This window comes from Mustelus asterias, chromosome 5, assembly GCF_964213995.1.
Source record: "Mustelus asterias chromosome 5, sMusAst1.hap1.1, whole genome shotgun sequence".
NCBI classification, from domain to species: domain Eukaryota; kingdom Metazoa; phylum Chordata; class Chondrichthyes; order Carcharhiniformes; family Triakidae; genus Mustelus; species Mustelus asterias.
Genome location: NC_135805.1, coordinates 60482608 through 60626786, shown reverse-complemented (window position 1 = coordinate 60626786; position 144179 = coordinate 60482608).

Genomic DNA, 144179 nt, shown 5'->3' with positions numbered 1-144179 from the left:
TACAGACCTGGACATTATCCAGGCATGGGCTGACAAGTGGCAAGTAAAATTTGCACCACACAAGTGGCAGGCAATAACCATCCCCAACAAGAGAAAACCTAACTATCACCATCTTGATGTTCAATGGCATTACCATCACTGAATTCCTCACTATTAATATCCTTGGGATTACCATTGACCAGAAACCCAAATGGACTACCCATATAAATACTGTGGCTACAATTGCAGGTCTAGGCGAGTAATCCTGCGGTGAGTAACTCAGGATTCTGACTTCCCAAAGCCTGTCCACAAACAACAAGGCACAAGCCAGAAGTGTCCTTGCCTGGATGAGTGTACTCCTAAGGACTTTCCATTGGGTGAGGTAGTTGGAGCCAGGCAAACAGTGGGACACCCAAAGGAAAACTCAAGAAATTGTACTTTTTTCGTTATATTCTTGTAATTTTTAATATGTTGGGGTAGGTGAGTGGTAATTAAATCAAGGGACAGAGTGACTGTGAGAATCTAAACTGTGGGTTTGATATGGTAATGAGCCTAGCAGTACTTCAAATAGATATTTCCACATATAATTTAGTAGATTGTCACAGAACAGGAATACATTTAAATGGGTTGTTGTGATTCAAAGGTAAAGATATGCAAGGTATGAAAGACAGTTGTCATAGGTAAAATGTGTGTACAATGAGTTTACTTTTCTTTCAAACTCTAAAAACTAAAGTAAAGAGATGAAGCTAATTAATTCTGGGGGAGAGCAGTTCTAAAGAGACCGGGTGAGACAATAGGAGAGATCAAAAGGAAAGAACATATTTAAGGAGATACTAAAACCTATAAAAGAAACTGTTTTAGATCTCAGCAGACAGGAGGAATCGTTAGTCAAACTCCCAGCAAGCAGTGGGAATGAACCCAGATCTGAGACATCAACTGCTGTTAACATTAGAGGGCACCCCCAAAGGGAATTAAAAGCACTGGGTCGTAAAACTTATTAGACTACAATGGAACTTAACATTTATAAGGTGTCACTGAAGAGATGGCGAAGGTTAGCTCTGAAGGCAATTAAGATTATTTGGAAATGTTTTAAAATACTGGTACCGTGTGAAGCTATTATTATATTTAAGTGTAATTCTATTTTGTTTTATTTTGTTATTTTTTGCTATTTCTTAATCAACATTTACTTGACCATAAGATCATGCCGAGTAGTCGGGGACATCATTTCTGGATTTCAGCATACACTCATGCTGTACAAATTGCAAACGCAAAGGTGAGGGCAGTTGTTTCAAGTTTCCCTTCTGGTGTTTGAACAGTTCAGCATTTACCATTAGCCAATGCCCTTAACGGACATGCAGCCCCTGAACATTGACTCTTCCACTTGGGAGAAAATGGCGGATGACAGAGGAAAATGGTGACCTTGTCTGAGGGTTGGCAAATGCCACTTATAACAATCAGTGGGTACAACGATTTGGCATCAACAGTGAAACCAACAACCTACAATGGTAACTAATAAGTATTTCATATGTGGCAATTGTCCCTCTCATGGATTAGTCTTTCCAGCCATCAGCAAAAGTGCACCATATGAAGCTACCTCATGCCCAACAGATTTGGTTTGCCCCTAGTCCATTGTCCTACTTGAGTTGAAAGTACTGACAATGATAAAGTTAAAAAAAGACGTGAGTAAATTCTCATGAGCTCCTTTGCATATGGTGCACAAGCAGATAATGGATACACTGGGGTGAAGCCAAGACTGTGCATCTCACTTTGGGATTCTGATGAAGGTTCGGAACTGATTGGACTATGCTTTCATACTTCATAACATTATCTAAATTTGAGATGATCACCATCCCTCCTGGATATATCTGTTATTTCATATTCATATATATATAAATGGCATTAGTCAGTCTCAGAGAACCCTATTTTATTATAATCAGGATATTTATGGCATGCAGGGGGCAACATCAAGCTCATTGATTTGAATTGATTGGATTGGACATATTTCATTTTTATTAAATGGTATCCAGGGATCTTTAGTCATCCTTCAGATTGAATTCAATAACTGTGTCCATTATTCTGTGAAAACTATAATTAAGTACATTACATGCACATATAAATAAAAACTCAAACAGGAATCAAACAATCTCACAAACTCCAACACATGTTGAATAAAATATTTTGGATCCTGAGTAGGATTTTCACGACAGTTAAGAATCACTCATGCTCTATTTTTTCAGGTTAACGTCTCCTCCTAAGCTTTAATGTAACTCTTTATTAGGAATCACACCCTGTTATTTATTATTCATTATGTATTATGATAGTTATATGTACCATAAATAATGTGAAGCACATACTTCAGTTGCCAATATAAGAATCAACATTAAACCATCTGCTACATTGGGTATTATATTGGAAGAGCTGATCATTTTGGATGCCACTTTTCCAACCCTTGGCCAGATATTAATGAGGTCCAAGGCTCATTTTACTCTGTACACAGCACCCATTTCAGGTTCAAAAAAATAGGCCTTAAGAAGATTCCACTGATTAATGTTGTAAGCAAATTTTAAAGATTTGAGTGTCAATTACAAGGGGGCACAGGTTCAAGGTGTGAGGGGGCAAGTTTAAGGGAGATGTGCAAGAGAGGTTTTACACACAGAGAGTCGGAAGGTGCCTGGAAAGTGCTGACAGGGGAGGTGGTGGAAGCAGGCACATTCGCAACATTTCAGGGGCATCTAGATGTGCCCATGAATAGGGAGGGAATAGAGGGATACGGACCGAGTAAGGGCAGAAGGTATTTTTAGTTTAGTTAGGTCATCATGATTGGCCCAGGCTTGGAGGGTCGAAGGGCCTATTCCTGTGCTGTACTTTTCTTTGTTCTTTGTTTATAATTGATGAGCAATGATATAGCTGCACATTGAGGAATTGAAGATATCCTGATGGAGGACACGAGGTGATCTTTCCTCAATTGTCTGGCTTCATCTTAGTAGCCTGATACAATGACCAGGTTTTAATATGGAAGATGGTGTCCTTACTCACTGATTGGAGAATTAATGGGAGCCCCGTACCGCTTTTTTCTGGCGGACTTGATGCTACTATTTCCAATCAGGCACTTAACTGGGCAGGATTTGGCCTTCTGTGTGATTAAGCCACCAATAGGGTGAAAATCCCACCTCCAAGAGCTGCTGGCCAATCAAAGGCTTGTAATGTTCAAGGACAGGCAGCACCCCTGGCTGTGGTGGACACTTCCAGTACATTGTGTGGCCTTCTCCAGGGATCAGCAATGGATATTAATACAGGCAAGAATGGGGATCGCAGGGAGGGGTTGCTAATGAGGGAAGGGGGGACTCCCTTGATTGGATTCCTAATGGCAATGCAACACCCACAGGCCCAGGATCATCTTGGGATCCCAGTTCAACAGCAAGTGATGGGTGGGGTCATGGGAAATGGGGGTCGAGGCACCCGAGGGAGGGCCCAAAGGGGTGGGGAGGGTTCAATGGTCAATTCCCTGCTTAATGCAGGGTTCCTCAATTGGGAACATTGTGCCCAATATCAAGAGAACATTGTACCCGATATCAAGAGACTGTTCCACTCACTCATAGAACATAGAACAGTACAGCACAGAACAGGCCCTTTGGCCCACGATGTTGTGCCAAGCTTTATCTGAAACCAAGATCAAGCTATCCCACTCCCTATCATCCTGGTGTGCTCCATGTGCCTATCCAATAACCGCTTAAATGTTCCTAAAGTGTCTGACTTCACTATCACTGCAGGCAGTCCATTCCACACCCCAACTACTCTCTGAGTAAAGAACCTACCTCGGACATCCTTCCTATATCTCCCACCTTGAACCCTATAGTTATGCCCCCTTGTAATATCTTCATCCACCCTAGGAAATAGTCTTTGAACGTTCACTCTATCTATCCCCTTCAACATTTTATAAATCTCTATTAAGTCTCCCCTCAGCCTCCTCCGCTCCAGAGAGAACAGCCCTAGCTCCCTCGACCTTTCATCATAAGACCTACCCTCCAAACCAGGCAGCATCCTGGTAAATCTCCTCTGCACTCTTTCCAGCGCTTCCACATCCTTCTTATAGTGAGGTGACCAGAACTGCCTAGTGGCATCACCACAAATCCCATCCCTCCTCACCCACACCGCACCCATATCCCCATGTCTCCCAGGATTGGGGCCTCTCTTGTGACTAAGTGGGCCTGGTCAGCATGTTTTCCACCACAACCAAGCTGCATTAAATCCAGCCCTCGCATTGTAATTTTAAACAAATTGATAGTTAAATGGAGTTGTTCCATCATAAAAAACAAATGGTGTGTTTGTGTATCATGATATAAAATCCATTGAAAACAGCCTAAGCTCCTTTCTTAATGTGCTCACTATATCACAGAGGTCTAATTATCATGATAAAACACAGCTGACATTGCAAAGAACAGACTGCCCTCTGCAATCATAGCTGTGTTTTATCTTCATAATTACACCTTCATCATACAGTGAGCTAAGTAAAAAAAAAGACCTGAGAGCTCTATCAAATGATCTTACATCATGATATACATTAACTGGATTGGTTAGGTGCTTGGGAGAGTTTGTCAAACCTGGGCTGAAGAGATTTCGGCACAATGCTCCCTTCATAATCTAAAGATTTTATTCACTAGTTCCTGTTTCTTGTACCATTTTCTTTCTTTTTAATTTTTAGGCTTTTACCAACACTCTTCAACATCCCCCCTGCCCTCCCACTGCACACTCCTGTCCCACACACAACGCAAATCCGGAAACAATTTTTGATGAATATTTGGTGAGAGTATTCCAGAACAAACATTCCACCCAATGCACCACCTGATAGCTCAGAGCTCAGGCTTTTGAAGGCCCTGCAATTGAAAGATGTAATGATCTCTTTATAATAGGGAAGACAATGGCCTAGTGGCATTATTGCTAGACTATTAATGTTCTGGGGATCCGGATTCAAATCCCACCACAGCAGATGGTGTAATTTGAATTCAATAATATCTGCAATTAAGAATCTACTGACGACCGTGAAACCATTGCCGATTGTCAGAAAAAAACAATCTGGTTCACTAATGTCCTTTAGGGAAGGAAATCTGCCATCCTTACCTGATCTGGCCGAGATGTGACTCAAGAACCACTGGTTGACTCTCAACTGCCCTCTGAAATGGCCCAGCAAGCCATTCAGTTCAAGAGCAACTAGGGATGGGCAATAAATACTGGCCAGCCAGCGATACTCATGTCCCACGGATGAATAAAAAACAATATGTCACAGCCACACAAACCTACTCCACAAGAAGGATTACAACAACAGCCTCAGGCTGCTGCTTTGAAGTGATTGGATGCTGCTATAATTTTCTGGTACCCCCTGCAGACTGAGCCCTATTTCCCTTCCACATGCAATGCTCCCATTAAGCTGTGCAGCCTGAAAGGTACCACGCAGGCCTTCTTCCATATTAAATGCAGCCACATTAAAAAAATTTAATGGAACAATGCATTGAAAATAAATGATCGTATGTCAACAAAATTTTACAGGGAATATTCTCCATGGGTACAGGCTGCCCACATTCTTCAAATACTAAACTGACTGGTCTTTGAGATTTCAGACTGGGTCAGTGACCAAATGGCAGGCAGAATTTTCTGCTGGAGTTTGAGAAGTACTTGCATCTTAACTTATTACAGAAAGGTAGAAGGAAAAAAAACAAACGACTATTATTTGGGTTTTGGAGAAGGAAGAGCAAACTTTTGTGAAATGGTAGATAGACAATGTTATAGAAAGTCTATTACGAAGCCTGTATTTTTCATTTGGAGTAAGAAGAATAACATTTTTATTTTAGGTGCTTTTAATTTCTACCAACTGGACTGGAATTGGACGGGCAAGCAGTTAAAATATACTTTTTCCATTTTTCACTCCATTCTTTCATTTTAACAGCATTGGAATTGATGGTGGATCAAGCACTCTCCAGGCTCAGGTGCCAATGCTATCAGGAAAGTAGACCCCACTGATAGTTTAACGGGGTCCAGAGTAGGGAGATTGTGGTTTTTCTGCATGTCTGGGCAGGTTGGCAGCTGGTGAAAAGAACCACAACATCTTCAGATCAAGCTTGATTTCTGCTTACCGACCGGCAGCCACTCTCCACCTTCATTCAAGGGGATTGGCTGAAGATTAATGAGGAGTTAAAATACCCTGGGCCTGAAACAGCGAGTGTGTTCCACATTTGCTCGGCCAAAGGATGCCCTCAATTAAAATCAACCACTTTGCGTCAGTCATATGATATATTCCACAGCTTTACGGCAATGTTGCACTTGAGCTGCAGTCACAGCTACATTCCTTAAATCTACTCGTGCAATACATTAAAACAAATAACCATGCAGCAGGTGGGTGATGTTCTATTTGAGCTTTTGTGAGGACATGAATTTTCCACTATTTTAAACAAAAGTTCTGATTTCCCATGATGATTGAAATAGAGTGTACTTCCTTGTTTAAAGAAAAGTAATCGCGGCTTTGAAATCACACAATGAGATAACAAATGGGTTAACGTCTCTGCTAAATAGGTGACAGAGGAACTGAGAGAAATGCATTAAGTAATCATACATCCTGTCTCACAGCAGAGATTAAAGGTCACTGTTTCTTCTGAAAGCAGATCACATTGGGTTGATTTATGGGTAAGTCCTTACCATTAGTAGGAGGATGATGGAATGGTGCAGCACATTAATGTGCTCATGCAAGGGTGCCCACAGCACTGGGAAATAGGTATTTAAGTGTCCACTCTGCAGATTTCAGCTTCAGTGTTGTAGGAAAGTAGCAATTTGAGGTATGTCCTAACCAAATGAAGAAGGGAGAAATTCCAGAGGGATGTAAAATACCTGACTAAAATAAAACAAGGGGAATAAAATAAGACCACAGTCAATTCCCAGTGCAGTATGTTCAGAGCATCAGCAAAAAAACAGGAGGGTTGGGATCAATCATTGCAAGTGTAAAAGCGATAACAGAAAAACGTAAACAGAACCGATTTGGCATTTAAATATGATAGGCTATAGTGTATTTGGAGGAGGTAAAGAATGGGGTGGTGTGTAGCTGTATCAATCAGAAATTAATGACTCAATCATGGCTAATGAGAGAAGGTAAAGATTGTATTAGATCAAAGGAAGAGGCCGAAAAAGTTGCCAAAGGATTGGGAGCATTTTAGAATGAGGCAAAGGAGGATCAAGAAATTGAATGAAATAGAAAACAGAATATGAAAGTAAATTATTGAGAAACACAAAAGCAGGCTGTAAAAACTTCTATAGGGATGTAAAAAGGAAAAGATTAAAGACAAATGTGGGGCCACTACCAGCAGGGACAGGAGAATTTATAATGGGGAATTAGAATATTACAGAAACTAAACAAATACACCCACTGGTGTGAATGGCTGGAAACTTCCAACCTTTGCATCTGTCTGCACAGAGTAAGATGCAACGGCCCTCCCAAGAATAATGGAGACCAAGGAACTAGTAAGAGTAAGGATCTGAAAGTGAATGGCATTCGTAAAAAAAAATACTGGAGAAATTGTGACTGAGAGTTGATAAGTCCCCTGGGTCGGATGATCTACATCTCAAAATACTGAAAGTGGTGGCAGAGGTGGTGGATGCTTTTGTGGACATCTTCCAAAATTCTATCGATTCTGGAATGGTTCCTGCAGATTGAGAGGAAATATCCCAACTATTTAAGAAATGAGGGAGAGAGAAAATGGGAAATTACCAACGTATTAGCCTAACATAGTGGGGAAAATGAAATAATCTCTTATAAATAATGTGATAATTGGCACCCATTGTAATATTTCCAAATTTGCTGACGACACAAAACTAGATGGGAATGTGAGTTGTGAGGAGAGTACAAAGAGTTTCATGAGGATTCAAACAAGCTGAGTGAATGAGGTGGTATGGTCTAGAACCAGGAGGCACAGTCTCACAATGAGAGACAGCCTATTTCAGACTGAAATGGGGAGGAATTCATTCATTCAGAGAGTGCTGAATCTTTGTAATTCTCTACCCCGGAGGGCTGTGGGGGCTTAGTGATTGAGTATGTCCAAGGCGGAGATCGATAGATTTCTACATATTAAAGGTATCAAAGAATATGGGGATAATGCAGGTGAATGGCATTAAGATAGAAGATCAGCTATGATCTAGTTAAATGGAAGAGCAGCATTGAGGGGCTGAGTGGCCTCATAATGTTCCTATTTCCTATGTTCAAACAAGGGAACAAACCCAGCTGGACCTAATAGTGGAAAATGAACCAGTTAAGTAAGTATGAGGAGGGTTTCTAAGATTTAAGATACTGACTGTACAAAGACCATCCTAATAGATTATAGCAAAGCAACTAGGAAGCAACAAGGATGCAGTTATGGGAAGTAAACGGGAATGTAATATTGACAAATGAAGTAGAATGACAATGAGGAGTATTAACAGAAGATATCAATGTTCAGGAGAAATATATTCCACTGAAAGTAAAGACAAAATTGGTCATTTTGAGACAGCGTGGACAAGTGAAGAGATTATCATAAGATTGAATTTAAAGAAAAATACATATGCAAAATACAGGAAGAATAAAGGAAAGGATGACAAAAAGGAAAATGCACTTTGAAGTTAAATAAAAAGACAGTTTGAAAGGCAATGAGCAAATATGAAATGAAAATGTCAGTAAATTTACATATAAATGATATTTGATGGGCAAATAAGCAACATAAGCAGAATTAAGGTAGGTATAAGGCCACTTAAGAGATGAGCAAGAGAATTTCACAGGAGATGACAGTGAAATGGCAGGTAAACTGCAGGGATACTGAACAGATCATTTGCCTCAGTTTTTGCTGATGAGGAAAGAGCAGTAGAAATGGTACCATTAGACCAACCAATGGAGATATTACAGCAGTTCAGATGAAAAGAAATTGAAATAAATAGATGTCGCTAAACCTGAGGACATGAATCCTAAGTCCACATGAATTGGCTTCATAAATAGACAAAGGAACTTGGGAGGAGATAGCAGAGCACTATTATCCATATATTAAAAAAATCAGTAAATTAGAGAATCATTTTACAAGACTGGAAAACAACAAATATCATTCTAACCTTCAAAAGCAAGATTGAACTCATCAAAGGAACTATGGGCTGTTAGGAAAATCATGGTCGGAATTTTATGCTCTCCTACTGGTGGGTTTTTAAGCAGGGAGAGATTGCAAAATTAAAGGGACAGGATTCCCTCTGAGTTCCTGCCTGCCCCGGTTAGGGCAGGAAGTCCACCCATTCCCCACTTGAGGTCCTTAAGTTACCAATTAACGACCACTTAAGGGCTGTTTCCTGCACAGCCTCAATTTGTAGGCTACCGGCAAGATTGAGCCTCTGTGGGGGAATCTTGAAGTCGAACAAAATTGCACCTCAGGCAGGGCTGGGAGAGGTGGGGATGGGATGAGGGGGCAGGGATTTACATCTATCAAAAGTCCCTTCTGATCATGGGCACAACCCCCACTTTAAGGTCCGGTGTCCTCCCGTCCTGCCTCCCCACTGGCCTCTCCCCCCACGATCAAATCAGCCCCCCCCTCCCCCGCTGCTCCCCCTCCCCCATGCCCTCCCCTCACAGGCCTGCAAGCCTTCACTACCCTCCTCACCTTGGGAACTTTTGAAATTACCTAGGCCTCCTGTTCCTGGACTTAGGGGGGAATTCTCCCATCCCACTGCAAGCGAGAGCAGTGAATCCATCAGGAGCCAAAAAGTGGGAAACCTGCCCGTGTGAAATCATGTTGCAACTCTCCAATGGCGGTGGGTTAATGGTCGGTCTTCCCTCTGGCAGGTAGCATGAATGCCATTTGCATTCATTTGCATTTCATAAATCCTCATTGGAACAACTACCTGCTGTAATCCCATTAATTTTCTAATCTTGTGTCACACCAGAGTGATACCACATCAGTCTGAATCCGATTGATAAAGAGTGACATACACAAGACAGCCTTCAGTTCACAGGAGGTGAGGCAACAAAGCGTATCTGCCATAGTCCTGCACTGCTCCTGCTGTACTGTAACCCACTCTGCTGGGGCATCTCCATGCCGAGCTGATCTTCAGGGACAGAACCATGCCGCAGGACCCATTGACCCTCCTGTGTCACTGGCTCGGATCAGTTCTATGCCTGGGGTTGGGGAGTATAGGGGTCTCCTTGCCCTTGATGCCACACACCAGTGTCTGTTTGGTCAGCAGTGTGCTGTGGGACTCATGGAGCCACCACAACAGGGGTCCAACGTTCGACTGGAGCTCGGCTGCAAGGTGAGGTCAGGGTGGGTGGGGGGATGGGATTGGGCTGATAAAGACAAGGGGGGGGGAATGTGGAAGGAGGGCTGTACAAGGAGCTCGGGGGAGGGCAAGTGTTCACATTGGCAGGAAGAGGGGCAAGGAGGTGGATGAAGAGGATGAACAATGGAAGGCAGAGGGTTAGGTTAGGGTTGTTTTCCTTACAGCAGAGAAGGGGTGACCTGATTGAGATGTACAAAGTTATGAGGGACATAGACAGAGTAGATAGGAAGAAACATTCCCCTGAGTAGAGGGATCAATAACAAGGGGATGTAGATTGAAGATAAGGGGCAGAAGATTTAGAGGGGATTTGAGGAAAAGCTTTTTCACCCAGAGGGTGGTGGGAATCTGTAATTCACTGCCTGATAGGGTGGTAGAGATGGGAACCCTCACAATATCTGGAAGCATTTAGATGAGCATTTTAAAACACCAGAGCATACAAGGCTACGGACACAGTGCTGGAAATTGAATTAAAATAGATAGGTTCTTGAAGGCGAGTGTAAACACAATGAGTCGAAGGGCCTCTCTCTGTGCTGTAAAACTCTATGACTCTGTGTGAACCGCAAGGGCTTCTACTCGCTGAATGTTCGGTTGGTCTGAGATTGTACCAAACACAGCCTGCAGGTGTGGGCTCACTTCCCAGGGACTTTAATATTCTGAGCCACTCTCAGATCCCTGATATCTTTCAGAGGACACAGAAGCTGCAGGATTGGCTCCTCAGGGACAAATGCTACTCACTGAGGATGTGGCTGATGATACCTGTCGGGAAGAGAGACAAGATACAACGAGGCTTAGGCTGCAACTTGCACGTTGGTCAATCAGACCACAGGGATGCTGAAGAGGAGGTTCCAGTCCCTGGACTGGTGGAGCCTTGCAATACAATCCACAGGGTGTCACACATCGGTGATTGACTACTGAGCCCTACACGACCTAGTGCTACGTCAGGGGGAGGAACTGCCTGAGGAGGAGATGGAGGAGCAGCACGTCTCCTCCGATGAGGAGGATGCCAGAGGTCATTGAGGCTGAGGAGGTGCTCAAGGTCAAGGCCCAGATCATTGAAGCACTGAGGCGAGCGGGCAAATCAAAGGCCGTCCAGCAACAATGCAGCATGGAACCCATGCCTGCTAATTTCCTTCACTATGTGCCACACAATTTAATGCCAAAAGCCATATTGCAGTTGGCAGATTAAACACCACTTTCCCCACCTGAAATCAGACTTTGCCGATTTCTGAGATGACTCTGCCTGGAAAATTCAACTATTCATCTCCAATATCTTCTTGAACGTTCTCTTCCATCCACTGCAGCACTGCCACTGCAGCACTGCCACTGCAGCACTGTCACTGCAGCACTGTCACTGCAGCACTGCCACTGCAGCACTGTCACTGCAGCACTGTCACTGCAGCACTGTCGCAGCAGCACTGTCACTGCAGCACTGTCGCTGCAGCACTGTCACTGCAGCACTGTCATTACAGCACTGTCACTGCAGCACTGTCACGGCAGCACTGTCACTGCAGCACTGTCACTGCAGTAACTGTCACTGCAGCACTGTCACTGCAGCACTGTCACTGCAGTAACTGTCACTGCAGCACTGTCACTGCAGTACTGTCACTGCAGTAACTGTCACTGCAGCACTGTCACTGCAACACTGTCACTGCAGTAACTGTCACTGCAGCACTGTCACTGCGGTACTGTCACTGCAGCACTGCCACTGCAACACTGTCACTGAAGCACGGAAACTGCAGCACTGTCACTGCAGCACAGTCACTGCAGAACTGTCACTGAAGCACTGTGATTACAGCTCTGTCACTGCAGTAAATGTCACTGCAGCACTGTCACTACAGAACTGTCACTGCAGCACTGTCAGTGCAGCACTGTCACTGCAGCACTGTCATTACAGCACTGTCACTACAGAACTGTCACTGCAGCACTGTCACTGCAGCACTGTCACTGCAGAACTGTCATTACAGCACTGTCACTGCAGCACTGTCACTGCAGCACTGTCACTGCAGAACTGCCACTGCAACACTGTCACTGCAGTACTGTCACTGCAGTAACTGTCACTGCGGCACTGTCAATGCAGCACTGTCACAGCAGCACTGTCACTGAAGCACTGTCACTGCAGCACTGTCACTGCAACACTGTCACTGCAGAACTGTCACTGAAGCACTGTCACTGCAGCACTGTCACTGCAGAACTGTCACTGAAGTAACTGTCACTGCAGCACTGCCACTGCAACACTGTCACTGCAGAACTGTCACTGAAGCACTGTCACTGCAGCACTGTCACTGCAGAACTGCCACTGCAACACTGTCACTGCAGTACTGTCACTGCAGCACTGTCAGTGAAGCACTGTCACTGCAGCACTGTCACTGCAGAACTGTCACTGCAGAACTGTCACTGAAGCACGGTCACTGCAGCACGGTCACTGCAGAACTGTCACTGAAGCACTGTCATTACAGCACAGTCACTGCAGTAACTGTCACTGCAGCATTGTCATTGCAGCACTGTCAGTGCAGCACTGTGATTACAGCACTGTCAGTGCAGCACTGTCACTGCAGAAGTGCCACTGCAACACTGTCACTGCAGAACTGTCATTACAGCACTGTCACAGCAGCACTGTCACTGCAGCACTGTCACTGCAGAACTGCCACTGCAACACTGTCACTGCAGTACTGTCACTGCAGTAACTGTCACTGCGGCACTGTCAATGCAGCACTGTCACTGCAGCACTGTCACTGAAGCACTGCCACTGCAGCACTGTCTCTGCAGAACTGTCAGTGAAGCACTGTCACTGCAGCACTGTCACTGCAGCACTGTCACTGCAGAACTGTCACTGAAGCACGGTCACTGCAGCACTGTCACTGCAGAACTGTCACTGAAGCACTGTCATTACAGCACAGTCACTGCAGTAACTGTCACTGCAGCATTGTCCCTGCAACACTGTCACTGCAGCACAGTCACTGCAGCACTGTCATTACAGCACTGTCAGTGCAGCACTGTCCCTGCAGCACTGTCACTGCAGCACTGTCACTGCAGAACTATCACTGAAGCACTGTCATTACAGCACTGTCACTGCAGTAACTGTCACTGCAGCACTGTCACTGCAGAACTGTCACTGCAGCACTGTCACTGCAGCACTGTCACTGCAGCACTGTCACTGCAGAACTGTCACTGCATTAACAGTCACTGCAGAACTGTCACTGCAGCACCGTCACTGAAGCACTGTCACTGCAGCACTGCCACAGCAACACTGTCACTGCAGCACTGCCACAGCAACACTGTCACTGCAGTAACTGTCACTGCAGCACTGTCACTGCCACTGCAACACTGTCACTGCAGTACTGTCACTGCAGTAACTGTCACTGTGGCACTGTCACTGCAGTAACTGTCACTGCAGCACTGTCACGGCAGATCTGTCACTGAAGCATTGCCGCTGCAGCACTGTCACTGCAGCACTGTCACTGTAGCACTGTCACTGCAGCACTGTCACTGCAGCACTGTCATTACAGCACTGTCACTGCAGAACTGTCATTACAGCAGTGTCACTGCAGCTCTGTCACTGCAGCACTGCCACTGCAACACTGTCATTACAGCACTGTAACTACAGAACTGTCACTGCAGCACTGTCACTGCAGCACTGTCACTGCAGCACTGTCACTGTAGCACTGTCACTGCAGAACTGCCACTGCCACACTGTCACAGCAGTACTGTCACTGCAGTAACTGCCGCTGCAGCACTGTCTCTGCAGCACTGTCATTACAGCACTGTCACTGCAGCAATGTCACGGCAGCACTGTCACTGCAGTAACTGTCACTGTGGCACTGTCACTGCAGTAACTGTCACGGCAGCACTGTCATGGCAGATCTGTCACTGAAGCATTGCCGCTGCAGCACTGTCACTGCAGCACTGTCACTGTAGCACTGTCACTGCAGCACTGTCACTGCAGCACTGTCATTACAGCACTGTCGCTGCAGAACTGTCATTACAGCAGTGTCACTGCAGCACTGTCACTGCAGCACTGCCACTGCAACACTGTCACTGCAGTAACTGTCACTGCAGCACTGTCACTGCAGCACTGTCATTACAGCACTGTAACTACAGAACTGTCACTGCAGCACTGTCACTGCAGCACTGTCACTGCAGCACTGTCACTGTAACACTGTCACTGCAGAACTGCCACTGCAACACTGTCACTGCAGTACTGTCACTGCAGTAACTGTCACTGTAGCATTGTCACTGCAGCACTGTCACTGCAGCACTGTCATTACAGCACTGTCACTGCAGAACTGTCATTACAGCAATGTCACTGCAGCACTGTCACTGCAGCACTGCCACTGCAACACTGTCACTGCAGTCACTGTCACTGCAGCACTGTCACTGCAGAACTGTCACTGAAGCACTGCTGCTGCAGCACTGTCACTGCAGCACTGTCACTGCAGCACTGTCATTACAGCACTGTCACTGAAGAACTGTCATTACAGCACTGTCACTGCAGCACTGTCACTGCAGCACTGTCACTGCAGAACTGCCACTGCAACACAGTCACTGCAGAACTGTCATTACAGCACTGTCACTGCAGCAGTGTCACTGCAGCACTGTCACTGCAGAACTGCCACTGAAACACTGTCACTGCAGTACTGTCACTGCAGTAACTGTCACTGCGGCACTGTCACTGTAGCACTGTCACTGCAGCACTGTCACTGAAGCACTGTCACTGCAGCACCTTCACTCCAGCACTGTCACTTCAGCACTGTCACTGCAGCACTGTCACTGCAGAACTGTCACTGAAGTAACTGTCACTGCAGCACTGCCAATGCAGCACTGTCACTGCAGCACTGTCACTGAAGCACTGTCACTGCAGCACTGTCACTGAAGCACTGTCACTGCAGCACTGTCACTGCAGAACTGTCATTACAGCAGTGTCACTGCAGCACTGTCACTGCAGCACTGCCACTGCAACACTGTCACTGCAGTAACTGTCACTGCAGCACTGTCACTGCAGCACTGTCATTACAGCACTGTAACTACAGAACTGTCACTGCAGCACTGTCACTGCAGCACTGTCACTGAAGCACTGTCACTGCAGAACTGTCACTGAAGCACGGTCACTGCAGCACTGTCACTGCAGAACTGTCACTGCAGCACTGTCACTGCAGCACTGTCACTGAAGCACTGTCACTGCAGCACTGTCACTGAAGCACTGTCACTGCAGCACTGTCACTGCAGCACTGTCACTGAAGCACTGTCACTGCAGAACTGTCACTGAAGCACGGTCACTGCAGCACTGTCACTGCAGAACTGTCACTGCAGCACTGTCACTGCAGCACTGTCACTGCAGAACTGTCACTGAAGCACTGTCATTACAGCACAGTCGCTGCAGTAACTGTCACTGCAGCACTGTCAGTGAAGCACAGTCACTGCAGCACTGTGATTACAGCACTGTCACTGCAGCACTGTCACTGCAGCACTGTCACTGCAGCACTGTCACTGCAGCACTGTCACTGCAGCACTGTCACTGCAGCACTGTCATTACAGCACTGTCACTGCAGCAATGTCACGGCAGCACTGTCACTGCAGTAACTGTCACTGTGGCACTGTCACTGCAGTAACTGTCACGGCAGCACTGTCATGGCAGATCTGTCACTGAAGCATTGCCGCTGCAGCACTGTCACTGCAGCACTGTCACTGTAGCACTGTCACTGCAGCACTGTCACTGCAGCACTGTCATTACAGCACTGTCGCTGCAGAACTGTCATTACAGCAGTGTCACTGCAGCACTGTCACTGCAGCACTGCCACTGCAACACTGTCACTGCAGTAACTGTCACTGCAGCACTGTCACTGCAGCACTGTCATTACAGCACTGTAACTACAGAACTGTCACTGCAGCACTGTCACTGCAGCACTGTCACTGTAGCACTGTCACTGCAGAACTGCCACTGCAACACTGTCACTGCAGTACTGTCACTGCAGTAACTGTCACTGTAGCACTGTCACTGCAGCACTGTCACTGCAGCACTGTCATTACAGCACTGTCACTGCAGAACTGTCATTACAGCAATGTCACTGCAGCACTGTCACTGCAGCACTGCCACTGCAGCACTGTCACTGCAGTCACTGTCACTGCAGCACTGTCACTGCAGAACTGTCACTGAAGCACTGCTGCTGCAACACTGTCACTGCAGCACTGTCACTGCAGCACTGTCATTACAGCACTGTCACTGAAGAACTGTCATTACAGCACTGTCACTGCAGCACTGTCACTGCAGCACTGTCACTGCAGAACTGCCACTGCAACACAGTCACTGCAGAACTGTCATTACAGCACTGTCACTGCAGCAGTGTCACTGCAGCACTGTCACTGCAGAACTGCCACTGAAACACTGTCACTGCAGTACTGTCACTGCAGTAACTGTCACTGCGGCACTGTCCCTGCAGCACTGTCACAGCAGCACTGTCACTGAAGCACTGTCACTGCAGCACCTTCACTCCAGCACTGTCACTTCAGCATTGTCACTGCAGCACTGTCACTGCAGAACTGTCACTGAAGTAACTGTCACTGCAGCACTGCCAATGCAGCACTGTCACTGCAGAACTGTCACTGCAGCACTGTCACTGCAGCACTGTCACTGAAGCACTGTCACTGCAGCACTGTCACTGAAGCACTGTCACTGCAGAACTGTCACTGAAGCACGGTCACTGCAGCACTGTCACTGCAGAACTGTCACTGCAGCACTGTCACTGCAGCACTGTCACTGCAGAACTGTCACTGAAGCACTGTCATTACAGCACAGTCGCTGCAGTAACTGTCACTGCAGCACTGTCAGTGAAGCACAGTCACTGCAGCACTGTGATTACAGCACTGTCACTGCAGCGCTGTCACTGCAGCACTGTCACTGCAGCACTGTCACTGCAGCACTGTCACTGCAACACTGTCACTGCATCACTGTCACTGCAGCACTGTCACTGCAGCACTGTCACTGCAGAACTGTCACTGAAGCACTTTCATTACAGCACTGGCACTGCCGTAACTGTCACTGCATCACTGTCACTACAGAACTGTCACTGCAGCACTGTCACTGCAGCACTGTCTCTGCAGCACTGTCACTGAAGCACTGTCTCTGCAGCACTGTCACTGAAGCAGTGTCACTGCAGAACTGTCACTGAAGCACGGTCACTGCAGAACTGTCACTGCACCACTGTCACTGAAGCACTGTCATTACAGCACAGTCGCTGCAGTAACTGACACTGCAGCACTGTCAGTGAAGCACAGTCACTGCAGCACTGTGATTACAGCACTGTCACTGCAGCACTGTCACTGCAGCACTGTCACTGCATCACTGTCACTGCAGCACTGTCACTGCAGCACTGTCACTGCAGCACTGTCACTGCAGAACTGTCATGACAGCACTGTCACTGCAGCACTGTCACTGCAGCACTGTCACTGAAGCACCGTCACTGCAGAACTGTCACTGAAGCACGGGCACTGCAGAACTGTCACTGCACCACTGTCACTGCAGCACTGTCACTGAAGCACTGTCACTGCAGTACTGTCACTGCAGTAACTGTCACTGCAGCACTGTCACTGCACCACTGCCACTGCAGTACTGTCACTGCAGTAACTGTCACTGCAGCACTGTCTCTGCAGTAACTGTCACTGCAGCACTGTCACTGCGGTACTGTCACTGCAGCACTGTCACGTCAGCACTGTCACTGCAGAACTGTCTCTGAAGCACGGTAACTGCAGCACTGTCACTGCAGCACAGTCACTGCAGAACTGTCACTGAAGCACTGTGATTACAGCTCTGTCACTGCAGTAAATGTCACTGCAGCACTGTCACTGCAGCACTGTCATTACAGCACTGTCACTGCAGAACTGTCATTACAGCAGTGTCACTGCAGCTCTGTCACTGCAGCACTGCCACTGCAACACTGTCACTGCAGTAACTATCACTGCAGCACTGTCACTGCAGCACTGTCATTACAGCACTGTAACTACAGAACTGTCACTGCAGCACTGTCACTGCAGCACTGTCATTGCAGCACTGTCACTGTAGCACTGTCACTGCAGAACTGCCACTGCCACACTGTCACAGCAGTACTGTCACTGCAGTAACTGCCGCTGCAGCACTGTCAGTGCAGCACTGTCTCTGCAGCACTGTCATTACAGCACTGTCACTGCAGCAATGTCACGGCAGCACTGTCACTGCAGTAACTGTCACTGTGGCACTGTCACTGCAGTAACTGTCACGGCAGCACTGTCATGGCAGATCTGTCACTGAAGCATTGCCGCTGCAGCACTGTCACTGCAGCACTGTCACTGTAGCACTGTCACTGCAGCACTGTCACTGCAGCACTGTCATTACAGCAGTGTCACTGCAGTAACTGTCACTGCAGCACTGTCACTGCAGCACTGTCACTGCAGCACTGTCATTACAGCACTGTCACTGCAGAACTGTCATTACAGCAATGTCACTGCAGCACTGTCACTGCAGCACTGCCACTGCAACACTGTCACTGCAGTCACTGTCACTGCAGCACTGTCACTGCAGAACTGTCACTGAAGCACTGCTGCTGCAGCACTGTCATTGCAGCACTGTCACTGCAGCACTGTCATTACAGCACTGTCACTGAAGAACTGTCATTACAGCACTGTCACTGCAGCACTGTCACTGCAGCACTGTCACTGCAGAACTGCCACTGCAACACAGTCACTGCAGAACTGTCATTACAGCACTGTCACTGCAGAACTGTCACTGCAGCACTGTCACTGCAGCACTGTCACTGAAGCACTGTCACTGCAGCACTGTCACTGAAGCACTGTCACTGCAGCACTGTCACTGCAGCACTGTCACTGAAGCACTGTCACTGCAGAACTGTCACTGAAGCACGGTCACTGCAGCACTGTCACTGCAGAACTGTCACTGCAGCACTGTCACTGCAGCACTGTCACTGCAGAACTGTCACTGAAGCACTGTCATTACAGCACAGTCGCTGCAGTAACTGTCACTGCAGCACTGTCAGTGAAGCACAGTCACTGCAGCACTGTGATTACAGCACTGTCACTGCAGCACTGTCACTGCAGCACTGTCACTGCAACACTGTCACTGCATCACTGTCACTGCAGCACTGTCACTGCAGCACTGTCACTGCAGAACTGTCACTGAAGCACTTTCATTACAGCACTGGCACTGCCGTAACTGTCACTGCATCACTGTCACTACAGAACTGTCACTGCAGCACTGTCACTGCAGCACTGTCTCTGCAGCACTGTCACTGAAGCACTGTCTCTGCAGCACTGTCACTGAAGCAGTGTCACTGCAGAACTGTCACTGAAGCACGGTCACTGCAGAACTGTCACTGCACCACTGTCACTGCAGCACTGTCACTGAAGCACTGTCACTGAAGCACTGTCATTACAGCACAGTCGCTGCAGTAACTGACACTGCAGCACTGTCACTGCATCACTGTCACTGCAGCACTGTCACTGCAGCACTGTCACTGCAGCACTGTCTCTGCAGCACTGTCACTGAAGCACTGTCTCTGCAGCACTGTCACTGTAGCACCGTCACTGCAGAACTGGCACTGAAGCACGGTCACTGCAGAACTGTCACTGCACCACTCTCACTACAGCACTGTCACTGAAGCACTGTCACTGCAGTACTGTCACTGCAGTAACTGTCACTGCAGCACTGTCACTGCAGAAGTGCCACTGCAACACTGTCACAGCAGTACTGTCACTGCAGTAACTGTCACTGTAGCACTGTCACTGCAGCACTGTCACTGCAGCACTGTCATTACAGCAATGTCACTGCAGCACTGTCACTGCAGCACTGCCGCTGCAACACTGTCACTGCAGTCACTGTCACTGCAGCACTGTCACTGCAGAACTGTCACTGAAGCACTGCTGCTGCAGCACTGTCACTGCAGCACTGTCACTGCAGCATTGTCATTACAGCACTGTCACTGAAGAACTGTCATTACAGCACTGTCACTGCAGCACTGTCACTGCAGCACTGTCACTGCAGAACTGCCACTGCAACACAGTCACTGCAGAACTGTCATTACAGCACTGTCACTGCAGCAGTGTCACTGCAGCACTGTCACTGCAGAACTGCCACTGAAACACTGTCACTGCAGTACTGTCACTGCAGTAACTGTCACTGCGGCACTGTCCCTGCAGCACTGTCACTGCAGCACTGTCACTGAAGCACTGTCACTGCAGCACCTTCACTCCAGCACTGTCACTGCAGCACTGTCACTGCAGAACTGTCACTGAAGCACTGTCATTACAGCACAGTCGCTGCAGTACCTGTCACTGCAGCACTGTCAGTGAAGCACAGTCACTGCAGCACTGTGATTACAGCACTGTCACTGCAGCACTGTCACTGCAGCACTGTCACTGCAACACTGTCACTGCATCACTGTCACTGCAGCACTGTCACTGCAGCACTGTCACTGCAGAACTGTCACTGAAGCACTTTCATTACAGCACTGGCACTGCCGTAACTGTCACTGCATCACTGTCACTACAGAACTGTCACTGCAGCACTGTCACTGCAGCACTGTCTCTGCAGCACTGTCACTGAAGCACTGTCTCTGCAGCACTGTCACTGAAGCAGTGTCACTGCAGAACTGTCACTGAAGCACGGTCACTGCAGAACTGTCACTGCACCACTGTCACTGCAGCACTGTCACTGAAGCACTGTCACTGAAGCACTGTCATTACAGCACAGTCGCTGCAGTAACTGACACTGCAGCACTGTCAGTGAAGCACAGTCACTGCAGCACTGTGATTACAGCACTGTCACTGCAGCACTGTCACTGCAGCACTGTCACTGCATCACTGTCACTGCAGCACTGTCACTGCAGCACTGTCACTGCAGCACTGTCACTGCAGCACTGTCTCTGCAGCACTGTCACTGAAGCACTGTCTCTGCAGCACTGTCACTGTAGCACCGTCACTGCAGAACTGTCACTGAAGCACGGTCACTGCAGCACTGTCACTGCAGCACTGTCATTACAGCACTGTCACTGCAGAACTGTCATTACAGCAATGTCACTGCAGCACTGTCACTGCAGCACTGCCACTGCAACACTGTCACTGCAGTCACTGTCATTGCAGCACTGTCACTGCAGCACTGTCATTACAGCACTGTCACTGAAGAACTGTCATTACAGCACTGTCACTGCAGCACTGTCACTGCAGCACTGTCACTGCAGAACTGCCACTGCAACACAGTCACTGCAGAACTGTCATTACAGCACTGTCACTGCAGAACTGTCACTGCAGCACTGTCACTGCAGCACTGTCACTGAAGCACTGTCACTGCAGCACTGTCACTGAAGCACTGTCACTGCAGCACTGTCACTGCAGCACTGTCACTGAAGCACTGTCACTGCAGAACTGTCACTGAAGCACTTTCATTACAGCACAGTCGCTGCAGTAACTGTCACTGCAGCACTGTCAGTGAAGCACAGTCACTGCAGCACTGTGATTACAGCACTGTCACTGCAGCACTGTCACTGCAGCACTGTCACTGCAACACTGTCACTGCATCACTGTCACTGCAGCACTGTCACTGCAGCACTGTCACTGCAGAACTGTCACTGAAGCACTTTCATTACAGCACTGGCACTGCCGTAACTGTCACTGCATCACTGTCACTACAGAACTGTCACTGCAGCACTGTCACTGCAGCACTGTCTCTGCAGCACTGTCACTGAAGCACTGTCTCTGCAGCACTGTCACTGAAGCAGTGTCACTGCAGAACTGTCACTGAAGCACGGTCACTGCAGAACTGTCACTGCACCACTGTCACTGCAGCACTGTCACTGAAGCACTGTCACTGAAGCACTGTCATTACAGCACAGTCGCTGCAGTAACTGACACTGCAGCACTGTCAGTGAAGCACAGTCACTGCAGCACTGTGATTACAGCACTGTCACTGCAGCACTGTCACTGCAGCACTGTCACTGCAGCACTGTCACTGCAGCACTGTCACTGCAGCACTGTCTCTGCAGCACTGTCACTGAAGCACTGTCTCTGCAGCACTGTCACTGTAGCACCGTCACTGCAGAACTGTCACTGAAGCACGGTCACTGCAGAACTGTCACTGCACCACTCTCACTACAGCACTGTCACTGAAGCACTGTCACTGCAGAAGTGCCACTGCAACACTGTCACAGCAGTACTGTCACTGCAGTAACTGTCACTGTAGCACTGTCACTGCAGCACTGTCACTGCAGCACTGTCATTACAGAAATGTCACTGCAGCACTGTCACTGCAGCACTGCCACTGCAACACTGTCACTGCAGTCACTGTCACTGCAGCACTGTCACTGCAGAACTGTCACTGAAGCACTGCTGCTGCAGCACTGTCACTGCAGCACTGTCACTGCAGCATTGTCATTACAGCACTGTCACTGAAGAACTGTCATTACAGCACTGTCACTGCAGCACTGTCACTGCAGCACTGTCACTGCAGAACTGCCACTGCAACACAGTCACTGCAGAACTGTCATTACAGCACTGTCACTGCAGCAGTGTCACTGCAGCACTGTCACTGCAGAACTGCCACTGAAACACTGTCACTGCAGTACTGTCACTGCAGTAACTGTCACTGCGGCACTGTCCCTGCAGCACTGTCACTGCAGCACTGTCACTGAAGCACTGTCACTGCAGCACCTTCACTCCAGCACTGTCACTGCAGCACTGTCACTGCAGAACTGTCACTGAAGCACTGTCATTACAGCACAGTCGCTGCAGTAACTGTCACTGCAGCACTGTCAGTGAAGCACAGTCACTGCAGCACTGTGATTACAGCACTGTCACTGCAGCACTGTCACTGCAGCACTGTCACTGCAACACTGTCACTGCATCACTGTCACTGCAGCACTGTCACTGCAGCACTGTCACTGCAGAACTGTCACTGAAGCACTTTCATTACAGCACTGGCACTGCCGTAACTGTCACTGCATCACTGTCACTACAGAACTGTCACTGCAGCACTGTCACTGCAGCACTGTCTCTGCAGCACTGTCACTGAAGCACTGTCTCTGCAGCACTGTCACTGAAGCAGTGTCACTGCAGAACTGTCACTGAAGCACGGTCACTGCAGAACTGTCACTGCACCACTGTCACTGCAGCACTGTCACTGAAGCACTGTCACTGAAGCACTGTCATTACAGCACAGTCGCTGCAGTAACTGACACTGCAGCACTGTCAGTGAAGCACAGTCACTGCAGCACTGTGATTACAGCACTGTCACTGCAGCACTGTCACTGCATCACTGTCACTGCAGCACTGTCACTGCAGCACTGTCACTGCAGCACTGTCACTGCAGCACTGTCTCTGCAGCACTGTCACTGAAGCACTGTCTCTGCAGCACTGTCACTGTAGCACCGTCACTGCAGAACTGTCACTGAAGCACGGTCACTGCAGAACTGTCACTGCACCACTGTCACTACAGCACTGTCACTGAAGCACTGTCACTGCAGTACTGTCACTGCAGTAACTGTCACTGCAGCACTGTCACTGCAGAAGTGCCACTGCAACACTGTCACAGCAGTACTGTCACTGCAGTAACTGTCACTGTAGCACTGTCACTGCAGCACTGTCACTGCAGCACTGTCATTACAGCAATGTCACTGCAGCACTGTCACTGCAGCACTGCCACTGCAACACTGTCACTGCAGTCACTGTCACTGCAGCACTGTCACTGCAGAACTGTCACTGAAGCACTGCTGCTGCAGCACTGTCACTGCAGCACTGTCACTGCAGCACTGTCATTACAGCACTGTCACTGCAGCACTGTCACTGCAGCACTGTCATTACAGCACTGTCACTGAAGAACTGTCATTACAGCACTGTCACTGCAGCACTGTCACTGCAGCACTGTCACTGCAGAACTGCCACTGCAACACAGTCACTGCAGAACTGTCATTACAGCACTGTCACTGCAGCAGTGTCACTGCAGCACTGTCACTGCAGAACTGCCACTGAAACACTGTCACTGCAGTACTGTCACTGCAGTAACTGTCACTGCGGCACTGTCCCTGCAGCACTGTCACTGCAGCACTGTCACTGAAGCACTGTCACTGCAGCACCTTCACTCCAGCACTGTCACTTCAGCATTGTCACTGCAGCACTGTCACTGCAGAACTGTCACTGAAGTAACTGTCACTGCAGCACTGCCAATGCAGCACTGTCACTGCAGAACTGTCACTGCAGCACTGTCACTGAAGCACTGTCACTGCAGCACTGTCACTGAAGCACTGTCACTGCAGCACTGTCACTGCAGCACTGTCACTGAAGCACTGTCACTGCAGAACTGTCACTGAAGCACGGTCACTGCAGCACTGTCACTGCAGAACTGTCACTGCAGCACTGTCACTGCAGAACTGTCACTGAAGCACTGTCATTACAGCACAGTCGCTGCAGTAACTGTCACTGCAGCACTGTCAGTGAAGCACAGTCACTGCAGCACTGTGATTACAGCACTGTCACTGCAGCACTGTCACTGCAGCACTGTCACTGCAACACTGTCACTGCATCACTGTCACTGCAGCACTGTCACTGCAGCACTGTCACTGCAGAACTGTCACTGAAGCACTTTCATTACAGCACTGGCACTGCCGTAACTGTCACTGCATCACTGTCACTACAGAACTGTCACTGCAGCACTGTCACTGAAGCACTGTCACTGAAGCACTGCCTCTGCAGCACTGTCACTGAAGCAGTGTCACTGCAGAACTGTCACTGAAGCACGGTCACTGCAGAACTGTCACTGAAGCACTGCTGCTGCAGCACTTTCACTGCAGCACTGTCACTGCAGCACTGTCATTACAGCACTGTCACTGAAGAACTGTCATTACAGCACTGTCACTGCAGCACTGTCACTGCAGCACTGTCACTGCAGAACTGCCACTGCAACACAGTCACTGCAGAACTGTCATTACAGCACTGTCACTGCAGCAGTGTCACTGCAGCACTGTCACTGCAGAACTGCCACTGAAACACTGTCACTGCAGTACTGTCACTGCAGTAACTGTCACTGCGGCACTGTCACTGTAGCACTGTCACTGCAGCACTGTCACTGAAGCACTGTCACTGAGGCACCTTCACTCCAGCACTGTCACTTCAGCATTGTCACTGCAGCACTGTCACTGCAGTAACTGTCACTGCGGCACTGTCCCTGCAGCACTGTCACTGCAGAACTGTCACTGAAGTAACTGTCACTGCAGCACTGCCAATGCAGCACTGTCACTGCAGAACTGTCACTGCAGCACTGTCACTGCAGCACTGTCACTGAAGCACTGTCACTGCAGCACTGTCACTGAAGCACTGTCACTGCAGCACTGTCACTGCAGCACTGTCACTGAAGCACTGTCACTGCAGAACTGTCACTGAAGCACGGTCACTGCAGCACTGTCACTGCAGAACTGTCACTGCACCACTGTCACTGCAGCACTGTCACTGCAGAACTGTCACTGAAGCACTGTCATTACAGCACAGTCGCTGCAGTAACTGTCACTGCAGCACTGTCAGTGAAGCACAGTCACTGCAGCACTGTGATTACAGCACTGTCACTGCAGCACTGTCACTGCAGCACTGTCACTGCAACACTGTCACTGCATCACTGTCACTGCAGCACTGTCACTGCAGAACTGTCACTGCAGAACTGTCACTGAAGCACTTTCATTACAGCACTGGCACTGCCGTAACTGTCACTGCATCACTGTCACTACAGAACTGTCACTGCAGCACTGTCACTGCAGCACTGTCTCTGCAGCACTGTCACTGAAGCACTGTCTCTGCAGCACTGTCACTGAAGCAGTGTCACTGCAGAACTGTCACTGAAGCACGGTCACTGCAGAACTGTCACTGCACCACTGTCACTGCAGCACTGTCACTGAAGCACTGTCACTGAAGCACTGTCATTACAGCACAGTCGCTGCAGTAACTGACACTGCAGCACTGTCAGTGAAGCACAGTCACTGCAGCACTGTGATTACAGCACTGTCACTGCAGCACTGTCACAGCATCACTGTCACTGCAGCACTGTCACTGAAGCACTGTCACTGAAGCACTGTCATTACAGCACAGTCGCTGCAGTAACTGACACTGCAGCACTGTCAGTGAAGCACAGTCACTGCAGCACTGTGATTACAGCACTGTCACTGCAGCACTGTCACTGCAGCACTGTCACTGCATCACTGTCACTGCAGCACTGTCACTGCAGCACTGTCACTGCAGCACTGTCTCTGCAGCACTGTCACTGAAGCACTGTCTCTGCAGCACTGTCACTGTAGCACCGTCACTGCAGAACTGTCACTGAAGCACGGTCACTGCAGAACTGTCACTGCACCACTGTCACTACAGCACTGTCACTGAAGCACTGTCACTGCAGTACTGTCACTGCAGTAACTGTCACTGCAGCACTGTCACTGCAGAAGTGCCACTGCAACACTGTCACAGCAGTACTGTCACTGCAGTAACTGTCACTGTAGCACTGTCACTGCAGCACTGTCACTGCAGCACTGTCATTACAGCAATGTCACTGCAGCACTGTCACTGCAGCACTGCCACTGCAACACTGTCACTGCAGTCACTGTCACCGCAGCACTGTCACTGCAGAACTGTCACTGAAGCACTGCTGCTGCAGCACTGTCACTGCAGCACTGTCACTGCAGCATTGTCATTACAGCACTGTCACTGAAGAACTGTCATTACAGCACTGTCACTGCAGCACTGTCACTGCAGCACTGTCACTGCAGAACTGCCACTGCAACACAGTCACTGCAGAACTGTCATTACAGCACTGTCACTGCAGCAGTGTCACTGCAGCACTGTCACTGCAGAACTGCCACTGAAACACTGTCACTGCAGTACTGTCACTGCAGTAACTGTCACTGCGGCACTGTCCCTGCAGCACTGTCACTGCAGCACTGTCACTGAAGCACTGTCACTGCAGCACCTTCACTCCAGCACTGTCACTTCAGCATTGTCACTGCAGCACTGTCACTGCAGAACTGTCACTGAAGTAACTGTCACTGCAGCACTGCCAATGCAGCACTGTCACTGCAGAACTGTCACTGCAGCACTGTCACTGAAGCACTGTCACTGCAGCACTGTCACTGAAGCACTGTCACTGCAGCACTGTCACTGCAGCACTGTCACTGAAGCACTGTCACTGCAGAACTGTCACTGAAGCACGGTCACTGCAGCACTGTCACTGCAGAACTGTCACTGCAGCACTGTCACTGAAGCACTGTCTCTGCAGCACTGTCACTGAAGCAGTGTCACTGCAGAACTGTCACTGAAGCACGGTCACTGCAGAACTGTCACTGCACCACTGTCACTGCAGCACTGTCACTGAAGCACTGTCACTGAAGCACTGTCATTACAGCACAGTCGCTGCAGTAACTGACACTGCAGCACTGTCAGTGAAGCACAGTCACTGCAGCACTGTGATTACAGCACTGTCACTGCAGCACTGTCACTGCAGCACTGTCACTGCATCACTGTCACTGCAGCACTGTCACTGCAGCACTGTCACTGCAGCACTGTCTCTGCAGCACTGTCACTGTAGCACCGTCACTGCAGAACTGTCACTGAAGCACGGTCACTGCAGAACTGTCACTGCACCACTGTCACTACAGCACTGTCACTGAAGCACTGTCACTGCAGTACTGTCACTGCAGTAACTGTCACTGCTGCACTGTCACTGCAGAAGTGCCACTGCAACACTGTCACAGCAGTACTGTCACTGCAGTAACTGTCACTGTAGCACTGTCACTGCAGCACTGTCACTGCAGCACTGTCATTACAGCAATGTCACTGCAGCACTGTCACTGCAGCACTGCCACTGCAACACTGTCACTGCAGTCACTGTCACTGCAGCACTGTCACTGCAGAACTGTCACTGAAGCACTGCTGCTGCAGCACTGTCACTGCAGCACTGTCACTGCAGCATTGTCATTACAGCACTGTCACTGAAGAACTGTCATTACAGCACTGTCACTGCAGCACTGTCACTGCAGCACTGTCACTGCAGAACTGCCACTGCAACACAGTCACTGCAGAACTGTCATTACAGCACTGTCACTGCAGCAGTGTCACTGCAGCACTGTCACTGCAGAACTGCCACTGAAACACTGTCACTGCAGTACTGTCACTGCAGTAACTGTCACTGCGGCACTGTCCCTGCAGCACTGTCACTGCAGCACTGTCACTGAAGCACTGTCACTGCAGCACCTTCACTCCAGCACTGTCACTTCAGCATTGTCACTGCAGCACTGTCATTACAGCACTGTCACTGCAACACTGTCACTGCAGAACTGTCACTGAAGTAACTGTCACTGCAGCACTGCCAATGCAGCACTGTCACTGCAGAACTGTCACTGCAGCACTGTCACTGAAGCACTGTCACTGCAGCACTGTCACTGAAGCACTGTCACTGCAGCACTGTCACTGCAGCACTGTCACTGAAGCACTGTCACTGCAGAACTGTCACTGAAGCACGGTCACTGCAGCACTGTCACTGCAGAACTGTCACTGCAGCACTGTCACTGCAGCACTGTCACTGCAGAACTGTCACTGAAGCACTGTCATTACAGCACAGTCGCTGCAGTAACTGTCACTGCAGCACTGTCAGTGAAGCACAGTCACTGAAGCACTGTCATTACAGCACATGCCCTGCCGTAACTGTCACTGCAGCACTGTCACTACAGAACTGTCACTGCAGCACTGTCACTGCAGCACTGTCTCTGCAGCACTGTCACTGCAGCACTGTCACTGCAGAACTGTCACTGAAGCACGGTCACTGCAGCACTGTCACTGCAGAACTGTCACTGCAGCACTGTCACTGCAGCACTGTCACTGCAGAACTGTCATTGAAGCACTGTCATTACAGCACAGTCACTGCAGTAAATATCACTGCAGCACTGTCACTACAGCACTGTCACTACAGCACTGTCACTGCAGCACTGTCACTGTAGCACTGTCACTGCAGAACTGCCACTGCAACACTGTCACAGCAGTACTGTCACTGCAGTAACTGTCACTGTAGCACTGTCACTGCAGCACTGTGACTGCAGCACTGTCATTACAGCACTGTCACTGCAGAACTGTCACTGAAGCACTGCCGCTGCAGCACTGTCAGTGCAGCACTGTCTCTGCAGCACTGTCACTGCAGCACTGTCATGATAGCACTGTCACTGAAGAACTGTCATTACAGCACTGTCACTGCAGCACTGTCTCTGCAGCACTGTCACTGAAGCACTGTCTCTGCAGCACTGTCACTGAAGCAGTGTCACTGCAGAACTGTCACTGAAGCACGGTCACTGCAGAACTGTCACTGCACCACTGTCACTGCAGCACTGTCACTGAAGCACTGTCACTGAAGCACTGTCATTACAGCACAGTCGCTGCAGTAACTGACACTGCAGCACTGTCAGTGAAGCACAGTCACTGCAGCACTGTGATTACAGCACTGTCACTGCAGCACTGTCACTGCAGCACTGTCACAGCATCACTGTCACTGCAGCACTGTCACTGCAGCACTGTCTCTGCAGCACTGTCACTGAAGCACTGTCTCTGCAGCACTGTCACTGAAGCACTGTCACTGCAGAACTGTCACTGAAGCACGGTCACTGCAGAACTGTCCCTGCACCACTGTCACTGCAGCACTGTCACTGAAGCACTGTCACTGAAGCACTGTCATTACAGCACAGTCGCTGCAGTAACTGTCACTGCAGCACTGTCAGTGAAGCACAGTCACTGCAGCACTGTGATTACAGCACTGTCACTGCAGCACTGTCATTGCAGCACTGTCACTGCATCACTGTCACTGCAGCACTGTCACTGCACAACTGTCACTGAAGCACTGTCATTACAGCACTTGCACTGCCGTAACTGTCACTGCAGCACTGTCACTACAGAACTGTCACTGCAGCACTGTCACTGCAGCACTGACATTATAGCACTGTCTCTGCAGCACTGTCACTGCAGAACTGTCACTGAAGCACGGTCACTGCAGCACTGTCACTGCAGAACTGTCACTGCAGCACTGTCACTGCAGCACTGTCACTGCAGAACTGTCATTGAAGCACTGTCATTACAGCACAGTCACTGCAGTAACTATCACTGCAGCACTGTCACTGCAGCACTGTCATTGCAGCACTGTAACTACAGAACTGTCACTGCAGCACTGTCACTACAGCACTGTCACTGCAGCACTGTCACTGTAGCACTGTCACTGCAGAACTGCCACTGCAACACTGTCACAGCAGTACTGTCACTGCAGTAACTGTCACTGTAGCACTGTCACTGCAGCACTGTGACTGCAGCACTGTCATTACAGCACTGTCACTGCAGAACTGTCACTGAAGCACTGCCGCTGCAGCACTGTCAGTGCAGCACTGTCACTGCAGCAATGTCACAGCAGCACTGTCACTGCAGTAACTGTCACTGCAGCACTGCCACTGCAACACTGCCACTGCAGCACTGCCACAGCAACACTGTCACTGCAGTAACTGTCACTGCAGCACTGTCGCTGCCACTGCCACACTGTCGCTGCAGTACTGTCACTGCAGTAACTGTCACTGTGGCACTGTCACTGCAGTAACTGTCACTGCAGCACTGTCACGGCAGATCTGTCACTGAAGCATTGCCGCTGCAGCACTGTCACTGCAGCACTGTCACTGTAGCACTGTCACTGCAGCACTGTCACTGCAGCACTGTCATTACAGCACTGTCGCTGCAGAACTGTCATTACAGCAGTGTCACTGCAGCACTGTCACTGCAGCACTGCCACTGCAACACTGTCACTGCAGAACTGTCACTGCACCACTGTCACTGCAGCACTGTCACTGAAGCACTGTCACTGAAGCACTGTCATTACAGCACAGTCGCTGCAGTAACTGACACTGCAGCACTGTCAGTGAAGCACAGTCACTGCAGCACTGTGATTACAGCACTGTCACTGCAGCACTGTCACTGCAGCACTGTCACTGCATCACTGTCACTGCAGCACTGTCACTGCAGCACTGTCACTGCAGCACTGTCTCTGCAGCACTGTCACTGTAGCACCGTCACTGCAGAACTGTCACTGAAGCACGGTCACTGCAGAACTGTCACTGCACCACTGTCACTACAGCACTGTCACTGAAGCACTGTCACTGCAGTACTGTCACTGCAGTAACTGTCACTGCTGCACTGTCACTGCAGAAGTGCCACTGCAACACTGTCACAGCAGTACTGTCACTGCAGTAACTGTCACTGTAGCACTGTCACTGCAGCACTGTCACTGCAGCACTGTCATTACAGCAATGTCACTGCAGCACTGTCACTGCAGCACTGCCACTGCAACACTGTCACTGCAGTCACTGTCACTGCAGCACTGTCACTGCAGAACTGTCACTGAAGCACTGCTGCTGCAGCACTGTCACTGCAGCACTGTCACTGCAGCATTGTCATTACAGCACTGTCACTGAAGAACTGTCATTACAGCACTGTCACTGCAGCACTGTCACTGCAGCACTGTCACTGCAGAACTGCCACTGCAACACAGTCACTGCAGAACTGTCATTACAGCACTGTCACTGCAGCAGTGTCACTGCAGCACTGTCACTGCAGAACTGCCACTGAAACACTGTCACTGCAGTACTGTCACTGCAGTAACTGTCACTGCGGCACTGTCCCTGCAGCACTGTCACTGCAGCACTGTCACTGAAGCACTGTCACTGCAGCACCTTCACTCCAGCACTGTCACTTCAGCATTGTCACTGCAGCACTGTCATTACAGCACTGTCACTGCAACACTGTCACTGCAGAACTGTCACTGAAGTAACTGTCACTGCAGCACTGCCAATGCAGCACTGTCACTGCAGAACTGTCACTGCAGCACTGTCACTGAAGCACTGTCACTGCAGCACTGTCACTGAAGCACTGTCACTGCAGCACTGTCACTGCAGCACTGTCACTGAAGCACTGTCACTGCAGAACTTTCACTGAAGCACGGTCACTGCAGCACTGTCACTGCAGAACTGTCACTGCAGCACTGTCACTGCAGCACTGTCACTGCAGAACTGTCACTGAAGCACTGTCATTACAGCACAGTCGCTGCAGTAACTGTCACTGCAGCACTGTCAGTGAAGCACAGTCACTGAAGCACTGTCATTACAGCACATGCCCTGCCGTAACTGTCACTGCAGCACTGTCACTACAGAACTGTCACTGCAGCACTGTCACTGCAGCACTGTCTCTGCAGCACTGTCACTGCAGCACTGTCACTGCAGAACTGTCACTGAAGCACGGTCACTGCAGCACTGTCACTGCAGAACTGTCACTGCAGCACTGTCACTGCAGCACTGTCACTGCAGAACTGTCATTGAAGCACTGTCATTACAGCACAGTCACTGCAGTAAATATCACTGCAGCACTGTCACTACAGCACTGTCACTACAGCACTGTCACTGCAGCACTGTCACTGTAGCACTGTCACTGCAGAACTGCCACTGCAACACTGTCACAGCAGTACTGTCACTGCAGTAACTGTCACTGTAGCACTGTCACTGCAGCACTGTGACTGCAGCACTGTCATTACAGCACTGTCACTGCAGAACTGTCACTGAAGCACTGCCGCTGCAGCACTGTCAGTGCAGCACTGTCTCTGCAGCACTGTCACTGCAGCACTGTCATGATAGCACTGTCACTGAAGAACTGTCATTACAGCACTGTCACTGCAGCACTGTCTCTGCAGCACTGTCACTGAAGCACTGTCTCTGCAGCACTGTCACTGAAGCAGTGTCACTGCAGAACTGTCACTGAAGCACGGTCACTGCAGAACTGTCACTGCACCACTGTCACTGCAGCACTGTCACTGAAGCACTGTCACTGAAGCACTGTCATTACAGCACAGTCGCTGCAGTAACTGACACTGCAGCACTGTCAGTGAAGCACAGTCACTGCAGCACTGTGATTACAGCACTGTCACTGCAGCACTGTCACTGCAGCACTGTCACAGCATCACTGTCACTGCAGCACTGTCACTGCAGCACTGTCTCTGCAGCACTGTCACTGAAGCACTGTCTCTGCAGCACTGTCACTGAAGCACTGTCACTGCAGAACTGTCACTGAAGCACGGTCACTGCAGAACTGTCCCTGCACCACTGTCACTGCAGCACTGTCACTGAAGCACTGTCACTGAAGCACTGTCATTACAGCACAGTCGCTTCAGTAACTGTCACTGCAGCACTGTCAGTGAAGCACAGTCACTGCAGCACTGTGATTACAGCACTGTCACTGCAGCACTGTCATTGCAGCACTGTCACTGCATCACTGTCACTGCAGCACTGTCACTGCACAACTGTCACTGAAGCACTGTCATTACAGCACTTGCACTGCCGTAACTGTCACTGCAGCACTGTCACTACAGAACTGTCACTGCAGCACTGTCACTGCAGCACTGACATTATAGCACTGTCTCTGCAGCACTGTCACTGCAGAACTGTCACTGAAGCACGGTCACTGCAGCACTGTCACTGCAGAACTGTCACTGCAGCACTGTCACTGCAGCACTGTCACTGCAGAACTGTCATTGAAGCACTGTCATTACAGCACAGTCACTGCAGTAACTATCACTGCAGCACTGTCACTGCAGCACTGTCATTGCAGCACTGTAACTCCAGAACTGTCACTGCAGCACTGTCACTACAGCACTGTCACTGCAGCACTGTCACTGTAGCACTGTCACTGCAGAACTGCCACTGCAACACTGTCACAGCAGTACTGTCACTGCAGTAACTGTCACTGTAGCACTGTCACTGCAGCACTGTGACTGCAGCACTGTCATTACAGCACTGTCACTGCAGAACTGTCACTGAAGCACTGCCGCTGCAGCACTGTCAGTGCAGCACTGTCTCTGCAGCACTGTCATTACAGCACTGTCACTGCAGCAATGTCACAGCAGCACTGTCACTGCAGTAACTGTCACTGCAGCACTGCCACTGCAACACTGCCACTGCAGCACTGCCACAGCAACACTGTCACTGCAGTAACTGTCACTGCAGCACTGTCGCTGCCACTGCCACACTGTCGCTGCAGTACTGTCACTGCAGTAACTGTCACTGTGGCACTGTCACTGCAGTAACTGTCACTGCAGCACTGTCACGGCAGATCTGTCACTGAAGCATTGCCGCTGCAGCACTGTCACTGCAGCACTGTCACTGTAGCACTGTCACTGCAGCACTGTCACTGCAGCACTGTCATTACAGCACTGTCGCTGCAGAACTGTCATTACAGCAGTGTCACTGCAGCACTGTCACTGCAGCACTGCCACTGCAACACTGTCACTGCAGTAACTGTCACTGCAGCACTGTCACTGCAGCACTGTCATTACAGCACTGTAACTACAGAACTGTCACTGCAGCACTGTCACTGCAGCCCTGTCACTGTAGCACTGTCACTGCAGAACTGCCACTGCAACACTGTCACTGCAGTACTGTCACTGCCGTAACTGTCACTGTAGCACTGTCACTGCAGCACTGTCACTGCAGCACTGTCATTACAGCACTGTCACTGCAGAACTGTCATTACAGCAGTGTCACTGCAGCACTGTCACTGCAGCACTGCCACTGCAACACTGTCACTGCAGTCACTGTCACTGCAGCACTGTCACTGCAGAACTGTCACTGAAGCACTGCTGCTGCAGCCATGTCACTGCAGCACTGTCACTGCAGCACTGTCATTACAGCACTGTCACTGCAGCACTGTCATTACAGCACTGTCGCTGCAGAACTGTCATTACAGCAGTATCACTGCAGGACTGTCACTGCAGCACTGCCACTGCAACACTGTCACTGCAGTAACTGTCACTGCAGCACTCTCACTGCAGCACTGTCATTACAGCACTGTAACTACAGAACTGTCACTGCAGCACTGTCACTGCAACACTGTCACTGCAGTACTGTCACTGCAGTAACTGTCACTGCAGCACTGTCACTGCCACACTGTCACTGCAGTACTGTCACTACAGTAACTGTCACTGTGGCACTGTCACTGCAGTAACTGTCACGGCAGCACTGTCACGGCAGATCTGTCACTGAAGCATTGCCGCTGCAGCACTGTCACTGCAGCACTGTCACTGCAGCACTGTCACTGCAGCACTGTCATTACAGCACTGTAACTACAGAACTGTCACTGCAGCACTGTCACTGCAGCACTGTCACTGTAGCACTGTCACTGCAGAACTGCCACTACAACACTGTCACTGCAGTAACTGTCACTGCAGCACTGTCACTGCAGCACTGTCATTACAGCACTGTAACTACAGAACTGTCACTGCAGCACTGTCACTGTAGCACTGTCACTGCAGAACTGCCACTACAACACTGTTACTGCAGTACTGTCACTGCAGTAACTGTCACTGTAGCACTGTCACTGCAGCACTGTCACTGCAGCACTGTCATTACAGCACTGTCACTGCAGAACTGTCATTACAGCAGTGTCACTGCAGCACTGTCACTGCAGCACTGCCACTGCAACACTGTCACTGCAGTCACTGTCACTGCAGCACTGTCACTGCAGAACTGTCACTGCAGCACTGTCATTACAGCACTGTCACTGAAGAACTGTCATTACAGCACTGTCACTGCAGCACTGTCACTGCAGCACTGTCACTGCAGAACTGCCACTGCAACACAGTCACTGCAGAACTGTCATTACAGTAACTGTCACTGCGGCACTGTCCCTGCAGCACTGTCACTGCAGCACTGTCACTGAAGCACTGTCACTGCAGCACCTTCACTCCAGCACTGTCACTTCAGCACTGTCACTGCAGCACTGTCACTGCAGAACTGTCACTGAAGTAACTGTCACTGCAGCACTGCCAATGCAGCACTGTCACTGCAGAACTGTCACTGCAGCACTGTCACTGCAGCACTGTCACTGTAGCACTGTCACTGCAGAACTGTCACTGCAGCACTGTCACTGCAGCACTGTCACTGAAGCACTGTCACTGAAGCACGGTCACTGCAGCACTGTCACTGAAGCACTGTCACTGCAGCACTGTCTCTGCAGCACTGTCACTGCAGCACTGTCACTGCAGAACTGTCACTGAAGCACGGTCACTGCAGCACTGTCACTGCAGAACTGTCACTGCAGAACTGTCACTGCACCACTGTCACTGCAGCACTGTCACTGCAGAACTGTCACTGAAGCACTGTCATTACAGCACAGTCGCTGCAGTAACTGTCACTGCAGCACTGTCAGTGAAGCACAGTCACTGCAGCACTGTGATTACAGCACTGTCACTGCAGCACTGTCACTGCAGCACTGTCACTGCAACACTGTCACTGCAGCACTGTCACTGCAGCACTGTCACTGCAGAGCTGTCACTGAAGCACTATCATTACTTTGAATAGTGTGGAGGAGCAGAGGGATCTAGGTGTATGTGTGCATAGATCCCTGAAAGTTGGGAATCAAGTAGATAAGGTTGTTAAGAAGGCATATGGTGTCTTGGCGTTTATTGGTAGGGGGATTGAATTTAGGAGTCGTAGCGTTATGTTGCAACTGTACACAACTCTGGTGCGGCCGCACTTGGAGTACTGTGTGCAGTTCTGGTCCCCACATTACAGGAAGGATGTGGAGGCTTTGGAGAGGGTGCAGAGGAGGTTTACCAGGATGTTGCCTGGTATGGAGGGGAGATCCTATGAGGAGAGGCTGAGGGATTTGGGATTGTTTTCGCTGGAAAGGCGGCGGCTAAGAGGGGATCTTATTGAAACATATAAGATGATTAGAGGTTTAGATAGGGTGGATAGTGATAGCCTTTTTCCTCTGATGGAGAAATCCAGCACGAGGGGGCATGGCTTTAAATTGAGGGGGGGTAGTTATAGAACCGATGTCAGGGGTAGGTTCTTTACCCAGAGGGTGGTGAGGGATTGGAATGCCCTGCCAGCATCAGTAGTAAATGCGCCTAGTTTGAGGGCGTTTAAGAGATCCGTAGATAGGTTCATGGACGAAAAGAAATTGGTTTAGGTTGGAGGGTCACAGTTTTTTTTTTTTAACTGGTCGGTGCAACATCGTGGGCCGAAGGGCCTGTTCTGCGCTGTAATGTTCTATGTTCTATGTTCTATTACAGCACTGGCACTGCCGTAACTGTCACTGCATCACTGTCACTACAGAACTGTCACTGCAGCACTGTCACTGAAGCACTGTCTCTGCAGCACTGTCACTGAAGCACTGTCTCTGCAGCACTGTCACTGAAGCAGTGTCACTGCAGAAGTGTCACTGAAGCACGGTCACTGCAGAACTGTCACTGAAGCACGGTCACTGCAGAACTGTCACTGCACCACTGTCACTGCAGCACTGTCACTGCAGCACTGTCACTGAAGCACTGTCATTACAGCACAGTCGCTGCAGTTACTGACACTGCAGCACTGTCAGTGAAGCACAGTCACTGCAGCACTGTGATTACAGCACTGTCACTGCAGCACTGTCACTGCAGCACTGTCACTGCAGCACTGTCACTGCAACATTGTCACTGCAGCACTGTCACTGAAGCACTGTCACTGAAGCACTGTCACTGAAGCACTGTCTTTACAGCACAGTCGCTGCAGTAACTGTCACTGCAGCACTGTCAGTGAAGCACAGTCACTGCAGCACTGTGATTACAGCACTGTCACTGCAGCACTGTCATTGCAGCACTGTCACTGCATCACTGTCACTGCAGCACTGTCACTGCACAACTGTCACTGAAGCACTGTCATTACAGCACTTGCACTGCCATAACTGTCACTGCAGCACTGTCACTACAGAACTGTCACTGCAGCACTGTCACTGCAGCACTGACATTATAGCACTGTCACTGCAGCACTGTCACTGCAGAACTGTCACTGAAGCACGGTCACTGCAGCACTGTCACTGCAGAACTGTCACTGCAGCACTGTCACTGCAGCACTGTCACTGCAGAACTGTCATTGAAGCACTGTCATTACAGCACAGTCACTGCAGTAACTATCACTGCAGCACTGTCACTGCAGCACTGTCATTGCAGCACTGTAACTACAGAACTGTCACTGCAGCACTGTCACTACAGTACTGTCACTGCAGCACTGTCACTGTAGCACTGTCACTGCAGAACTGCCACTGCAACACTGTCACAGCAGTACTGTCACTGCAGTAACTGTCACTGTAGCACTGTCACTGCAGCACTGTGACTGCAGCACTGTCATTACAGCACTGTCACTGCAGAACTGTCACTGAAGCACTGCCGCTGCAGCACTGTCAGTGCAGCACTGTCTCTGCAGCACTGTCACTGCAGCACTGTCATTACAGCACTGTCACTGAAGAACTGTCATTACAGCACTGTCACTGCAGCACTGTCACTGCAGCACTGTCACTGCAGAACTGCCACTGCAACACAGTCACTGCAGAACTGTCATTACAGCACTGTCACTGCAGCAGTGTCACTGCAGCACTGTCACTGCAGAACTGCCACTGAAACACTGTCACTGCAGTACTGTCACTGCAGTAACTGTCACTGCGGCACTGTCCCTGCAGCACTGTCACTGCAGCACTGTCACTGAAGCACTGTCACTGCAGCACCTTCACTCCAGCACTGTCACTTCAGCATTGTCACTGCAGCACTGTCATTACAGCACTGTCACTGCAGCAGTGTCACTGCAGCACTGTCACTGCAGAACTGCCACTGAAACACTGTCACTGCAGTACTGTCACTGCAGTAACTGTCACTGCGGCACTGTCCCTGCAGCACTGTCACTGCAGCACTGTCACTGAAGCACTGTCACTGCAGCACCTTCACTCCAGCACTGTCACTTCAGCATTGTCACTGCAGCACTGTCACTGCAGAACTGTCACTGAAGTAACTGTCACTGCAGCACTGCCAATGCAGCACTGTCACTGCAGAACTGTCACTGCAGCACTGTCACTGCAGCACTGTCACTGAAGCACTGTCACTGCAGCACTGTCACTGAAGCACTGTCACTGCAGCACTGTCTCTGCAGCACTGTAACTACAGAACTGTCACTGCAGCACTGTCACTACAGTACTGTCACTGCAGCACTGTCACTGTAGCACTGTCACTGCAGAACTGCCACTGCAACACTGTCACAGCAGTACTGTCACTGCAGTAACTGTCACTGTAGCACTGTCACTGCAGCACTGTGACTGCAGCACTGTTATTACAGCACTGTCACTGCAGAACTGTCACTGAAGCACTGCCGCTGCAGCACTGTCAGTGCAGCACTGTCTCTGCAGCACTGTCACTGCAGCACTGTCATTAAAGCACTGTCACTGAAGAACTGTCATTACAGCACTGTCACTGCAGCACTGTCACTGCAGCACTGTCACTGCAGAACTGCCACTGCAACACAGTCACTGCAGAACTGTCATTACAGCACTGTCACTGCAGCAGTGTCACTGCAGCACTGTCACTGCAGAACTGCCACTGAAACACTGTCACTGCAGTACTGTCACTGCAGTAACTGTCACTGCGGCACTGTCCCTGCAGCACTGTCACTGCAGCACTGTCACTGAAGTAACTGTCACTGCAGCACTGCCAATGCAGCACTGTCACTGCAGAACTGTCACTGCAGCACTGTCACTGCAGCACTGTCACTGAAGCACTGTCACTGCAGCACTGTCACTGAAGCACTGTCACTGCAGCACTGTCACTGAAGCACTGTCACTGCAGCACTGTCTCTGCAGCACTGTCACTGAAGCACTGTCACTGCAGAACTGTCACTGAAGCACGGTCACTGCAGCACTGTCACTGCAGAACTGTCACTGCAGCACTGTCACTGCAGCACTGTCAATGCAGCACTGTCACTGAAGCACTGTCATTACAGCACAGTCGCTGCAGTAACTGTCACTGCAGCACTGTCAGTGAAGCGCAGTCACTGCAGCACTGTGATTACAGCACTGTCACTGCAGCACTGTCACTGCAGCACTGTCACTGCAACACTGTCACTGCAGCACTGTCACTGCAGCACTGTCACTGCAGAACTGTCACTGAAGCACTATCATTACAGCACTGGCACTGCCGTAACTGTCACTGCATCACTGTCACTACAGAACTGTCACTGCAGCACTGTCACTGCAGCACTGTCTCTGCAGCACTGTCACTGAAGCACTGTCTCTGCAGCACTGTCACTGAAGCAGTGTCACTGCAGCACTGTCACTGCACAACTGTCACTGAAGCACTGTCATTACAGCACTGGCACTGCCGTAACTGTCACTGCATCACTGTCACTACAGAAATGTCACTGCAGCACTGTCACTGCAGCACTGTCTCTGCAGCACTGTCACTACAGAACTGTCACTGCAACACTGTCACTGCAGCACTGTCACTGCAGCACTGTCACTGCACAACTGTCACTGAAGCACTGTCATTACAGCACTTGCACTGCCGTAACTGTCACTGCATCACTGTCACTACAGAACTGTCACTGCAGCACTGTCACTGCAGCACTGTCTCTGCAGCACTGTCACTGAAGCACTGTCTCTGCAGCACTGTCACTGAAGCAGTGTCACTGCAGAACTGTCACTGAAGCACGGTTACTGCAGAACTGTCACTGCACCACTGTCACTGCAGCACTGTCACTGAAGCACTGTCACTGAAGCACTGTCATTACAGCACAGTCGCTGCAGTAACTGACACTGCAGCACTGTCAGTGAAGCACAGTCACTGCAGCACTGTGATTACAGCACTGTCACTGCAGCACTGTCACTGCATCACTGTCACTGCAGAACTGTCATTGAAGCACTGTCATTACAGCACAGTCACTGCAGTAACTATCACTGCAGCACTGTCACTGCAGCACTGTCATTGCAGCACTGTAACTACAGAACTGTCACTGCAGCACTGTCACTACAGCACTGTCACTGCAGCACTGTCACTGTAGCACTGTCACTGCAGAACTGCCACTGCAACACTGTCACAGCAGTACTGTCACTGCAGTAACTGTCACTGTAGCACTGTCACTGCAGCACTGTGACTGCAGCACTGTCATTACAGCACTGTCACTGCAGAACTGTCACTGAAGCACTGCCGCTGCAGCACTGTCAGTGCAGCACTGTCTCTGCAGCACTGTCATTACAGCACTGTCACTGCAGCAATGTCACAGCAGCACTGTCACTGCAGTAACTGTCACTGCAGCACTGCCACTGCAACACTGTCACTGCAGCACTGCCACAGCAACACTGTCACTGCAGTAACTGTCACTGCAGCACTGTCACTGCCACTGCCACACTGTCGCTGCAGTAACTGTCACTGTGGCACTGTCACTGCAGTAACTGTCACTGCAGCACTGTCACGGCAGATCTGTCACTGAAGCATTGCCGCTGCAGCACTGTCACTGCAGCACTGTCACTGTAGCACTGTCACTGCAGCACTGTCACTGCAGCACTGTCATTACAGCACTGTCGCTGCAGAACTGTCATTACAGCAGTGTCACTGCAGCACTGTCACTGCAGCACTGCCACTGCAACACTGTCACTGCAGTAACTGTCACTGCAGCACTGTCACTGCAGCACTGTCATTACAGCACTGTAACTACAGAACTGTCACTGCAGCACTGTCACTGCAGCCCTGTCACTGTAGCACTGTCACTGCAGAACTGCCACTGCAACACTGTCACTGCAGTACTGTCACTGCAGTAACTGTCACTGTAGCATTGTCACTGCAGTAACTGTCACTGCAGCACTGTCACTGCAGCACTGTCATTACAGCACTGTCACTGAAGAACTGTCATTACAGCACTGTCACTGCAGCACTGTCACTGCAGCACTGTCACTGCAGAACTGCCACTGCAACACAGTCACTGCAGAACTGTCATTACAGTAACTGTCACTGCGGCACTGTCACTGAAGCACTGTCACTGCAGCACCTTCACTCCAGCACTGTCACTTCAGCACTGTCACTGCAGCACTGTCACTGCAGAACTGTCACTGAAGTAACTGTCACTGCAGCACTGCCAATGCAGCACTGTCACTGCAGAACTGTCACTGCAGCACTGTCACTGCAGCACTGTCACTGAAGCACTGTCACTGCAGCACTGTCACTGAAGCACTGTCACTGCAGAACTGTCACTGAAGCACTGTCATTACAGCACAGTCGCTGCAGTATCTGTCACTGCAGCACTGTCAGTGAAGCACAGTCACTGCAGCACTGTGATTACAGCACTGTCACTGCAGCACTGTCACTGCAGCACTGTCACTGCAGAGCTGTCACTGAAGCACTATCATTACAGCACTGGCACTGCCGTAACTGTCACTGCATCACTGTCACTACAGAACTGTCACTGCAGCACTGTCACTGCAGCACTGTCTCTGCAGCACTGTCACTGAAGCACTGTCTCTGCAGCACTGTCACTGAAGCAGTGTCACTGCAGAACTGTCACTGAAGCACGGTCACTGCAGAACTGTCACTGAAGCACGGTCACTGCAGAACTGTCACTGCACCACTGTCACTGCAACACTGTCACTGCAGCACTGTCACTGCAGCACTGTCACTGCAGAGCTGTCACTGAAGCACTATCATTACAGCACTGGCACTGCCGTAACTGTCACTGCATCACTGTCACTACAGAACTGTCACTGCAGCACTGTCACTGCAGCACTGTCTCTGCAGCACTGTCACTGAAGCACTGTCTCTGCAGCACTGTCACTGAAGCAGTGTCACTGCAGAACTGTCACTGAAGCACGGTCACTGCAGAACTGTCACTGAAGCACGGTCACTGCAGAACTGTCACTGCACCACTGTCACTGCAGCACTGTCACTGAAGCACTGTCACTGAAGCATTGTCATTACAGCACTGTCGCTGCAGTAACTGACACTGCAGCACTGTCAGTGAAGCACAGTCACTGCAGCACTGTGATTACAGCACTGTCACTGCAGCACTGTCACTGCAGCACTGTCACTGCAGCACTGTCACTGCAACATTGTCACTGCAGCACTGTCACTGCAACACTGTCACTGCAGAACTGTCACTGAAGCACTGTCATTACAGCACTGGCACTGCAGCACTGTCACTGCAGTACTGTCACAGCATCACTGTCACTGCAGCACTGTCACTGCAGCACTGTCTCTGCAGCACTGTCACTGAAGCACTGTCTCTGCAGCACTGTCACTGAAGCACTGTCACTGCAGAACTGTCACTGAAGCACGGTCACTGCAGAACTGTCACTGCACCACTGTCACTGCAGCACTGTCACTGAAGCACTGTCACTGAAGCACTGTCATTACAGCACAGTCGCTGCAGTAACTGTCACTGCAGCACTGTCAGTGAAGCACAGTCACTGCAGCACTGTGATTACAGCACTGTCACTGCAGCACTGTCATTGCAGCACTGTCACTGCATCACTGTCACTGCAGCACTGTCACTGCACAACTGTCACTGAAGCACTGTCATTACAGCACTTGCACTGCCATAACTGTCACTGCAGCACTGTCACTACAGAACTGTCACTGCAGCACTGTCACTGCAGCACTGACATTATAGCACTGTCACTGCAGCACTGTCACTGCAGAACTGTCACTGAAGCACGGTCACTGCAGCACTGTCACTGCAGAACTGTCACTGCAGCACTGTCACTGCAGCACTGTCACTGCAGAACTGTCATTGAAGCACTGTCATTACAGCACAGTCACTGCAGTAACTATCACTGCAGCACTGTCACTGCAGCACTGTCATTGCAGCACTGTAACTACAGAACTGTCACTGCAGCACTGTCACTACAGCACTGTCACTGCAGCACTGTCACTGTAGCACTGTCACTGCAGAACTGCCACTGCAACACTGTCACAGCAGTACTGTCACTGCAGTAACTGTCACTGTAGCACTGTGACTGCAGCACTGTGACTGCAGCACTGTCATTACAGCACTGTCACTGCAGAACTGTCACTGAAGCACTGCCGCTGCAGCACTGTCAGTGCAGCACTGTCTCTGCAGCACTGTCACTGCAGCACTGTCATTACAGCACTGTCACTGAAGAACTGTCATTACAGCACTGTCACTGCAGCACTGTCACTGCAGCACTGTCACTGCAGAACTGCCACTGCAACACAGTCACTGCAGAACTGTCATTACAGCACTGTCACTGCAGCAGTGTCACTGCAGCACTGTCACTGCAGAACTGCCACTGAAACACTGTCACTGCAGTACTGTCACTGCAGTAACTGTCACTGCGGCACTGTCCCTGCAGCACTGTCACTGCAGCACTGTCACTGAAGCACTGTCACTGCAGCACCTTCACTCCAGCACTGTCACTTCAGCACTGTCACTGCAGCACTGTCACTGCAGAACTGTCACTGAAGTAACTGTCACTGCAGCACTGCCAATGCAGCACTGTCACTGCAGAACTGTCACTGCAGCACTGTCACTGCAGCACTGTCACTGAAGCACTGTCACTGCAGCACTGTCACTGAAGCACTGTCACTGCAGAACTGTCACTGAAGCACGGTCACTGCAGCACTGTCACTGCAGAACTGTCACTGCAGCACTGTCACTGCAGCACTGTCAATGCAGCACTGTCACTGAAGCACTGTCATTACAGCACAGTCGCTGCAGTAACTGTCACTGCAGCACTGTCAGTGAAGCGCAGTCACTGCAGCACTGTGATTACAGCACTGTCACTGCAGCACTGTCACTGCAGCACTGTCACTGCAGCACTGTCACTGCAACACTGTCACTGCAACACTGTCACTGCAGCACTGTCACTGCAGAACTGTCACTGAAGCACTATCATTACAGCACTGGCACTACCGTAACTGTCACTGCATCACTGTCACTACAGAACTGTCACTGCAGCACTGTCACTGCAGCACTGTCTCTGCAGCACTGTCACTGAAGCACTGTCTCTGCAGCACTGTCACTGAAGCAGTGTCACTGCAGAACTGTCACTGAAGCACGGTCACTGCAGAACTGTCACTGCACCACTGTCACTGCAGCACTGTCACTGAAGCACTGTCACTGAAGCACTGTCATTACAGCACAGTCGCTGCAGTAACTGACACTGCAGCACTGTCAGTGAAGCACAGTCACTGCAGCACTGTGATTACAGCACTGTCGCTGCCGTGACTGTCACTGCATCACTGTCACTACAGAACTGTCACTGCAGCACTGTCACTGCAGCACTGTCTCTGCAGAACTGTCACTGAAGCACTGTCATTACAGCACTGGCACTGCCGTGACTGTCACTGCATCACTGTCACTACAGAACTGTCACTGCAGCACTGTCACTGCAGCACTGTCTCTGCAGCACTGTCACTGAAGCACTGTCTCTGCAGCACTGTCACTGAAGCAGTGTCACTGCAGAACTGTCACTGAAGCACGGTCACTGCAGAACTGTCACTGCACCACTGTCAATGCAGCACTGTCACTGAAACACTGTCATTGAAGCACTGTCATTACAGCACAGTCACTGCAGTAACTATCACTGCAGCAATGTCACTGCAGCACTGTCATTGCAGCACTGTAACTGCAGAACTGTCACTACAGCACTGTCACTACAGCACTGTCACTGCAGCACTGTCACTGAAGCACTGTCACTGAAGCACTGTCATTACAGCACAGTCGCTGCAGTAACTGACACTGCAGCACTGTCAGTGAAGCACAGTCACTGCAGCACTGTGATTACAGCACTGTCACTGCAGCACTGTCACTGCAGCACTGTCACTGCATCACTGTCACTGCAGCACTGTCACTGCAGCACTGTCTCTGCAGCACTGTCACTGAAGCACTGTCTCTGCAGAACTGTCACTGAAGCACGGTCACTGCAGAACTGTCACTGCACCACTGTCACTGCAGCACTGACACTGAAGCACTGTCACTGAAGCACTGTCATTACAGCACAGTCGCTGCAGTAACTGTCACTGCAGCACTGTCAGTGAAGCACAGTCACTGCAGCACTGTGATTACAGCACTGTCACTGCAGCACTGTCATTGCAGCACTGTCACTGCATCACTGTCACTGCAGCACTGTCACTGCAGCACTGTCACTGCACAACTGTCACTGAAGCACTGTCATTACAGCACTTGCACTGCCGTAACTGTCACTGCAGCACTGTCACTACAGAACTGTCACTGCAGCACTGTCACTGCAGCACTGACATTATAGCACTGTCACTGCAGCACTGTCACTGCAGAACTGTCACTGAAGCACGGTCACTGCAGCACTGTCACTGCAGAACTGCCACTGCAGCACTGTCACTGCAGCACTGTCACTGCAGAACTGTCATTGAAGCACTGTCATTACAGCACAGTCACTGCAGTAACTATCACTGCAGCAATGTCACTGCAGCACTGTCATTGCAGCACTGTAACTGCAGAACTGTCACTGCAGCACTGTCACTACAGCACTGTCGCTGCAGCACTGTCACTGTAGCACTGTCACTGCAGAACTGTCACTGCAACACTGTCACAGCAGTACTGTCACTGCAGTAACTGTCACTGTAGCACTGTCACTGCAGCACTGTGACTGCAGCACTGTCATTACAGCACTGTCACTGCAGAACTGTCACTGAAGCACTGCCGCTGCAGCACTGTCAGTGCAGCACTGTCTCTGCAGCACTGTCATTACAGCACTGTCACTGCAGCAATGTCACGGCAGCACTGTCACTGCAGTAACTGTCACTGCAGCACTGCCACTGCAACACTGTCACTGCAGCACTGCCACAGCAACACTGTCACTGCAGTAACTGTCACTGCAGCACTGTCACTGCAGCACTGTCATTACAGCACTGTCGCTGCAGAACTGTCATTACAGCACTGTCACTGCAGCACTGTCACTGCAGCACTGCCACTGCAACACTGTCACTGCAGTAACTGTCACTGCAGCACTGTCACTGCAGCACTGTCATTACAGCACTGTAACTACAGAACTGTCACTGCAGCACTGTCACTGCAGCACTGTCACTGTAGCACTGTCACTGCAGAACTGCCACTGCAGCACTGTCACTGCAGCACTGCCACTGCAACACTGTCACTGCAGTCACTGTCACTGCAGCACTGTCACTGCAGAACTGTCACTGAAGCACTGCTGCTGCAGCACTGTCACTGCAGCACTGTCATTACAGCACTGTCACTGAAGAACTGTCATTACAGCACTGTCACTGCAGCACTGTCACTGCAGCACTGTCACTGCAGAACTGCCGCTGCAACACAGTCACTGCAGAACTGTCATTACAGCACTGTCACTGCAGCAGTGTCACTGCAGCACTGTCACTGCAGAACTGCCACTGAAACACTGTCACTGCAGTACTGTCACTGCAGTAACTGTCACTGCGGCACTGTCTCTGCAGCACTGTCACTGCAGCACTGTCACTGAAGCACTGTCACTGCAGAACTGTCACTGAAGTAACTGTCACTGCAGCATTGCCAATGCAGCACTGTCACTGCAGAACTGTCACTGCAGCACTGTCACTGCAGCACTGTCACTGAAGCACTGTCACTGCAGAACTGTCACTGAAGCACGGTCACTGCAACACTGTCATTGCAGAACTGTCACTGCAGCACTGTCACTGCAGAACTGTCATTGAAGCACTGTCATTACAGCACAGTCACTGCAGTAAATATCACTGCAGCACTGTCACTGCAGCACTGTCATTGCAGCACTGTAACTACAGAACTGTCACTACAGCACTGTCACTACAGCACTGTCACTGCAGCATTGTCACTGTAGCACTGTCACTGCAGAACTGCCACTGCAACACTGTCACAGCAGTACTGTCACTGCAGTAACTGTCACTGTAGCACTGTCACTGCAGCACTGTGACTGCAGCACTGTCATTACAGCACTGTCACTGCAGAACTGTCACTGAAGCACTGCCGCTGCAGCACTGTCAGTGCAGCACTGTCTCTGCAGCACTGTCACTGCAGCACTGTCATTACAGCACTGTCACTGAAGAACTGTCATTACAGCACTGTCACTGCAGCACTGTCACTGCAGCACTGTCACTGCAGAACTGCCACTGCAACACAGTCACTGCAGAACTGTCATTACAGCACTGTCACTGCAGCACTGTCACTGCAGCACTGTCACTGCAGCACTGTCACTGCAGCACTGTCACTGCAACACTGTCACTGCAACACTGTCACTGCAGCACTGTCACTGCAGAACTGTCACTGAAGCACTGTCATTACAGCACTGGTACTGCCGTAACTGTCACTGCATCACTGTCACTACAGAACTGTCACTGCAGCACTGTCACTGCAGCACTGTCTCTGCAGCACTGTCACTGAAGCACTGTCTCTGCAGCACTGTCACTGAAGCAGTGTCACTGCAGAACTGTCACTGAAGCACGGTCACTGCAGAACTGTCACTGCACCACTGTCACTGCAGCACTGTCACTGAAGCACTGTCACTGAAGCACTGTCATTCCAGCACAGTCGCTGCAGTAACTGACATTGCAGCACTGTCAGTGAAGCACAGTCACTGCAGCACTGTGATTACAGCACTGTCACTGCAGCACTGTCACTGCAGCACTGTCACTGCAGCACTGTCACTGCAACACTGTCACTGCAGCACTGTCACTGCAGCACTGTCACTGCACAACTGTCACTGAAGCACAGTCACTGCAGCACTGTGATTACAGCACTGTCACTGCAGCACTGTCATTGCAGCACTGTCACTGCATCACTGTCACTGCAGCACTGTCACTGCAGCACTGTCACTGCACAACTGTCACTGAAGCACTGTCATTACAGCACTTGCACTGCCGTAACTGTCACTGCAGCACTGTCACTACAGAACTGTCACTGCAGCACTGTCACTGCAGCACTGACATTATAGCACTGTCACTGCAGCACTGTCACTGCATAACTGTCACTGAAGCACGGTCACTGCAGCACTGTCACTGCAGAACTGCCACTGCAGCACTGTCACTGCAGCACTGTCACTGCAGAACTGTCATTGAAGCACTGTCATTACAGCACAGTCACTGCAGTAACTATCACTGCAGCAATGTCACTGCAGCACTGTCATTGCAGCACTGTAACTGCAGAACTGTCACTGCAGCACTGTCACTACAGCACTGTCGCTGCAGCACTGTCACTGTAGCACTGTCACTGCAGAACTGTCACTGCAACACTGTCACAGCAGTACTGTCACTGCAGTAACTGTCACTGTAGCACTGTCACTGCAGCACTGTGACTGCAGCACTGTCATTACAGCACTGTCACTGCAGAACTGTCACTGAAGCACTGCCGCTGCAGCACTGTCAGTGCAGCACTGTCTCTGCAGCACTGTCACTGCAGCACTGTCATTACAGCACTGTCACTGAAGAACTGTCATTACAGCACTGTCACTGCAGCACTGTCACTGCAGCACTGTCACTGCAGAACTGCCACTGCAACACAGTCACTGCAGAACTGTCATTACAGCACTGTCACTGCAGCACTGTCACTGCAGCACTGTCACTGCAGCACTGTCACTGCAGCACTGTCACTGCAACACTGTCACTGCAACACTGTCACTGCAGCACTGTCACTGCAGAACTGTCACTGAAGCACTGTCATTACAGCACTGGTACTGCCGTAACTGTCACTGCATCACTGTCACTACAGAACTGTCACTGCAGCACTGTCACTGCAGCACTGTCTCTGCAGCACTGTCACTGAAGCACTGTCTCTGCAGCACTGTCACTGAAGCAGTGTCACTGCAGAACTGTCACTGAAGCACGGTCACTGCAGAACTGTCACTGCACCACTGTCACTGCAGCACTGTCACTGAAGCACTGTCACTGAAGCACTGTCATTCCAGCACAGTCGCTGCAGTAACTGACATTGCAGCACTGTCAGTGAAGCACAGTCACTGCAGCACTGTGATTACAGCACTGTCACTGCAGCACTGTCACTGCAGCACTGTCACTGCAGCACTGTCACTGCAACACTGTCACTGCAGCACTGTCACTGCAGCACTGTCACTGCACAACTGTCACTGAAGCACTGTCATTACAGCACTGGCACTGCCGTAACTGTCACTGCATCACTGTCACTACAGAACTGTCACTGCAGCACTGTCACTGCAGCACTGTCTCTGCAGCACTGTCACTGAAGCACTGTCTCTGCAGCACTGTCACTGAAGCAGTGTCACTGCAGAACTGTCACTGAAGCACGGTCACTGCAGAACTGTCACTGCACCACTGTCACTGCAGCACTGTCACTGAAGCACTGTCACTGAAGCACTGTCATTACAGCACAGACGCTGCAGTAACTGACACTGCAGCACAGTCACTGCAGCACTGTGATTACAGCACTGTCACTGCAGCACTGTCACTGCAGCACTGTCACAGCATCACTGTCACTGCAGCACTGTCTCTGCAGCACTGTCACTGAAGCACTGTCTCTGCAGCACTGTCACTGAAGCACGGTCACTGCAGAACTGTCCCTGCACCACTGTCACTGCAGCACTGTCACTGCACAACTGTCACTGAAGCACTGTCATTACAGCACTGGCACTGCCGTAACTGTCACTGCATCACTGTCACTACAGAACTGTCACTGCAGCACTGTCACTGCAGCACTGTCTCTGCAGCACTGTCACTACAGAACTGTCACTGCAACACTGTCACTGCAGCACTGTCACTGCAGCACTGTCACTGCACAACTGTCACTGAAGCACTGTCATTACAGCACTGGCACTGCCGTAACTGTCACTGCATCACTGTCACTACAGAACTGTCACTGCAGCACTGTCACTGCAGCACTGTCTCTGCAGCACTGTCACTACAGAACTGTCACTGCAACACTGTCACTGCAGCACTGTCTCTGCAGCACTGTCACTACAGAACTGTCATTGCAGCACTGTCACTGCAGCACTGTCATTACAGCACTGTCACTGAAGAACTGTCATTACAGCACTGTCACTGCAGCACTGTCACTGCAGCACTGTCACTGCAGAACTGCCACTGCAACACAGTCACTGCAGAACTGTCATTACAGCACTGTCACTGCAGAACTGTCACTGCAGCACTGTCACTGCAGCACTGTCACTGAAGCACTGTCACTGCAGCACTGTCACTGAAGCACTGTCACTGCAGCACTGTCACTGCAGCACTGTCACTGAAGCACTGTCACTGCAGAACTGTCACTGAAGCACGGTCACTGCAGCACTGTCACTGCAGAACTGTCACTGCAGCACTGTCACTGCAGCACTGTCACTGCAGAACTGTCACTGAAGCACTGTCATTACAGCACAGTCGCTGCAGTAACTGTCACTGCAGCACTGTCAGTGAAGCACAGTCACTGCAGCACTGTGATTACAGCACTGTCACTGCAGCACTGTCACTGCAGCACTGTCACTGCATCACTGTCACTGCATCACTGTCACTGCAGCACTGTCACTGCAGCACTGTCACTGCAGAACTGTCACTGAAGCACTTTCATTACAGCACTGGCACTGCCGTAACTGTCACTGCATCACTGTCACTACAGAACTGTCACTGCAGCACTGTCACTGCAGCACTGTCTCTGCAGCACTGTCACTGAAGCACTGTCTCTGCAGCACTGTCACTGAAGCAGTGTCACTGCAGAACTGTCACTGAAGCACGGTCACTGCAGAACTGTCACTGCACCACTGTCACTGCAGCACTGTCACTGAAGCACTGTCACTGAAGCACTGTCATTCCAGCACAGTCGCTGCAGTAACTGACACTGCAGCACTGTCAGTGAAGCACAGTCACTGCAGCACTGTGATTACAGCACTGTCACTGCAGCACTGTCACTGCATCACTGTCACTACAGAACTGTCACTGCAGCACTGTCACTGCAGCACTGTCTCTGCAGCACTGTCACTGAAGCACTGTCTCTGCAGCACTGTCACTGAAGCACTGTCACTGCAGAACTGTCACTGAAGCACGGTCACTGCAGAACTGTCCCTGCAGCACTGTCACTGCAGCACTGTCACTGAAGCACTGTCACTGAAGCACTGTCATTACAGCACAGTCGCTGCAGTAACTGTCACTGCAGCACTGTCAGTGACGCACAGTCACTGCAGCACTGTGATTACAGCACTGTCACTGCAGCACTGTCATTGCAGCACTGTCACTGCATCACTGTCACTGCAGCACTGTCACTGCACAACTGTCACTGAAGCACTGTCATTACAGCACTTGCACTGCCATAACTGTCACTGCAGCACTGTCACTACAGAATTGTCACTGCAGCACTGTCACTGCAGCACTGACATTATAGCACTGTCACTGCAGCACTGTCACTGCAGAACTGTCACTGAAGCACGGTCACTGCAGCACTGTCACTGCAGAACTGTCACTGCAGCACTGTCACTGCAGCACTGTCACTGCAGAACTGTCACTGAAGCACGGTCACTGCAGCACTGTCACCGCAGAACTGTCACTGCAGCACTGTCACTGCAGCACTGTCACTGCAGAACTGTCATTGAAGCACTGTCATTACAGCACAGTCACTGCAGTAACTATCACTGCAGCACTGTCACTGCAGCACTGTCATTGCAGCACTGTAACTACAGAACTGTCACTGCAGCACTGTCACTACAGCACTGTCACTGCAGCACTGTCACTGTAGCACTGTCACTGCAGAACTGCCACTGCAACACTGTCACAGCAGTACTGTCACTGCAGTAACTGTCACTGTAGCACTGTCACTGCAGCACTGTGACTGCAGCACTGTCATTACAGCACTGTCACTGCAGAACTGTCACTGAAGCACTGCCGCTGCAGCACTGTCAGTGCAGCACTGTCTCTGCAGCACTGTCATTACAGCACCGTCACTGCAGCAATGTCACAGCAGCACTGTCACTGCAGTAACTGTCACTGCAGCACTGCCACTGCAACACTGTCACTGCAGCACTGCCACAGCAACACTGTCACTGCAGTAACTGTCACTGCAGCACTGTCACTGCCACTGCCACACTGTCGCTGCAGTACTGTCACTGCAGTAACTGTCACTGTGGCACTGTCACTGCAGTAACTGTCACTGCAGCACTGTCACGGCAGATCTGTCACTGAAGCATTGCCGCTGCAGCACTGTCACTGCAGCACTGTCACTGTAGCACTGTCACTGCAGCACTGTCACTGCAGCACTGTCATTACAGCACTGTCGCTGCAGAACTGTCATTACAGCAGTGTCACTGCAGCACTGTCACTGCAGCACTGCCACTGCAACACTGTCACTGCAGTAACTGTCACTGCAGCACTGTCACTGCAGCACTGTCATTACAGCACTGTAACTACAGAACTGTCACTGCAGCACTGTCACTGCAGCCCTGTCACTGTAGCACTGTCACTGCAGAACTGCCACTGCAACACTGTCACTGCAGTACTGTCACTGCAGTAACTGTCACTGTAGCATTGTCACTGCAGTAACTGTCACTGCAGCACTGTCACTGCAGCACTGTCATTACAGCACTGTCACTGAAGAACTGTCATTACAGCACTGTCACTGCAGCACTGTCACTGCAGCACTGTCACTGCAGAACTGCCACTGCAACACAGTCACTGCAGAACTGTCATTACAGTAACTGTCACTGCGGCACTGTCCCTGCAGCACTGTCACTGCAGCACTGTCACTGAAGCACTGTCACTGCAGCACCTTCACTCCAGCACTGTCACTTCAGCACTGTCACTGCAGCACTGTCACTGCAGAACTGTCACTGAAGTAACTGTCACTGCAGCACTGCCAATGCAGCACTGTCACTGCAGAACTGTCACTGCAGCACTGTCACTGCAGCACTGTCACTGAAGCACTGTCACTGCAGCACTGTCACTGAAGCACTGTCACTGCAGAACTGTCACTGAAGCACTGTCATTACAGCACAGTCGCTGCAGTATCTGTCACTGCAGCACTGTCAGTGAAGCACAGTCACTGCAGCACTGTGATTACAGCACTGTCACTGCAGCACTGTCACTGCAGCACTGTCACTGCAACACTGTCACTGCAGCACTGTCACTGCAGCACTGTCACTGCAGAGCTGTCACTGAAGCACTATCATTACAGCACTGGCACTGCCGTAACTGTCACTGCATCACTGTCACTACAGAACTGTCACTGCAGCACTGTCACTGCAGCACTGTCTCTGCAGCACTGTCACTGAAGCACTGTCTCTGCAGCACTGTCACTGAAGCAGTGTCACTGCAGAACTGTCACTGAAGCACGGTCACTGCAGAACTGTCACTGAAGCACGGTCACTGCAGAACTGTCACTGCACCACTGTCACTGCAGCACTGTCACTGAAGCACTGTCACTGAAGCATTGTCATTACAGCACTGTCGCTGCAGTAACTGACACTGCAGCACTGTCAGTGAAGCACAGTCACTGCAGCACTGTGATTACAGCACTGTCACTGCAGCACTGTCACTGCAGCACTGTCACTGCAGCACTGTCACTGCAACATTGTCACTGCAGCACTGTCACTGCAACACTGTCACTGCAGAACTGTCACTGAAGCACTGTCATTACAGCACTGGCACTGCAGCACTGTCACTGCAGTACTGTCACAGCATCACTGTCACTGCAGCACTGTCACTGCAGCACTGTCTCTGCAGCACTGTCACTGAAGCACTGTCTCTGCAGCACTGTCACTGAAGCACTGTCACTGCAGAACTGTCACTGAAGCACGGTCACTGCAGAACTGTCACTGCACCACTGTCACTGCAGCACTGTCACTGACGCACTGTCACTGCAGTCACTGTCACTGCAGCACTGTCACTGCAGAACTGTCACTGAAGCACTGCTGCTGCAGCACTGTCACTGCAGCACTGTCATTACAGCACTGTCACTGAAGAACTGTCATTACAGCACTGTCACTGCAGCACTGTCACTGCAGCACTGTCACTGCAGAACTGCCGCTGCAACACAGTCACTGCAGAACTGTCATTACAGCACTGTCACTGCAGCAGTGTCACTGCAGCACTGTCACTGCAGAACTGCCACTGAAACACTGTCACTGCAGTACTGTCACTGCAGTAACTGTCACTGCGGCACTGTCCCTGCAGCACTGTCACTGCAGAACTGCCAATGCAGCACTGTCACTGCAGAACTGTCACTGCAGCACTGTCACTGCAGCACTGTCACTGAAGCACTGTCACTGCAGAACTGTCACTGAAGCACGGTCACTGCAGCACTGTCATTGCAGAACTGTCACTGCAGCACTGTCACTGCAGAACTGTCATTGAAGCACTGTCATTGCAGAACTGTCACTGCAGTAAATATCACTGCAGCACTGTCACTGCAGCACTGTCATTGCAGCACTGTAACTACAGAACTGTCACTACAGCACTGTCACTACAGCACTGTCACTGCAGCACTGTCACTGTAGCACTGTCACTGCAGAACTGCCACTGCAACACTGGCACAGCAGTACTGTCACTGCAGTAACTGTCACTGTAGCACTGTCACTGCAGCACTGTGACTGCAGCACTGTCATTACAGCACTGTCACTGCAGAACTGTCACTGAAGAACTGTCATTACAGCACTGTCACTGCAGAACTGCCACTGCAACACAGTCACTGCAGAACTGTCATTACAGCACTGTCACTGCAGCACTGTCACTGCAGAACTGTCACTGCAGCACTGTCACTGCAGCACTGTCACTGAAGCACTGTCACTGCAGAACTGTCACTGAAGCACGGTCACTGCAGCACTGTCATTGCAGAACTGTCACTGCAGCACTGTCACTGCAGAACTGTCATTGAAGCACTGTCATTACAGCACAGTCACTGCAGTAAATATCACTGCAGCACTGTCACTGCAGCACTGTCATTGCAGCACTGTAACTACAGAACTGTCACTACAGTACTGTCACTACAGCACTGTCACTGCAGCACTGTCACTGTAGCACTGTCACTGCAGAACTGCCACTGCAACACTGGCACAGCAGTACTGTCACTGCAGTAACTGTCACTGTAGCACTGTCACTGCAGCACTGTGACTGCAGCACTGTCATTACAGCACTGTCACTGCAGAACTGCCACTGCAACACAGTCACTGCAGAACTGTCATTACAGCACTGTCACTGCAGCACTGTCACTGCAGCACTGTCACTGCAGCACTGTCACTGCAGCACTGTCACTGCAACACTGTCACTGCAACACTGTCACTGCAGCACTGTCACTGCAGAACTGTCACTGAAGCACTGTCATTACAGCACTGGTACTGCCGTAACTGTCACTGCATCACTGTCACTACAGAACTGTCACTGCAGCACTGTCACTGCAGAACTGCCACTGCAACACAGTCACTGCAGAACTGTCATTACAGCACTGTCACTGCAGCACTGTCACTGCAGCACTGTCACTGCAGCACTGTCACTGCAGCACTGTCACTGCAACACTGTCACTGCAACACTGTCACTGCAGCACTGTCACTGCAGAACTGTCACAGAAGCACTGTCATTACAGCACTGGTACTGCCGTAACTGTCACTGCATCACTGTCACTACAGAACTGTCACTGCAGCACTGTCACTGCAGCACTGTCTCTGCAGCACTGTCACTGAAGCACTGTCACTGCAACACTGTCACTGCAGCACTGTCACTGCAGCACTGTCACTGCACAACTGACACTGAAGCACTGTCATTACAGCACTGGCACTGCACAACTGACACTGAAGCACTGTCATTACAGCACTGGCACTGCCGTAACTGTCACTGCATCACTGTCACTACAGAACTGTCACTGCAGCACTGTCACTGCAGCACTGTCACTGCAGCACTGTCACTGCAACACTGTCACTGCAGCACTGTCACTGCAGCACTGTCACTGCACAACTGACACTGAAGCACTGTCATTACAGCACTGGCACTGCCGTAACTGTCACTGCATCACTGTCACTACAGAACTGTCACTGCAGCACTGTCACTGCAGCACTGTCTCTGCAGCACTGTCACTGAAGCACAGTCTCTGCAGCACTGTCACTGCAGCACTGTCACTGCAACACTGTCACTGCAGCACTGTCACTGCAGCACTGTCACTGCACAACTGACACTGAAGCACTGTCATTACAGCACTGGCACTGCCGTAACTGTCACTGCATCACTGTCACTACAGAACTGTCACTGCAGCACTGTCACTGCAGCACTGTCTCTGCAGCACTGTCACTGAAGCACTGTCTCTGCAGCACTGTCACTGAAGCAGTGTCACTGCAGAACTGTCACTGAAGCACGGTCACTGCAGAACTGTCACTGCACCACTGTCACTGCAGCACTGTCACTGAAGCACTGTCACTGAAGCACTGTCATTACAGCACAGACGCTGCAGTAACTGACACTGCAGCACTGTCAGTGAAGCACAGTCACTGCAGCACTGTGATTACAGCACTGTCACTGCAGCACTGTCACTGCAGCACTGTCACAGCATCACTGTCACTACAGAACTGTCACTGCAGCACTGTCTCTGCAGCACTGTCACTGAAGCACTGTCTCTGCAGCACTGTCACTGAAGCACTGTCACTGCAGAACTGTCACTGAAGCACGGTCACTGCAGAACTGTCCCTGCACCACTGTCACTGCAGCACTGTCACTGAAGCACTGTCACTGAAGCACTGTCATTACAGCACAGTCGCTGCAGTAACTGTCACTGCAGCACTGTCAGTGAAGCACAGTCACTGCAGCACTGTGATTACAGCATTGTCACTGCAGCACTGTCATTGCAGCACTGTCACTGCATCACTGTCACTGCAGCACTGTCACTGCACAACTGTCACTGAAGCACTGTCATTACAGAACTGTCACTGCAGCACTGTCACTGCAGCACTGACATTATAGCACTGTCACTGCAGCACTGTCACTGCAGAACTGTCACTGAAGCACGGTCACTGCAGCACTGTCACTGCAGAACTGTCACTGCAGCACTGTCACTGCAGCACTGTCACTGCAGAACTGTCATTGAAGCACTGTCATTACAGCACAGTCACTGCAGTAACTATCACTGCAGCACTGTCACTGCAGAACTGTCACTGAAGCACTGCCGCTGCAGCACTGTCAGTGCAGCACTGTCTCTGCAGCACTGTCATTACAGCACTGTCACTGCAGCAATGTCACGGCAGCACTGTCACTGCAGTAACTGTCACTGCAGCACTGCCACTGCAACACTGTCACTGCAGCACTGCCACAGCAACACTGTCACTGCAGTAACTGTCACTGCAGCACTGTCACTGCAGCACTGTCATTACAGCACTGTCGCTGCAGAACTGTCATTACAGCACTGTCACTGCAGCACTGTCACTGCAGCACTGCCACTGCAACACTGTCACTGCAGTAACTGTCACTGCAGCACTGTCACTGCAGCACTGTCATTACAGCACTGTAACTACAGAACTGTCACTGCAGCACTGTCACTGCAGCACTGTCACTGTAGCACTGTCACTGCAGAACTGCCACTGCAGCACTGTCACTGCAGCACTGCCACTGCAACACTGTCACTGCAGTCACTGTCACTGCAGCACTGTCACCGCAGAACTGTCACTGAAGCACTGCTGCTGCAGCACTGTCAGTGCAGCACTGTAATTACAGCACTGTCACTGAAGAACTGTCATTACAGCACTGTCACTGCAGCACTGTCACTGCAGCACTGTCACTGCAGAACTGCCACTGCAACACAGTCACTGCAGAACTGTCATTACAGCACTGTCACTGCAGCAGTGTCACTGCAGCACTGTCACTGCAGAACTGCCACTGAAACACTGTCACTGCAGTACTGTCACTGCAGTAACTGTCACTGCGGCACTGTCCCTGCAGCACTGTCACTGCAGCACTGTCACTGAAGCACTGTCACTGCAGAACTGTCACTGAAGTAACTGTCACTGCAGCACTGCCAATGCAGCACTGTCACTGCAGAACTGTCACTGCAGCACTGTCACTGCAGCACTGTCACTGAAGCACTGTCACTGCAGAACCGTCACTGAAGCACGGTCACTGCAGCACTGTCATTGCAGAACTGTCACTGCAGCACTGTCACTGCAGAACTGTCATTGAAGCACTGTCATTACAGCACAGTCACTGCAGTAAATATCACTGCAGCACTGTCACTGCAGCACTGTCATTGCAGCACTGTAACTACAGAACTGTCACTACAGCACTGTCACTACAGCACTGTCACTGCAGCACTGTCACTGTAGCACTGTCACTGCAGAACTGCCACTGCAACACTGTCACAGCAGTACTGTCACTGCAGTAACTGTCACTGTAGCACTGTCACTGCAGCACTGTGACTGCAGCACTGTCATTACAGCACTGTCACTGCAGAACTGTCACTGAAGCACTGCCGCTGCAGCACTGTCAGTGCAGCACTGTCTCTGCAGCACTGTCACTGCAGCACTGTCATTACAGCACTGTCACTGAAGAACTGTCATTACAGCACTGTCACTGCAGCACTGTCACTGCAGCACTGTCACTGCAGAACTGCCACTGCAACACAGTCACTGAAGAACTGTCATTACAGCACTGTCACTGCAGCACTGTCACTGCAGCACTGTCACTGCAGCACTGTCACTGCAACACTGTCACTGCAACACTGTCACTGCAGAACTGTCACTGAAGCACTGTCATTACAGCACTGGTACTGCCGTAACTGTCACTGCATCACTGTCACTACAGAACTGTCACTGCAGCACTGTCACTGCAGCACTGTCTCTGCAGCACTGTCACTGAAGCACTGTCTCTGCAGCACTGTCACTGAAGCAGTGTCACTGCAGAACTGTCACTGAAGCACGGTCACTGCAGAACTGTCACTGCACCACTGTCACTGCAGCACTGTCACTGAAGCACTGTCACTGAAGCACTGTCATTCCAGCACAGTCGCTGCAGTAACTGACACTGCAGCACTGTCAGTGAAGCACAGTCACTGCAGCACTGTGATTACAGCACTGTCACTGCAGCACTGTCACTGCAGCACTGTCACTGCAACACTGTCACTGCAGCACTGTCACTGCAGCACTGTCACTGCACAACTGTCACTGAAGCACTGTCATTACAGCACTGGCACTGCCGTAACTGTCACTGCATCACTGTCACTACAGAACTGTCACTGCAGAACTGTCACTGCACCACTGTCACTGCAGCACTGTCACTGAAGCACTGTCACTGAAGCACTGTCATTACAGCACAGACGCTGCAGTAACTGACACTGCAGCACTGTCAGTGAAGCACAGTCACTGCAGCACTGTGATTACAGCACTGTCACTGCAGCACTGTCACTGCAGCACTGTCACAGCATCACTGTCACTGCAGCACTGTCTCTGCAGCACTGTCACTGAAGCACTGTCTCTGCAGCACTGTCACTGAAGCACTGTCACTGCAGAACTGTCACTGAAGCACGGTCACTGCAGAACTGTCCCTGCACCACTGTCACTGCAGCACTGTCACTGCACAACTGTCACTGAAGCACTGTCATTACAGCACTGGCACTGCCGTAACTGTCACTGCATCACTGTCACTACAGAACTGTCACTGCAGCACTGTCACTGCAGCACTGTCTCTGCAGCACTGTCACTACAGAACTGTCACTGCAACACTGTCACTGCAGCACTGTCACTGCAGCACTGTCACTGCACAACTGTCACTGAAGCACTGTCATTACAGCACTGGCACTGCCGTAACTGTCACTGCATCACTGTCACTACAGAACTGTCACTGCAGCACTGTCACTGCAGCACTGTCTCTGCAGCACTGTCACTGAAGCACTGTCTCTGCAGCACTGTCACTGAAGCAGTGTCACTGCAGAACTGTCACTGAAGCACGGTCACTGCAGAACTGTCACTGCACCACTGTCACTGCAGCACTGTCACTGAAGCACTGTCACTGAAGCACTGTCATTACAGCACAGTCGCTGCAGTAACTGACACTGCAGCACTGTCAGTGAAGCACAGTCACTGCAGCACTGTGATTACAGCACTGTCACTGCAGCACTGTCACTGCATCACTGTCACTACAGAACTGTCACTGCAGCACTGTCACTGCAGCACTGTCTCTGCAGCACTGTCACTGAGGCACTGTCTCTGCAGCACTGTCACTGAAGCAGTGTCACTGCAGAACTGTCACTGAAGCACGGTCACTGCAGAACTGTCCCTGCACCACTGTCACTGCAGCACTGTCACTGAAGCACTGTCACTGAAGCACTGTCATTACAGCACAGTCGCTGCAGTAACTGTCACTGCAGCACTGTCAGTGAAGCACAGTCACTGCAGCACTGTGATTACAGCACTGTCACTGCAGCACTGTCATTGCAGCACTGTCACTGCATCACTGTCACTGCAGCACTGTCACTGCACAACTGTCACTGAAGCACTGTCATTACAGCACTTGCACTGCCGTAACTGTCACTGCAGCACTGTCACTACAGAACTGTCACTGCAGCACTGTCACTGCAGCACTGACATTATAGCACTGTCACTGCAGCACTGTCACTGAAGCACGGTCACTGCAGCACTGTCACTGCAGAACTGTCACTGCAGCACTGTCACTGCAGCACTGTCACTGCAGAACTGTCATTGAAGCACTGTCATTACAGCACAGTCACTGCAGTAACTATCACTGCAGCACTGTCACTGCAGCACTGTCATTGCAGCACTGTAACTACAGAACTGTCACTGCAGCACTGTCACTACAGCACTGTCACTGCAGCACTGTCACTGTAGCACTGTCACTGCAGAACTGCCACTGCAACACTGTCACAGCAGTACTGTCACTGCAGTAACTGTCACTGTAGCACTGTCACTGCAGCACTGTGACTGCAGCACTGTCATTACAGCACTGTCACTGCAGAACTGTCACTGAAGCACTGCCGCTGCAGCACTGTCAGTGCAGCACTGTCTCTGCAGCACTGTCATTACAGCACTGTCACTGCAGCAATGTCACAGCAGCACTGTCACTGCAGTAACTGTCACTGCAGCACTGCCACTGCAACACTGTCACTGCAGCACTGCCACAGCAACACTGTCACTGCAGTAACTGTCACTGCAGCACTGTCACTGCCACTGCCACACTGTCGCTGCAGTACTGTCACTGCAGTAACTGTCACTGTGGCACTGTCACTGCAGTAACTGTCACTGCAGCACTGTCACGGCAGATCTGTCACTGAAGCATTGCCGCTGGAGCACTGTCACTGCAGCACTGTCACTGTAGCACTGTCACTGCAGCACTGTCACTGCAGCACTGTCATTACAGCACTGTCGCTGCAGAACTGTCATTACAGCAGTGTCACTGCAGCACTGTCACTGCAGCACTGCCACTGCAACACTGTCACTGCAGTAACTGTCACTGCAGCACTGTCACTGCAGCACTGTCATTACAGCACTGTAACTACAGAACTGTCACTGCAGCACTGTCACTGCAGCCCTGTCACTGTAGCACTGTCACTGCAGAACTGCCACTGCAACACTGTCACTGCAGTACTGTCACTGCAGTAACTGTCACTGTAGCATTGTCACTGCAGTAACTGTCACTGCAGCACTGTCACTGCAGCACTGTCATTACAGCACTGTCACTGCAGAACTGCCACTGCAACACAGTCACTGCAGAACTGTCATTACAGCACTGTCACTGCAGAACTGCCACTGCAACACAGTCACTGCAGAACTGTCATTACAGTAACTGTCACTGCGGCACTGTCCCTGCAGCACTGTCACTGCAGCACTGTCACTGAAGCACTGTCACTGCAGCACCTTCACTCCAGCACTGTCACTTCAGCACTGTCACTGCAGCACTGTCACTGCAGAACTGTCACTGAAGTAACTGTCACTGCAGCACTGCCAATGCAGCACTGTCACTGCAGAACTGTCACTGCAGCACTGTCACTGCAGCACTGTCACTGAAGCACTGTCACTGCAGCACTGTCACTGAAGCACTGTCACTGCAGAACTGTCACTGAAGCACTGTCATTACAGCACAGTCGCTGCAGTATCTGTCACTGCAGCACTGTCAGTGAAGCACAGTCACTGCAGCACTGTGATTACAGCACTGTCACTGCAGCACTGTCACTGCAGCACTGTCACTGCAACACTGTCACTGCAGCACTGTCACTGCAGCACTGTCACTGCAGAGCTGTCACTGAAGCACTATCATTACAGCACTGGCACTGCCGTAACTGTCACTGCATCACTGTCACTACAGAACTGTCACTGCAGCACTGTCACTGCAGCACTGTCTCTGCAGCACTGTCACTGAAGCACTGTCTCTGCAGCACTGTCACTGAAGCAGTGTCACTGCAGAACTGTCACTGAAGCACGGTCACTGCAGAACTGTCACTGAAGCACGGTCACTGCAGAACTGTCACTGCACCACTGTCACTGCAGCACTGTCACTGAAGCACTGTCACTGAAGCATTGTCATTACAGCACTGTCGCTGCAGTAACTGACACTGCAGCACTGTCAGTGAAGCACAGTCACTGCAGCACTGTGATTACAGCACTGTCACTGCAGCACTGTCACTGCAGCACTGTCACTGCAGCACTGTCACTGCAACATTGTCACTGCAGCACTGTCACTGCAACACTGTCACTGCAGAACTGTCACTGAAGCACTGTCATTACAGCACTGGCACTGCAGCACTGTCACTGCAGTACTGTCACAGCATCACTGTCACTGCAGCACTGTCACTGCAGCACTGTCTCTGCAGCACTGTCACTGAAGCACTGTCTCTGCAGCACTGTCACTGAAGCACTGTCACTGCAGAACTGTCACTGAAGCACGGTCACTGCAGAACTGTCACTGCACCACTGTCACTGCAGCACTGTCACTGACGCACTGTCACTGAAGCACTGTCATTACAGCACAGTCGCTGCAGTAACTGTCACTGCAGCACTGTCAGTGAAGCAGTCACTGCAGCACTGTGATTACAGCACTGTCACTGCAGCACTGTCATTGCAGCACTGTCACTGCATCACTGTCACTGCAGCACTGTCACTGCACAACTGTCACTGAAGCACTGTCATTACAGCACTTGCACTGCCATAACTGTCACTGCAGCACTGTCACTACAGAACTGTCACTGCAGCACTGTCACTGCAGCACTGACATTATAGCACTGTCACTGCAGCACTGTCACTGCAGAACTGTCACTGAAGCACGGTCACTGCAGCACTGTCACTGCAGAACTGTCACTGCAGCACTGTCACTGCAGCACTGTCACTGCAGAACTGTCATTGAAGCACTGTCATTACAGCACAGTCACTGCAGTAACTATCGCTGCAGCACTGTCACTGCAGCACTGTCATTGCAGCACTGTAACTACAGAACTGTCACTGCAGCACTGTCACTACAGCACTGTCACTGCAGCACTGTCACTGTAGCACTGTCACTGCAGAACTGTCACTGCAACACTGTCACAGCAGTACTGTCACTGCAGTAACTGTCACTGTAGCACTGTCACTGCAGCACTGTGACTGCAGCACTGTCATTACAGCACTGTCACTGCAGAACTGTCACTGAAGCACTGCCGCTGCAGCACTGTCAGTGCAGCACTGTCTCTGCAGCACTGTCACTGCAGCACTGTCATTACAGCACTGTCACTGAAGAACTGTCATTACAGCACTGTCACTGCAGCACTGTCACTGCAGCACTGTCACTGCAGAACTGCCACTGCAACACAGTCACTGCAGAACTGTCATTACAGCACTGTCACTGCAGCAGTGTCACTGCAGCACTGTCACTGCAGAACTGCCACTGAAACACTGTCACTGCAGTACTGTCACTGCAGTAACTGTCACTGCGGCACTGTCCCTGCAGCACTGTCACTGCAGCACTGTCACTGAAGCACTGTCACTGCAGCACCTACACTCCAGCACTGTCACTTCAGCATTGTCACTGCAGCACTGTCACTGCAGAACTGTCACTGAAGTAACTGTCACTGCAGCACTGCCAATGCAGCACTGTCACTGCAGAACTGTCACTGCAGCACTGTCACTGCAGCACTGTCACTGAAGCACTGTCACTGCAGCACTGTCACTGAAGCACTGTCACTGCAGCACTGTCTCTGCAGCACTGTCACTGAAGCACTGTCACTGCATAACTGTCACTGAAGCACGGTCACTGCAGCACTGTCACTGCAGAACTGTCACTGCAGCACTGTCACTGCAGCACTGTCATTACAGCACAGTCGCTGCAGTAACTGTCACTGCAGCACTGTCAGTGAAGCGCAGTCACTGCAGCACTGTGATTACAGCACTGTCACTGCAGCACTGTCACTGCAGCACTGTCACTGCAGCACTGTCACTGCAACACTGTCACTGCAACACTGTCACTGCACAACTGTCACTGCAGAACTGTCACTGAAGCACTATCATTACAGCACTGGCACTACCGTAACTGTCACTGCATCACTGTCACTACAGCACTGTCACTGCAGAACTGTCACTGCAGCACTGTCTCTGCAGCACTGTCACTGAAGCACTGTCTCTGCAGCACTGTCACTGAAGCAGTGTCACTGCAGAACTGTCACTGCACCACTGTCACTGCAGCACTGTCACTGAAGCACTGTCACTGAAGCACTGTCATTACAGCACAGTCGCTGCAGTAACTGACACTGCAGCACTGTCAGTGAAGCACAGTCACTGCAGCACTGTGATTACAGCACTGTCGCTGCCGTGACTGTCACTGCATCACTGTCACTACAGAACTGTCACTGCAGCACTGTCACTGCAGCACTGTCTCTGCAGAACTGTCACTGAAGCACTGTCATTACAGCACTGGCACTGCCGTGACTGTCACTGCATCACTGTCACTACAGAACTGTCACTGCAGCACTGTCACTGCAGCACTGTCTCTGCAGCACTGTCACTGAAGCACTGTCTCTGCAGCACTGTCACTGAAGCAGTGTCACTGCAGAACTGTCACTGAAGCACGGTCACTGCAGAACTGTCACTGCACCACTGTCACTGCAGCACTGTCACTGAAGCACTGTCATTACAGCACAGTCGCTGCAGTAACTGACACTGCAGCACTGTCAGTGAAGCACAGTCACTGCAGCACTGTGATTACAGCACTGTCACTGCAGCACTGTCACTGCAGCACTGTCACTGCATCACTGTCACTGCAGCACTGTCACTGCAGCACTGTCTCTGCAGCACTGTCACTGAAGCACTGTCTCTGCAGAACTGTCACTGAAGCACGGTCACTGCAGAACTGTCACTGCACCACTGTCACTGCAGCACTGTCACTGAAGCACTGTCACTGAAGCACTGTCATTACAGCACAGTCGCTGCAGTAACTGTCACTGCAGCACTGTCAGTGAAGCACAGTCACTGCAGCACTGTGATTACAGCACTGTCACTGCAGCACTGTCATTGCAGCACTGTCACTGCATCACTGTCACTGCAGCACTGTCACTGCAGCACTGTCACTGCACAACTGTCACTGAAGCACTGTCATTACAGCACTTGCACTGCCGTAACTGTCACTGCAGCACTGTCACTACAGAACTGTCACTGCAGCACTGTCACTGCAGCACTGACATTATAGCACTGTCACTGCAGCACTGTCACTGCAGAACTGTCACTGAAGCACGGTCACTGCAGCACTGTCACTGCAGAACTGCCACTGCAGCACTGTCACTGCAGCACTGTCACTGCACAACTGTCACTGAAGCACTGTCATTACAGCACTTGCACTGCCGTAACTGTCATTGCAGCACTGTCACTACAGAACTGTCACTGCAGCACTGTCACTGCAGCACTGACATTATAGCACTGTCACTGCAGCACTGTCACTGCAGAACTGCCACTGCAGCACTGTCACTGCAGCACTGTCACTGCAGAACTGTCATTGAAGCACTGTCATTACAGCACAGTCACTGCAGTAAATATCACTGCAGCACTGTCACTGCAGCACTGTCATTGCAGCACTGTAACTACAGAACTGTCACTACAGCACTGTCACTACAGCACTGTCACTGCAGCACTGTCACTGTAGCACTGTCACTGCAGAACTGTCACTGCAACACTGTCACAGCAGTACTGTCACTGCAGTAACTGTCACTGTAGCACTGTCACTGCAGCACTGTGACTGCAGCACTGTCATTACAGCACTGTCACTGCAGAACTGTCACTGAAGCACTGCCGCTGCAGCACTGTCAGTGCAGCACTGTCTCTGCAGCACTGTCATTACAGCACTGTCACTGCAGCAATGTCACGGCAGCACTGTCACTGCAGTAACTGTCACTGCAGCACTGCCACAGCAACACTGTCACTGCAGTAACTGTCACTGCAGCACTGTCATTACAGCACTGTCACTGCAGCACTGTCACTGCAGCACTGCCACTGCAACACTGTCACTGCAGTAACTGTCACTGCAGCACTGTCACTGCAGCACTGTCATTACAGCACTGTAACTACAGAACTGTCACTGCAGCACTGTCACTGCAGCACTGTCACTGTAGCACTGTCACTGCAGAACTGCCACTGCAGCACTGTCACTGCAGCACTGCCACTGCAACACTGTCACTGCAGTCACTGTCACTGCAGCACTGTCACTGCAGAACTGTCACTGAAGCACTGCTGCTGCAGCACTGTCACTGCAGCACTGTCATTACAGCACTGTCACTGAAGAACTGTCATTACAGCACTGTCACTGCAGCACTGTCACTGCAGCACTGTCACTGCAGAACTGCCGCTGCAACACAGTCACTGCAGAACTGTCATTACAGCACTGTCACTGCAGCAGTGTCACTGCAGCACTGTCACTGCAGAACTGCCACTGAAACACTGTCACTGCAGTACTGTCACTGCAGTAACTGTCACTGCGGCACTGTCCCTGCAGCACTGTCACTGCAGCACTGTCACTGAAGCACTGTCACTGCAGAACTGTCACTGAAGTAACTGTCACTGCAGTACTGCCAATGCAGCACTGTCACTGCAGAACTGTCACTGCAGCACTGTCACTGCAGCACTGTCACTGAAGCACTGTCACTGCAGAACTGTCACTGAAGCACGGTCACTGCAGCACTGTCATTGCAGAACTGTCACTGCAGCACTGTCACTGCAGAACTGTCATTGAAGCACTGTCATTACAGCACAGTCACTGCAGTAAATATCACTGCAGCACTGTCACTGCAGCACTGTCATTGCAGCACTGTAACTACAGAACTGTCACTACAGCACTGTCACTACAGCACTGTCACTGCAGCACTGTCACTGTAGCACTGTCACTGCAGAACTGCCACTGCAACACTGTCACAGCAGTACTGTCACTGCAGTAACTGTCACTGTAGCACTGTCACTGCAGCACTGTGACTGCAGCACTGTCATTACAGCACTGTCACTGCAGAACTGTCACTGAAGCACTGCCGCTGCAGCACTGTCAGTGCAGCACTGTCTCTGCAGCACTGTCACTGCAGCACTGTCATTACAGCACTGTCACTGAAGAACTGTCATTACAGCACTGTCACTGCAGCACTGTCACTGCAGCACTGTCACTGCAGAACTGCCACTGCAACACAGTCACTGCAGAACTGTCATTACAGCACTGTCACTGCAGCACTGTCACTGCAGCACTGTCACTGCAACACTGTCACTGCAACACTGTCACTGCAGCACTGTCACTGCAGAACTGTCACTGAAGCACTGTCATTACAGCACTGGTACTGCCGTAACTGTCACTGCATCACTGTCACTACAGAACTGTCACTGCAGCACTGTCACTGCAGCACTGTCTCTGCAGCACTGTCACTGAAGCACTGTCTCTGCAGCACTGTCACTGAAGCAGTGTCACTGCAGAACTGTCACTGAAGCACGGTCACTGCAGAACTGTCACTGCACCACTGTCACTGCAGCACTGTCACTGAAGCACTGTCACTGAAGCACTGTCATTCCAGCACAGTCGCTGCAGTAACTGACACTGCAGCACTGTCAGTGAAGCACAGTCACTGCAGCACTGTGATTACAGCACTGTCACTGCAGCACTGTCACTGCAGCACTGTCACTGCAGCACTGTCACTGCAACACTGTCACTGCAGCACTGTCACTGCAGCACTGTCACTGCAGAACTGTCACTGAAGCACTGCCGCTGCAGCACTGTCAGTGCAGCACTGTCTCTGCAGCACTGTCATTACAGCACTGTCACTGCAGCAATGTCACGGCAGCACTGTCACTGCAGTAACTGTCACTGCAGCACTGCCACTGCAACACTGTCACTGCAGCACTGCCACAGCAACACTGTCACTGCAGTAACTGTCACTGCAGCACTGTCACTGCAGCACTGTCATTACAGCACTGTCGCTGCAGAACTGTCATTACAGCACTGTCACTGCAGCACTGTCACTGCAGCACTGCCACTGCAACACTGTCACTGCAGTAACTGTCACTGCAGCACTGTCACTGCAGCACTGTCATTACAGCACTGTAACTACAGAACTGTCACTGCAGCACTGTCACTGCAGCACTGTCACTGTAGCACTGTCACTGCAGAACTGCCACTGCAGCACTGTCACTGCAGCACTGCCACTGCAACACTGTCACTGCAGTCACTGTCACTGCAGCACTGTCACCGCAGAACTGTCACTGAAGCACTGCTGCTGCAGCACTGTCACTGCAGCACTGTCATTACAGCACTGTCACTGAAGAACTGTCATTACAGCACTGTCACTGCAGCACTGTCACTGCAGCACTGTCACTGCAGAACTGCCACTGCAACACAGTCACTGCAGAACTGTCATTACAGCACTGTCACTGCAGCAGTGTCACTGCAGCACTGTCACTGCAGAACTGCCACTGAAACACTGTCACTGCAGTACTGTCACTGCAGTAACTGTCACTGCGGCACTGTCCCTGCAGCACTGTCACTGCAGCACTGTCACTGAAGCACTGTCACTGCAGCACCTTCACTCCAGCACTGTCACTTCAGCATTGTCACTGCAGCACTGTCACTGCAGAACTGTCACTGAAGTAACTGTCACTGCAGCACTGCCAATGCAGCACTGTCACTGCACAACTGTCACTGAAGCACTGTCATTACAGCACTTGCACTGCCATAACTGTCACTGCAGCACTGTCACTACAGAACTGTCACTGCAGCACTGTCACTGCAGCACTGACATTATAGCACTGTCACTGCAGCACTGTCACTGCAGAACTGTCACTGAAGCACGGTCACTGCAGCACTGTCACTGCAGAACTGTCACTGCAGCACTGTCACTGCAGCACTGTCACTGCAGAACTGTCATTGAAGCACTGTCATTACAGCACAGTCACTGCAGTAACTATCGCTGCAGCACTGTCACTGCAGCACTGTCATTGCAGCACTGTAACTACAGAACTGTCACTGCAGCACTGTCACTACAGCACTGTCACTGCAGCACTGTCACTGTAGCACTGTCACTGCAGAACTGTCACTGCAACACTGTCACAGCAGTACTGTCACTGCAGTAACTGTCACTGTAGCACTGTCACTGCAGCACTGTGACTGCAGCACTGTCATTACAGCACTGTCACTGCAGAACTGTCACTGAAGCACTGCCGCTGCAGCACTGTCAGTGCAGCACTGTCTCTGCAGCACTGTCACTGCAGCACTGTCATTACAGCACTGTCACTGAAGAACTGTCATTACAGCACTGTCACTGCAGCACTGTCACTGCAGCACTGTCACTGCAGAACTGCCACTGCAACACAGTCACTGCAGAACTGTCATTACAGCACTGTCACTGCAGCAGTGTCACTGCAGCACTGTCACTGCAGAACTGCCACTGAAACACTGTCACTGCAGTAACTGTCACTGCGGCACTGTCCCTGCAGCACTGTCACAGCAGCACTGTCACTGAAGCACTGTCACTGCAGCACCTTCACTCCAGCACTGTCACTTCAGCATTGTCACTGCAGCACTGTCACTGCAGAACTGTCACTGAAGTAACTGTCACTGCAGCACTGTCAATGCAGCACTGTCACTGCAGAACTGTCACTGCAGCACTGTCACTGCAGCACTGTCACTGAAGCACTGTCACTGCAGCACTGCCACTGAAGCACTGTCACTGCAGCACTGTCTCTGCAGCACTGTCACTGAAGCACTGTCACTGCAGAACTGTCATTGCAGAACTGTCACTGCAGCACTGTCACTGCAGAACTGTCATTGAAGCACTGTCATTACAGCACAGTCACTGCAGTAAATATCACTGCAGCACTGTCACTGCAGCACTGTCATTGCAGCACTGTAACTACAGAACTGTCACTACAGCACTGTCACTACAGCACTGTCACTGCAGCACTGTCACTGTAGCACTGTCACTGCAGAACTGCCACTGCAACACTGGCACAGCAGTACTGTCACTGCAGTAACTGTCACTGTAGCACTGTCACTGCAGCACTGTGACTGCAGCACTGTCATTACAGCACTGTCACTGCAGAACTGTCACTGAAGCACTGCCGCTGCAGCACTGTCAGTGCAGCACTGTCTCTGCAGCACTGTCACTGCAGCACTGTCATTACAGCACTGTCACTGAAGAACTGTCATTACAGCACTGTCACTGCAGCACTGTCACTGCAGCACTGTCACTGCAGAACTGCCACTGCAACACAGTCACTGCAGAACTGTCATTACAGCACTGTCACTGCAGCACTGTCACTGCAGCACTGTCACTGCAGCACTGTCACTGCAACACTGTCACTGCAACACTGTCACTGCAGCACTGTCACTGCAGAACTGTCACTGAAGCACTGCCGCTGCAGCACTGTCAGTGCAGCACTGTCTCTGCAGCACTGTCACTGCAGCACTGTCATTACAGCACTGTCACTGAAGAACTGTCATGACAGCACTGTCACTGCAGCACTGTCACTGCAGCACTGTCACTGCAGAACTGCCACTGCAACACAGTCACTGCAGAACTGTCATTACAGCACTGTCACTGCAGCAGTGTCACTGCAGCACTGTCACTGCAGAACTGCCACTGAAACACTGTCACTGCAGTAACTGTCACTGCGGCACTGTCCCTGCAGCACTGTCACAGCAGCACTGTCACTGAAGCACTGTCACTGCAGCACCTTCACTCCAGCACTGTCACTTCAGCATTGTCACTGCAGCACTGTCACTGCAGAACTGTCACTGAAGTAACTGTCACTGCAGCACTGTCAATGCAGCACTGTCACTGCAGAACTGTCACTGCAGCACTGTCACTGCAGCACTGTCACTGAAGCACTGTCACTGCAGCACTGCCACTGAAGCACTGTCACTGCAGCACTGTCTCTGCAGCACTGTCACTGAAGCACTGTCACTGCAGAACTGTCATTGCAGAACTGTCACTGCAGCACTGTCACTGCAGAACTGTCATTGAAGCACTGTCATTACAGCACAGTCACTGCAGTAAATATCACTGCAGCACTGTCACTGCAGCACTGTCATTGCAGCACTGTAACTACAGAACTGTCACTACAGCACTGTCACTACAGCACTGTCACTGCAGCACTGTCACTGTAGCACTGTCACTGCAGAACTGCCACTGCAACACTGGCACAGCAGTACTGTCACTGCAGTAACTGTCACTGTAGCACTGTCACTGCAGCACTGTGACTGCAGCACTGTCATTACAGCACTGTCACTGCAGAACTGTCACTGAAGCACTGCCGCTGCAGCACTGTCAGTGCAGCACTGTCTCTGCAGCACTGTCACTGCAGCACTGTCATTACAGCACTGTCACTGAAGAACTGTCATTACAGCACTGTCACTGCAGCACTGTCACTGCAGCACTGTCACTGCAGAACTGCCACTGCAACACAGTCACTGCAGAACTGTCATTACAGCACTGTCACTGCAGCACTGTCACTGCAGCACTGTCACTGCAGCACTGTCACTGCAACACTGTCACTGCAACACTGTCACTGCAGCACTGTCACTGCAGAACTGTCACTGAAGCACTGTCATTACAGCACTGGTACTGCCGTAACTGTCACTGCATCACTGTCACTACAGAACTGTCACTGCAGCACTGTCACTGCAGCACTGTCTCTGCAGCACTGTCACTGAAGCACTGTCTCTGCAGCACTGTCACTGAAGCAGTGTCACTGCAGAACTGTCACTGAAGCACGGTCACTGCAGAACTGTCACTGCAGCACTGTCACTGAAGCACTGTCACTGAAGCACTGTCATTCCAGCACAGTCGCTGCAGTAACTGACACTGCAGCACTGTCAGTGAAGCACAGTCACTGCAGCACTGTGATTACAGCACTGTCACTGCAGCACTGTCACTGCAGCACTGTCACTGCAGCACTGTCACTGCAACACTGTCACTGCAGCACTGTCACTGCAGCACTGTCACTGCAGAACTGTCACTGAAGCACTGCCGCTGCAGCACTGTCAGTGCAGCACTGTCTCTGCAGCACTGTCATTACAGCACTGTCACTGCAGCAATGTCACGGCAGCACTGTCACTGCAGTAACTGTCACTGCAGCACTGCCACTGCAACACTGTCACTGCAGCACTGCCACAGCAACACTGTCACTGCAGTAACTGTCACTGCAGCACTGTCACTGCAGCACTGTCATTACAGCACTGTCGCTGCAGAACTGTCATTACAGCACTGTCACTGCAGCACTGTCACTGCAGCACTGCCACTGCAACACTGTCACTGCAGTAACTGTCACTGCAGCACTGTCACTGCAGCACTGTCATTACAGCACTGTAACTACAGAACTGTCACTGCAGCACTGTCACTGCAGCACTGTCACTGTAGCACTGTCACTGCAGAACTGCCACTGCAGCACTGTCACTGCAGCACTGCCACTGCAACACTGTCACTGCAGTCACTGTCACTGCAGCACTGTCACCGCAGAACTGTCACTGAAGCACTGCTGCTGCAGCACTGTCACTGCAGCACTGTCATTACAGCACTGTCACTGAAGAACTGTCATTACAGCACTGTCACTGCAGCACTGTCACTGCAGCACTGTCACTGCAGAACTGCCACTGCAACACAGTCACTGCAGAACTGTCATTACAGCACTGTCACTGCAGCAGTGTCACTGCAGCACTGTCACTGCAGAACTGCCACTGAAACACTGTCACTGCAGTACTGTCACTGCAGTAACTGTCACTGCGGCACTGTCCCTGCAGCACTGTCACTGCAGCACTGTCACTGAAGCACTGTCACTGCAGAACTGTCACTGAAGTAACTGTCACTGCAGCACTGCCAATGCAGCACTGTCACTGCAGAACTGTCACTGCAGCACTGTCACTGCAGCACTGTCACTGAAGCACTGTCACTGCAGAACTGTCACTGAAGCACGGTCACTGCAGCACTGTCATTGCAGAACTGTCACTGCAGCACTGTCACTGCAGAACTGTCATTGAAGCACTGTCATTACAGCACAGTCACTGCAGTAAATATCACTGCAGCACTGTCACTGCAGCACTGTCATTGCAGCACTGTAACTACAGAACTGTCACTACAGCACTGTCACTACAGCACTGTCACTGCAGCACTGTCACTGTAGCACTGTCACTGCAGAACTGCCACTGCAACACTGTCACAGCAGTACTGTCACTGCAGTAACTGTCACTGTAGCACTGTCACTGCAGCACTGTGACTGCAGCACTGTCATTACAGCACTGTCACTGCAGAACTGTCACTGAAGCACTGCCGCTGCAGCACTGTCAGTGCAGCACTGTCTCTGCAGCACTGTCACTGCAGCACTGTCATTACAGCACTGTCACTGAAGAACTGTCATTACAGCACTGTCACTGCAGCACTGTCACTGCAGCACTGTCACTGCAGAACTGCCACTGCAACACAGTCACTGCAGAACTGTCATTACAGCACTGTAACTACAGAACTGTCTCTGCAGCACTGTCACTGCAGCACTGTCATTACAGCACTGTCACTGAAGAACTGTCATTACAGCACTGTCACTGCAGCACTGTCACTGCAGCACTGTCACTGCAGAACTGCCACTGCAACACAGTCACTGCAGAACTGTCATTACAGCACTGTCACTGCAGCACTGTCACTGCAGCACTGTCACTGCAGCACTGTCACTGCAACACTGTCACTGCAACACTGTCACTGCAGCACTGTCACTGCAGAACTGTCACTGAAGCACTGTCATTACAGCACTGGTACTGCCGTAACTGTCACTGCATCACTGTCACTACAGAACTGTCACTGCAGCACTGTCACTGCAGCACTGTCTCTGCAGCACTGTCACTGAAGCACTGTCTCTGCAGCACTGTCACTGAAGCAGTGTCACTGCAGAACTGTCACTGAAGCACGGTCACTGCAGAACTGTCACTGCACCACTGTCACTGCAGCACTGTCACTGAAGCACTGTCACTGAAGCACTGTCCTTCCAGCACAGTCGCTGCAGTAACTGACACTGCAGCACTGTCAGTGAAGCACAGTCACTGCAGCACTGTGATTACAGCACTGTCACTGCAGCACTGTCACTGCAGCACTGTCACTGCAACACTGTCACTGCAGCACTGTCACTGCAGCACTGTCACTGCAACACTGTCACTGCAGCACTGCCACAGCAACACTGTCACTGCAGTAACTGTCACTGCAGCACTGTCACTGCAGCACTGTCATTACAGCACTGTCGCTGCAGAACTGTCATTACAGCACTGTCACTGCAGCACTGTCACTGAAGCACGGTCACTGCAGAACTGTCACTGCACCACTGTCACTGCAGCACTGTCACTGAAGCACTGTCACTGAAGCACTGTCATTACAGCACAGTCGCTGCAGTAACTGACACTGCAGCACTGTCAGTGAAGCACAGTCACTGCAGCACTGTGATTACAGCACTGTCACTGCAGCACTGTCACTGCAGCACTGTCACTGCATCACTGTCACTGCAGCACTGTCACTGCAGCACTGTCACTGCAGCACTGTCACTGCAGCACTGTCTCTGCAGCACTGTCACTGAAGCACTGTCTCTGCAGCACTGTCACTGTAGCACCGTCACTGCAGAACTGTCACTGAAGCACGGTCACTGCAGCACTGTCACTGCAGCACTGTCATTACAGCACTGTCACTGCAGAACTGTCATTACAGCAATGTCACTGCAGCACTGTCACTGCAGCACTGCCACTGCAACACTGTCACTGCAGTCACTGTCATTGCACCACTGTCACTGCAGCACTGTCATTACAGCACTGTCACTGAAGAACTGTCATTACAGCACTGTCACTGCAGCACTGTCACTGCAGCACTGTCACTGCAGAACTGCCACTGCAACACAGTCACTGCAGAACTGTCATTACAGCACTGTCACTGCAGAACTGTCACTGCAGCACTGTCACTGCAGCACTGTCACTGAAGCACTGTCACTGCAGCACTGTCACTGAAGCACTGTCACTGCAGCACTGTCACTGCAGCACTGTCACTGAAGCACTGTCACTGCAGAACTGTCACTGAAGCACTTTCATTACAGCACAGTCGCTGCAGTAACTGTCACTGCAGCACTGTCAGTGAAGCACAGTCACTGCAGCACTGTGATTACAGCACTGTCACTGCAGCACTGTCACTGCAGCACTGTCACTGCAACACTGTCACTGCATCACTGTCACTGCAGCACTGTCACTGCAGCACTGTCACTGCAGAACTGTCACTGAAGCACTTTCATTACAGCACTGGCACTGCCGTAACTGTCACTGCATCACTGTCACTACAGAACTGTCACTGCAGCACTGTCACTGCAGCACTGTCTCTGCAGCACTGTCACTGAAGCACTGTCTCTGCAGCACTGTCACTGAAGCAGTGTCACTGCAGAACTGTCACTGAAGCACGGTCACTGCAGAACTGTCACTGCACCACTGTCACTGCAGCACTGTCACTGAAGCACTGTCACTGAAGCACTGTCATTACAGCACAGTCGCTGCAGTAACTGACACTGCAGCACTGTCAGTGAAGCACAGTCACTGCAGCACTGTGATTACAGCACTGTCACTGCAGCACTGTCACTGCAGCACTGTCACTGCAGCACTGTCACTGCAGCACTGTCTCTGCAGCACTGTCACTGAAGCACTGTCTCTGCAGCACTGTCACTGTAGCACCGTCACTGCAGAACTGTCACTGAAGCACGGTCACTGCAGAACTGTCACTGCACCACTCTCACTACAGCACTGTCACTGAAGCACTGTCACTGCAGTACTGTCACTGCAGTAACTGTCACTGCAGCACTGTCACTGCAGAAGTGCCACTGCAACACTGTCACAGCAGTACTGTCACTGCAGTAACTGTCACTGTAGCACTGTCACTGCAGCACTGTCACTGCAGCACTGTCATTACAGAAATGTCACTGCAGCACTGTCACTGCAGCACTGCCACTGCAACACTGTCACTGCAGTCACTGTCACTGCAGCACTGTCACTGCAGAACTGTCACTGAAGCACTGCTGCTGCAGCACTGTCACTGCAGCACTGTCACTGCAGCATTGTCATTACAGCACTGTCACTGAAGAACTGTCATTACAGCACTGTCACTGCAGCACTGTCACTGCAGCACTGTCACTGCAGAACTGCCACTGCAACACAGTCACTGCAGAACTGTCATTACAGCACTGTCACTGCAGCAGTGTCACTGCAGCACTGTCACTGCAGAACTGCCACTGAAACACTGTCACTGCAGTACTGTCACTGCAGTAACTGTCACTGCGGCACTGTCCCTGCAGCACTGTCACTGCAGCACTGTCACTGAAGCACTGTCACTGCAGCACCTTCACTCCAGCACTGTCACTGCAGCACTGTCACTGCAGAACTGTCACTGAAGCACTGTCATTACAGCACAGTCGCTGCAGTAACTGTCACTGCAGCACTGTCAGTGAAGCACAGTCACTGCAGCACTGTGATTACAGCACTGTCACTGCAGCACTGTCACTGCAGCACTGTCACTGCAACACTGTCACTGCATCACTGTCACTGCAGCACTGTCACTGCAGCACTGTCACTGCAGAACTGTCACTGAAGCACTTTCATTACAGCACTGGCACTGCCGTAACTGTCACTGCATCACTGTCACTACAGAACTGTCACTGCAGCACTGTCACTGCAGCACTGTCTCTGCAGCACTGTCACTGAAGCACTGTCTCTGCAGCACTGTCACTGAAGCAGTGTCACTGCAGAACTGTCACTGAAGCACGGTCACTGCAGAACTGTCACTGCACCACTGTCACTGCAGCACTGTCACTGAAGCACTGTCACTGAAGCACTGTCATTACAGCACAGTCGCTGCAGTAACTGACACTGCAGCACTGTCAGTGAAGCACAGTCACTGCAGCACTGTGATTACAGCACTGTCACTGCAGCACTGTCACTGCATCACTGTCACTGCAGCACTGTCACTGCAGCACTGTCACTGCAGCACTGTCACTGCAGCACTGTCTCTGCAGCACTGTCACTGAAGCACTGTCTCTGCAGCACTGTCACTGTAGCACCGTCACTGCAGAACTGTCACTGAAGCACGGTCACTGCAGAACTGTCACTGCACCACTGTCACTACAGCACTGTCACTGAAGCACTGTCACTGCAGTACTGTCACTGCAGTAACTGTCACTGCAGCACTGTCACTGCAGAAGTGCCACTGCAACACTGTCACAGCAGTACTGTCACTGCAGTAACTGTCACTGTAGCACTGTCACTGCAGCACTGTCACTGCAGCACTGTCATTACAGCAATGTCACTGCAGCACTGTCACTGCAGCACTGCCACTGCAACACTGTCACTGCAGTCACTGTCACTGCAGCACTGTCACTGCAGAACTGTCACTGAAGCACTGCTGCTGCAGCACTGTCACTGCAGCACTGTCACTGCAGCACTGTCATTACAGCACTGTCACTGCAGCACTGTCACTGCAGCACTGTCATTACAGCACTGTCACTGAAGAACTGTCATTACAGCACTGTCACTGCAGCACTGTCACTGCAGCACTGTCACTGCAGAACTGCCACTGCAACACAGTCACTGCAGAACTGTCATTACAGCACTGTCACTGCAGCAGTGTCACTGCAGCACTGTCACTGCAGAACTGCCACTGAAACACTGTCACTGCAGTACTGTCACTGCAGTAACTGTCACTGCGGCACTGTCCCTGCAGCACTGTCACTGCAGCACTGTCACTGAAGCACTGTCACTGCAGCACCTTCACTCCAGCACTGTCACTTCAGCATTGTCACTGCAGCACTGTCACTGCAGAACTGTCACTGAAGTAACTGTCACTGCAGCACTGCCAATGCAGCACTGTCACTGCAGAACTGTCACTGCAGCACTGTCACTGAAGCACTGTCACTGCAGCACTGTCACTGAAGCACTGTCACTGCAGCACTGTCACTGCAGCACTGTCACTGAAGCACTGTCACTGCAGAACTGTCACTGAAGCACGGTCACTGCAGCACTGTCACTGCAGAACTGTCACTGCAGCACTGTCACTGCAGAACTGTCACTGAAGCACTGTCATTACAGCACAGTCGCTGCAGTAACTGTCACTGCAGCACTGTCAGTGAAGCACAGTCACTGCAGCACTGTGATTACAGCACTGTCACTGCAGCACTGTCACTGCAGCACTGTCACTGCAACACTGTCACTGCATCACTGTCACTGCAGCACTGTCACTGCAGCACTGTCACTGCAGAACTGTCACTGAAGCACTTTCATTACAGCACTGGCACTGCCGTAACTGTCACTGCATCACTGTCACTACAGAACTGTCACTGCAGCACTGTCACTGAAGCACTGTCACTGAAGCACTGCCTCTGCAGCACTGTCACTGAAGCAGTGTCACTGCAGAACTGTCACTGAAGCACGGTCACTGCAGAACTGTCACTGAAGCACTGCTGCTGCAGCACTTTCACTGCAGCACTGTCACTGCAGCACTGTCATTACAGCACTGTCACTGAAGAACTGTCATTACAGCACTGTCACTGCAGCACTGTCACTGCAGCACTGTCACTGCAGAACTGCCACTGCAACACAGTCACTGCAGAACTGTCATTACAGCACTGTCACTGCAGCAGTGTCACTGCAGCACTGTCACTGCAGAACTGCCACTGAAACACTGTCACTGCAGTACTGTCACTGCAGTAACTGTCACTGCGGCACTGTCACTGTAGCACTGTCACTGCAGCACTGTCACTGAAGCACTGTCACTGAGGCACCTTCACTCCAGCACTGTCACTTCAGCATTGTCACTGCAGCACTGTCACTGCAGTAACTGTCACTGCGGCACTGTCCCTGCAGCACTGTCACTGCAGAACTGTCACTGAAGTAACTGTCACTGCAGCACTGCCAATGCAGCACTGTCACTGCAGAACTGTCACTGCAGCACTGTCACTGCAGCACTGTCACTGAAGCACTGTCACTGCAGCACTGTCACTGAAGCACTGTCACTGCAGCACTGTCACTGCAGCACTGTCACTGAAGCACTGTCACTGCAGAACTGTCACTGAAGCACGGTCACTGCAGCACTGTCACTGCAGAACTGTCACTGCACCACTGTCACTGCAGCACTGTCACTGCAGAACTGTCACTGAAGCACTGTCATTACAGCACAGTCGCTGCAGTAACTGTCACTGCAGCACTGTCAGTGAAGCACAGTCACTGCAGCACTGTGATTACAGCACTGTCACTGCAGCACTGTCACTGCAGCACTGTCACTGCAACACTGTCACTGCATCACTGTCACTGCAGCACTGTCACTGCAGAACTGTCACTGCAGAACTGTCACTGAAGCACTTTCATTACAGCACTGGCACTGCCGTAACTGTCACTGCATCACTGTCACTACAGAACTGTCACTGCAGCACTGTCACTGCAGCACTGTCTCTGCAGCACTGTCACTGAAGCACTGTCTCTGCAGCACTGTCACTGAAGCAGTGTCACTGCAGAACTGTCACTGAAGCACGGTCACTGCAGAACTGTCACTGCACCACTGTCACTGCAGCACTGTCACTGAAGCACTGTCACTGAAGCACTGTCATTACAGCACAGTCGCTGCAGTAACTGACACTGCAGCACTGTCAGTGAAGCACAGTCACTGCAGCACTGTGATTACAGCACTGTCACTGCAGCACTGTCACTGCAGCACTGTCACTGCATCACTGTCACTGCAGCACTGTCACTGCAGCACTGTCACTGCAGCACTGTCTCTGCAGCACTGTCACTGAAGCACTGTCTCTGCAGCACTGTCACTGTAGCACCGTCACTGCAGAACTGTCACTGAAGCACGGTCACTGCAGAACTGTCACTGCACCACTGTCACTACAGCACTGTCACTGAAGCACTGTCACTGCAGTACTGTCACTGCAGTAACTGTCACTGCAGCACTGTCACTGCAGAAGTGCCACTGCAACACTGTCACAGCAGTACTGTCACTGCAGTAACTGTCACTGTAGCACTGTCACTGCAGCACTGTCACTGCAGCACTGTCATTACAGCAATGTCACTGCAGCACTGTCACTGCAGCACTGCCACTGCAACACTGTCACTGCAGTCACTGTCACCGCAGCACTGTCACTGCAGAACTGTCACTGAAGCACTGCTGCTGCAGCACTGTCACTGCAGCACTGTCACTGCAGCATTGTCATTACAGCACTGTCACTGAAGAACTGTCATTACAGCACTGTCACTGCAGCACTGTCACTGCAGCACTGTCACTGCAGAACTGCCACTGCAACACAGTCACTGCAGAACTGTCATTACAGCACTGTCACTGCAGCAGTGTCACTGCAGCACTGTCACTGCAGAACTGCCACTGAAACACTGTCACTGCAGTACTGTCACTGCAGTAACTGTCACTGCGGCACTGTCCCTGCAGCACTGTCACTGCAGCACTGTCACTGAAGCACTGTCACTGCAGCACCTTCACTCCAGCACTGTCACTTCAGCATTGTCACTGCAGCACTGTCACTGCAGAACTGTCACTGAAGTAACTGTCACTGCAGCACTGCCAATGCAGCACTGTCACTGCAGAACTGTCACTGCAGCACTGTCACTGAAGCACTGTCACTGCAGCACTGTCACTGAAGCACTGTCACTGCAGCACTGTCACTGCAGCACTGTCACTGAAGCACTGTCACTGCAGAACTGTCACTGAAGCACGGTCACTGCAGCACTGTCACTGCAGAACTGTCACTGCAGCACTGTCACTGCAGCACTGTCACTGCAGAACTGTCACTGAAGCACTGTCATTACAGCACAGTCGCTGCAGTAACTGTCACTGCAGCACTGTCAGTGAAGCACAGTCACTGCAGCACTGTGATTACAGCACTGTCACTGCAGCACTGTCACTGCAGCACTGTCACTGCAACACTGTCACTGCATCACTGTCACTGCAGCACTGTCACTGCAGCACTGTCACTGCAGAACTGTCACTGAAGCACTTTCATTACAGCACTGGCACTGCCGTAACTGTCACTGCATCACTGTCACTACAGAACTGTCACTGCAGCACTGTCACTGCAGCACTGTCTCTGCAGCACTGTCACTGAAGCACTGTCTCTGCAGCACTGTCACTGAAGCAGTGTCACTGCAGAACTGTCACTGAAGCACGGTCACTGCAGAACTGTCACTGCACCACTGTCACTGCAGCACTGTCACTGAAGCACTGTCACTGAAGCACTGTCATTACAGCACAGTCGCTGCAGTAACTGACACTGCAGCACTGTCAGTGAAGCACAGTCACTGCAGCACTGTGATTACAGCACTGTCACTGCAGCACTGTCACTGCAGCACTGTCACTGCATCACTGTCACTGCAGCACTGTCACTGCAGCACTGTCACTGCAGCACTGTCTCTGCAGCACTGTCACTGTAGCACCGTCACTGCAGAACTGTCACTGAAGCACGGTCACTGCAGAACTGTCACTGCACCACTGTCACTACAGCACTGTCACTGAAGCACTGTCACTGCAGTACTGTCACTGCAGTAACTGTCACTGCTGCACTGTCACTGCAGAAGTGCCACTGCAACACTGTCACAGCAGTACTGTCACTGCAGTAACTGTCACTGTAGCACTGTCACTGCAGCACTGTCACTGCAGCACTGTCATTACAGCAATGTCACTGCAGCACTGTCACTGCAGCACTGCCACTGCAACACTGTCACTGCAGTCACTGTCACTGCAGCACTGTCACTGCAGAACTGTCACTGAAGCACTGCTGCTGCAGCACTGTCACTGCAGCACTGTCACTGCAGCATTGTCATTACAGCACTGTCACTGAAGAACTGTCATTACAGCACTGTCACTGCAGCACTGTCACTGCAGCACTGTCACTGCAGAACTGCCACTGCAACACAGTCACTGCAGAACTGTCATTACAGCACTGTCACTGCAGCAGTGTCACTGCAGCACTGTCACTGCAGAACTGCCACTGAAACACTGTCACTGCAGTACTGTCACTGCAGTAACTGTCACTGCGGCACTGTCCCTGCAGCACTGTCACTGCAGCACTGTCACTGAAGCACTGTCACTGCAGCACCTTCACTCCAGCACTGTCACTTCAGCATTGTCACTGCAGCACTGTCATTACAGCACTGTCACTGCAACACTGTCACTGCAGAACTGTCACTGAAGTAACTGTCACTGCAGCACTGCCAATGCAGCACTGTCACTGCAGAACTGTCACTGCAGCACTGTCACTGAAGCACTGTCACTGCAGCACTGTCACTGAAGCACTGTCACTGCAGCACTGTCACTGCAGCACTGTCACTGAAGCACTGTCACTGCAGAACTGTCACTGAAGCACGGTCACTGCAGCACTGTCACTGCAGAACTGTCACTGCAGCACTGTCACTGCAGCACTGTCACTGCAGAACTGTCACTGAAGCACTGTCATTACAGCACAGTCGCTGCAGTAACTGTCACTGCAGCACTGTCAGTGAAGCACAGTCACTGAAGCACTGTCATTACAGCACATGCCCTGCCGTAACTGTCACTGCAGCACTGTCACTACAGAACTGTCACTGCAGCACTGTCACTGCAGCACTGTCTCTGCAGCACTGTCACTGCAGCACTGTCACTGCAGAACTGTCACTGAAGCACGGTCACTGCAGCACTGTCACTGCAGAACTGTCACTGCAGCACTGTCACTGCAGCACTGTCACTGCAGAACTGTCATTGAAGCACTGTCATTACAGCACAGTCACTGCAGTAAATATCACTGCAGCACTGTCACTACAGCACTGTCACTACAGCACTGTCACTGCAGCACTGTCACTGTAGCACTGTCACTGCAGAACTGCCACTGCAACACTGTCACAGCAGTACTGTCACTGCAGTAACTGTCACTGTAGCACTGTCACTGCAGCACTGTGACTGCAGCACTGTCATTACAGCACTGTCACTGCAGAACTGTCACTGAAGCACTGCCGCTGCAGCACTGTCAGTGCAGCACTGTCTCTGCAGCACTGTCACTGCAGCACTGTCATGATAGCACTGTCACTGAAGAACTGTCATTACAGCACTGTCACTGCAGCACTGTCTCTGCAGCACTGTCACTGAAGCACTGTCTCTGCAGCACTGTCACTGAAGCAGTGTCACTGCAGAACTGTCACTGAAGCACGGTCACTGCAGAACTGTCACTGCACCACTGTCACTGCAGCACTGTCACTGAAGCACTGTCACTGAAGCACTGTCATTACAGCACAGTCGCTGCAGTAACTGACACTGCAGCACTGTCAGTGAAGCACAGTCACTGCAGCACTGTGATTACAGCACTGTCACTGCAGCACTGTCACTGCAGCACTGTCACAGCATCACTGTCACTGCAGCACTGTCACTGCAGCACTGTCTCTGCAGCACTGTCACTGAAGCACTGTCTCTGCAGCACTGTCACTGAAGCACTGTCACTGCAGAACTGTCACTGAAGCACGGTCACTGCAGAACTGTCCCTGCACCACTGTCACTGCAGCACTGTCACTGAAGCACTGTCACTGAAGCACTGTCATTACAGCACAGTCGCTGCAGTAACTGTCACTGCAGCACTGTCAGTGAAGCACAGTCACTGCAGCACTGTGATTACAGCACTGTCACTGCAGCACTGTCATTGCAGCACTGTCACTGCATCACTGTCACTGCAGCACTGTCACTGCACAACTGTCACTGAAGCACTGTCATTACAGCACTTGCACTGCCGTAACTGTCACTGCAGCACTGTCACTACAGAACTGTCACTGCAGCACTGTCACTGCAGCACTGACATTATAGCACTGTCTCTGCAGCACTGTCACTGCAGAACTGTCACTGAAGCACGGTCACTGCAGCACTGTCACTGCAGAACTGTCACTGCAGCACTGTCACTGCAGCACTGTCACTGCAGAACTGTCATTGAAGCACTGTCATTACAGCACAGTCACTGCAGTAACTATCACTGCAGCACTGTCACTGCAGCACTGTCATTGCAGCACTGTAACTCCAGAACTGTCACTGCAGCACTGTCACTACAGCACTGTCACTGCAGCACTGTCACTGTAGCACTGTCACTGCAGAACTGCCACTGCAACACTGTCACAGCAGTACTGTCACTGCAGTAACTGTCACTGTAGCACTGTCACTGCAGCACTGTGACTGCAGCACTGTCATTACAGCACTGTCACTGCAGAACTGTCACTGAAGCACTGCCGCTGCAGCACTGTCAGTGCAGCACTGTCTCTGCAGCACTGTCATTACAGCACTGTCACTGCAGCAATGTCACAGCAGCACTGTCACTGCAGTAACTGTCACTGCAGCACTGCCACTGCAACACTGCCACTGCAGCACTGCCACAGCAACACTGTCACTGCAGTAACTGTCACTGCAGCACTGTCGCTGCCACTGCCACACTGTCGCTGCAGTACTGTCACTGCAGTAACTGTCACTGTGGCACTGTCACTGCAGTAACTGTCACTGCAGCACTGTCACGGCAGATCTGTCACTGAAGCATTGCCGCTGCAGCACTGTCACTGCAGCACTGTCACTGTAGCACTGTCACTGCAGCACTGTCACTGCAGCACTGTCATTACAGCACTGTCGCTGCAGAACTGTCATTACAGCAGTGTCACTGCAGCACTGTCACTGCAGCACTGCCACTGCAACACTGTCACTGCAGAACTGTCACTGCACCACTGTCACTGCAGCACTGTCACTGAAGCACTGTCACTGAAGCACTGTCATTACAGCACAGTCGCTGCAGTAACTGACACTGCAGCACTGTCAGTGAAGCACAGTCACTGCAGCACTGTGATTACAGCACTGTCACTGCAGCACTGTCACTGCAGCACTGTCACTGCATCACTGTCACTGCAGCACTGTCACTGCAGCACTGTCACTGCAGCACTGTCTCTGCAGCACTGTCACTGTAGCACCGTCACTGCAGAACTGTCACTGAAGCACGGTCACTGCAGAACTGTCACTGCACCACTGTCACTACAGCACTGTCACTGAAGCACTGTCACTGCAGTACTGTCACTGCAGTAACTGTCACTGCTGCACTGTCACTGCAGAAGTGCCACTGCAACACTGTCACAGCAGTACTGTCACTGCAGTAACTGTCACTGTAGCACTGTCACTGCAGCACTGTCACTGCAGCACTGTCATTACAGCAATGTCACTGCAGCACTGTCACTGCAGCACTGCCACTGCAACACTGTCACTGCAGTCACTGTCACTGCAGCACTGTCACTGCAGAACTGTCACTGAAGCACTGCTGCTGCAGCACTGTCACTGCAGCACTGTCACTGCAGCATTGTCATTACAGCACTGTCACTGAAGAACTGTCATTACAGCACTGTCACTGCAGCACTGTCACTGCAGCACTGTCACTGCAGAACTGCCACTGCAACACAGTCACTGCAGAACTGTCATTACAGCACTGTCACTGCAGCAGTGTCACTGCAGCACTGTCACTGCAGAACTGCCACTGAAACACTGTCACTGCAGTACTGTCACTGCAGTAACTGTCACTGCGGCACTGTCCCTGCAGCACTGTCACTGCAGCACTGTCACTGAAGCACTGTCACTGCAGCACCTTCACTCCAGCACTGTCACTTCAGCATTGTCACTGCAGCACTGTCATTACAGCACTGTCACTGCAACACTGTCACTGCAGAACTGTCACTGAAGTAACTGTCACTGCAGCACTGCCAATGCAGCACTGTCACTGCAGAACTGTCACTGCAGCACTGTCACTGAAGCACTGTCACTGCAGCACTGTCACTGAAGCACTGTCACTGCAGCACTGTCACTGCAGCACTGTCACTGAAGCACTGTCACTGCAGAACTTTCACTGAAGCACGGTCACTGCAGCACTGTCACTGCAGAACTGTCACTGCAGCACTGTCACTGCAGCACTGTCACTGCAGAACTGTCACTGAAGCACTGTCATTACAGCACAGTCGCTGCAGTAACTGTCACTGCAGCACTGTCAGTGAAGCACAGTCACTGAAGCACTGTCATTACAGCACATGCCCTGCCGTAACTGTCACTGCAGCACTGTCACTACAGAACTGTCACTGCAGCACTGTCACTGCAGCACTGTCTCTGCAGCACTGTCACTGCAGCACTGTCACTGCAGAACTGTCACTGAAGCACGGTCACTGCAGCACTGTCACTGCAGAACTGTCACTGCAGCACTGTCACTGCAGCACTGTCACTGCAGAACTGTCATTGAAGCACTGTCATTACAGCACAGTCACTGCAGTAAATATCACTGCAGCACTGTCACTACAGCACTGTCACTACAGCACTGTCACTGCAGCACTGTCACTGTAGCACTGTCACTGCAGAACTGCCACTGCAACACTGTCACAGCAGTACTGTCACTGCAGTAACTGTCACTGTAGCACTGTCACTGCAGCACTGTGACTGCAGCACTGTCATTACAGCACTGTCACTGCAGAACTGTCACTGAAGCACTGCCGCTGCAGCACTGTCAGTGCAGCACTGTCTCTGCAGCACTGTCACTGCAGCACTGTCATGATAGCACTGTCACTGAAGAACTGTCATTACAGCACTGTCACTGCAGCACTGTCTCTGCAGCACTGTCACTGAAGCACTGTCTCTGCAGCACTGTCACTGAAGCAGTGTCACTGCAGAACTGTCACTGAAGCACGGTCACTGCAGAACTGTCACTGCACCACTGTCACTGCAGCACTGTCACTGAAGCACTGTCACTGAAGCACTGTCATTACAGCACAGTCGCTGCAGTAACTGACACTGCAGCACTGTCAGTGAAGCACAGTCACTGCAGCACTGTGATTACAGCACTGTCACTGCAGCACTGTCACTGCAGCACTGTCACAGCATCACTGTCACTGCAGCACTGTCACTGCAGCACTGTCTCTGCAGCACTGTCACTGAAGCACTGTCTCTGCAGCACTGTCACTGAAGCACTGTCACTGCAGAACTGTCACTGAAGCACGGTCACTGCAGAACTGTCCCTGCACCACTGTCACTGCAGCACTGTCACTGAAGCACTGTCACTGAAGCACTGTCATTACAGCACAGTCGCTTCAGTAACTGTCACTGCAGCACTGTCAGTGAAGCACAGTCACTGCAGCACTGTGATTACAGCACTGTCACTGCAGCACTGTCATTGCAGCACTGTCACTGCATCACTGTCACTGCAGCACTGTCACTGCACAACTGTCACTGAAGCACTGTCATTACAGCACTTGCACTGCCGTAACTGTCACTGCAGCACTGTCACTACAGAACTGTCACTGCAGCACTGTCACTGCAGCACTGACATTATAGCACTGTCTCTGCAGCACTGTCACTGCAGAACTGTCACTGAAGCACGGTCACTGCAGCACTGTCACTGCAGAACTGTCACTGCAGCACTGTCACTGCAGCACTGTCACTGCAGAACTGTCATTGAAGCACTGTCATTACAGCACAGTCACTGCAGTAACTATCACTGCAGCACTGTCACTGCAGCACTGTCATTGCAGCACTGTAACTCCAGAACTGTCACTGCAGCACTGTCACTACAGCACTGTCACTGCAGCACTGTCACTGTAGCACTGTCACTGCAGAACTGCCACTGCAACACTGTCACAGCAGTACTGTCACTGCAGTAACTGTCACTGTAGCACTGTCACTGCAGCACTGTGACTGCAGCACTGTCATTACAGCACTGTCACTGCAGAACTGTCACTGAAGCACTGCCGCTGCAGCACTGTCAGTGCAGCACTGTCTCTGCAGCACTGTCATTACAGCACTGTCACTGCAGCAATGTCACAGCAGCACTGTCACTGCAGTAACTGTCACTGCAGCACTGCCACTGCAACACTGCCACTGCAGCACTGCCACAGCAACACTGTCACTGCAGTAACTGTCACTGCAGCACTGTCGCTGCCACTGCCACACTGTCGCTGCAGTACTGTCACTGCAGTAACTGTCACTGTGGCACTGTCACTGCAGTAACTGTCACTGCAGCACTGTCACGGCAGATCTGTCACTGAAGCATTGCCGCTGCAGCACTGTCACTGCAGCACTGTCACTGTAGCACTGTCACTGCAGCACTGTCACTGCAGCACTGTCATTACAGCACTGTCGCTGCAGAACTGTCATTACAGCAGTGTCACTGCAGCACTGTCACTGCAGCACTGCCACTGCAACACTGTCACTGCAGTAACTGTCACTGCAGCACTGTCACTGCAGCACTGTCATTACAGCACTGTAACTACAGAACTGTCACTGCAGCACTGTCACTGCAGCCCTGTCACTGTAGCACTGTCACTGCAGAACTGCCACTGCAACACTGTCACTGCAGTACTGTCACTGCCGTAACTGTCACTGTAGCACTGTCACTGCAGCACTGTCACTGCAGCACTGTCATTACAGCACTGTCACTGCAGAACTGTCATTACAGCAGTGTCACTGCAGCACTGTCACTGCAGCACTGCCACTGCAACACTGTCACTGCAGTCACTGTCACTGCAGCACTGTCACTGCAGAACTGTCACTGAAGCACTGCTGCTGCAGCCATGTCACTGCAGCACTGTCACTGCAGCACTGTCATTACAGCACTGTCACTGCAGCACTGTCATTACAGCACTGTCGCTGCAGAACTGTCATTACAGCAGTATCACTGCAGGACTGTCACTGCAGCACTGCCACTGCAACACTGTCACTGCAGTAACTGTCACTGCAGCACTCTCACTGCAGCACTGTCATTACAGCACTGTAACTACAGAACTGTCACTGCAGCACTGTCACTGCAACACTGTCACTGCAGTACTGTCACTGCAGTAACTGTCACTGCAGCACTGTCACTGCCACACTGTCACTGCAGTACTGTCACTACAGTAACTGTCACTGTGGCACTGTCACTGCAGTAACTGTCACGGCAGCACTGTCACGGCAGATCTGTCACTGAAGCATTGCCGCTGCAGCACTGTCACTGCAGCACTGTCACTGCAGCACTGTCACTGCAGCACTGTCATTACAGCACTGTAACTACAGAACTGTCACTGCAGCACTGTCACTGCAGCACTGTCACTGTAGCACTGTCACTGCAGAACTGCCACTACAACACTGTCACTGCAGTAACTGTCACTGCAGCACTGTCACTGCAGCACTGTCATTACAGCACTGTAACTACAGAACTGTCACTGCAGCACTGTCACTGTAGCACTGTCACTGCAGAACTGCCACTACAACACTGTTACTGCAGTACTGTCACTGCAGTAACTGTCACTGTAGCACTGTCACTGCAGCACTGTCACTGCAGCACTGTCATTACAGCACTGTCACTGCAGAACTGTCATTACAGCAGTGTCACTGCAGCACTGTCACTGCAGCACTGCCACTGCAACACTGTCACTGCAGTCACTGTCACTGCAGCACTGTCACTGCAGAACTGTCACTGCAGCACTGTCATTACAGCACTGTCACTGAAGAACTGTCATTACAGCACTGTCACTGCAGCACTGTCACTGCAGCACTGTCACTGCAGAACTGCCACTGCAACACAGTCACTGCAGAACTGTCATTACAGTAACTGTCACTGCGGCACTGTCCCTGCAGCACTGTCACTGCAGCACTGTCACTGAAGCACTGTCACTGCAGCACCTTCACTCCAGCACTGTCACTTCAGCACTGTCACTGCAGCACTGTCACTGCAGAACTGTCACTGAAGTAACTGTCACTGCAGCACTGCCAATGCAGCACTGTCACTGCAGAACTGTCACTGCAGCACTGTCACTGCAGCACTGTCACTGTAGCACTGTCACTGCAGAACTGTCACTGCAGCACTGTCACTGCAGCACTGTCACTGAAGCACTGTCACTGAAGCACGGTCACTGCAGCACTGTCACTGAAGCACTGTCACTGCAGCACTGTCTCTGCAGCACTGTCACTGCAGCACTGTCACTGCAGAACTGTCACTGAAGCACGGTCACTGCAGCACTGTCACTGCAGAACTGTCACTGCAGAACTGTCACTGCACCACTGTCACTGCAGCACTGTCACTGCAGAACTGTCACTGAAGCACTGTCATTACAGCACAGTCGCTGCAGTAACTGTCACTGCAGCACTGTCAGTGAAGCACAGTCACTGCAGCACTGTGATTACAGCACTGTCACTGCAGCACTGTCACTGCAGCACTGTCACTGCAACACTGTCACTGCAGCACTGTCACTGCAGCACTGTCACTGCAGAGCTGTCACTGAAGCACTATCATTACTTTGAATAGTGTGGAGGAGCAGAGGGATCTAGGTGTATGTGTGCATAGATCCCTGAAAGTTGGGAATCAAGTAGATAAGGTTGTTAAGAAGGCATATGGTGTCTTGGCGTTTATTGGTAGGGGGATTGAATTTAGGAGTCGTAGCGTTATGTTGCAACTGTACACAACTCTGGTGCGGCCGCACTTGGAGTACTGTGTGCAGTTCTGGTCCCCACATTACAGGAAGGATGTGGAGGCTTTGGAGAGGGTGCAGAGGAGGTTTACCAGGATGTTGCCTGGTATGGAGGGGAGATCCTATGAGGAGAGGCTGAGGGATTTGGGATTGTTTTCGCTGGAAAGGCGGCGGCTAAGAGGGGATCTTATTGAAACATATAAGATGATTAGAGGTTTAGATAGGGTGGATAGTGATAGCCTTTTTCCTCTGATGGAGAAATCCAGCACGAGGGGGCATGGCTTTAAATTGAGGGGGGGTAGTTATAGAACCGATGTCAGGGGTAGGTTCTTTACCCAGAGGGTGGTGAGGGATTGGAATGCCCTGCCAGCATCAGTAGTAAATGCGCCTAGTTTGAGGGCGTTTAAGAGATCCGTAGATAGGTTCATGGACGAAAAGAAATTGGTTTAGGTTGGAGGGTCACAGTTTTTTTTTAACTGGTCGGTGCAACATCGTGGGCCGAAGGGCCTGTTCTGCGCTGTAATGTTCTATGTTCTATGTTCTATTACAGCACTGGCACTGCCGTAACTGTCACTGCATCACTGTCACTACAGAACTGTCACTGCAGCACTGTCACTGAAGCACTGTCTCTGCAGCACTGTCACTGAAGCACTGTCTCTGCAGCACTGTCACTGAAGCAGTGTCACTGCAGAAGTGTCACTGAAGCACGGTCACTGCAGAACTGTCACTGAAGCACGGTCACTGCAGAACTGTCACTGCACCACTGTCACTGCAGCACTGTCACTGCAGCACTGTCACTGAAGCACTGTCATTACAGCACAGTCGCTGCAGTTACTGACACTGCAGCACTGTCAGTGAAGCACAGTCACTGCAGCACTGTGATTACAGCACTGTCACTGCAGCACTGTCACTGCAGCACTGTCACTGCAGCACTGTCACTGCAACATTGTCACTGCAGCACTGTCACTGAAGCACTGTCACTGAAGCACTGTCACTGAAGCACTGTCTTTACAGCACAGTCGCTGCAGTAACTGTCACTGCAGCACTGTCAGTGAAGCACAGTCACTGCAGCACTGTGATTACAGCACTGTCACTGCAGCACTGTCATTGCAGCACTGTCACTGCATCACTGTCACTGCAGCACTGTCACTGCACAACTGTCACTGAAGCACTGTCATTACAGCACTTGCACTGCCATAACTGTCACTGCAGCACTGTCACTACAGAACTGTCACTGCAGCACTGTCACTGCAGCACTGACATTATAGCACTGTCACTGCAGCACTGTCACTGCAGAACTGTCACTGAAGCACGGTCACTGCAGCACTGTCACTGCAGAACTGTCACTGCAGCACTGTCACTGCAGCACTGTCACTGCAGAACTGTCATTGAAGCACTGTCATTACAGCACAGTCACTGCAGTAACTATCACTGCAGCACTGTCACTGCAGCACTGTCATTGCAGCACTGTAACTACAGAACTGTCACTGCAGCACTGTCACTACAGTACTGTCACTGCAGCACTGTCACTGTAGCACTGTCACTGCAGAACTGCCACTGCAACACTGTCACAGCAGTACTGTCACTGCAGTAACTGTCACTGTAGCACTGTCACTGCAGCACTGTGACTGCAGCACTGTCATTACAGCACTGTCACTGCAGAACTGTCACTGAAGCACTGCCGCTGCAGCACTGTCAGTGCAGCACTGTCTCTGCAGCACTGTCACTGCAGCACTGTCATTACAGCACTGTCACTGAAGAACTGTCATTACAGCACTGTCACTGCAGCACTGTCACTGCAGCACTGTCACTGCAGAACTGCCACTGCAACACAGTCACTGCAGAACTGTCATTACAGCACTGTCACTGCAGCAGTGTCACTGCAGCACTGTCACTGCAGAACTGCCACTGAAACACTGTCACTGCAGTACTGTCACTGCAGTAACTGTCACTGCGGCACTGTCCCTGCAGCACTGTCACTGCAGCACTGTCACTGAAGCACTGTCACTGCAGCACCTTCACTCCAGCACTGTCACTTCAGCATTGTCACTGCAGCACTGTCATTACAGCACTGTCACTGCAGCAGTGTCACTGCAGCACTGTCACTGCAGAACTGCCACTGAAACACTGTCACTGCAGTACTGTCACTGCAGTAACTGTCACTGCGGCACTGTCCCTGCAGCACTGTCACTGCAGCACTGTCACTGAAGCACTGTCACTGCAGCACCTTCACTCCAGCACTGTCACTTCAGCATTGTCACTGCAGCACTGTCACTGCAGAACTGTCACTGAAGTAACTGTCACTGCAGCACTGCCAATGCAGCACTGTCACTGCAGAACTGTCACTGCAGCACTGTCACTGCAGCACTGTCACTGAAGCACTGTCACTGCAGCACTGTCACTGAAGCACTGTCACTGCAGCACTGTCTCTGCAGCACTGTAACTACAGACCTGTCACTGCAGCACTGTCACTACAGTACTGTCACTGCAGCACTGTCACTGTAGCACTGTCACTGCAGAACTGCCACTGCAACACTGTCACAGCAGTACTGTCACTGCAGTAACTGTCACTGTAGCACTGTCACTGCAGCACTGTGACTGCAGCACTGTTATTACAGCACTGTCACTGCAGAACTGTCACTGAAGCACTGCCGCTGCAGCACTGTCAGTGCAGCACTGTCTCTGCAGCACTGTCACTGCAGCACTGTCATTAAAGCACTGTCACTGAAGAACTGTCATTACAGCACTGTCACTGCAGCACTGTCACTGCAGCACTGTCACTGCAGAACTGCCACTGCAACACAGTCACTGCAGAACTGTCATTACAGCACTGTCACTGCAGCAGTGTCACTGCAGCACTGTCACTGCAGAACTGCCACTGAAACACTGTCACTGCAGTACTGTCACTGCAGTAACTGTCACTGCGGCACTGTCCCTGCAGCACTGTCACTGCAGCACTGTCACTGAAGTAACTGTCACTGCAGCACTGCCAATGCAGCACTGTCACTGCAGAACTGTCACTGCAGCACTGTCACTGCAGCACTGTCACTGAAGCACTGTCACTGCAGCACTGTCACTGAAGCACTGTCACTGCAGCACTGTCACTGAAGCACTGTCACTGCAGCACTGTCTCTGCAGCACTGTCACTGAAGCACTGTCACTGCAGAACTGTCACTGAAGCACGGTCACTGCAGCACTGTCACTGCAGAACTGTCACTGCAGCACTGTCACTGCAGCACTGTCAATGCAGCACTGTCACTGAAGCACTGTCATTACAGCACAGTCGCTGCAGTAACTGTCACTGCAGCACTGTCAGTGAAGCGCAGTCACTGCAGCACTGTGATTACAGCACTGTCACTGCAGCACTGTCACTGCAGCACTGTCACTGCAACACTGTCACTGCAGCACTGTCACTGCAGCACTGTCACTGCAGAACTGTCACTGAAGCACTATCATTACAGCACTGGCACTGCCGTAACTGTCACTGCATCACTGTCACTACAGAACTGTCACTGCAGCACTGTCACTGCAGCACTGTCTCTGCAGCACTGTCACTGAAGCACTGTCTCTGCAGCACTGTCACTGAAGCAGTGTCACTGCAGCACTGTCACTGCACAACTGTCACTGAAGCACTGTCATTACAGCACTGGCACTGCCGTAACTGTCACTGCATCACTGTCACTACAGAAATGTCACTGCAGCACTGTCACTGCAGCACTGTCTCTGCAGCACTGTCACTACAGAACTGTCACTGCAACACTGTCACTGCAGCACTGTCACTGCAGCACTGTCACTGCACAACTGTCACTGAAGCACTGTCATTACAGCACTTGCACTGCCGTAACTGTCACTGCATCACTGTCACTACAGAACTGTCACTGCAGCACTGTCACTGCAGCACTGTCTCTGCAGCACTGTCACTGAAGCACTGTCTCTGCAGCACTGTCACTGAAGCAGTGTCACTGCAGAACTGTCACTGAAGCACGGTTACTGCAGAACTGTCACTGCACCACTGTCACTGCAGCACTGTCACTGAAGCACTGTCACTGAAGCACTGTCATTACAGCACAGTCGCTGCAGTAACTGACACTGCAGCACTGTCAGTGAAGCACAGTCACTGCAGCACTGTGATTACAGCACTGTCACTGCAGCACTGTCACTGCATCACTGTCACTGCAGAACTGTCATTGAAGCACTGTCATTACAGCACAGTCACTGCAGTAACTATCACTGCAGCACTGTCACTGCAGCACTGTCATTGCAGCACTGTAACTACAGAACTGTCACTGCAGCACTGTCACTACAGCACTGTCACTGCAGCACTGTCACTGTAGCACTGTCACTGCAGAACTGCCACTGCAACACTGTCACAGCAGTACTGTCACTGCAGTAACTGTCACTGTAGCACTGTCACTGCAGCACTGTGACTGCAGCACTGTCATTACAGCACTGTCACTGCAGAACTGTCACTGAAGCACTGCCGCTGCAGCACTGTCAGTGCAGCACTGTCTCTGCAGCACTGTCATTACAGCACTGTCACTGCAGCAATGTCACAGCAGCACTGTCACTGCAGTAACTGTCACTGCAGCACTGCCACTGCAACACTGTCACTGCAGCACTGCCACAGCAACACTGTCACTGCAGTAACTGTCACTGCAGCACTGTCACTGCCACTGCCACACTGTCGCTGCAGTAACTGTCACTGTGGCACTGTCACTGCAGTAACTGTCACTGCAGCACTGTCACGGCAGATCTGTCACTGAAGCATTGCCGCTGCAGCACTGTCACTGCAGCACTGTCACTGTAGCACTGTCACTGCAGCACTGTCACTGCAGCACTGTCATTACAGCACTGTCGCTGCAGAACTGTCATTACAGCAGTGTCACTGCAGCACTGTCACTGCAGCACTGCCACTGCAACACTGTCACTGCAGTAACTGTCACTGCAGCACTGTCACTGCAGCACTGTCATTACAGCACTGTAACTACAGAACTGTCACTGCAGCACTGTCACTGCAGCCCTGTCACTGTAGCACTGTCACTGCAGAACTGCCACTGCAACACTGTCACTGCAGTACTGTCACTGCAGTAACTGTCACTGTAGCATTGTCACTGCAGTAACTGTCACTGCAGCACTGTCACTGCAGCACTGTCATTACAGCACTGTCACTGAAGAACTGTCATTACAGCACTGTCACTGCAGCACTGTCACTGCAGCACTGTCACTGCAGAACTGCCACTGCAACACAGTCACTGCAGAACTGTCATTACAGTAACTGTCACTGCGGCACTGTCACTGAAGCACTGTCACTGCAGCACCTTCACTCCAGCACTGTCACTTCAGCACTGTCACTGCAGCACTGTCACTGCAGAACTGTCACTGAAGTAACTGTCACTGCAGCACTGCCAATGCAGCACTGTCACTGCAGAACTGTCACTGCAGCACTGTCACTGCAGCACTGTCACTGAAGCACTGTCACTGCAGCACTGTCACTGAAGCACTGTCACTGCAGAACTGTCACTGAAGCACTGTCATTACAGCACAGTCGCTGCAGTATCTGTCACTGCAGCACTGTCAGTGAAGCACAGTCACTGCAGCACTGTGATTACAGCACTGTCACTGCAGCACTGTCACTGCAGCACTGTCACTGCAGAGCTGTCACTGAAGCACTATCATTACAGCACTGGCACTGCCGTAACTGTCACTGCATCACTGTCACTACAGAACTGTCACTGCAGCACTGTCACTGCAGCACTGTCTCTGCAGCACTGTCACTGAAGCACTGTCTCTGCAGCACTGTCACTGAAGCAGTGTCACTGCAGAACTGTCACTGAAGCACGGTCACTGCAGAACTGTCACTGAAGCACGGTCACTGCAGAACTGTCACTGCACCACTGTCACTGCAACACTGTCACTGCAGCACTGTCACTGCAGCACTGTCACTGCAGAGCTGTCACTGAAGCACTATCATTACAGCACTGGCACTGCCGTAACTGTCACTGCATCACTGTCACTACAGAACTGTCACTGCAGCACTGTCACTGCAGCACTGTCTCTGCAGCACTGTCACTGAAGCACTGTCTCTGCAGCACTGTCACTGAAGCAGTGTCACTGCAGAACTGTCACTGAAGCACGGTCACTGCAGAACTGTCACTGAAGCACGGTCACTGCAGAACTGTCACTGCACCACTGTCACTGCAGCACTGTCACTGAAGCACTGTCACTGAAGCATTGTCATTACAGCACTGTCGCTGCAGTAACTGACACTGCAGCACTGTCAGTGAAGCACAGTCACTGCAGCACTGTGATTACAGCACTGTCACTGCAGCACTGTCACTGCAGCACTGTCACTGCAGCACTGTCACTGCAACATTGTCACTGCAGCACTGTCACTGCAACACTGTCACTGCAGAACTGTCACTGAAGCACTGTCATTACAGCACTGGCACTGCAGCACTGTCACTGCAGTACTGTCACAGCATCACTGTCACTGCAGCACTGTCACTGCAGCACTGTCTCTGCAGCACTGTCACTGAAGCACTGTCTCTGCAGCACTGTCACTGAAGCACTGTCACTGCAGAACTGTCACTGAAGCACGGTCACTGCAGAACTGTCACTGCACCACTGTCACTGCAGCACTGTCACTGAAGCACTGTCACTGAAGCACTGTCATTACAGCACAGTCGCTGCAGTAACTGTCACTGCAGCACTGTCAGTGAAGCACAGTCACTGCAGCACTGTGATTACAGCACTGTCACTGCAGCACTGTCATTGCAGCACTGTCACTGCATCACTGTCACTGCAGCACTGTCACTGCACAACTGTCACTGAAGCACTGTCATTACAGCACTTGCACTGCCATAACTGTCACTGCAGCACTGTCACTACAGAACTGTCACTGCAGCACTGTCACTGCAGCACTGACATTATAGCACTGTCACTGCAGCACTGTCACTGCAGAACTGTCACTGAAGCACGGTCACTGCAGCACTGTCACTGCAGAACTGTCACTGCAGCACTGTCACTGCAGCACTGTCACTGCAGAACTGTCATTGAAGCACTGTCATTACAGCACAGTCACTGCAGTAACTATCACTGCAGCACTGTCACTGCAGCACTGTCATTGCAGCACTGTAACTACAGAACTGTCACTGCAGCACTGTCACTACAGCACTGTCACTGCAGCACTGTCACTGTAGCACTGTCACTGCAGAACTGCCACTGCAACACTGTCACAGCAGTACTGTCACTGCAGTAACTGTCACTGTAGCACTGTGACTGCAGCACTGTGACTGCAGCACTGTCATTACAGCACTGTCACTGCAGAACTGTCACTGAAGCACTGCCGCTGCAGCACTGTCAGTGCAGCACTGTCTCTGCAGCACTGTCACTGCAGCACTGTCATTACAGCACTGTCACTGAAGAACTGTCATTACAGCACTGTCACTGCAGCACTGTCACTGCAGCACTGTCACTGCAGAACTGCCACTGCAACACAGTCACTGCAGAACTGTCATTACAGCACTGTCACTGCAGCAGTGTCACTGCAGCACTGTCACTGCAGAACTGCCACTGAAACACTGTCACTGCAGTACTGTCACTGCAGTAACTGTCACTGCGGCACTGTCCCTGCAGCACTGTCACTGCAGCACTGTCACTGAAGCACTGTCACTGCAGCACCTTCACTCCAGCACTGTCACTTCAGCACTGTCACTGCAGCACTGTCACTGCAGAACTGTCACTGAAGTAACTGTCACTGCAGCACTGCCAATGCAGCACTGTCACTGCAGAACTGTCACTGCAGCACTGTCACTGCAGCACTGTCACTGAAGCACTGTCACTGCAGCACTGTCACTGAAGCACTGTCACTGCAGAACTGTCACTGAAGCACGGTCACTGCAGCACTGTCACTGCAGAACTGTCACTGCAGCACTGTCACTGCAGCACTGTCAATGCAGCACTGTCACTGAAGCACTGTCATTACAGTACAGTCGCTGCAGTAACTGTCACTGCAGCACTGTCAGTGAAGCGCAGTCACTGCAGCACTGTGATTACAGCACTGTCACTGCAGCACTGTCACTGCAGCACTGTCACTGCAGCACTGTCACTGCAACACTGTCACTGCAACACTGTCACTGCAGCACTGTCACTGCAGAACTGTCACTGAAGCACTATCATTACAGCACTGGCACTACCGTAACTGTCACTGCATCACTGTCACTACAGAACTGTCACTGCAGCACTGTCACTGCAGCACTGTCTCTGCAGCACTGTCACTGAAGCACTGTCTCTGCAGCACTGTCACTGAAGCAGTGTCACTGCAGAACTGTCACTGAAGCACGGTCACTGCAGAACTGTCACTGCACCACTGTCACTGCAGCACTGTCACTGAAGCACTGTCACTGAAGCACTGTCATTACAGCACAGTCGCTGCAGTAACTGACACTGCAGCACTGTCAGTGAAGCACAGTCACTGCAGCACTGTGATTACAGCACTGTCGCTGCCGTGACTGTCACTGCATCACTGTCACTACAGAACTGTCACTGCAGCACTGTCACTGCAGCACTGTCTCTGCAGAACTGTCACTGAAGCACTGTCATTACAGCACTGGCACTGCCGTGACTGTCACTGCATCACTGTCACTACAGAACTGTCACTGCAGCACTGTCACTGCAGCACTGTCTCTGCAGCACTGTCACTGAAGCACTGTCTCTGCAGCACTGTCACTGAAGCAGTGTCACTGCAGAACTGTCACTGAAGCACGGTCACTGCAGAACTGTCACTGCACCACTGTCAATGCAGCACTGTCACTGAAACACTGTCATTGAAGCACTGTCATTACAGCACAGTCACTGCAGTAACTATCACTGCAGCAATGTCACTGCAGCACTGTCATTGCAGCACTGTAACTGCAGAACTGTCACTACAGCACTGTCACTACAGCACTGTCACTGCAGCACTGTCACTGAAGCACTGTCACTGAAGCACTGTCATTACAGCACAGTCGCTGCAGTAACTGACACTGCAGCACTGTCAGTGAAGCACAGTCACTGCAGCACTGTGATTACAGCACTGTCACTGCAGCACTGTCACTGCAGCACTGTCACTGCATCACTGTCACTGCAGCACTGTCACTGCAGCACTGTCTCTGCAGCACTGTCACTGAAGCACTGTCTCTGCAGAACTGTCACTGAAGCACGGTCACTGCAGAACTGTCACTGCACCACTGTCACTGCAGCACTGACACTGAAGCACTGTCACTGAAGCACTGTCATTACAGCACAGTCGCTGCAGTAACTGTCACTGCAGCACTGTCAGTGAAGCACAGTCACTGCAGCACTGTGATTACAGCACTGTCACTGCAGCACTGTCATTGCAGCACTGTCACTGCATCACTGTCACTGCAGCACTGTCACTGCAGCACTGTCACTGCACAACTGTCACTGAAGCACTGTCATTACAGCACTTGCACTGCCGTAACTGTCACTGCAGCACTGTCACTACAGAACTGTCACTGCAGCACTGTCACTGCAGCACTGACATTATAGCACTGTCACTGCAGCACTGTCACTGCAGAACTGTCACTGAAGCACGGTCACTGCAGCACTGTCACTGCAGAACTGCCACTGCAGCACTGTCACTGCAGCACTGTCACTGCAGAACTGTCATTGAAGCACTGTCATTACAGCACAGTCACTGCAGTAACTATCACTGCAGCAATGTCACTGCAGCACTGTCATTGCAGCACTGTAACTGCAGAACTGTCACTGCAGCACTGTCACTACAGCACTGTCGCTGCAGCACTGTCACTGTAGCACTGTCACTGCAGAACTGTCACTGCAACACTGTCACAGCAGTACTGTCACTGCAGTAACTGTCACTGTAGCACTGTGACTGCAGCACTGTGACTGCAGCACTGTCATTACAGCACTGTCACTGCAGAACTGTCACTGAAGCACTGCCGCTGCAGCACTGTCAGTGCAGCACTGTCTCTGCAGCACTGTCACTGCAGCACTGTCATTACAGCACTGTCACTGAAGAACTGTCATTACAGCACTGTCACTGCAGCACTGTCACTGCAGCACTGTCACTGCAGAACTGCCACTGCAACACAGTCACTGCAGAACTGTCATTACAGCACTGTCACTGCAGCAGTGTCACTGCAGCACTGTCACTGCAGAACTGCCACTGAAACACTGTCACTGCAGTACTGTCACTGCAGTAACTGTCACTGCGGCACTGTCCCTGCAGCACTGTCACTGCAGCACTGTCACTGAAGCACTGTCACTGCAGCACCTTCACTCCAGCACTGTCACTTCAGCACTGTCACTGCAGCACTGTCACTGCAGAACTGTCACTGAAGTAACTGTCACTGCAGCACTGCCAATGCAGCACTGTCACTGCAGAACTGTCACTGCAGCACTGTCACTGCAGCACTGTCACTGAAGCACTGTCACTGCAGCACTGTCACTGAAGCACTGTCACTGCAGAACTGTCACTGAAGCACGGTCACTGCAGCACTGTCACTGCAGAACTGTCACTGCAGCACTGTCACTGCAGCACTGTCAATGCAGCACTGTCACTGAAGCACTGTCATTACAGCACAGTCGCTGCAGTAACTGTCACTGCAGCACTGTCAGTGAAGCGCAGTCACTGCAGCACTGTGATTACAGCACTGTCACTGCAGCACTGTCACTGCAGCACTGTCACTGCAGCACTGTCACTGCAACACTGTCATTGCAACACTGTCACTGCAGCACTGTCACTGCAGAACTGTCACTGAAGCACTATCATTACAGCACTGGCACTACCGTAACTGTCACTGCATCACTGTCACTACAGAACTGTCACTGCAGCACTGTCACTGCAGCACTGTCTCTGCAGCACTGTCACTGAAGCACTGTCTCTGCAGCACTGTCACTGAAGCAGTGTCACTGCAGAACTGTCACTGAAGCACGGTCACTGCAGAACTGTCACTGCACCACTGTCACTGCAGCACTGTCACTGAAGCACTGTCACTGAAGCACTGTCATTACAGCACAGTCGCTGCAGTAACTGACACTGCAGCACTGTCAGTGAAGCACAGTCACTGCAGCACTGTGATTACAGCACTGTCGCTGCCGTGACTGTCACTGCATCACTGTCACTACAGAACTGTCACTGCAGCACTGTCACTGCAGCACTGTCTCTGCAGAACTGTCACTGAAGCACTGTCATTACAGCACTGGCACTGCCGTGACTGTCACTGCATCACTGTCACTACAGAACTGTCACTGCAGCACTGTCACTGCAGCACTGTCTCTGCAGCACTGTCACTGAAGCACTGTCTCTGCAGCACTGTCACTGAAGCAGTGTCACTGCAGAACTGTCACTGAAGCACGGTCACTGCAGAACTGTCACTGCACCACTGTCAATGCAGCACTGTCACTGAAACACTGTCATTGAAGCACTGTCATTACAGCACAGTCACTGCAGTAACTATCACTGCAGCAATGTCACTGCAGCACTGTCATTGCAGCACTGTAACTGCAGAACTGTCACTACAGCACTGTCACTACAGCACTGTCACTGCAGCACTGTCACTGAAGCACTGTCACTGAAGCACTGTCATTACAGCACAGTCGCTGCAGTAACTGACACTGCAGCACTGTCAGTGAAGCACAGTCACTGCAGCACTGTGATTACAGCACTGTCACTGCAGCACTGTCACTGCAGCACTGTCACTGCATCACTGTCACTGCAGCACTGTCACTGCAGCACTGTCTCTGCAGCACTGTCACTGAAGCACTGTCTCTGCAGAACTGTCACTGAAGCACGGTCACTGCAGAACTGTCACTGCACCACTGTCACTGCAGCACTGACACTGAAGCACTGTCACTGAAGCACTGTCATTACAGCACAGTCGCTGCAGTAACTGTCACTGCAGCACTGTCAGTGAAGCACAGTCACTGCAGCACTGTGATTACAGCACTGTCACTGCAGCACTGTCATTGCAGCACTGTCACTGCATCACTGTCACTGCAGCACTGTCACTGCAGCACTGTCACTGCACAACTGTCACTGAAGCACTGTCATTACAGCACTTGCACTGCCGTAACTGTCACTGCAGCACTGTCACTACAGAACTGTCACTGCAGCACTGTCACTGCAGCACTGACATTATAGCACTGTCACTGCAGCACTGTCACTGCAGAACTGTCACTGAAGCACGGTCACTGCAGCACTGTCACTGCAGAACTGCCACTGCAGCACTGTCACTGCAGCACTGTCACTGCAGAACTGTCATTGAAGCACTGTCATTACAGCACAGTCACTGCAGTAACTATCACTGCAGCAATGTCACTGCAGCACTGTCATTGCAGCACTGTAACTGCAGAACTGTCACTGCAGCACTGTCACTACAGCACTGTCGCTGCAGCACTGTCACTGTAGCACTGTCACTGCAGAACTGTCACTGCAACACTGTCACAGCAGTACTGTCACTGCAGTAACTGTCACTGTAGCACTGTCACTGCAGCACTGTGACTGCAGCACTGTCATTACAGCACTGTCACTGCAGAACTGTCACTGAAGCACTGCCGCTGCAGCACTGTCAGTGCAGCACTGTCTCTGCAGCACTGTCATTACAGCACTGTCACTGCAGCAATGTCACGGCAGCACTGTCACTGCAGTAACTGTCACTGCAGCACTGCCACTGCAACACTGTCACTGCAGCACTGCCACAGCAACACTGTCACTGCAGTAACTGTCACTGCAGCACTGTCACTGCAGCACTGTCATTACAGCACTGTCGCTGCAGAACTGTCATTACAGCACTGTCACTGCAGCACTGTCACTGCAGCACTGCCACTGCAACACTGTCACTGCAGTAACTGTCACTGCAGCACTGTCACTGCAGCACTGTCATTACAGCACTGTAACTACAGAACTGTCACTGCAGCACTGTCACTGCAGCACTGTCACTGTAGCACTGTCACTGCAGAACTGCCACTGCAGCACTGTCACTGCAGCACTGCCACTGCAACACTGTCACTGCAGTCACTGTCACTGCAGCACTGTCACTGCAGAACTGTCACTGAAGCACTGCTGCTGCAGCACTGTCACTGCAGCACTGTCATTACAGCACTGTCACTGAAGAACTGTCATTACAGCACTGTCACTGCAGCACTGTCACTGCAGCACTGTCACTGCAGAACTGCCGCTGCAACACAGTCACTGCAGAACTGTCATTACAGCACTGTCACTGCAGCAGTGTCACTGCAGCACTGTCACTGCAGAACTGCCACTGAAACACTGTCACTGCAGTACTGTCACTGCAGTAACTGTCACTGCGGCACTGTCTCTGCAGCACTGTCACTGCAGCACTGTCACTGAAGCACTGTCACTGCAGAACTGTCACTGAAGTAACTGTCACTGCAGCATTGCCAATGCAGCACTGTCACTGCAGAACTGTCACTGCAGCACTGTCACTGCAGCACTGTCACTGAAGCACTGTCACTGCAGAACTGTCACTGAAGCACGGTCACTGCAACACTGTCATTGCAGAACTGTCACTGCAGCACTGTCACTGCAGAACTGTCATTGAAGCACTGTCATTACAGCACAGTCACTGCAGTAAATATCACTGCAGCACTGTCACTGCAGCACTGTCATTGCAGCACTGTAACTACAGAACTGTCACTACAGCACTGTCACTACAGCACTGTCACTGCAGCATTGTCACTGTAGCACTGTCACTGCAGAACTGCCACTGCAACACTGTCACAGCAGTACTGTCACTGCAGTAACTGTCACTGTAGCACTGTCACTGCAGCACTGTGACTGCAGCACTGTCATTACAGCACTGTCACTGCAGAACTGTCACTGAAGCACTGCCGCTGCAGCACTGTCAGTGCAGCACTGTCTCTGCAGCACTGTCACTGCAGCACTGTCATTACAGCACTGTCACTGAAGAACTGTCATTACAGCACTGTCACTGCAGCACTGTCACTGCAGCACTGTCACTGCAGAACTGCCACTGCAACACAGTCACTGCAGAACTGTCATTACAGCACTGTCACTGCAGCACTGTCACTGCAGCACTGTCACTGCAGCACTGTCACTGCAGCACTGTCACTGCAACACTGTCACTGCAACACTGTCACTGCAGCACTGTCACTGCAGAACTGTCACTGAAGCACTGTCATTACAGCACTGGTACTGCCGTAACTGTCACTGCATCACTGTCACTACAGAACTGTCACTGCAGCACTGTCACTGCAGCACTGTCTCTGCAGCACTGTCACTGAAGCACTGTCTCTGCAGCACTGTCACTGAAGCAGTGTCACTGCAGAACTGTCACTGAAGCACGGTCACTGCAGAACTGTCACTGCACCACTGTCACTGCAGCACTGTCACTGAAGCACTGTCACTGAAGCACTGTCATTCCAGCACAGTCGCTGCAGTAACTGACATTGCAGCACTGTCAGTGAAGCACAGTCACTGCAGCACTGTGATTACAGCACTGTCACTGCAGCACTGTCACTGCAGCACTGTCACTGCAGCACTGTCACTGCAACACTGTCACTGCAGCACTGTCACTGCAGCACTGTCACTGCACAACTGTCACTGAAGCACAGTCACTGCAGCACTGTGATTACAGCACTGTCACTGCAGCACTGTCATTGCAGCACTGTCACTGCATCACTGTCACTGCAGCACTGTCACTGCAGCACTGTCACTGCACAACTGTCACTGAAGCACTGTCATTACAGCACTTGCACTGCCGTAACTGTCACTGCAGCACTGTCACTACAGAACTGTCACTGCAGCACTGTCACTGCAGCACTGACATTATAGCACTGTCACTGCAGCACTGTCACTGCAGAACTGTCACTGAAGCACGGTCACTGCAGCACTGTCACTGCAGAACTGCCACTGCAGCACTGTCACTGCAGCACTGTCACTGCAGAACTGTCATTGAAGCACTGTCATTACAGCACAGTCACTGCAGTAACTATCACTGCAGCAATGTCACTGCAGCACTGTCATTGCAGCACTGTAACTGCAGAACTGTCACTGCAGCACTGTCACTACAGCACTGTCGCTGCAGCACTGTCACTGTAGCACTGTCACTGCAGAACTGTCACTGCAACACTGTCACAGCAGTACTGTCACTGCAGTAACTGTCACTGTAGCACTGTCACTGCAGCACTGTGACTGCAGCACTGTCATTACAGCACTGTCACTGCAGAACTGTCACTGAAGCACTGCCGCTGCAGCACTGTCAGTGCAGCACTGTCTCTGCAGCACTGTCATTACAGCACTGTCACTGCAGCAATGTCACGGCAGCACTGTCACTGCAGTAACTGTCACTGCAGCACTGCCACTGCAACACTGTCACTGCAGCACTGCCACAGCAACACTGTCACTGCAGTAACTGTCACTGCAGCACTGTCACTGCAGCACTGTCATTACAGCACTGTCGCTGCAGAACTGTCATTACAGCACTGTCACTGCAGCACTGTCACTGCAGCACTGCCACTGCAACACTGTCACTGCAGTAACTGTCACTGCAGCACTGTCACTGCAGCACTGTCATTACAGCACTGTAACTACAGAACTGTCACTGCAGCACTGTCACTGCAGCACTGTCACTGTAGCACTGTCACTGCAGAACTGCCACTGCAGCACTGTCACTGCAGCACTGCCACTGCAACACTGTCACTGCAGTCACTGTCACTGCAGCACTGTCACTGCAGAACTGTCACTGAAGCACTGCTGCTGCAGCACTGTCACTGCAGCACTGTCATTACAGCACTGTCACTGAAGAACTGTCATTACAGCACTGTCACTGCAGCACTGTCACTGCAGCACTGTCACTGCAGAACTGCCGCTGCAACACAGTCACTGCAGAACTGTCATTACAGCACTGTCACTGCAGCAGTGTCACTGCAGCACTGTCACTGCAGAACTGCCACTGAAACACTGTCACTGCAGTACTGTCACTGCAGTAACTGTCACTGCGGCACTGTCTCTGCAGCACTGTCACTGCAGCACTGACACTGAAGCACTGTCACTGCAGAACTGTCACTGAAGTAACTGTCACTGCAGCACTGCCAATGCAGCACTGTCACTGCAGAACTGTCACTGCAGCACTGTCACTGCAGCACTGTCACTGAAGCACTGTCACTGCAGAACTGTCACTGAAGCACGGTCACTGCAACACTGTCATTGCAGAACTGTCACTGCAGCACTGTCACTGCAGAACTGTCATTGAAGCACTGTCATTACAGCACAGTCACTGCAGTAAATATCACTGCAGCACTGTCACTGCAGCACTGTCATTGCAGCACTGTAACTACAGAACTGTCACTACAGCACTGTCACTACAGCACTGTCACTGCAGCATTGTCACTGTAGCACTGTCACTGCAGAACTGCCACTGCAACACTGTCACAGCAGTACTGTCACTGCAGTAACTGTCACTGTAGCACTGTCACTGCAGCACTGTGACTGCAGCACTGTCATTACAGCACTGTCACTGCAGAACTGTCACTGAAGCACTGCCGCTGCAGCACTGTCAGTGCAGCACTGTCTCTGCAGCACTGTCACTGCAGCACTGTCATTACAGCACTGTCACTGAAGAACTGTCATTACAGCACTGTCACTGCAGCACTGTCACTGCAGCACTGTCACTGCAGAACTGCCACTGCAACACAGTCACTGCAGAACTGTCATTACAGCACTGTCACTGCAGCACTGTCACTGCAGCACTGTCACTGCAGCACTGTCACTGCAGCACTGTCACTGCAACACTGTCACTGCAACACTGTCACTGCAGCACTGTCACTGCAGAACTGTCACTGAAGCACTGTCATTACAGCACTGGTACTGCCGTAACTGTCACTGCATCACTGTCACTACAGAACTGTCACTGCAGCACTGTCACTGCAGCACTGTCTCTGCAGCACTGTCACTGAAGCACTGTCTCTGCAGCACTGTCACTGAAGCAGTGTCACTGCAGAACTGTCACTGAAGCACGGTCACTGCAGAACTGTCACTGCACCACTGTCACTGCAGCACTGTCACTGAAGCACTGTCACTGAAGCACTGTCATTCCAGCACAGTCGCTGCAGTAACTGACATTGCAGCACTGTCAGTGAAGCACAGTCACTGCAGCACTGTGATTACAGCACTGTCACTGCAGCACTGTCACTGCAGCACTGTCACTGCAGCACTGTCACTGCAACACTGTCACTGCAGCACTGTCACTGCAGCACTGTCACTGCACAACTGTCACTGAAGCACTGTCATTACAGCACTGGCACTGCCGTAACTGTCACTGCATCACTGTCACTACAGAACTGTCACTGCAGCACTGTCACTGCAGCACTGTCTCTGCAGCACTGTCACTGAAGCACTGTCTCTGCAGCACTGTCACTGAAGCAGTGTCACTGCAGAACTGTCACTGAAGCACGGTCACTGCAGAACTGTCACTGCACCACTGTCACTGCAGCACTGTCACTGAAGCACTGTCACTGAAGCACTGTCATTACAGCACAGACGCTGCAGTAACTGACACTGCAGCACAGTCACTGCAGCACTGTGATTACAGCACTGTCACTGCAGCACTGTCACTGCAGCACTGTCACAGCATCACTGTCACTGCAGCACTGTCTCTGCAGCACTGTCACTGAAGCACTGTCTCTGCAGCACTGTCACTGAAGCACGGTCACTGCAGAACTGTCCCTGCACCACTGTCACTGCAGCACTGTCACTGCACAACTGTCACTGAAGCACTGTCATTACAGCACTGGCACTGCCGTAACTGTCACTGCATCACTGTCACTACAGAACTGTCACTGCAGCACTGTCACTGCAGCACTGTCTCTGCAGCACTGTCACTACAGAACTGTCACTGCAACACTGTCACTGCAGCACTGTCACTGCAGCACTGTCACTGCACAACTGTCACTGAAGCACTGTCATTACAGCACTGGCACTGCCGTAACTGTCACTGCATCACTGTCACTACAGAACTGTCACTGCAGCACTGTCACTGCAGCACTGTCTCTGCAGCACTGTCACTACAGAACTGTCACTGCAACACTGTCACTGCAGCACTGTCTCTGCAGCACTGTCACTACAGAACTGTCATTGCAGCACTGTCACTGCAGCACTGTCATTACAGCACTGTCACTGAAGAACTGTCATTACAGCACTGTCACTGCAGCACTGTCACTGCAGCACTGTCACTGCAGAACTGCCACTGCAACACAGTCACTGCAGAACTGTCATTACAGCACTGTCACTGCAGAACTGTCACTGCAGCACTGTCACTGCAGCACTGTCACTGAAGCACTGTCACTGCAGCACTGTCACTGAAGCACTGTCACTGCAGCACTGTCACTGCAGCACTGTCACTGAAGCACTGTCACTGCAGAACTGTCACTGAAGCACGGTCACTGCAGCACTGTCACTGCAGAACTGTCACTGCAGCACTGTCACTGCAGCACTGTCACTGCAGAACTGTCACTGAAGCACTGTCATTACAGCACAGTCGCTGCAGTAACTGTCACTGCAGCACTGTCAGTGAAGCACAGTCACTGCAGCACTGTGATTACAGCACTGTCACTGCAGCACTGTCACTGCAGCACTGTCACTGCATCACTGTCACTGCATCACTGTCACTGCAGCACTGTCACTGCAGCACTGTCACTGCAGAACTGTCACTGAAGCACTTTCATTACAGCACTGGCACTGCCGTAACTGTCACTGCATCACTGTCACTACAGAACTGTCACTGCAGCACTGTCACTGCAGCACTGTCTCTGCAGCACTGTCACTGAAGCACTGTCTCTGCAGCACTGTCACTGAAGCAGTGTCACTGCAGAACTGTCACTGAAGCACGGTCACTGCAGAACTGTCACTGCACCACTGTCACTGCAGCACTGTCACTGAAGCACTGTCACTGAAGCACTGTCATTCCAGCACAGTCGCTGCAGTAACTGACACTGCAGCACTGTCAGTGAAGCACAGTCACTGCAGCACTGTGATTACAGCACTGTCACTGCAGCACTGTCACTGCATCACTGTCACTACAGAACTGTCACTGCAGCACTGTCACTGCAGCACTGTCTCTGCAGCACTGTCACTGAAGCACTGTCTCTGCAGCACTGTCACTGAAGCACTGTCACTGCAGAACTGTCACTGAAGCACGGTCACTGCAGAACTGTCCCTGCAGCACTGTCACTGCAGCACTGTCACTGAAGCACTGTCACTGAAGCACTGTCATTACAGCACAGTCGCTGCAGTAACTGTCACTGCAGCACTGTCAGTGACGCACAGTCACTGCAGCACTGTGATTACAGCACTGTCACTGCAGCACTGTCATTGCAGCACTGTCACTGCATCACTGTCACTGCAGCACTGTCACTGCACAACTGTCACTGAAGCACTGTCATTACAGCACTTGCACTGCCATAACTGTCACTGCAGCACTGTCACTACAGAATTGTCACTGCAGCACTGTCACTGCAGCACTGACATTATAGCACTGTCACTGCAGCACTGTCACTGCAGAACTGTCACTGAAGCACGGTCACTGCAGCACTGTCACTGCAGAACTGTCACTGCAGCACTGTCACTGCAGCACTGTCACTGCAGAACTGTCACTGAAGCACGGTCACTGCAGCACTGTCACCGCAGAACTGTCACTGCAGCACTGTCACTGCAGCACTGTCACTGCAGAACTGTCATTGAAGCACTGTCATTACAGCACAGTCACTGCAGTAACTATCACTGCAGCACTGTCACTGCAGCACTGTCATTGCAGCACTGTAACTACAGAACTGTCACTGCAGCACTGTCACTACAGCACTGTCACTGCAGCACTGTCACTGTAGCACTGTCACTGCAGAACTGCCACTGCAACACTGTCACAGCAGTACTGTCACTGCAGTAACTGTCACTGTAGCACTGTCACTGCAGCACTGTGACTGCAGCACTGTCATTACAGCACTGTCACTGCAGAACTGTCACTGAAGCACTGCCGCTGCAGCACTGTCAGTGCAGCACTGTCTCTGCAGCACTGTCATTACAGCACTGTCACTGCAGCAATGTCACAGCAGCACTGTCACTGCAGTAACTGTCACTGCAGCACTGCCACTGCAACACTGTCACTGCAGTAACTGTCACTGCAGCACTGTCACTGCCACTGCCACACTGTCGCTGCAGTACTGTCACTGCAGTAACTGTCACTGTGGCACTGTCACTGCAGTAACTGTCACTGCAGCACTGTCACGGCAGATCTGTCACTGAAGCATTGCCGCTGGAGCACTGTCACTGCAGCACTGTCACTGTAGCACTGTCACTGCAGCACTGTCACTGCAGCACTGTCATTACAGCACTGTCGCTGCAGAACTGTCATTACAGCAGTGTCACTGCAGCACTGTCACTGCAGCACTGCCACTGCAACACTGTCACTGCAGTAACTGTCACTGCAGCACTGTCACTGCAGCACTGTCATTACAGCACTGTAACTACAGAACTGTCACTGCAGCACTGTCACTGCAGCCCTGTCACTGTAGCACTGTCACTGCAGAACTGCCACTGCAACACTGTCACTGCAGTACTGTCACTGCAGTAACTGTCACTGTAGCATTGTCACTGCAGTAACTGTCACTGCAGCACTGTCACTGCAGCACTGTCATTACAGCACTGTCACTGCAGAACTGCCACTGCAACACAGTCACTGCAGAACTGTCATTACAGCACTGTCACTGCAGAACTGCCACTGCAACACAGTCACTGCAGAACTGTCATTACAGTAACTGTCACTGCGGCACTGTCCCTGCAGCACTGTCACTGCAGCACTGTCACTGAAGCACTGTCACTGCAGCACCTTCACTCCAGCACTGTCACTTCAGCACTGTCACTGCAGCACTGTCACTGCAGAACTGTCACTGAAGTAACTGTCACTGCAGCACTGCCAATGCAGCACTGTCACTGCAGAACTGTCACTGCAGCACTGTCACTGCAGCACTGTCACTGAAGCACTGTCACTGCAGCACTGTCACTGAAGCACTGTCACTGCAGAACTGTCACTGAAGCACTGTCATTACAGCACAGTCGCTGCAGTATCTGTCACTGCAGCACTGTCAGTGAAGCACAGTCACTGCAGCACTGTGATTACAGCACTGTCACTGCAGCACTGTCACTGCAGCACTGTCACTGCAACACTGTCACTGCAGCACTGTCACTGCAGCACTGTCACTGCAGAGCTGTCACTGAAGCACTATCATTACAGCACTGGCACTGCCGTAACTGTCACTGCATCACTGTCACTACAGAACTGTCACTGCAGCACTGTCACTGCAGCACTGTCTCTGCAGCACTGTCACTGAAGCACTGTCTCTGCAGCACTGTCACTGAAGCAGTGTCACTGCAGAACTGTCACTGAAGCACGGTCACTGCAGAACTGTCACTGAAGCACGGTCACTGCAGAACTGTCACTGCACCACTGTCACTGCAGCACTGTCACTGAAGCACTGTCACTGAAGCATTGTCATTACAGCACTGTCGCTGCAGTAACTGACACTGCAGCACTGTCAGTGAAGCACAGTCACTGCAGCACTGTGATTACAGCACTGTCACTGCAGCACTGTCACTGCAGCACTGTCACTGCAGCACTGTCACTGCAACATTGTCACTGCAGCACTGTCACTGCAACACTGTCACTGCAGAACTGTCACTGAAGCACTGTCATTACAGCACTGGCACTGCAGCACTGTCACTGCAGTACTGTCACAGCATCACTGTCACTGCAGCACTGTCACTGCAGCACTGTCTCTGCAGCACTGTCACTGAAGCACTGTCTCTGCAGCACTGTCACTGAAGCACTGTCACTGCAGAACTGTCACTGAAGCACGGTCACTGCAGAACTGTCACTGCACCACTGTCACTGCAGCACTGTCACTGACGCACTGTCACTGAAGCACTGTCATTACAGCACAGTCGCTGCAGTAACTGTCACTGCAGCACTGTCAGTGAAGCAGTCACTGCAGCACTGTGATTACAGCACTGTCACTGCAGCACTGTCATTGCAGCACTGTCACTGCATCACTGTCACTGCAGCACTGTCACTGCACAACTGTCACTGAAGCACTGTCATTACAGCACTTGCACTGCCATAACTGTCACTGCAGCACTGTCACTACAGAACTGTCACTGCAGCACTGTCACTGCAGCACTGACATTATAGCACTGTCACTGCAGCACTGTCACTGCAGAACTGTCACTGAAGCACGGTCACTGCAGCACTGTCACTGCAGAACTGTCACTGCAGCACTGTCACTGCAGCACTGTCACTGCAGAACTGTCATTGAAGCACTGTCATTACAGCACAGTCACTGCAGTAACTATCGCTGCAGCACTGTCACTGCAGCACTGTCATTGCAGCACTGTAACTACAGAACTGTCACTGCAGCACTGTCACTACAGCACTGTCACTGCAGCACTGTCACTGTAGCACTGTCACTGCAGAACTGTCACTGCAACACTGTCACAGCAGTACTGTCACTGCAGTAACTGTCACTGTAGCACTGTCACTGCAGCACTGTGACTGCAGCACTGTCATTACAGCACTGTCACTGCAGAACTGTCACTGAAGCACTGCCGCTGCAGCACTGTCAGTGCAGCACTGTCTCTGCAGCACTGTCACTGCAGCACTGTCATTACAGCACTGTCACTGAAGAACTGTCATTACAGCACTGTCACTGCAGCACTGTCACTGCAGCACTGTCACTGCAGAACTGCCACTGCAACACAGTCACTGCAGAACTGTCATTACAGCACTGTCACTGCAGCAGTGTCACTGCAGCACTGTCACTGCAGAACTGCCACTGAAACACTGTCACTGCAGTACTGTCACTGCAGTAACTGTCACTGCGGCACTGTCCCTGCAGCACTGTCACTGCAGCACTGTCACTGAAGCACTGTCACTGCAGCACCTACACTCCAGCACTGTCACTTCAGCATTGTCACTGCAGCACTGTCACTGCAGAACTGTCACTGAAGTAACTGTCACTGCAGCACTGCCAATGCAGCACTGTCACTGCAGAACTGTCACTGCAGCACTGTCACTGCAGCACTGTCACTGAAGCACTGTCACTGCAGCACTGTCACTGAAGCACTGTCACTGCAGCACTGTCTCTGCAGCACTGTCACTGAAGCACTGTCACTGCATAACTGTCACTGAAGCACGGTCACTGCAGCACTGTCACTGCAGAACTGTCACTGCAGCACTGTCACTGCAGCACTGTCATTACAGCACAGTCGCTGCAGTAACTGTCACTGCAGCACTGTCAGTGAAGCGCAGTCACTGCAGCACTGTGATTACAGCACTGTCACTGCAGCACTGTCACTGCAGCACTGTCACTGCAGCACTGTCACTGCAACACTGTCACTGCAACACTGTCACTGCAGCACTGTCACTGCAGAACTGTCACTGAAGCACTATCATTACAGCACTGGCACTACCGTAACTGTCACTGCATCACTGTCACTACAGCACTGTCACTGCAGAACTGTCACTGCAGCACTGTCTCTGCAGCACTGTCACTGAAGCACTGTCTCTGCAGCACTGTCACTGAAGCAGTGTCACTGCAGAACTGTCACTGCACCACTGTCACTGCAGCACTGTCACTGAAGCACTGTCACTGAAGCACTGTCATTACAGCACAGTCGCTGCAGTAACTGACACTGCAGCACTGTCAGTGAAGCACAGTCACTGCAGCACTGTGATTACAGCACTGTCGCTGCCGTGACTGTCACTGCATCACTGTCACTACAGAACTGTCACTGCAGCACTGTCACTGCAGCACTGTCTCTGCAGAACTGTCACTGAAGCACTGTCATTACAGCACTGGCACTGCCGTGACTGTCACTGCATCACTGTCACTACAGAACTGTCACTGCAGCACTGTCACTGCAGCACTGTCTCTGCAGCACTGTCACTGAAGCACTGTCTCTGCAGCACTGTCACTGAAGCAGTGTCACTGCAGAACTGTCACTGAAGCACGGTCACTGCAGAACTGTCACTGCACCACTGTCACTGCAGCACTGTCACTGAAGCACTGTCATTACAGCACAGTCGCTGCAGTAACTGACACTGCAGCACTGTCAGTGAAGCACAGTCACTGCAGCACTGTGATTACAGCACTGTCACTGCAGCACTGTCACTGCAGCACTGTCACTGCATCACTGTCACTGCAGCACTGTCACTGCAGCACTGTCTCTGCAGCACTGTCACTGAAGCACTGTCTCTGCAGAACTGTCACTGAAGCACGGTCACTGCAGAACTGTCACTGCACCACTGTCACTGCAGCACTGTCACTGAAGCACTGTCACTGAAGCACTGTCATTACAGCACAGTCGCTGCAGTAACTGTCACTGCAGCACTGTCAGTGAAGCACAGTCACTGCAGCACTGTGATTACAGCACTGTCACTGCAGCACTGTCATTGCAGCACTGTCACTGCATCACTGTCACTGCAGCACTGTCACTGCAGCACTGTCACTGCACAACTGTCACTGAAGCACTGTCATTACAGCACTTGCACTGCCGTAACTGTCACTGCAGCACTGTCACGACAGAACTGTCACTGCAGCACTGTCACTGCAGCACTGACATTATAGCACTGTCACTGCAGCACTGTCACTGCAGAACTGTCACTGAAGCACGGTCACTGCAGCACTGTCACTGCAGAACTGCCACTGCAGCACTGTCACTGCAGCACTGTCACTGCACAACTGTCACTGAAGCACTGTCATTACAGCACTTGCACTGCCGTAACTGTCATTGCAGCACTGTCACTACAGAACTGTCACTGCAGCACTGTCACTGCAGCACTGACATTATAGCACTGTCACTGCAGCACTGTCACTGCAGAACTGCCACTGCAGCACTGTCACTGCAGCACTGTCACTGCAGAACTGTCATTGAAGCACTGTCATTACAGCACAGTCACTGCAGTAACTATCACTGCAGCAATGTCACTGCAGCACTGTCATTGCAGCACTGTAACTACAGAACTGTCACTGCAGCACTGTCACTACAGCACTGTCACTGCAGCACTGTCACTGTAGCACTGTCACTGCAGAACTGTCACTGCAACACTGTCACAGCAGTACTGTCACTGCAGTAACTGTCACTGTAGCACTGTCACTGCAGCACTGTGACTGCAGCACTGTCATTACAGCACTGTCACTGCAGAACTGTCACTGAAGCACTGCCGCTGCAGCACTGTCAGTGCAGCACTGTCTCTGCAGCACTGTCATTACAGCACTGTCACTGCAGCAATGTCACGGCAGCACTGTCACTGCAGTAACTGTCACTGCAGCACTGCCACAGCAACACTGTCACTGCAGTAACTGTCACTGCAGCACTGTCATTACAGCACTGTCACTGCAGCACTGTCACTGCAGCACTGCCACTGCAACACTGTCACTGCAGTAACTGTCACTGCAGCACTGTCACTGCAGCACTGTCATTACAGCACTGTAACTACAGAACTGTCACTGCAGCACTGTCACTGCAGCACTGTCACTGTAGCACTGTCACTGCAGAACTGCCACTGCAGCACTGTCACTGCAGCACTGCCACTGCAACACTGTCACTGCAGTCACTGTCACTGCAGCACTGTCACTGCAGAACTGTCACTGAAGCACTGCTGCTGCAGCACTGTCACTGCAGCACTGTCATTACAGCACTGTCACTGAAGAACTGTCATTACAGCACTGTCACTGCAGCACTGTCACTGCAGCACTGTCACTGCAGAACTGCCGCTGCAACACAGTCACTGCAGAACTGTCATTACAGCACTGTCACTGCAGCAGTGTCACTGCAGCACTGTCACTGCAGAACTGCCACTGAAACACTGTCACTGCAGTACTGTCACTGCAGTAACTGTCACTGCGGCACTGTCCCTGCAGCACTGTCACTGCAGCACTGTCACTGAAGCACTGTCACTGCAGAACTGTCACTGAAGTAACTGTCACTGCAGTACTGCCAATGCAGCACTGTCACTGCAGAACTGTCACTGCAGCACTGTCACTGCAGCACTGTCACTGAAGCACTGTCACTGCAGAACTGTCACTGAAGCACGGTCACTGCAGCACTGTCATTGCAGAACTGTCACTGCAGCACTGTCACTGCAGAACTGTCATTGAAGCACTGTCATTACAGCACAGTCACTGCAGTAAATATCACTGCAGCACTGTCACTGCAGCACTGTCATTGCAGCACTGTAACTACAGAACTGTCACTACAGCACTGTCACTACAGCACTGTCACTGCAGCACTGTCACTGTAGCACTGTCACTGCAGAACTGCCACTGCAACACTGTCACAGCAGTACTGTCACTGCAGTAACTGTCACTGTAGCACTGTCACTGCAGCACTGTGACTGCAGCACTGTCATTACAGCACTGTCACTGCAGAACTGTCACTGAAGCACTGCCGCTGCAGCACTGTCAGTGCAGCACTGTCTCTGCAGCACTGTCACTGCAGCACTGTCATTACAGCACTGTCACTGAAGAACTGTCATTACAGCACTGTCACTGCAGCACTGTCACTGCAGCACTGTCACTGCAGAACTGCCACTGCAACACAGTCACTGCAGAACTGTCATTACAGCACTGTCACTGCAGCACTGTCACTGCAGCACTGTCACTGCAACACTGTCACTGCAACACTGTCACTGCAGCACTGTCACTGCAGAACTGTCACTGAAGCACTGTCATTACAGCACTGGTACTGCCGTAACTGTCACTGCATCACTGTCACTACAGAACTGTCACTGCAGCACTGTCACTGCAGCACTGTCTCTGCAGCACTGTCACTGAAGCACTGTCTCTGCAGCACTGTCACTGAAGCAGTGTCACTGCAGAACTGTCACTGAAGCACGGTCACTGCAGAACTGTCACTGCACCACTGTCACTGCAGCACTGTCACTGAAGCACTGTCACTGAAGCACTGTCATTCCAGCACAGTCGCTGCAGTAACTGACACTGCAGCACTGTCAGTGAAGCACAGTCACTGCAGCACTGTGATTACAGCACTGTCACTGCAGCACTGTCACTGCAGCACTGTCACTGCAGCACTGTCACTGCAACACTGTCACTGCAGCACTGTCACTGCAGCACTGTCACTGCAGAACTGTCACTGAAGCACTGCCGCTGCAGCACTGTCAGTGCAGCACTGTCTCTGCAGCACTGTCATTACAGCACTGTCACTGCAGCAATGTCACGGCAGCACTGTCACTGCAGTAACTGTCACTGCAGCACTGCCACTGCAACACTGTCACTGCAGCACTGCCACAGCAACACTGTCACTGCAGTAACTGTCACTGCAGCACTGTCACTGCAGCACTGTCATTACAGCACTGTCGCTGCAGAACTGTCATTACAGCACTGTCACTGCAGCACTGTCACTGCAGCACTGCCACTGCAACACTGTCACTGCAGTAACTGTCACTGCAGCACTGTCACTGCAGCACTGTCATTACAGCACTGTAACTACAGAACTGTCACTGCAGCACTGTCACTGCAGCACTGTCACTGTAGCACTGTCACTGCAGAACTGCCACTGCAGCACTGTCACTGCAGCACTGCCACTGCAACACTGTCACTGCAGTCACTGTCACTGCAGCACTGTCACCGCAGAACTGTCACTGAAGCACTGCTGCTGCAGCACTGTCACTGCAGCACTGTCATTACAGCACTGTCACTGAAGAACTGTCATTACAGCACTGTCACTGCAGCACTGTCACTGCAGCACTGTCACTGCAGAACTGCCACTGCAACACAGTCACTGCAGAACTGTCATTACAGCACTGTCACTGCAGCAGTGTCACTGCAGCACTGTCACTGCAGAACTGCCACTGAAACACTGTCACTGCAGTACTGTCACTGCAGTAACTGTCACTGCGGCACTGTCCCTGCAGCACTGTCACTGCAGCACTGTCACTGAAGCACTGTCACTGCAGCACCTTCACTCCAGCACTGTCACTTCAGCATTGTCACTGCAGCACTGTCACTGCAGAACTGTCACTGAAGTAACTGTCACTGCAGCACTGCCAATGCAGCACTGTCACTGCACAACTGTCACTGAAGCACTGTCATTACAGCACTTGCACTGCCATAACTGTCACTGCAGCACTGTCACTACAGAACTGTCACTGCAGCACTGTCACTGCAGCACTGACATTATAGCACTGTCACTGCAGCACTGTCACTGCAGAACTGTCACTGAAGCACGGTCACTGCAGCACTGTCACTGCAGAACTGTCACTGCAGCACTGTCACTGCAGCACTGTCACTGCAGAACTGTCATTGAAGCACTGTCATTACAGCACAGTCACTGCAGTAACTATCGCTGCAGCACTGTCACTGCAGCACTGTCATTGCAGCACTGTAACTACAGAACTGTCACTGCAGCACTGTCACTACAGCACTGTCACTGCAGCACTGTCACTGTAGCACTGTCACTGCAGAACTGTCACTGCAACACTGTCACAGCAGTACTGTCACTGCAGTAACTGTCACTGTAGCACTGTCACTGCAGCACTGTGACTGCAGCACTGTCATTACAGCACTGTCACTGCAGAACTGTCACTGAAGCACTGCCGCTGCAGCACTGTCAGTGCAGCACTGTCTCTGCAGCACTGTCACTGCAGCACTGTCATTACAGCACTGTCACTGAAGAACTGTCATTACAGCACTGTCACTGCAGCACTGTCACTGCAGCACTGTCACTGCAGAACTGCCACTGCAACACAGTCACTGCAGAACTGTCATTACAGCACTGTCACTGCAGCAGTGTCACTGCAGCACTGTCACTGCAGAACTGCCACTGAAACACTGTCACTGCAGTAACTGTCACTGCGGCACTGTCCCTGCAGCACTGTCACAGCAGCACTGTCACTGAAGCACTGTCACTGCAGCACCTTCACTCCAGCACTGTCACTTCAGCATTGTCACTGCAGCACTGTCACTGCAGAACTGTCACTGAAGTAACTGTCACTGCAGCACTGTCAATGCAGCACTGTCACTGCAGAACTGTCACTGCAGCACTGTCACTGCAGCACTGTCACTGAAGCACTGTCACTGCAGCACTGCCACTGAAGCACTGTCACTGCAGCACTGTCTCTGCAGCACTGTCACTGAAGCACTGTCACTGCAGAACTGTCATTGCAGAACTGTCACTGCAGCACTGTCACTGCAGAACTGTCATTGAAGCACTGTCATTACAGCACAGTCACTGCAGTAAATATCACTGCAGCACTGTCACTGCAGCACTGTCATTGCAGCACTGTAACTACAGAACTGTCACTACAGCACTGTCACTACAGCACTGTCACTGCAGCACTGTCACTGTAGCACTGTCACTGCAGAACTGCCACTGCAACACTGGCACAGCAGTACTGTCACTGCAGTAACTGTCACTGTAGCACTGTCACTGCAGCACTGTGACTGCAGCACTGTCATTACAGCACTGTCACTGCAGAACTGTCACTGAAGCACTGCCGCTGCAGCACTGTCAGTGCAGCACTGTCTCTGCAGCACTGTCACTGCAGCACTGTCATTACAGCACTGTCACTGAAGAACTGTCATTACAGCACTGTCACTGCAGCACTGTCACTGCAGCACTGTCACTGCAGAACTGCCACTGCAACACAGTCACTGCAGAACTGTCATTACAGCACTGTCACTGCAGCACTGTCACTGCAGCACTGTCACTGCAGCACTGTCACTGCAACACTGTCACTGCAACACTGTCACTGCAGCACTGTCACTGCAGAACTGTCACTGAAGCACTGTCATTACAGCACTGGTACTGCCGTAACTGTCACTGCATCACTGTCACTACAGAACTGTCACTGCAGCACTGTCACTGCAGCACTGTCTCTGCAGCACTGTCACTGAAGCACTGTCTCTGCAGCACTGTCACTGAAGCAGTGTCACTGCAGAACTGTCACTGAAGCACGGTCACTGCAGAACTGTCACTGCAGCACTGTCACTGAAGCACTGTCACTGAAGCACTGTCATTCCAGCACAGTCGCTGCAGTAACTGACACTGCAGCACTGTCAGTGAAGCACAGTCACTGCAGCACTGTGATTACAGCACTGTCACTGCAGCACTGTCACTGCAGCACTGTCACTGCAGCACTGTCACTGCAACACTGTCACTGCAGCACTGTCACTGCAGCACTGTCACTGCAGAACTGTCACTGAAGCACTGCCGCTGCAGCACTGTCAGTGCAGCACTGTCTCTGCAGCACTGTCATTACAGCACTGTCACTGCAGCAATGTCACGGCAGCACTGTCACTGCAGTAACTGTCACTGCAGCACTGCCACTGCAACACTGTCACTGCAGCACTGCCACAGCAACACTGTCACTGCAGTAACTGTCACTGCAGCACTGTCACTGCAGCACTGTCATTACAGCACTGTCGCTGCAGAACTGTCATTACAGCACTGTCACTGCAGCACTGTCACTGCAGCACTGCCACTGCAACACTGTCACTGCAGTAACTGTCACTGCAGCACTGTCACTGCAGCACTGTCATTACAGCACTGTAACTACAGAACTGTCACTGCAGCACTGTCACTGCAGCACTGTCACTGTAGCACTGTCACTGCAGAACTGCCACTGCAGCACTGTCACTGCAGCACTGCCACTGCAACACTGTCACTGCAGTCACTGTCACTGCAGCACTGTCACCGCAGAACTGTCACTGAAGCACTGCTGCTGCAGCACTGTCACTGCAGCACTGTCATTACAGCACTGTCACTGAAGAACTGTCATTACAGCACTGTCACTGCAGCACTGTCACTGCAGCACTGTCACTGCAGAACTGCCACTGCAACACAGTCACTGCAGAACTGTCATTACAGCACTGTCACTGCAGCAGTGTCACTGCAGCACTGTCACTGCAGAACTGCCACTGAAACACTGTCACTGCAGTACTGTCACTGCAGTAACTGTCACTGCGGCACTGTCCCTGCAGCACTGTCACTGCAGCACTGTCACTGAAGCACTGTCACTGCAGAACTGTCACTGAAGTAACTGTCACTGCAGCACTGCCAATGCAGCACTGTCACTGCAGAACTGTCACTGCAGCACTGTCACTGCAGCACTGTCACTGAAGCACTGTCACTGCAGAACTGTCACTGAAGCACGGTCACTGCAGCACTGTCATTGCAGAACTGTCACTGCAGCACTGTCACTGCAGAACTGTCATTGAAGCACTGTCATTACAGCACAGTCACTGCAGTAAATATCACTGCAGCACTGTCACTGCAGCACTGTCATTGCAGCACTGTAACTACAGAACTGTCACTACAGCACTGTCACTACAGCACTGTCACTGCAGCACTGTCACTGTAGCACTGTCACTGCAGAACTGCCACTGCAACACTGTCACAGCAGTACTGTCACTGCAGTAACTGTCACTGTAGCACTGTCACTGCAGCACTGTGACTGCAGCACTGTCATTACAGCACTGTCACTGCAGAACTGTCACTGAAGCACTGCCGCTGCAGCACTGTCAGTGCAGCACTGTCTCTGCAGCACTGTCACTGCAGCACTGTCATTACAGCACTGTCACTGAAGAACTGTCATTACAGCACTGTCACTGCAGCACTGTCACTGCAGCACTGTCACTGCAGAACTGCCACTGCAACACAGTCACTGCAGAACTGTCATTACAGCACTGTAACTACAGAACTGTCTCTGCAGCACTGTCACTGCAGCACTGTCATTACAGCACTGTCACTGAAGAACTGTCATTACAGCACTGTCACTGCAGCACTGTCACTGCAGCACTGTCACTGCAGAACTGCCACTGCAACACAGTCACTGCAGAACTGTCATTACAGCACTGTCACTGCAGCACTGTCACTGCAGCACTGTCACTGCAGCACTGTCACTGCAACACTGTCACTGCAACACTGTCACTGCAGCACTGTCACTGCAGAACTGTCACTGAAGCACTGTCATTACAGCACTGGTACTGCCGTAACTGTCACTGCATCACTGTCACTACAGAACTGTCACTGCAGCACTGTCACTGCAGCACTGTCTCTGCAGCACTGTCACTGAAGCACTGTCTCTGCAGCACTGTCACTGAAGCAGTGTCACTGCAGAACTGTCACTGAAGCACGGTCACTGCAGAACTGTCACTGCACCACTGTCACTGCAGCACTGTCACTGAAGCACTGTCACTGAAGCACTGTCCTTCCAGCACAGTCGCTGCAGTAACTGACACTGCAGCACTGTCAGTGAAGCACAGTCACTGCAGCACTGTGATTACAGCACTGTCACTGCAGCACTGTCACTGCAGCACTGTCACTGCAACACTGTCACTGCAGCACTGTCACTGCAGCACTGTCACTGCAACACTGTCACTGCAGCACTGCCACAGCAACACTGTCACTGCAGTAACTGTCACTGCAGCACTGTCACTGCAGCACTGTCATTACAGCACTGTCGCTGCAGAACTGTCATTACAGCACTGTCACTGCAGCACTGTCACTGCAGCACTGCCACTGCAACACTGTCACTGCAGTAACTGTCACTGCAGCACTGTCACTGCAGCACTGTCATTACAGCACTGTAACTACAGAACTGTCACTGCAGCACTGTCACTGCAGCACTGTCACTGTAGCACTGTCACTGCAGAACTGCCACTGCAGCACTGTCACTGCAGCACTGCCACTGCAACACTGTCACTGCAGTCACTGTCACTGCAGCACTGTCACCGCAGAACTGTCACTGAAGCACTGCTGCTGCAGCACTGTCACTGCAGCACTGTCATTACAGCACTGTCACTGAAGAACTGTCATTACAGCACTGTCACTGCAGCACTGTCACTGCAGCACTGTCACTGCAGAACTGCCACTGCAACACAGTCACTGCAGAACTGTCATTACAGCACTGTCACTGCAGCAGTGTCACTGCAGCACTGTCACTGCAGAACTGCCACTGAAACACTGTCACTGCAGTACTGTCACTGCAGTAACTGTCACTGCGGCACTGTCCCTGCAGCACTGTCACTGCAGCACTGTCACTGAAGCACTGTCACTGCAGAACTTTCACTGAAGTAACTGTCACTGCAGCACTGCCAATGCAGCACTGTCACTGCAGAACTGTCACTGCAGCACTGTCACTGCAGCACTGTCACTGAAGCACTGTCACTGCAGAACTGTCACTGAAGCACTGTCACTGAAGCACTGTCACTGCAGAACTGTCACTGAAGCACGGTCACTGCAGCACTGTCATTGCAGAACTGTCACTGCAGCACTGTCACTGCAGAACTGTCATTGAAGCACTGTCATTACAGCACAGTCACTGCAGTAAATATCACTGCAGCACTGTCACTGCAGCACTGTCATTGCAGCACTGTAACTACAGAACTGTCACTACAGCACTGTCACTACAGCACTGTCACTGCAGCACTGTCACTGTAGCACTGTCACTGCAGAACTGCCACTGCAACACTGTCACAGCAGTACTGTCACTGCAGTAACTGTCACTGTAGCACTGTCACTGCAGCACTGTGACTGCAGCACTGTCATTACAGCACTGTCACTGCAGAACTGTCACTGAAGCACTGCCGCTGCAGCACTGTCAGTGCAGCACTGTCTCTGCAGCACTGTCACTGCAGCACTGTCATTACAGCACTGTCACTGAAGAACTGTCATTACAGCACTGTCACTGCAGCACTGTCACTGCAGCACTGTCACTGCAGAACTGCCACTGCAACACAGTCACTGCAGAACTGTCATTACAGCACTGTCACTGCAGCACTGTCACTGCAGCACTGTCACTGCAGCACTGTCACTGCAACACTGTCACTGCAACACTGTCACTGCAGAACTGTCACTGAAGCACTGTCATTACAGCACTGGTACTGCCGTAACTGTCACTGCATCACTGTCACTACAGAACTGTCACTGCAGCACTGTCACTGCAGCACTGTCTCTGCAGCACTGTCACTGAAGCACTGTCTCTGCAGCACTGTCACTGAAGCAGTGTCACTGCAGAACTGTCACTGAAGCACGGTCACTGCAGAACTGTCACTGCACCACTGTCACTGCAGCACTGTCACTGAAGCACTGTCACTGAAGCACTGTCATTCCAGCACAGTCGCTGCAGTAACTGACACTGCAGCACTGTCAGTGAAGCACAGTCACTGCAGCACTGTGATTACAGCACTGTCACTGCAGCACTGTCACTGCAGCACTGTCACTGCAGCACTGTCACTGCAACACTGTCACTGCAGCACTGTCACTGCAGCACTGTCACTGCACAACTGTCACTGAAGCACTGTCATTACAGCACTGGCACTGCCGTAACTGTCACTGCATCACTGTCACTACAGAACTGTCACTGCAGCACTGTCACTGCAGCACTGTCTCTGCAGCACTGTCACTGAAGCACTGTCTCTGCAGCACTGTCACTGAAGCAGTGTCACTGCAGAACTGTCACTGAAGCACGGTCACTGCAGAACTGTCACTGCACCACTGTCACTGCAGCACTGTCACTGAAGCACTGTCACTGAAGCACTGTCATTACAGCACAGACGCTGCAGTAACTGACACTGCAGCACTGTCAGTGAAGCACAGTCACTGCAGCACTGTGATTACAGCACTGTCACAGCAGCACTGTCACTGCAGCACTGTCACAGCATCACTGTCACTGCAGCACTGTCACTGCAGCACTGTCTCTGCAGCACTGTCACTGAAGCACTGTCTCTGCAGCACTGTCACTGAAGCACTGTCACTGCAGAACTGTCACTGAAGCACGGTCACTGCAGAACTGTCCCTGCACCACTGTCACTGCAGCACTGTCACTGAAGCACTGTCACTGAAGCACTGTCATTACAGCACTGGCACTGCATCACTGTCACTGCAGCACTGTCACTGCACAACTGTCACTGAAGCACTGTCATTACAGCACTGTCACTGCATCACTGTCACTGCAGCACTGTCACTGCACAACTGTCACTGAAGCACTGTCATTACAGCACTTGCACTGCCGTAACTGTCACTGCAGCACTGTCACTACAGAACTGTCACTGCAGCACTGTCACTGCAGCACTGACATTATAGCACTGTCACTGCAGCACTGTCACTGCAGAACTGTCACTGAAGCACGGTCACTGCAGCACTGTCACTGCAGAACTGTCACTGCAGCACTGTCGCTGCAGCACTGTCACTGCAGAACTGTCATTGAAGCACTGTCATTACAGCACAGTCACTGCAGTAACTATCACTGCAGCACTGTCACTGCAGCACTGTCATTGCAGCACTGTAACTACAGAACTGTCACTGCAGCACTGTCACTACAGTACTGTCACTGCAGCACTGTCACTGTAGCACTGTCACTGCAGAACTGCCACTGCAACACTGTCACAGCAGTACTGTCACTGCAGTAACTGTCACTGTAGCACTGTCACTGCAGCACTGTGACTGCAGCACTGTCATTACAGCACTGTCACTGCAGAACTGTCATTACAGCAGTGTCACTGCAGCACTGTCACTGCAGCACTGCCACTGCAACACTGTCACTGCAGCACTGTCACTGAAGCACTGTCTCTGCAGCACTGTCACTGAAGCAGTGTCACTGCAGAACTGTCACTGCAACACGGTCACTGCAGAACTGTCACTGCACCACTGTCACTGCAGCACTGTCACTGAAGCACTGTCACTGAAGCACTGTCATTACAGCACAGTCGCTGCAGTAACTGACACTGCAGCACTGTCAGTGAAGCACAGTCACTGCAGCACTGTGATTACAGCACTGTCACTGCAGCACTGTCACTGCAGCACTGTCACAGCATCACTGTCACTGCAGCACTGTCACTGCAGCACTGTCTCTGCAGCACTGTCACTGAAGCACTGTCTCTGCAGCACTGTCACTGAAGCACTGTCACTGCAGAACTGTCACTGAAGCACGGTCACTGCAGAACTGTCCCTGCACCACTGTCACTGCAGCACTGTCACTGAAGCACTGTCACTGAAGCACTGTCATTACAGCACAGTCGCTGCAGTAACTGTCACTGCAGCACTGTCAGTGAAGCACAGTCACTGCAGCACTGTGATTACAGCATTGTCACTGCAGCACTGTCATTTCAGCACTGTCACTGCATCACTGTCACTGCAGCACTGTCACTGCACAACTGTCACTGAAGCACTGTCATTACAGCACTTGCACTGCCGTAACTGTCACTGCAGCACTGTCACTACAGAACTGTCACTGCAGCACTGTCACTGCAGCACTGACATTATAGCACTGTCACTGCAGCACTGTCACTGCAGAACTGTCACTGAAGCACGGTCACTGCAGCACTGTCACTGCAGAACTGTCACTGCAGCACTGTCACTGCAGCACTGTCACTGCAGAACTGTCATTGAAGCACTGTCATTACAGCACAGTCACTGCAGTAACTATCACTGCAGCACTGTCACTGCAGCACTGTCATTGCAGCACTGTAACTACAGAACTGTCACTGCAGCACTGTCACTACAGTACTGTCACTGCAGCACTGTCACTGTAGCACTGTCACTGCAGAACTGCCACTGCAACACTGTCACAGCAGTACTGTCACTGCAGTAACTGTCACTGTAGCACTGTCACTGCAGCACTGTGACTGCAGCACTGTCATTACAGCACTGTCACTGCAGAACTGTCACTCAAGCACTGCCGCTGCAGCACTGTCAGTGCAGCACTGTCTCTGCAGCACTGTCATTACAGCACTGTCACTGCAGCAATGTCACGGCAGCACTGTCACTGCAGTAACTGTCACTGCAGCACTGCCACTGCAACACTGTCACTGCAGCACTGCCACAGCAACACTGTCACTGCAGTAACTGTCACTGCAGCACTGTCACTGCCACTGCCACACTGTCGCTGCAGTACTGTCACTGCAGTAACTGTCACTGTGGCACTGTCACTGCCGTAACTGTCACTGCAGCATTGCCGCTGCAGCACTGTCACTGCAGCACTGTCACTGTAGCACTGTCACTGCAGCACTGTCACTGCAGCACTGTCATTACAGCACTGTCGCTGCAGAACTGTCATTACAGCAGTGTCACTGCAGCACTGTCACTGCAGCACTGTCATTACAGCACTGTAACTGCAGAACTGTCAATGCTGCACTGTCACTGCAGCCTTGTCACTGTAGCACTGTCACTGCAGAACTGCCACTGCAACACTGTCACTGCAGTACTGTCACTGCAGTAACTGTCACTGTAGCACTGTCACTGCAGCACTGTCACTACAGCACTGTCATTACAGCACTGGCACTGCAGAACTGTCATTACAGCAGTGTCACTGCAGCACTGTCACTGCAGCACTGCCACTGCAACACTGTCACTGCAGTCACTGTCACTGCAGCACTGTCACTGCAGAACTGTCACTGAAGCACTGCTGCTGCAGCCATGTCACTGCAGCACTGTCACTGCAGCACTGTCATTACAGCACTGTCACTGCAGCACTGTCATTACAGCACTGTCGCTGCAGAACTGTCATTACAGCAGTATCACTGCAGGACTGTCACTGCAGCACTGCCACTGCAACACTGTCACTGCAGTAACTGTCACTGCAGCACTGTCACTGTAGCACTGTCACTGCAGAACTGCCACTGCAACACTGTCACTGCAGTACTGTCACTGCAGTAACTGTCACTGCAGCACTGTCACTGCCACTGCCACACTGTCACTGCAGTACTGTCACTACAGTAACTGTCACTGTGGCACTGTCACTGCAGTAACTGTCACGGCAGCACTGTCACGGCAGATCTGTCACTGAAGCATTGCCGCTGCAGCACTGTCACTGCAGCACTGTCACTGCAGCACTGTCATTACAGCACTGTAACTACAGAACTGTCACTGCAGCACTGTCACTGCAGCACTGTCACTGTAGCACTGTCACTGCAGAACTGCCACTACAACACTGTCACTGCAGTAACTGTCACTGCAGCACTGTCACTGCAGCACTGTCATTACAGCACTGTAACTACAGAACTGTCACTGCAGCACTGTCACTGCAGCACTGTTACTGTAGCACTGTCACTGCAGAACTGCCACTACAACACTGTTACTGCAGTACTGTCACTGCAGTAACTGTCACTGTAGCACTGTCACTGCAGCACTGTCACTGCAGCACTGTCATTACAGCACTGTCACTGCAGAACTGTCATTACAGCAGTGTCACTGCAGCACTGTCACTGCAGCACTGCCACTGCAACACTGTCACTGCAGTCACTGTCACTGCAGCACTGTCACTGCAGAACTGTCACTGCAGCACTGTCATTACAGCACTGTCACTGAAGAACTGCCATTACAGCACTGTCACTGCAGCACTGTCACTGCAGCACTGTCACTGCAGAACTGCAACACAGTCACTGCAGAACTGTCACTACAGAACTGTCACTGCAGCACTGTCACTGCAGCACTGACATTATAGCACTGTCACTGCAGCACTGTCACTGCAGAACTGTCACTGAAGCACGGTCACTGCAGCACTGTCACTGCAGAACTGTCACTGCAGCACTGTCACTGCAGCACTGTCACTGCAGAACTGTCATTGAAGCACTGTCATTACAGCACAGTCACTGCAGTAACTATCACTGCAGCACTGTCACTGCAGCACTGTCATTGCAGCACTGTAACTACAGAACTGTCACTGCAGCACTGTCACTACAGTACTGTCACTGCAGCACTGTCACTGTAGCACTGTCACTGCAGAACTGCCACTGCAACACTGTCACAGCAGTACTGTCACTGCAGTAACTGTCACTGTAGCACTGTCACTGCAGCACTGTGACTGCAGCACTGTCATTACAGCACTGTCACTGCAGAACTGTCACTCAAGCACTGCCGCTGCAGCACTGTCAGTGCAGCACTGTCTCTGCAGCACTGTCATTACAGCACTGTCACTGCAGCAATGTCACGGCAGCACTGTCACTGCAGTAACTGTCACTGCAGCACTGCCACTGCAACACTGTCACTGCAGCACTGCCACAGCAACACTGTCACTGCAGTAACTGTCACTGCAGCACTGTCACTGCCACTGCCACACTGTCGCTGCAGTACTGTCACTGCAGTAACTGTCACTGTGGCACTGTCACTGCCGTAACTGTCACTGCAGCATTGCCGCTGCAGCACTGTCACTGCAGCACTGTCACTGTAGCACTGTCACTGCAGCACTGTCACTGCAGCACTGTCATTACAGCACTGTCGCTGCAGAACTGTCATTACAGCAGTGTCACTGCAGCACTGTCACTGCAGCACTGCCACTGCAACACTGTCACTGCAGTAACTGTCACTGCAGAACTGTCACTGCAGCACTGTCATTACAGCACTGTAACTGCAGAACTGTCAATGCTGCACTGTCACTGCAGCCTTGTCACTGTAGCACTGTCACTGCAGAACTGCCACTGCAACACTGTCACTGCAGTACTGTCACTGCAGTAACTGTCACTGTAGCACTGTCACTGCAGCACTGTCACTACAGCACTGTCATTACAGCACTGGCACTGCAGAACTGTCATTACAGCAGTGTCACTGCAGCACTGTCACTGCAGCACTGCCACTGCAACACTGTCACTGCAGTCACTGTCACTGCAGCACTGTCACTGCAGAACTGTCACTGAAGCACTGCTGCTGCAGCCATGTCACTGCAGCACTGTCACTGCAGCACTGTCATTACAGCACTGTCACTGCAGCACTGTCATTACAGCACTGTCGCTGCAGAACTGTCATTACAGCAGTATCACTGCAGGACTGTCACTGCAGCACTGCCACTGCAACACTGTCACTGCAGTAACTGTCACTGCAGCACTGTCACTGTAGCACTGTCACTGCAGAACTGCCACTGCAACACTGTCACTGCAGTACTGTCACTGCAGTAACTGTCACTGCAGCACTGTCACTGCCACTGCCACACTGTCACTGCAGTACTGTCACTACAGTAACTGTCACTGTGGCACTGTCACTGCAGTAACTGTCACGGCAGCACTGTCACGGCAGATCTGTCACTGAAGCATTGCCGCTGCAGCACTGTCACTGCAGCACTGTCACTGCAGCACTGTCATTACAGCACTGTAACTACAGAACTGTCACTGCAGCACTGTCACTGCAGCACTGTCACTGTAGCACTGTCACTGCAGAACTGCCACTACAACACTGTCACTGCAGTAACTGTCACTGCAGCACTGTCACTGCAGCACTGTCATTACAGCACTGTAACTACAGAACTGTCACTGCAGCACTGTCACTGCAGCACTGTTACTGTAGCACTGTCACTGCAGAACTGCCACTACAACACTGTTACTGCAGTACTGTCACTGCAGTAACTGTCACTGTAGCACTGTCACTGCAGCACTGTCACTGCAGCACTGTCATTACAGCACTGTCACTGCAGAACTGTCATTACAGCAGTGTCACTGCAGCACTGTCACTGCAGCACTGCCACTGCAACACTGTCACTGCAGTCACTGTCACTGCAGCACTGTCACTGCAGAACTGTCACTGCAGCACTGTCATTACAGCACTGTCACTGAAGAACTGCCATTACAGCACTGTCACTGCAGCACTGTCACTGCAGCACTGTCACTGCAGAACTGCAACACAGTCACTGCAGAACTGTCATTACAGCACTGTCACTGCAGCAGTGTCACTGCAGAACTGTCACTGCAGCACTGTCACTGCAGCTCTGTCACTGCAGAACTGTCACTGAAGCACTGTCATTACAGCACAGTCGCTGCAGTAACTGTCACTGCAGCACTGTCTCTGCAGCACTGTCACTGAAGCACTGTCACTGCAGAACTGTCACTGAAGCACGGTCACTGCAGCACTGTCACTGCAGAACTGTCACTGCAGAACTGTCACTGCAGCACTGTCACTGCAGCTCTGTCACTGCAGAACTGTCACTGAAGCACTGTCATTACAGCACAGTCGCTGCAGTATCTGTCACTGCAGCACTGTCAGTGAAGCACAGTCACTGCAGCACTGTGATTACAGCACTGTCACTGCAGCACTGTCACTGCAGCACTGTCACTGCAACACTGTCACTGCAGCACTGTCACTGCAGCACTGTCACTGCAGAGCTGTCACTGAAGCACTATCATTACAGCACTGGCACTGCCGTAACTGTCACTGCATCACTGTCACTACAGAACTGTCACTGCAGCACTGTCACTGCAGCACTGTCTCTGCAGCACTGTCACTGAAGCACTGTCTCTGCAGCACTGTCACTGAAGCAGTGTCACTGCAGAACTGTCACTGAAGCACGGTCACTGCAGAACTGTCACTGAAGCACGGTCACTGCAGAACTGTCACTGCACCACTGTCACTGCAGCACTGTCACTGAAGCACTGTCACTGAAGCACTGTCATTACAGCACAGTCGCTGCAGTAACTGACACTGCAGCACTGTCAGTGAAGCACAGTCACTGCAGCACTGTGATTACAGCACTGTCACTGCAGCACTGTCACTGCAGCACTGTCACTGCAGCACTGTCACTGCAACATTGTCACTGCAGCACTGTCACTGCAACACTGTCACTGCAGAACTGTCACTGAAGCACTGTCATTACAGCACTGGCACTGCCGTAACTGTCACTGCATCACTGTCACTACAGAACTGTCACTGCAGCACTGTCACTGCAGCACTGTCTCTGCAGCACTGTCACTGAAGCACTGTCTCTGCAGCACTGTCACTGAAGCACTGTCACTGCAGAACTGTCACTGAAGCACGGTCACTGCAGAACTGTCACTGCACCACTGTCACTGCAGCACTGTCACTGAAGCACTGTCACTGAAGCACTGTCATTACAGCACAGTCGCTGCAGTAACTGTCACTGCAGCACTGTCAGTGAAGCACAGTCACTGCAGCACTGTGATTACAGCACTGTCACTGCAGCACTGTCATTGCAGCACTGTCACTGCATCACTGTCACTGCAGCACTGTCACTGCAGCACTGTCACTGCACAACTGTCACTGAAGCACTGTCATTACAGCACTTGCACTGCCGTAACTGTCACTGCAGCACTGTCACTACAGAACTGTCACTGCAGCACTGTCACTGCAGCACTGACATTATAGCACTGTCACTGCAGCACTGTCACTGCAGAACTGTCACTGCAGCACTGTCACTGCAGCACTGACATTATAGCACTGTCACTGCAGCACTGTCACCGCAGAACTGTCACTGCAGCACTGTCACTGCAGCACTGTCACTGCAGAACTGTCATTGAAGCACTGTCATTACAGCACAGTCACTGCAGTAACTATCACTGCAGCAATGTCACTGCAGCACTGTCATTGCAGCTCTGTAACTACAGAACTGTCACTACAGCACTGTCACTACAGCACTGTCACTGCAGCACTGTCACTGTAGCACTGTCACTGCAGAACTGCCACTGCAACACTGTCACAGCAGTACTGTCACTGCAGTAACTGTCACTGTAGCACTGTCACTGCAGCACTGTGACTGCAGCACTGTCATTACAGCACTGTCACTGCAGAACTGTCACTGAAGCACTGCCGCTGCAGCACTGTCAGTGCAGCACTGTCTCTGCAGCACTGTCACTGCAGCACTGTCATTACAGCACTGTCACTGAAGAACTGTCATTACAGCACTGTCACTGCAGCACTGTCACTGCAGCACTGTCACTGCAGAACTGCCACTGCAACACAGTCACTGCAGAACTGTCATTACAGCACTGTCACTGCAGCAGTGTCACTGCAGCACTGTCACTGCAGAACTGCCATTGAAACACTGTCACTGCAGTACTGTCACTGCAGTAACTGTCACTGCGGCACTGTCCCTGCAGCACTGTCACTGCAGCACTGTCACTGAAGCACTGTCACTGCAGCACCTTCACTCCAGCACTGTCACTTCAGCACGGTCACTGAAGCACCGTCACTGCAGAACTGTCACTGAAGTAACTGTCACTGCAGAACTGTCCCTGCACCACTGTCACTGCAGCACTGTCACTGAAGCACTGTCATTACAGCACAGTCGCTGCAGTAACTGTCACTGCAGCACTGTCAGTGAAGCACAGTCACTGCAGCACTGTGATAACAGCACTGTCGCTGCCGTGACTGTCACTGCATCACTGTCACTACAGAACTGTCACTGCAGCACTGTCACTGCAGCACTGTCTCTGCAGAACTGTCACTGAAGCACTGTCATTACAGCACTGGCACTGCCGTGACTGTCACTGCATCACTGTCACTACAGAACTGTCACTGCAGCACTGTCACTGCAGCACTGTCTCTGCAGCACTGTCACTGAAGCACTGTCTCTGCAGCACTGTCACTGAAGCAGTGTCACTGCAGAACTGTCACTGAAGCACGGTCACTGCAGAACTGTCACTGCACCACTGTCACTGCAGCACTGTCACTGAAGCACTGTCACTGAAGCACTGTCATTACAGCACAGTCGCTGCAGTAACTGACACTGCAGCACTGTCAGTGAAGCACAGTCACTGCAGCACTGTGATAACAGCACTGTCGCTGCCGTGACTGTCACTGCATCACTGTCACTACAGAACTGTCACTGCAGCACTGTCACTGAAGCACAGTCACTGAAGCACTGTCATTACAGCACAGTCGCTGCAGTAACTGACACTGCAGCACTGTCAGTGAAGCACAGTCACTGCAGCACTGTGATTACAGCACTGTCACTGCAGCACTGTCACTGCAGCACTGTCACTGCAGCACTGTCACTACAACACTGTCACTGCAGCACTGTCACTGCAGCACTGTCACTGCAGAACTGTCACTGAAGCACTGTCATTACAGCACTGGCACTGCCGTAACTGTCACTGCATCACTGTCACTACAGAACTGTCACTGCAGCACTGTCACTGCAGCACTGTCTCTGCAGCACTGTCACTGAAGCACTGTCTCTGCAGCACTGTCACTGAAGCAGTGTCACTGCAGAACTGTCACTGAAGCACGGTCACTGCAGAACTGTCACTGAAGCACGGTCACTGCAGAACTGTCACTGCACCACTGTCACTGCAGCACTGTCACTGAAGCACTGTCACTGAAGCATTGTCATTACAGCACAGACGCTGCAGTAACTGACACTGCAGCACTGTCAGTGAAGCACAGTCACTGCAGCACTGTGATTACAGCACTGTCACTGCAGCACTGTCACTGCAGCACTGTCACTGCATCACTGTCACTGCAGCACTGTCACTGCAGCACTGTCTCTGCAGCACTGTCACTGAAGCACTGTCTCTGCAGAACTGTCACTGAAGCACGGTCACTGCAGAACTGTCACTGCACCACTGTCACTGCAGCACTGTCACTGAAGCACTGTCACTGAAGCACTGTCATTCCAGCACAGTCGCTGCAGTAACTGTCACTGCAGCACTGTCAGTGAAGCACAGTCACTGCAGCACTGTGATTACAGCACTGTCACTGCAGCACTGTCACTGCAGCACTGTCACTGAAGCACTGTCACTGCAGCACTGTCACTGAAGCACTGTCACTGCAGCACTGCCTCTGCAGCACTGTCACTGAAGCACTGTCACTGCAGAACTGTCACTGAAGCACGGTCACTGCAGCACTGTCACTGCAGAACTGTCACTGCAGCACTGTCACTGCAGCACTGTCACTGCAGCACTGTCACTGAAGCGCTGTCATTACAGCACAGTCGCTGCAGTAACTGTCACTGCAGCACTGTCAGTGAAGCGCAGTCACTGCAGCACTGTGATTACAGCACTGTCACTGCAGCACTGTCACTGCATCACTGTCACTACAGAACTGTCACTGCAGCACTGTCACTGCAGCACTGTCTCTGCAGCACTGTCACTGAAGCACTGTCTCTGCAGCACTGTCACTGAAGCACTGTCACTGCAGAACTGTCACTGAAGCACGGTCACTGCAGAACTGTCCCTGCACCACTGTCACTGCAGCACTGTCACTGAAGCACTGTCACTGAAGCACTGTCATTACAGCACAGTCGCTGCAGTAACTGTCACTGCAGCACTGTCAGTGAAGCACAGTCACTGCAGCACTGTGATAACAGCACTGTCGCTGCCGTGACTGTCACTGCATCACTGTCACTGAAGCACAGTCACTGAAGCACTGTCATTACAGCACAGTCGCTGCAGTAACTGACACTGCAGCACTGTCAGTGAAGCACAGTCACTGCAGCACTGTGATTACAGCACTGTCACTGCAGCACTGTCACTGCAGCACTGTCACTGCAGCACTGTCACTACAACACTGTCACTGCAGCACTGTCACTGCAGCACTGTCACTGCAGAACTGTCACTGAAGCACTGTCATTACAGCACTGGCACTGCCGTAACTGTCACTGCATCACTGTCACTACAGAACTGTCACTGCAGCACTGTCACTGCAGCACTGTCTCTGCAGCACTGTCACTGAAGCACTGTCTCTGCAGCACTGTCACTGAAGCAGTGTCACTGCAGAACTGTCACTGAAGCACGGTCACTGCAGAACTGTCACTGCACCACTGTCACTGCAGCACTGTCACTGAAGCACTGTCACTGAAGCATTGTCATTACAGCACAGTCGCTGCAGTAACTGACACTGCAGCACTGTCAGTGAAGCACAGTCACTGCAGCACTGTGATTACAGCACTGTCACTGCAGCACTGTCACTGCAGCACTGTCACTGCATCACTGTCACTGCAGCACTGTCACTGCAGCACTGTCTCTGCAGCACTGTCACTGAAGCACTGTCTCTGCAGAACTGTCACTGAAGCACTGTCACTGCAGAACTGTCACTGCACCACTGTCACTGCAGCACTGTCACTGAAGCACTGTCACTGAAGCACTGTCATTACAGCACAGTCGCTGCAGTAACTGTCACTGCAGCACTGTCAGTGAAGCACAGTCACTGCAGCACTGTGATTACAGCACTGTCACTGCAGCACTGTCATTGCAGCACTGTCACTGCATCACTGTCACTGCAGCACTGTCACTGCAGCACTGTCACAGCACAACTGTCACTGAAGCACTGTCATTATAGCACTTGCACTGCCGTAACTGTCACTGCAGCACTGTCACTACAGAACTGTCACTGCAGCACTGTCACTGCAGCACTGACATTATAGCACTGTCACTGCAGCACTGTCACTGCAGAACTGTCACTGAAGCACGGTCACTGCAGCACTGTCACTGCAGAACTGCCACTGCAGCACTGTCACTGCAGCACTGTCACTGCAGAACTGTCATTGAAGCACTGTCATTACAGCACAGTCACTGCAGTAACTATCACTGCAGCAATGTCACTGCAGCACTGTCATTGCAGCACTGTAACTACAGAACTGTCACTGCAGCACTGTCACTACAGCACTGTCACTGCAGCACTGTCACTGTAGCACTGTCACTGCAGAACTGTCACTGCAACACTGTCACAGCAGTACTGTCACTGCAGTAACTGTCACTGTAGCACTGTCACTGCAGCACTGTGACTGCAGCACTGTCATTACAGCACTGTCACTGCAGAACTGTCACTGAAGCACTGCCGCTGCAGCACTGTCAGTGCAGCACTGTCTCTGCAGCACTGTCATTACAGCACTGTCACTGCAGCAATGTCACGGCAGCACTGTCACTGCAGTAACTGTCACTGCAGCACTGCCACTGCAACACTGTCACTGCAGCACTGCCACAGCAACACTGTCACTGCAGTAACTGTCACTGCAGCACTGTCACTGCAGCACTGTCATTACAGCACTGTAACTACAGAACTGTCACTGCAGCACTGTCACTGCAGCACTGTCATTACAGCACTGTAACTACAGAACTGTCACTGCAGCACTGTCACTGCAGCACTGTCACTGTAGCACTGTCACTGCAGAACTGCCACTGCAACACTGTCACTGCAGTACTGTCACTGCAGTAACTGTCACTGTAGCACTGTCACTGCAGCACTGTCACTGCAGCACTGTCATTACAGCACTGTCACTGCAGAATGTCATTACAGCAGTGTCACTGCAGCACTGTCACTGCAGCACTGCCACTGCAACACTGTCACTGCAGTCACTGTCACTGCAGCACTGTCACTGCAGAACTGTCACTGAAGCACTGCTGCTGCAGCACTGTCACTGCAGCACTGTCATTACAGCACTGTCACTGAAGAACTGTCATTACAGCACTGTCACTGCAGCACTGTCACTGCAGCACTGTCACTGCAGAACTGCGACTGCAACACAGTCACTGCAGAACTGTCATTACAGCACTGTCACTGCAGCAGTGTCACTGCAGCACTGTCACTGCAGAACTGCCACTGAAACACTGTCACTGCAGTACTGTCACTGCAGTAACTGTCACTGCGGCACTGTCCCTGCAGCACTGTCACTGCAGCACTGTCACTGAAGCACTGTCACTGCAGAACTGTCACTGAAGTAAGTGTCACTGCAGCACTGCCAATGCAGCACTGTCACTGCAGAACTGTCACTGCAGCACTGTCACTGCAGCACTGTCACTGAAGCACTGTCACTGCAGAACTGTCACTGAAGCACGGTCACTGCAGCACTTTCATTGCAGAACTGTCACTGCAGAACTGTCACTGCAGCACTGTCACTGCAGAACTGTCACTGAAGCACTGTCATTACAGCACAGTCGCTGCAATAACTGTCACTGCAGCACTGTCAGTGAAGCACAGTCACTGCAGCACTGTGATTACAGCACTGTCACTGCAGCACTGTCACTGCAACACTGTCACTGCAGCACTGTCACTGCAGCACTGTCACTGCAGAACTGTCACTGAAGCACTGTCATTACAGCACTGGCACTGCCGTAACTGTCACTGCAGCACTGTCACTACAGAACTGTCACTGCAGCACTGTCACTGCAGCACTGACATTATAGCACTGTCACTGCAGCACTGTCACTGCAACACTGTCACTGCAGCACTGTCACTGCAGCACTGTCACTGCACAACTATCACTGAAGCACTGTCATTACAGCACTTGCACTGCCGTAACTGTCACTGCAGCTCTGTCACTACAGAACTGTCACTGCAGCACTGTCACTGCAGCACTGACATTATAGCACTGTCACTGCAGCACTGTCACTGCAGAACTGTCACTGAAGCACGCTCACTGCAGCACTGTCACTGCAGAACTGTCACTGCAGCACTGTCACTGCAGAACTGTCATTGAAGTACTGTCATTACAGCACAGTCACTGCAGTAACTATCACTGCAGCACTGCCACTGCAGCACTGTCATTGCAGCACTGTAACTACAGAACTGTCACTGCAGCACTGTCACTGCAGCACTGTCACTGTAGCACTGTCACTGCAGCAATGTCACGGCAGCACTGTCACTGCAGCACTGTCACTGCAGTAACTGTCACTGCAGCACTGCCACTGCAACACTGTCACTGCAGCACTGCCACAGCAACACTGTCACTGCAGTAACTGTCACTGCAGCACTGCACTGCAGCACTTCCACTGCAACACTGTCACTGCAGTACTGTCACTGCAGTAACTGTCACTGTGGCACTGTCACTGCAGCACTGTCACTGCAGCACTGTCACGGCAGATCTGTCACTGAAGCATTGCCGCTGCAGCACTGTCACTGCAGCACTGTCACTGTAGCACTGTCACTGCAGCACTGGCACCGCAGCACTTTCATTACAGCACTGTCACTGCAGAACTGTCATTACAGCAGTGTCACTGCAGCACTGTCACTGCAGCACTGCCACTGCAACACTGTCACTGCAGTCACTGTCACTGCAGCACTGTCACTGCAGAACTGTCACTGAAGCACGGTCGCTGCAGCACTGTCACTGCAGCACAGTCACTGCAGAAATGTCACTGCAGCACTGCCACTGCAGCACTGTCACAGCAGCACTGTCACTGCAGCACTGTCACTGCAGCACTGTCGCTGCAGCACTGTCGCTGCAGCACTGTCACCGCAGTAACTGTGACTGCAGCACTGTCACTGCAGCACTGTCGCTTCAGCACTGTCACTGCAGTACTGTCACTGCAGCACTGTGACTGCAGCACTGTCCATGCAGCACTGTCACTGCAGCACTGTCACTGCAGCACTGTCGATGCAGCACTGTCACTGCAGCACTGTCACTGCAGCACTATCACTGCAGCACTGTCACTGCAGCACTGTCATTACAGCTCTGTCACTGCAGAACTGTCATTACAGCACTGTCACTGCAGCACTGTCACTGCAGCACTGCCACTGCAACACTGTCACTGCAGTAACTGTCACTGCAGTACTGTCACTGCAGCACTGTGACTGCAGCACTGTCGCTGCAGCACTGTCACTGCAGCACTGTCACTGCAGCACTGTCGATGCAACACTGTCACTGCAGCACTGTCACCGCAGTAACTGTCACTGCAGCACTATCGCTGCAGCACTGTCACTGAAGCACTGTCACTGCAGCACTGTCACTGCAGCACTGTCACTGCAGCACTGTCACTGCAGCACTATCACTGCAGCACTGTAACTGCAGCACTGTCATTATAGCTCTGTCACTGCAGAACTGTCATTACAGCACTGTCACTGCTGCACTGTCACTGCAGCACTGCCACTGCAACACGGTCACTGCAGTAACTGTCACTACAGCACTGTCGCTGCAGCACTGTCGCTGCAGCACTGCCACTGCAGCACTGTCACTGCAGCACTGTCACTCCAGCACTGTTGCTGCAGCACTGTCCCTGCAGCACTGTCGCTGCAGCACTGTCACTGCAGCACTGTCACTTAAGTAACTGTCGCTGCAGCACTGTCACTGCAGCACTGTCACTGCAGCACTGTCACTGCAGCACTGTCACCACAGTAACTGTCGCTGCAGCACTGTCACTGCAGCACTGTCACTTAAGTAACTGTCGCTGCAGCACTGTCACTGCAGCACTGTCACTGCAGCACTGTCACTGCAGCACTGTCACTGCAGCACTGTCACCTCAGTAACTGTCACGGCAGCACTGTCACCACAGTAACTGTCACGGCAGCACTGTCACTGAAGCACTCTCACTGCAGCACTGTCTCTGCAGTAATTGTCACTGCAGCACTGTCACTGCAGCACTGTCACTGCAACACTGTCACTGCAGCACTTTCTCTGCAGCACTGTCACTGCAGCCATGTCACTGCAGCACTGTCACTGCAGCACGGTCATTGCAGAAACTGTCACTGCAGCACTGTAACTGCAGCACTGTCACTGCAGAACTGTCACTGAAGATACTGTCACTGCAGCACTGTCACTGCAGCACTGTCCCTGCGGAACTGTCACAGAAGTAACTGTCACTGCAGCACTGTCACTGAAGTAACTGTCACAGCAGCACTGTCACTGCAGCACTGTCACGGCAGAACTGTCACTGCAGCACTGTCACTGCACAACTGTCACTGAAGTAACTGTCACTGCAGCACTGTCACTGCAGAACTGTCACTGAAGTAAGTATCACTGCAGAACTGTCACTGAAGTAACTGTCACGGCAGCACTGTCACTACACCACTGTCGCTGCAGCACTGTCACTGAAGCCCTGTCACTGAAGCACTGTCACTGAAGCACTGTCACTGCAGTATCTGTCACTGCAGTAACTGTCACTGCAGCGCTGTCACTGCAGCACTGTCAATGCAGTAACTGTCACTGCAGCACTGTCATTACAGCACTGTCACTGCAGCACTGTCACTGCAGCACTGTCGCTGCAGCACTGTCGCTGCAGCACTGTCACCGCAGTAACTGTGACTGCAGCACTGTCACTGCAGCACTGTCGCTGCAGCACTGTCACTGCACTACTGTCACTGCAGCACTGTGACTGCAGCACTGTCGCTGCAGCACTGTCACTGCAGCACTGTCACTGCAGCACTGTCGATGCAGCACTGTCACTGCAGCACTGTGACTGCAGCACTGTCGCTGCAGCACTGTCACTGCAGCACTGTCACTGCAGCACTGTCGATGCAGCACTGTCACTGCAGCACTGTCACCGCAGTAACTGTCACTGCAGCACTGTCACTGCAGCACTATCACTGCAGCACTGTCACTGCAGCACTGTCACTGCAGCACTGCCACTGCAACACTGTCACTGCAGTAACTGTCACTGCAGCACTGTCACTGAAGCAGTGTCACTGCAGCACTGTCACTGCAGCACTGTCACTGCAGAATTATCACTGAAGCACGGTCACTGCAGCACTGTCACTGCAGCACAGTCACTGCAGAACTGTCACTGAAGCACTGTCATTGCAGCACTGTCACCGCAGTAACTGTCACTGCAGCACTGTCACTGCAGCGCGGTCACTGCAGCACCGTCACTGCAGCACAGTCACTGCAACACTGTCACTGCAGCACTGTCACTGCAGCACTGTCCCTGCAGCAATGTCACTGCAGCACTGTCACTGAAGTACTGTCACGGCAGAACTGTCACTTAAGTAACTGTCATTGAAATAACTGTCACTGCAGCACTGTCACTGCAGTACTGTCACTGCAGCACTGTCGTTACAGCTCTGTCACTGCAGAACTGTCATTACAGCACTGTCACTGCAGTAACTGTCACTGCAGCACTGTCACTGAAGCAGTGTCACTGCAGCACTGTCACTGCAGCACTGTCACTGCAGAACTGTCACTGAAGCACGGTCACTGCAGCACTGTCACTGCAGCACAGTCACTGCAGAACTGTCACTGAAGCACTGTCATTACAGCACTGTCGCCGCAGTAACTGTCACTGCAGCACTGTCACTGCAGTAACTGTCACTGCAGCACTGTCACTGCAGCATTGTCACTGCAGCACAGTCACTGCAACACTGTCACTGCAGCACTGTCACTGCAGCACTGTCCCTGCAGCACTGTCACTGCAGCACTGTCACTGAAGCACTGTCACGGCAAAACTGTCACTTAAGTAACTGTCATTGAAATAACTGTCACTGCAGCACTGTCACTGCAGTACTGTCACTGCAGCACTGTCGCTGCAGCACTGTCTCTGCAGCACTGTCACTGTAGCACTGTCACTGCAGCACTGTCACTGTAGCACTGTCACTGCAGCACTGTCGCTGCAGCACTGTCGCTGCAGCACTGTCACCGCAGTAACTCTCACTGCAACACTGTCACTGCAGCACTGTCGCCGCAGCACTGTCACTGAAGCACTG